Raw genomic sequence first — 142431 nt, 5'->3', positions numbered from 1 at the left:
CACTGTCTTTGTTTCTGATATCCCAGGTTCATTCCAGAGTCAGCCAGGTGGTTGTTGCACAGAGGAAAGACAGAAGAAGCTAAACAGCTGATTACCAAAGTTGCAGCAATCAACAAATACACTGTTCCAGACTCCCTACTGAAGAAGGTACCTTATGATTTGCATCTTTTATGCCATTGTAAGACAACTCAAATGGAGTAGGACATATATATAGTATTTATAATAGCGAAAATGTATATTTTTATGGTAAAAATATATAAGTTAAGTGTCTCAGAGGCATCTTGATTAATGTCCTTTACACCTTTTGGCAAATGTTAGATTGGCTTGAAAAACCATGTTTTTATTTAACAATTTGGGATAAAATAACAGAATCAGGAATGAGTACATCAGAGGGACAGCTCATGTTAGATGTTTCCGAGATAAAGTCAGAGGGGCCAGATTGAGGTGGTTTGGACATGTTCAGAGAAGAAATTGTGAATATATCGGTAGAAGGATGCTGAGGTTGGAGCTGCCAGGCAGGAGGTCTAGAGGAAGACCAAAGAGGAGATTTATGGATGTAGTGAGAGAGGTAATGAAGTTACTGGGTGTGAGAGAAGAGGATGCAGAGGACAGGGTTAGATGGAGGCACATGATTCGCTGTGGCGACCCCTGAAAGGGAACAGCCAAAAGGAAAAGAAGAAGGGATAAAATAACAGAATAAATTATGTCATGTATCATTAACAATATAACAGAGTTCATCACCTTAGATTAGCTTAATTTGTTTTCAGAGCCATAAGCAGATGTTAGCATGGTGTCCACTGTGCATTACAGATTGCTGTGAAGCAAACTGTGAAAAAGGGAGGTATAATAACTCTTATCCGCTCACCTGTGCTTAGGAAATATTTCATTACCATAACATTGGCATGGTAAGTTATTGGCATGATTTGATGATTCCATTTGAACTGTATCGATCTCACACACCAATCCAAGTCCTCATTCCTGTACTGAATATGTATCATGTACTGAATATTATGCATTAGCCTTATACATTGCACTGTCAACAGTTTATTCTGTATTATTCTTGTCCATCACACTAATAGTACAATTTGCACAAATCAAATTGTAAATAAGTGTTTATGGCAATAATGTCGAATCTAATATAATATAATATAATATAATATAATATAATATAATATAATATAATATAATATAATATAATATAATATAATATAATATAACCTAATCTAATCTTAATTTTTAATAAAAAAAATAGTTTATAAATTATTTATTGTTATACTGAGTTAATATTACATTCTACAAAGTTTATTTAATTAATTTCTTTAGTCCTTTTTTTCTCTTAGGTTCTCACTGAATGTTGCCTACTACTGCCTTTCATTCAATGTGGGAAATTTTGGCTTGGACATCTTCCTGACGCAGGCCATGTTTGGGCTGACTGAACTACCAGCTCACGTACTTTGCATCTGGCTGTTAGAAGCACTGGGGAGAAAAGTATCACTGATGTCAACGCTGCTGATTGGAGGATTGCTGTGCATTTTAATCCTTGCTGTTTCTCAAAGTAAACCACTTCAGATGCACTCTTCTAGATTGTGTTCCTTTGATTTTGTCAGTTTTTAGATTGTCTAGCCATGGGGTTGTAGAGATGGCCATCTCTGATCATAGAGCCCAAAAATTGTTATAAAATGACATGAGATGTGGTATCAATATTCAAGCTGTCCCAGAACTACGGTTTTCCCTTCACTTCCTACTGTATCTAATATTGTCATCATGTTGATGTTTTCATTTACACAATTGAAATATCTAAACATCTATTGTCTAGACTGGCTCACAATTTGGCACAGCCATTAGATTCCCACACAATGGCCCAAGTGAAAGAACTTCTGGTATGAACAGATTGGCTCCTAACTGCCACATTACACCATTTGGCAGCATTTATGGAATTCACCAATTTTTTTGCACATTAATGTTTCTCTTCAGTGTGAATAAAATTGACGAATTGATTTGGAGTTAAAACCTAATACAGAAATTGATTGATTGAACATATAGAGCATACTTATAGCATTTAAAATTATTTTTTTAGAGGCAGAACATATTGTCTTATTTGTCCGTTTTTGGATTTCATGGAGGCACAGCTCCTCTTAAACGAGTGTCAGTAATCAGCCTGAAACAAATTTATGACAATTTGGTGCAGTTAGGAGAGTTTTGTGAATCTGTAGAATAATTGTACAAACAAGATTCATAAGAATACTGAAATGTTCTTGCATGAGACTCATTATATTTTCCAGTCCTGACACTCTGTTCTGTTGCTGTTCTGTTCAAGGTAATGCTGTTGCTGTTACCGTGCTTGCGGTATCGGGACGTTTTTTCACCAACTGGGCAGGATCCATATGTAATGTGTATATCCAGGAGCTGTTTCCAACATCTTTTCGGTAAGATGAGGCTCTCTCACATTCACCATCATAGTGTTTTGATACTATACCAGCCATCATATTGTTTAAGTTGTTTCAATTACAAGTCAAAAATATTAATACAGTACTTGTTTGTTTCAACATACCTACCAGACATCAACGTCTTTGATTTTCTTTTAAATTTTTAAGAATTATCTATGCAGTGAAATGTTAAATTTTCAACTTGATATCAGTTTAAGTCAAATAATTTAATACATGGGATCACGTTGTTGTCCCCAACAAAATTAAACATATGTTCACTGAGAGGCCTTCACACATTTACACACACTCACACCTGGAATTTGACCAGTACAACCAAAGTTTGACCTGTGGTTATTGAGCAGCTCCACTGGAGCAGTCAGGGTTAAGGACCTTAACCACAGGGGTGTTGAGGAGGGAGGAAAACTTTAACTTTAACATTAAACTTTAACATAACAAGCTGTGCATCAATGATCTCTGTATGGTCTATTTTACAGACAGACAGCCTCGGGTTTGGGCTCCATTGCAAGCAGAGCTGGTGGATTGCTGTCTCCATTGCTCAACATGTTGTCAATTTACCACTGGTCCATACCCATCATAGTCTTCAGCAGCTTAATGTTAGTCAGTGGAGCTCTTAGCTTCCTGCTTCCTGAGACAAGGAGAAAAGAGCTTCCGGATTCAACCGATCAAGCTGAGAGCAACAAGTGAGCAAGCTGCATATTGATAACATCCATTACAGAGAAGGTGACAAACACTATGGCCCACAGTTTAACACTGGTTGTATTAACATATTGTTGTCTGTATTCATTTCTCCCACAGAAATAAGGCTACCAAGACCCAAAGTGCATCAAGCATGCCTCCACAAAGCATATCAACCAAACTGTAGTCTGTGCCATTGTTCTTCTACAAGGATAGTTTGTCCACTTTGTTTAATAGTAAAACAGCTACTGGTACTTTATATAATTACTTTTAATATTCATTGTCCTCAGATAATAAATCCCAAGCACTGATGAGATAGGAGGACCCCTCTAGAGCCATTGTATGTGAACCAGAACACAAATTATAATTGGGACATGAAAATTCCATGCTCAGTTTGGACATCTTAAACACAACTAATAATAAACCTCTAATTGGCATGTTTGATATGATACAGACAATATACCAATAACTGGCAATCTAGGTTCTAAGTTTCCTGTTTATTTTTGTTAAAATGATACCACCTGACGTAGTGTGAAACATTTTCTTAGGACACAGAGAGAGGTTGGCGCTGCAGTTAATTAAACAATTGATTATTAAAATAGTAACCACAGCACAAATTTTACAGAATGTTCAATTGCACCATGTTTTTAGCATTTATTGTAGCCACAGTTCATTTCATTAAATTATCTATCAGTGACAACAAATAATAATTAACATCAGAATTTAAATAAGTCGGGTTAAGTCAGCAATTTGGCCTGGGACTTTTAATAATCATCAATAATAATCATTTTTGATTCTACAAGGAAACTAGAGTATAGAGGAGGGAATACATTTTTTAAGGTAAGACAGCTAATATAATTACTTACCTCTTTTTAAAAAATCAAAACTGTAAAAGAAAAGTGTTTTTGTGCATGTATTTAAATGTACTGTACATAGATTAATTCATTGCTCTCCATACGGGTACTGTAGTTATAGGTAACAACCGGCAATTTTAAGTAAGTTAACTATCCTAGTTTCATGGAGGCATTTACAATCTGGATATGTCAGTGATCCATGTCACCCAATGCTGACCCAAGTCCTGACCAACAGGAGTCATGACCAAGAAATAAATCAGCTATCAGGTGATCAGATGATACAAACCATGATCATGTGAAATGTATTTGTTATTGTATTTGTATTTGGTTTGGTAATCCAGCTGTGATCCAAGTTATCATGGGGTATGAAAAGCAAACCCAGATTGCTCCCTGTAAATCAACTATTCCAAGCATTCAACATACTGATGTCAGAGATTAATTTACATTAGATGTGTCCCAGATGTGTTACGGCTTAACTTAGCATATTTTACTTGTAGAGATTTAGACATAAAAATAAATGTACACATTGTGAAAACCAGATGAACAGGCATTTGGAGAAGACATCTAATGTACATCTATTGTATGTGTAGGCATGAAGTAACATGGAGTTCAGCTGTGTTGAGAATAAAAACATACATGATAAGCAACAAAAGGTGGAACAGCAAGAAAGTCCTGGGCTTGAACCTGCTGACTGGCTGCATCTTTTGTGTAAAGATTTTTGCACATTTTACCTGTTTCTACTCTGTAGATACTCTGTTTTCCTCACAAAAAACATAGAGTCAGGTTGATTAGTGATAGAAATTGTCCATAGGTGTGAAAGTGAGTGTCAGAAAAATAGCAGATCCTGAAGAGAATAATATGTTTTACTGCACTTTAGGTAGTGCACGGGTTAAAAGGAATCATTCAGCTTAAATCTAATGTATACAAGTTAAACATTGATTGAGTTTGTACTCCAGTCTTTTTAAATCTTCACAAAGGGCAGCACTGACATAAGCATGGCTGACTTTGGAGAGATCCTTAGGACCATTGGAGAATTTGGATTCTTCCAGCAAGTCACTCTGTTTGCACTTTGTTTTCCAAACATTGTTCAGGCTTTTGTTTTTGCAAGCTTCATTTTTATCCAGACAGATCCAGAGCGACACTGTAACACAGACTGGATCCTGAGAACTGATCCTAACCTGACCATAGATGAGCAGCTGAACCTGACTCTGCCCCGGGAGGTGGATGGGAGCTTCAGCAGGTGTCGGATGTTTGTTCCTGTGGACTGGGACATCAGTGCCATCAGAGAATATGGACTCAATGAGACCACAGTATGCCAGAGCGGATGGATATACTACAACATGCTGTATGAAGCCACCATAGTAACTGATGTAAGTGTGTGATGAGTCTAAGCATTTACTAATCACGTCCATGAAACATTTAATTTAAATTTATGGAATTGTTTCAACAGTTTGATCTAGTCTGTGACCGGGCTAACTTGGTGGAAGTGATACAAGCGTTGTTCATGAGTGGCATTCTTATTGGCTCTTTTGTGTTTGGACCTTTTGCTGAGTCGTAAGTCTTTTCAGTGCACTATAGGTAGTCTATGATGCTAGAAACATTTACATACTTTACAGCGTAACTCTACACAGCTAATACACACTATATACCATGCATAATTACACACTATGAAATGGAGTGCACAGTAATAGTATTTCTGTCTTTGCCTTCATTAGCATTCACATAACCAGTAGCTTTTTAATTTTAGTGTGTTTAACCTAACAGAAGCTACTCTTGATTTATTGTGTGTTTCTGTTGCAGGTTTGGCCGGAAACGAGCGAATCAAATTCCACTGGTTATAATGTTCATATTTGTTGTGACAACAGCACTGTGCCCCAATGTCTACTTTTATTTAATATCTCAGTTCTTAGTAGGAGTTGGAACTGGAGGATATCGAATGAACTGTATTATACTGGGTATGTGTATGTGTATTTTTTTGGACACATTTAGAACACAGTTGCACCTAATATAGTTTTTATAATAGAATATTGTTTTCATGATATCTGAAAATTAGTTTCTTAGTAGTCAATTTACATATATATTTATTTGGTTTAGTATGTGAAAATATCCATTGTATGTGACAGAGATGTGGTTGTAAAGTGAGTTGTAAACAACAATTTAAAAGCAATACAGTTCACTATCAGTAAAATATTTTCTTTCAGAGATTGCCAGTTTTACATTTACGTACAAAATTAATTAGTAAGCCAAATTCATGCTCTTTGTTTTGGTTTCTGACTTTGTAGGAACCAATCCTTCCTTAGAAGCCCAACAAGCTATGTGACATTTGTTTGTAGTGTTAAGGAACATGTTTTAAAAAGCCCTGTTCAGCCTTCCTTCTGTGAAAGCAAAAATAGAGATAACTAGTGTGATTGTGTTAGAATAAAACAAAAGTCTAGTCTTGCATTTTTTACTACCATACTCAGAAAAACTTGCATTGCCTTAGCCTCTGTCCTTTACCATGCTATTATGGATATAATCAGTTCTAGTTTTTAGTGAAACGGGTAAAAAATGTATTCCAGAATTTAAGCTAAACTGATCAAGCTGACTGAGGTCTGACCAGAAATGAGACACCTTGTTTTTCTCTGTCTGAATTCAAGCACTTATTTAAAACTAAGTTTTTAAACTCAAATACACACATCAATTTGTGAGAAGACAAACATAATAAACAGCGGTAGCCTCGATAAAGGGGCCACGTTTAACACACAGTTTATCAAATTGTAGACCCGACTGTGTATAAAAAGGCAGCAAAAGTTATTAAAGACAAGACAAAATGACAAATAAATTGCAATATTATGAATTATGATTCCAGTAGAAATCATTACTAGTAGTTACATCATTACAGTAGGTATCAGTACTATTTAATGTGTTGCTTTTTTGCCATTATTGCTTTCTAAATGTTGTTGTTACTGCAGCCATTGAATGGATCGGGCCATCCAAAAGGTCATGGGGAGTATGTGTGTTTCAGCTATTTGGTGCAGTTGGACAGTGCATCCTTGCTGGTATGATCTATGCTATCCGACACTGGAGACTGGCACAACTAATCACAGCAATTCCAGTCGCACTGGTTGCTGTCTACATATGGTGAGCACCAAACCTTTTGTATTTCCTTTTAATGCTTTATTTCTGTTTCAACTGGCTTTTTCTTTATTTCTATCAGGTTTATTCCTGAGTCAGCAAGGTGGTTGTTAGTAAGAGGAAGGTCAGAAGAGGCTAAACAGCTGATTGTAAAGGCAGCAACCATCAACAAACGCACTGTTCCGGACTCTTTGCTTGACAAGGTTCTAAAATTTAATGTTTTTACACACAATAGTTCAAGAACTGACATCAGCTTTACAGTGTAAAATGTGACGTTGACATCATGTTATGTTAATTGAGATTGTAAGATTATTACAAATACCATTGATGCTCTAGCAGTTTAATTTGTCTGAGTAGGGTCCCATCTCTTCCTTTTCCTGTCTTCCTATTTCCATCAAATTTGAACAATTGAAACAATTATTTAGCCAAACAAAAGAGATATAGGTACATACCCCAATGGTATGTGAGGTGTCACTGACATTAACATGGCAGGACATTCTTCATAGACATTTGTGGCCTAATTAATTAATTGCCCAGATATTTACAAGTTTTGATTTGTATTTATTTGTTTCATTTCCTATTAATAGATTTAATCAATATTTATTTTTTGATTTATGACTATAATTGATAATAACTGTTGTTCAGAAATCAACATTATAGCCACCAAGTACATTTATTTGTTGATGGATGTATAACAAATGACTTATAGAGTGTGAAATAATATTTCTGCCACAGATTGTAGTGAAAGATACTGTGAACAAAGGAGGCATAAAAATTATTTTCAGATCGTCCCTTCTGACCAGATATTTCTTCATCATATTATTGGCATGGTAAGTTACTTTATAAAATGGACCTAGCAACATAGCTTTTATTATACAAATAATTCATAGTCCTTTTTTAGTAGCAGACTGGTTGACTTGGTAAGTTACTTAGTTGGTTATTTGAAGTTGCAGAATCAAAAATCTGAGAAGTAATTGTTAAAAAATTGTTATGCATGTATTATAAAAACAGGATGTCTGTTATGTCCTCTGACTATATGTGTTTCTACTTTTTAAAGGTTTTCATTTAACCTTGCCCTATACTGGCTGTACCTGAATATGGGAACCTTTGGCTTGAGCATCTTCATGACACAACTTTTGTTTGGTGCTATTGAAATACCAGCTAATTTACTCTCCATGTGGCTGCTGGAGGTTTTCGGGAGAAGAGTATTATATATAGTGACACTTGTGCTAAGTGGACTTGCTTCCATACTTATGCTATCTGTTCCTCAAGGTAAACTATTTGGTTAGCCAAATGACAGTTTGCCCTGTTCCTCCGTCAAGTTTAATCTTTTTTTTTTTTTTAGGACATGGCATTGTGGTTACATGTTGTGCGGTTGCAGCGCGCCTTTTCCTGACCTGGGCTTCTTCCATATGTACTGTCTTTATACAGGAATTGTTTCCAACATCTGTTAGGTAGTTTTTCGCATTAAACATTTAGTCTCGTTCTTTTTTTGCCCCACCTATTAGGCAACACTAAAATGTCAAAGCAATTGCAAAAGTATATGTATATACTATACAATTTGTACAATGTGTGTTTAAATTCAAATATTTATTAGTAAATGCACTATTTAAACTTTAACCTTTTCTCTTTCAGACAAACAGCCTCAGCTTTAGGCTCCATATCAGGAAGAATAGGTTCATTACTGTCTCCACTGCTTAACATCTTAGCCATTTACCACTGGGTCACACCCATCTCAGTTGTAGGCAGCCTTACAATATTCAGTGGAGTTATTGGCTTCCTGCTTCCTGAGACCAGGAAAAAAGAGCTTCCTGAGACAGCTGATGAGGCTGAAGGCAATAGGTAACTTACACATTTATATTCCATATTCTCAGGTTATCTGGTGGGAATGTAAGGAAGGTCATTTCATAATTTTGGGCTGAGATCTAAGGTTTGATTGGGCCACTCCAAAAATAAAGATTTTCTCAGTTTAAAGCTTTTAAAGCCAGATCCACTTTGATGTTTGTGCTGGTTTTCCAGCCCTATCACTCAGCTTCTTCATTTCATGGTTGTGTGCGGTAACTTTTTATGCCATACAGGGTGTAGGTGGTACATTCTTCCTAAGCAGTTCAACTTTTGTTTTATCAGTCCATAAAATATTTTCCCAGTATGATTGTGGAGTGTTAAGCTTCTCATTAGCAAGCACGCAGTGGAGCCCTGACACTGCAAGACCATGGTGCATGACGCATGGTATCCTAAAACTACTAAGACATATCATGCCTATTCAACAATTTACATTTGTAGACTCAAAAGATTCCTTTATTCCTGTAGTTGTTACTTTTGACTATTACCTAATTGAGCATTTTGAGTTGTGCCCTTTATGGTAATCTTGGCTGGATATCCACTTATCCACCCACAGAATATGTACTACAGCAATTTGAGTACATTTATAGACAGTTTATCTGACTCTTTGAGGCTTATTTAAATTACTTTATGCAAATCAACAACTTTTAAGTCTTCTGAGCTTTGTGAGGCATGGTATGCTTCTTGTGAAGGAAAGAGTATTTCTAAATCATACCTTTAATCCCATTTCAATGATTTAACTGCAGGTTTGCAACATCTGATTCCTACAAGCTTTTCTGGAGGCCATCAGCTAAAACAATATGAATGTGTACTCAATATGCACACAAGCAATACATCAATTTGGTGGTTATTTAAACAGATGTGTTTGTTAATCTTAGATGAAGATCTGGCCATATTCTAAGATACAATTAAGACACAAACTCAGCTAATTCCAAATGGTTCACTCACATTTTTCTGTCACTGTACAGATGTCATCACATTAGATTATTACTCTTACCTCATTTGTCACAGATATCTTTCACGCAGTTATCCTGTGTCTTTCAGAACTGTTGCCTACTCACAAACAGCAAGTATTCCAAAGCTGAAGTCAACCAAGATGTAGACGTTGGTCCAAGTGGTCAAAATTTCCAAAACACAATGCATTTGCTTCAAACAGAACATTATTCAGCATTTACTGGACACTGCTGAACCTGGGGGTCGGGCCCCCTTACTGAGTCTACATATGTACATATATGTCTACATATATCCCCTATAGGTATCAGAGAATAAAGAGGGGAAAAGGGATTTTGTCATTATTCTTTTGTATGTTTTAACTTCATTTATTTGTTTTAAAAATATATACATTAGACAGTGTGAATAAAAAATGAATGCAGAATGGCAGAAAAAAATATCTTTATTTTTTTGTCAAATAATGTTAAATACCTGGGTGTGTTCAGAAAAAGAAGACAGCAAAATACTGTTTCAAAGTTTGTTCTAGATGACTTTTACTGCATTTGTGGGGGATTCTCTTCAGAAACTAACATCCTGACAAACATGATCACAGAGCTGTACAATAAATCACAAAGCTGTGCAATAAAATGTAACCTCACTGTTAAGATCGTCGAGAAGAGGGCAGTGTAATGATCATCATAAAAAATTTCTCCAGATGTTTATCCTGTCTCACCACTCTGAAATGAGGACATTCTACACAGCTTTAAAAACCTGTTGTTGTCAAAGGTCACATCTCATATAATGGTGTTCAGTACATGTATGAGCGAGTCTTCATCAAGACTCGGTTAGCTAAGGAAAGAAAAATGAAAGTAAGTCAGAAAGTATGTATAAATAGTATGTATAAAGTTTAAGCAATATTTATCAAATGACAATGTGGAGGCACCGATAGCAAATAATATCCACAGAATGATTAACTTAATCTGCAGCTCTCTTCAGTTTTTTCCCCGTGTTATTTTACCATTTTGATTCACCCTTAGTATGAGTTTTAACTGCCTCCTGCAAATGAAAAGATTCAGATGGATCCAGTTTATGTCACCTTCTCAGTTCTGAACAGCAGAAGCACAAAGTGAGTAGTTAGTGAATACAATAAAGCATTTAGCATGAGGTTATCTGGCAGTTGGCTTAAGGAACCAGACTTCTTTCTTGTCAACCTTGTCAATCCAAAAAGAAAGATGTGCCGAGTCAATTCAGTTTTATTCGGAACTACGTACTCACAAACTAATCATTAGCTTTCTATCATCACCGTATCTGTTTATTGTGTTAAGGTTCATAGGATGCTGGAGTTAATCCCAGTTGTCACTGGGTGAACAGCAGCGTTATAGACCCTGGACAGATCCTGTCACAGGTCTGATGCAGAGAGTCATACAGATAAAAATTCATGCACACAGTTACACAATAGCCTGACATGCATGTCAATGGGAGGAAACCAGCATTCTCAAACCCCCCTGTACAGCCTTTTTTTTCTCTCTTTTCTGCTCTACACAGTGAATCTGCTGACACATGATGGTGAGGTAGATAACTTTTCAAGAAAATTGTTATTTTGTATAATAATATCTTTTTCTTCTTGAATTTGGCTTAAAATGTAAGTTAAACTGAATCCTCTTGCTTCTTTTAAGTTGTAAGTGTAAGTTGAATTGGGGAGCATGTGTGACTCAGCTATGTGGTACTATGCCCTTATGTTTCCAGTTACCCACAGACCGAATGTGCCTTCACATTGAATTAATGTACAGTAATTGTAAATGTGTTTTCTTATAGTATGTATTATAGTGTGCATTTCCCCCTTTGCACCGGTGCATGGCTGCACTGTTCATGGCTACAGTTCAAAAACAGTGCGCATATAGATTAAGAATGGTGTATAATGTTGGATGCTTTATGGCTCATCCTTGTTCTGTTTGTGTTTGTGTGTCTTCAAACAGGTTTACAGTGAACCTTTCCAGCTCTTGTTTGGTTCTATTCAAATACCAGTGCTCATACTTTGCATATGGCTATTAGAGGTTTTCTGGGAGAAAAATATTACTCATAGCAACATGTGTGGCTGGAGGACTGTCTACCATACTTATCCTTACTGTTCCTGAAGGTAAATCCCTTAGCAAAATGGACTTTTAGGAAAGTGACACTATCATTTGTTTTGGTCTGATTGTGATCTTTTGTTTTTATTTCTTTCCTGTTTTGTAGACTTTGGCATTGTTGTTACATTCTTAGCTGTTACAGCTCATTTTTTACCTAAATGGGGCTGGATATATATATAATGTGTTTATTCAGGACTTATTTCTAACTTCTGTTAGGTAGGTGTTCACAAGTGTCAACTTCCCAGCCTTTCCTAAACACTATTTAGGATATACTGAAGGCTTGCTTTAACCTGAGTGTCCATTAAATAGCTTGAAACGTGGAATGATAATTACTGTAGGTGCAACTGGGGGGTGCACCTGCAATCAGGATGCTCAGGTCATCCCACTGGTTATCCTTATTACTGAGAATCAGTGGGTGTAGTTTAGATGTGAAGATGATAAGTGGAGCATTATGAGAAATGAGTTGTGACCTCTCCTAATATATTTTCAGAAATAGGACCTCCAGAAACATAACAAGCTGTCCAGATCCAAACTCAACCCAGCTGTAAACATGTTAATAAAATGAAAATAACCAGACCAAGCCATTTCTTAATGACACATAAACTGACAACTGTATGACACTGTATAACTGCAACATGCTTTTCTTATATTTTGGGTTGTGGGCTTTACAGATTAAAGAAAGCACTCTCCACTTGCTATACTGTATAGTTTAATATATTTACTCAGTCTGAGTATCCTGTTGAGTGTATTTTAATCCATTATAGTGCCTTCTACATTCAACGATGGAACAAAAAAGGTTTTTAATTACTTTCTGCCAATAATCCCAAAATACTGTTGTGATGATGCAAAATGAAAATGATTTGGAAGTGGTCAACATCTAACATTCTAACTTTCTTTAGTTCTCTCACCTTAATTGTAGGTGAGCAAAAGAAACTTTCCACTTTTAGTTGATGAATTTGAAAACACCTTTTAGTGTCACACTCATATATACAGCACATCATTCTGCAGGGTAAAGTTTATGTAGCTATGTATCAATAAGCAAAGAGCATATTTACATACATAAAGATTATTCATTAATCAATACATTCAGAAAAAAATGTTTCATATCAGAACATAAAGTTACACAAATTACACTTTTTTATACTCTTGAATAATAATATTTATTACCTATTTGTTTATTTTAAATTACTTTTAAAATGTTCAGTTTTGCTGCAAAAATTACTGAATCTGTTTCTCTTTATGTCATAAAATACTAAGTTTGCAGATGTAATTTACAGTAAAGACATATTTAACACAAGCATTTGAAATTACATTAATATTACTGATTTTGTTTCATTCGGACTTCTAAATTTAATGCATTTGCAAATGAAAACAAAAATAGTTGTATTTTCATTAGATAATTATTGACTTATCATATCCCTGCATTTAATAGTGCATGTAAATATGTTAAAATGATTTATGTAGTTTCAACTTTATTACACAATGTCCAGCTATCACCCAAGCAGATCATCCATCCAGTTACTGTTTGTGACAGGGTATTCTGCTGCTTGCTCAGTGACAGTGGTTTCAGACTCTAAACCACTGCCCAATAGTCCACTGTCACTTGGTTCAGACATTAGGAGCAACTGTGGTTCTGATGCAAAGATGTCATCAACAAAAAGGTCTATCTGAGCTGCAGGTGCAGCAGGAGAAGCTGAATCTGAAGCAAGTAAATCATTCAATGATTTAAAAGATGCTGAACTACTTGGTGGTACAGTAAACATATCTGTAGCATTTGAGACGTCATTTAGTCCAAAGATGTCATTGGAAAAGGTAGCTGGGTGGGTTGTGGAAGCATCAGCTCCTTCTTGATCAGACACATTAACAAAAGAGGGCTGAGTAAACAGATCAACATTTGAGCTGAATATGTCAAAGTCAGTGTTCTCCTCTCTTGTTTGGCCTGATCCACCAAAAGAGCCAGAGGACTGATTTCCATCTTGGTTTAGAGGGCCTGCGTCAGGGACAATCGTGCTGAGCATCGTTTCATTCTCTGTGGATATTGTCTGAGAGTCAAACAGGCTAAAACTTTTAGCAGAAGCATCTGCAGACAAAGTCGTGTCACTCATAGAAGATGGAAATGCATCAGTGGGTCTGGTCATAAAAATCTCCTGAGAGTCGGACAAACCACAGAGGTTAGAGGACTCCTGATGAGGCTCGTTCTTGAAATCAAAAAACGCTTCAGTTGTAGAGTTTCTTCCTTCTTCATCTGATGGATCAAAAAATTCATTAGTCTTTTGAGCATGTTCAGCAGTATCTATCTGCATGGCTACTGGGTCAGGAGGGACTAAACTGTCGTTGTTTCCATATATATTATCATTAAATGGGTCACTCAAAGCTTCGTCACCACCTTTCTCGGCTGTCAACCAGGTGAATGACTGCTCAGATGCCTGGATCCCTGGTTGGATGGCAGAAGGACGATCTTTAGAGTCGGGTATTCCAGTATCAGTGACAGACAGACTTGTAGTCTCACTGCTCTGTAAGTCTGATTTCTGATCATTAGATGGATTTGGAGCTGGGACATCACCTGTTTCAGCTGTTTCACTAGTTATCATCAGGTGTAGATTGGAGGACTCTGTAAATTTGCCAATACCTTTGTTGCTACCCATTATGTTGGAGTAAGCAGATTGTGACTTTTCCTCTGTATGCTCTCCCACATCTTGTTCCAGAGGTGGCACTTGAGCTGTGTTGTCTTCCTTTTGCAGTTCTGTTGTAATGGCTTCCTTTACCTCTTCTGCTGTATTGTCATCAATGTGTATTGTATCATTTGTTTCAACTTGTGCGGCTGATTTCGTGGCGTCCACAGCTTTCTCCGAGGATGACTGAAACAGTCTTCCTAAAAGTCCACTAGATTTGACATCTGATTTCTTGGTGTCTTTTGATTCAGCCTTGCTTGTTCTTTCTGTTCCAAATGATGTGAAGAGTTTTGACAAAGGACTTTTTCCTTTAGACCAAGATCCCACTTCGACTTTTGAATTAGTACTTACAGCTTTTTTCTGACTACCATCATTTTCATGACGAGCGGTGAAGTCAGTCTTTTCTGGCGGGTTTTTATTGCTTTCAGGATTGGCTTCCTCTTTGGTCACATGTCCTTCCGAACTGTGCAGAGGACTTGGATTCTCTGAATTGAATGCATTGTCTGAGCTTCTTGGAATGACTTCTAATTGAGCAGATAATTTCTCATTTGTCACAGTGTCTTGAGTTGTTTCAGTGAGACTTTTGGTATTAAGTGTTTGATCAGTTGTCTCTACAACCCCATTTAGAATCTTACCACAGTCTTTTGAACCTCCTGAACTGTCTTGACTTGTCTTCACTTCAACACCCTGCTCTTGGTTTGATGTATTGTTTTTTTCTTCACAGCATTTATGTTCATCGATTTCGACATTCACCTCATGTTTGCTTTGTTCTTTGTTGAACTCAGAAGGTAAATTATCAGATTTAATTTTTTCCTCTTTCAGATCAATGAATGTATTCATTTGAGTCTGTTCAGGTTGATCTGACGACTCTTCCTCTTTGGTTTCTGAGGTCTGTTGTGGGGACTGGTCATAACGATCCACATCAACACTGGGAGAAAATCGTACATATTTCCTGGCTTTTTTTGGATGAGCATCCAGCTTGTTAACTTTTGGATTGTAGTTTGTGTTAATTGCTTTTGAAGTGGGGGCCGCATTTTTCGGCACTGTTTTTTGGTTTGTGACATTAAAACCTTTATCTGTGGAGGATAAAGAATGGTTGATTGCTGCTGAAGAGTTGCTGTTTTGGACATATGCACTTGTGGTTTGTGGTTTTGGCTCTTTTGAGGGTGATTCAGTTGAGATCAAACCTGTTTTCTTAGATTGTTCCTTGACCAACTTATCCTTCTTGCTTACATCATGATTGATGTTTAATTGTTTCCTGTCACTTTTCTGAAACTCTGAAAAGCTCATACTGGCTGATTTGCCAATGTCAGGTATCTTATTTTTCAGAGGTAGGGCGTATGTCCTCATTGATGGTTTACCCCTGGTATTCTTTGTCTCTGGTGGCCAGCTCATTTTCAGTTTGCCCTTAGCATCAGCACCACTGTTACATCTTGGATCTCTTACAGAAGACTTCTTACCAAACACATCAGCAGAAAAATCTCTAGAGGTGCCAGAAGATTTTAAGTGGGGTTTTGTAGATTTGGGAGTTGGTAGGGCATCTGACTCATCTACGCCTCTATTTTTCTCAAGCCAGAGGTCTTTATGCTGTTTGTGCCCAAACCCCTCATCATAATTTCCCTTTTGTTTAAAAAGCTGCTGGTAGTGAGAGAGGCAGTAGAATTCCCCATAAAGAGACGAATAGTTGTGAATGCTGAAATTAGACAACACAGCCTTTGGTGATGTTCATTTTAAATCAAGTATTTCATAAGTTGACATGTGATTTGTCACACCAGATCAGCAGATTAGTCCACTTTATTAAAAATGCTTTAAATTCATCAAAAGCAATTTGATTGTAGTGTATTTGTGGTTTGCAGGTGTTAATTTGACTCATTGAACCAAACTGAGAAAAAAATCTCACCCGAGCTTCTTCTTACAGTGTTTACAGCAGAAACAAGCGTTGTGCAGAATAAGTTTATTGGCCACCATTTTTTCCATTGGATAGACAGGTGTCAAACAGGCAGAACACATTTCCTTGGCAGGTGACTGGAACTATGATAATGAGAACAAGTTCAGATTGTGGTAACTAGTATTTTCTGTTAAACAGTCAAACATTAAGACATTTCTGTGATGCTTATTTCTTCAGCCGCTTGTCTACATGGCAATAATTTAATAGTAATTATTTTTGTTTTTTTGCATAGATGCTTACAGTAAACATTTTCACAATTAAACATTCTCACCAATACTGATGTTAAAAAGGCTTAAAAAGCCCTTCAAAGACATTATAGCATCTAGAGTTTCACTTACTCCTCTTCCATGGCCATTCCATTGACTTTTAGGATTCTTATTGGCCAGTAAAGGTGCACAAGTATTAAGCTATATCTAAGGTCTGAGGGTACGGTTGCAAAAGTGAGAGTGATGCCATTATAACCATGGACATATACATATTGTTACATCATTATTCAGAATTCCAAATCTGCCTATTTTACATGTATCTGATGTGTTTAATGCAGAAAAATAAAATTTATTTATGTTTAGAATTCACGAAGACTTCAGAACTGTGGTTCAACAGTTTGGGAAAGAGGTAAGGTGGAATAAATGCTGGCAGCTCCTCCAAGCCAACAAGTAAACAGCAAATTGTGGTTTACATGTGTTAATTACTGAACTTGAAGGTGTAAAATGTATGATAAGAAACCAGCATAAAAACATCATTACAATCCCATCTTTTAAACTATAATTTATTTGATGATTTACACAACATACCATACAATATTAGCTAAATGTTTAACTTTAATAACATAACTTGGTTACAGTATAAAATCTAAGAATTACAAGTAGACATTTTTTCATTTCATATCTGTTTTATGAGTAACACAATTCTTTTCCATTAAAACACAATGTGATAAATACACAAATGGAATAAATGAATATCTAAAGGTAAAGGCAAACACAGTAGTCTGATAGGTGGCTTCGTTAGGGCTTTTCCTTTGGTTGACTAAATGTTACAAACACAGTTCCTTCCTCATTGACATTGTTCAACACTTTATCTTCAATGGGGCGCTCAGATTTTCGCATTAATGGTGATGTCATGACTTCGTATCTTGCTGGACTCCCAACAACTTCAAAAAGAGCAGATGATTCATTTTCAGATTGTTTGGTGACAAATGTTGACGTTACGGAAGAAAGAAATCTGTTGCCAAAACCATCGGTCTCTTCGTAAGTTTCGCTAACAGTCTTTGTGCCAATTATTCCTGCAGGTTGTTCTGGAACTGTTTTCACCTCGAGCACGCTGACTTTGCGCCGAGCAGGTCTTTGGTCAGTTTTTGGAGACTCAGCAGCAGGCTCGTGTCCAATATCACTAGTTTCATCATGGCAACTTTGAGGGCCGCTTTCTGGTTTTGGTTTAAACGTAGACATAGGCGACATTGTTTGTTTTGCTGGCTTTCTGGCAGCCGAATGAATGGAGATGAATGATGGCGATGACTGGGAGGATGACTGCCTGATCAGTGGCTTATTGTGTACCTGCTTTGGTTCTTCTGGTTTAGAAGGACTTGAACCTGAAACTGTTTGTAGCTTCAAATCACTTGACTCTTTGGTTTGACTTGATTTGGCCTTGCTTGACACTATACTTATTTTCCTGATGTTGTTGGCAGGTTGAGGAATTTGCTCAGATTTCAAAGATTCATCAAATAGTCCTGACAAGCTTGCAATGTCAGCCTCTGATTTCAGGTTGGAGACAGAGTACAGAGCCTTCTTAATTGCCTCTTCAATGTCAAGAAGTTTAGCTAGAGTCTGTTCCTTCAGATTCATTATTTCTTTACTTGCTTTCTCCAGATCTTCAAATGCTGTCTCCACTGAGGAAATGCTTTCTAGATCTTCAGCATTTGCCTCTGCCTCAACCTTCCTTTCCTCTGTTATACTTTGATCAGCACTTGTACTTGGTGTAACCATCCAAGCAGGGACATTCTCATAAAATGTCTTCAGGGAGCCAACATCTACACTGCTGCTTTCTCCCTCTATCTCTTGCACTTGTGAAAGGATTCCTTTAAGTTCCTCTCTTATTCTCATGTTTTCAAAAATTTCCATAGCTGCCTTTACATTTCCTTTCATGATCTCTTCCTTGTGGACAGAAAGCCTCTGTCTTCGCTCATCCTCCGTCTCCTTTGCTTTTTTCTCTCTGAGAACTACCTTATCGATTTTAAGTGTTTGGTGCTTTTCACCAAGCTTCACTGAGCATTTATCAACGTGGCTTTTGGATTTTGAAGTATGTTCTTCGGGCTTGCTCTGTTCAAATGATTCATAAGATGATTTGTGTTGCTGAGCGATGGTTTTATCTTTTTCTTTGAGTTCATTGATTGAGTCATTTGTTACTTTAACCTTCTTGGACAACAAAGGAACTTTTTTCTCACTTTCTTTTGTTTTAAAGTTCTGTAGAGCAGCCTTCATACTCATGTTCATTTCCTGTTTGCCATCCGCCGAGTACTTTTTCATAGACATTTGTATCTCTTCAGCTGCATTGATTTTCTGTATTACATTTCTCTCCATTTGTATTACTTGGCACCCTGTAAGCGATACCTCTTCCATACTCTTATTCATTTCCCGAGACTTTAAATCCATTGGTAGAAATTCATTTGTTTGATTTGAGTTTTGTGCTGCTTCATCAACAAGGTTTTGGTTGAATGTTTCGTATGTAGTGTCTTTATTGGTTTTGCTATGTGGGGTTATAGTTTCTTGTAGCTTATTTGTTGAGGGCAAGTTAAATGTTTTGCATTGTTTTGGAGGAATTATTGGACGTTTTTCATTGTCTCTGATGTGGCAAGCGACTTCAGATAAAGAAGGAAGATCTTCTACAACTACTGTTTTTGTCCAGTGTGGCTTTGGGGGTAAAGCTGGCTTCTGCTCCATTGGTTTCCCATACTTTTGAGGAAGAGGAGGTGGAGTTTCGGAGCTGGTTGATTGAGAGATTCCATTTGCTAGAAGGTTGGGTGTTGGAGTCTGTGTTGTAATAGATGGATGTCCTTCACAGGTTACTGAAATTGAAGGAGACAATTTTGTGTCAGATGGAGGCTTAGACACCACAACACACTGTTTGTGAACTGTCTTGCTCCTCCCTGAACAAGCCATCCCTGAGTTTTTGTATATCATTGCAGCTTTATAGTCTCCTTTAGATACATTTACACTAGACTTCTCTAAAGATTGGAGGGCCGATTGGACATTTCCCCTTACAATAGCTTCTTTATCTAAGAGCCTCTGTTCTGTTGCTGCATTCTGCAGAGACCTAATGGCTGCCTTTACATCTCCCTTGATAATAACTTCTGTCTCATCTTCACCTGTCTGACCACTACTCTCATAACTTACAAAAGGTGGCAGTGATTCTGGTGCAGAGTTACTGACTATAATTGCACTCGGTTGACAAGCCTCAAATAAATCATGGCTTTCCTGATTTTTCACTGCATCACTGACCTTTGGATTTGTCCCAATTTGCTGGCTTCTGGACAAAGATGAGCATGTGGCTTGCGTTGTTGCTGAGGAGCTTTCTTCCTGTGTTGTGACATTCAGGTTGTATATCTTTCCAGGAACAATGACCTCACGCTCCACATGCAGGCTCTGCTGCTTAGCCATCTCAAGTGACTTTTTAGCTGCTTTTACATCTCCAGATATAATAATCTCCTTTTGTGTTGAGCTTCCTTCTGTTTCAGGGCCTTGGGCGGACAAGTCCATGTCATAGATTGTTCCGGGTTTAATGTTCTCCCGCTCCACACATGTGCTTTGTTGCTTTGCAAGTTCTAAAGACTGCATTGTTGCCTTGATGTCCCCTGCCACAATTTCTTCTTTTTCTACGATGATAGGTTGCTTTACTGCAAGTTGTTGCTTGGCTGATAAGACATCCCCAGGGATTATTTCTTCTTTTGGAATACAGTTATCAACACTGAAGGAGCCCTCTGATGAAAAAACTTTTTTGGTGTTCTTTACATCTCCTGGTAAAACATCAGAAATAGTTCGCTCTGCCTGCTCTTTGTGCTGGCAGAGACTTCTCTTTGCTTGCTTCACATCCCCCTGAACTATTTCAATCTGCTCCTTACAGAGTAAACTGTGATCAGCTTCATCTTCTGACACCTCAGAATGAAGACTTTTCAGGTAGTCCAGATCTCCTTTCTCAATGCAATGTTTATACAAGTTTACATTTCCCCTTTCATTTTCATCCACTCTACATGATGCTGCAGTCCTCTGACTACTGGCAGTAGCTAACAGATTTCCAATTGTTGACTTTACATCTCCCCTCTCTATAACGTGACTCTGAGTTTTAGTTTCAAAATTGCAGATGAGTGAATAAACTGACATCTCTGCTTGTCCATCTGCAGTCTCTTGCATTAAGATTCCTTTTTTCATATCCTTATCTTGAACAAGGAATTCATCAATCATCTGGAGAATGTTCTGCATTCTTTGATCCCTTTCAAGGTTGATAGTTGTGGCTGACTGGTAGACTGGAAGCTCTACTACTGTGGTGTTTACTTTACCCTTCTCCACCTCTCTAAGAAGAGTAACTTGTGGCCTTAGGGTTGATTTAACTAAAAGTTGTAACATGATGTTCCTGATATTACCCCCACCAAGATCCTCTTTCTGGATGTGCACAGCTTCATTTGCTTCTAGCAGATATTTAGCCATGTTAACACTTCTGCTCTCATTTGCTTCTATTATGATGCCACTTGAATGAACAAAAGACATTTGGTGTAAATATGACAGGCTATCAGCAACAGTGTAAGCGGTAATTTTGTCCAATGGAGTTGTCTCAAAGAGCCAGGTAGTGCACTTGACGTCAGCTTTTGGTATCTCATCCTCAAATCCTTGCTTTGAGGTATCCTCAGGCTCCTTGATCTTGTCTAGTGGCTGAGATTCAAACAGCCAAGTGCAACGTTTCACATCTCCTTTCTGGCTGTCTTCCCTGCACACAGTTTTTAACAAGTCTTGCTCCTCAGATTCACCTTTCAAACTGTCAATAGATTGATTCTCAAAGAGCCAGGTGGATGTCCTGACATCACCACGCTGGACATCAGTGACGCTAACCATTCGGACGAACTTTTTGCATGACTGCTCAGATTCAAATATCTGTTTATTGAGCTGCACATTACTGCTTACAGAGTCTTCAGTAACCCTGACGGAGGGCTCATCTCGGCTGGTGAGAGAGTCCAAAGGTTGCGTCTCAAACTTCCACCTGGCTGATTTGACATCTCCTTTCTTGACATCTTCTTGGGTCACAGCTCGAATCACATAAATTTCATTCTCTGCCTTGATGGCATCAAGGGGCTTTGTCTCAAACATCCACCTGGCACCTCTTACGTCACCACTCATTACTTCCTCTTTTTTCACAGTTGTCACTTCATGAAACTGCCCTTCTTTGTCTCTGATGGCATACAGTGGCAGCGATTCAAACATCATAGTGCTTGACTTCACATCTACATTGCTTACCACTTCCTCCTCGGACACTGACTTCTGCTCTAGAGGTTCTTTGTGAATTTTGTCCAGTGAAGAGGTTTCAAATATAAACTTTTTGTTCTGGACATCACCACCCTCAGCACAGCTGATGCTTTGTATATTTGCCTGATTGTTGTCCTCATTGAACAAGTTCATTGGACAGTTCTCAAACATCCAAGTGAATTTATGCACCGAACCCTTTTCAATCAACTCATCCTGCCTCTGTTTACTAGTATTCACTATTTCAGATCCTATGTCATCAAGGGACTGGGATTCAAAAAGTTCCTTGACTTGTGAGACATCTCCTGACTGAAAGTTGACCTTGCTGACACATCTCACCCCTTGTTCTGGTACTGCATCCTTTCTTCTTTTATAAAAAGTTTCTGTTTCAAAAAGATGCTTGACTGTTTGAACACTAACATCAGATTTAGTAGAATCATGTATTGTGCTGCATAGCTTCAAACTGTACTCCTCACCATCCTTGATGTTGTCTAAAGGCTGTGATTCAAAAAGCCAAGTAATCGATTTGACGTTAGTATCGTCGATGGCTTCTTTATCTTTCACTTTTTCTGATTTGTCAGGCAAAATGTCCATCGATTGTATCTCAAATAACCATTTACAACCTTTGACGCAACCTTTATGAGGCCCCTCTGCTACACACGTATTTTGCTCTGTCTTGCTCAACTTAAAATGCATCCCATCTATGGTCTGGGTTTCAAATAGCCACTTTGCCATCTTGACATCGCCAATTATATCTTCCTGCCTTGTAATGCCTTTGATCACCTCAACATTTCCCTTTTTCTCTGTAAGCTGGTCTAAAGGCTTAGTCTCAAACATCCACTTATAGTTTTGGACCTCCCCTTTGATGATTTCTTCTCGCCTGACTGTTGTGACTTCATGGAGGTTTCCAGAGCTATCCTTTATTGCATATAATGGGGTTGTCTCAAACATTACTTTGTTATCTTCAGAGTTTCCTACTGCAATACTGTTTTCTTTCTCAATAATGCCCTCATGAGATTGAGCAATTTTGCTCAAAGGAACTGTTTCAAAAAGATGTTTGAATCCCTTAACATCACCCTTTACAATCTCTTGTTCTTTGAATGAGGTGTTGTCTTGATTGCTCCCACTCTCAAACAATTGTTTATTGCTTTTTTCTTCTTGTTGTTCATCAGCTGAAAGGGTAATTTTCTTCAGACTCCCAGCTTCATAGCTTCCACTAAGAGTCTCCATTGGTTGAGTTTCAAACAGCCACAGGGAGGTCTTAACATCTCCCCCTATTATTTCTATCTCTTCCAAAGGCTTTTCTGGTGAGTCCCCTTTAAGTGCTGCCAAAGGTTGCATCTCAAAGAGTTTCTTTTTGTTGCTGACATTAGCCTCTCCTTCATATTCGACCACTGTCCCTTCAAACTTGCCCATGGCTTCTTCTATTGTGTCAAATGACTGAGTTTCAAACATCCACCTCTTTTGATCAACTCCTCCTCCGTGGCCTTCTTCCAATGAAATACCACGAATTATTTTCATTCTATCACTTTCCTTATTGGTCATGTCCAAAGGCTGTGTTTCAAAAAGCCAACGGGCACTGCTGAATTTGCTGCTGTTTATCTCCTCCCTGCAGATTGATTTAATTTCATGGATATTGCCATTGTTGTCTCTGATGGCACAGCCAGGTTCTGTCTGGAAGAGTTTCACAGTCTTCTTGACATCTCCTTTCTTCTCCTGAAGCTCAGATCTAAGTTTCAGGAGGCTACGGTCTTCAATTGAGTTGCAGCGTCCCAAGTCACTCAGTGGTTTAGACTCAAAAAGCAGCCGAGTCCCTTTCACATCCCCTGCCTGAATGGGTTCTTTCAAAACTGCCTCCACCAGTTCACTTTCTTCACTTTTTGATTTATTTGGAGAATCTAATTGCTGGGTCTCAAACAACCAGGCTGATGTTCTCACATCCCCTCTGACAGAAGTCTGTCTTTTGGCACACATTTGTTGGGTGCTTTCAATGTGCTCAAACATAGAAGAGGTACCTCTGACATCTCCACCTTTCAATTCCTCATCATCCAACAGCTTCTTGGTTGCGTGAGGATCCCCAATATTGTCAAGGGTCCAATTCTCAAAGATCCATCTCATAGACTGCACTTCACCCTGATAAGCAGCCTCTTCTGCCTGAGGGTTTTCTGACTGTATTGCCCTCATAATTTCATCATCTACGCCATCATCCAGACTTGCTCGTAGGTCTGGATGAATGTGCTTAAAAAGCCTCTTAACCTCACTCTTCTGCCGTTGCTGGTAGAATGTAGAAAAGGTTTCTTTAGGTGGAGGTGCAGGGAGGCTTTTTGATGCTGAAGATCCTTCATAGTCAAGGGGTCTAGGTGGAATGGGAGGAGGTGGGGGAAGAGGCAGGTCATCTTCATCATGAGAGGATTTTGACACTGTGATCTTCCTGGCTGCATCAGCCATCTTGAAATGAAAAAAAGATGGGAGTAAAATTGTCAGGATTCAGTAATGGAACAACAGTATTAGTGAACATGCGTGTAAATATAATTAGAACATGCATTAAGTAAGTGAACTCATACTTTACCTTGCTCAATTGATGTTTTTCACTGCAAACAATCCTCCCTCCAGGGTTAACAAAACACTTCATAGCTGTTAGTAGACAAACATCACACAGAAAATTGCCCTACACTGGGAGTGTCACGAGTTACCGTCAGTGTTTGAACAACAAAGGGTTAAGGGATGTTGAGTCTCCTAATTAAAATCATAGATCCTCCAAAATTCAATGAAGCCAAAATTTGGATTGATGCTAAATTAAACAAATTTTAAGCTATGTCATAAAGTTTATTTTTTATGTTAAAATATTGAAAGTTGAGAACAGACAGCTGTAGCATGAATGTATGTGCGCAGGTCTGCTCTGGTCAATGTGCCTGACACTATCTGTTCTCCCAGTAAAATGTTTGACTGGGGCTTGTGTGGGGTAGTCTTGGGCACTGTCATGAGTTATTTTGTGCTCATGTAATCATCGTGCATGGAATTGGTGTCAGATCAGCAAATTTCAACGACTGGCTAAAGCACAACTTTGGACAGCGCATTCGGTTCAGCAGCCTCTCTCTAATCTGTACCCAGGGCAAGTTGTCCTGATAATGACATAACAAAATCCCTAGAGAAAGTCCACAGAGAAATGCAAACCCATATTACTTTTATACCATAATTCTACCATTTATATGTGTTTATACAATATGACCTGTACAGCACATATATAGTAGTTATGTTTTCAGCAGATAAATATTTTCTTGAAGATACTTTAAATACGCTGTAAATAGGACACTGATGTTACATTTTAATGTGTTACCAAACAGTACCTTTTTTATGGACCCAGCAGATAAAGCACAATTGTAGCATTAATAAAGTCTGGTGACCTGATGTAAGTAATATAACTTCTTTATTCACTGTACTCTAATTTCTCTTTCAATAAAATCCTGGGGGAAAATTATGTTCAATGATCTGCTTTGTTCAGAAGCTTGTTGCTCCTTGAGTCATGGTTCAAACTGTAACTACACATGTTGCCATCTAAAGTAGAATATTAAACTATCACAGCACAGCAACACCACTGTTTTTTGTGGAAATAATTTTTAAAGGACAGTACCTTACTGTTTTTAGCTCTCGTTCCTGATGTACCAGTGAATTGCTGTTGAACAACAGAAATATAAATTGAGTAAACTGCAGTATTTAACTGAAAGCATAGAGTTCCTTCTATTGTGACAGAGCATTCCCTATTGAAGCCCTTGACCTCAGCATATGGTGAGGAATGAGAGGCATTTCAGGAACTCACTGGTAGCGTTAAGCCTCCTGTGGAGTCGACAGCCTCTGCTTTTGACAGATACACAGCCAATCTGTCTCTCACTGAGAAGGAAGTAGATATCCTGTCTGTAGCTTGCCTTGGTGGGTTGCCCCCCTTGGTCAGTGATGGACTAATTTTATCACCTGTAATAGAAAAGGCAAAGTACATACAATAACATATATAAACTGCAAATAATGTGCTCAGTTGGTATAATAACACTTTTACTCATATAGATTCATTAACACACATTTGTAAATGTAGGACACAGATGTTGTATCCAAAAATAAAGAACACTGTCTAGTGCCAGTAACAACGTTAATGAGTGTGTATTTATAGTGATGGTCATAGTGTGTGTATTTATAGTGACGTTGGAATTTGTCTTATCATCGTTGTAGCTCCCTGTTAACTTGTGGAAACTGTTTCATTCACTTCAAGGTCTACAACATTTGGCTTCCTCACAACTTGTGCAGCTTGGTCGACTTGTCATTTAAAGTAAAAGATATGATATGATTTATTGCGCCAAATAGAAACATTCTAACAACAGGGCTGTTTACGACAGCTTTGATCCCTGTAGCTGACGAGACAAATAGGCTCACACAGCTGTCTGGGACCATGATGCCCAAGAAAAAAAGAAAAAAAAAACAGCAACTGCCAGCTCAGCTGGGGTGACACAGATCATTTGTACTTTGTTTGTGTTAGTTCACAACCATTAAATCATCAGCTCCCGACTAAAGGAATGTGAGTGTGGATGTCTGACAGCATAAGATAAACAATATATGTTAAACTCAATAAATTAAACTACAACAAACAACATACAGTTATTAGAAGTCAAAAGCTCAGTGTGCTGCACAGGTCATCCAGCTGTAACTAATTGCCATATTTGAGCACACCTCCCCTTTTCACACTCTAAGCCTTCACAAAAGGATGGACCAGCAAGCTGGCGCCTCTCACGAGTCCGGACTTAAAGCATTTTCATAGATGGGTGAGCAGACAGAATGAGCAACTGAGTGCCATATGTGTCCCGTTGAAGTCCTCACCCTGTAAACTACAGGCTCAACTCCATCACTTATCACTTAGCACCATATAGTCACACATTCGTTTCAATATCTAGAAATATTGTTCTGTTCAGTCCAGTTTTAATAAATCAAAAGTGACTCAAAGACTTTAAGCTTCACTGAATTTTGCTGAACCTAAACATTCCTCACAGATGCCCACACCTTCAAGAGAATGTTCAGAAGCTAATCTCCAGGAATGAAGAGGAGCTATTAGTGGCACAGTAATGTGAGGGTGTTTTGGACCACTGGCAGCTGAACAAATGATGCAGAAATGCAGTTGGTATTTATTCTTCACCACAACCACCACCTTTCACCACTATCAGCTGTTGCTGATTGTAGCCACATTCACAGACATTAATGAAAACCAGCAAAGCCAAAAGGAAGCTCACACTGTAGTAGTTCAGAGGCCCCAAACAACATACACTGCCATAAGACAATAAAAGCCACAACTAATAAAAGAAATTGTTTTCACTGGCTACAAGCTACTTCCTGCGGTTTACTTTATTATACCTTTTCATATGTTAGAAGGAAAGACAGAAAATGGCTGATTAATCCTGTCCTCTGACCTCCCATTCTAGACATTTCTAAGGACAGGAAAATGAAAATTAATAGCCACTTAAGACTAAACAAAGGTGGAAGAAATTAATTTTTATTTATAAGTGAAAATTGGAAAACTCTATTTTAAGTTTTATCGTTCAAGTTAATAATTTAATTTAGGGTTATTTTAAAACTAAAAGATTACTTCAAATATTAAACTATTGATAGCTGATTGAATAATTTCAGTGAAAAATTGTCCTTTTTTGTTTTGTTTTTTTAATTACTTTGTTGTCGATTACATCTTTGTTGACAAAATGATTATATAATCACCAACATATTAATACATTTTGGTATTTAATTATGTTGATGAAATAACTAAATGAGGGAAATAAAAATGATGAGAGTTCACTCTGCTTATCTAACACATACAAATAACACCTGACAAAATGCACTACTAAAAACTGAATACATTTATTCATAATTTATAAGCATGATATTGTTATACTGGTATCTATTATAATAAAGTACATAATCACATAGCTTTCCTTCATTTCATTAAAGTTAATACTCATAATACTCACTAAAGTACCATCCAGTGTAGGTTTCTCTCACGTTCCACAGTATCTCTGGTGGTAGTTGACAGTTAAGGCCTGTGTAATACAGCCTGTCCCCTCTGTCCGTGCTTGCTTTGACTGAACTCTTTCTAGTCCTGTGGCCTTGGTGACAGCTGATTTTTATCAGAGCCCACTAACCCACTGGAAGACTTTGGCTATTTTGGGATGGTGGGCTGGCGGCTGCTGATCTGGGCTGAGTCAATTACCTCTGTTAGTCACTGAGAGACTGGGGCACCCCTCCACCTCTCATTCCCATAGCTACATTGTCACCCACTATAACAGGCACTGGGTGGGAGCTACAGTATGTGTGTCATTGGGTGTCTGAGAACAGGGTAATAAAACACACACAGGAACACTAAATGGATTTTTGTAATGTGCTACACTAAAAACACTCAGTAAGCGAATAAAATTTAAATCTGCAGGAAGACGATTAACTACTGTAAGCTTTGTAGTGGTTAATATATAATTCATAGGTGGACTTTTTGCGTATCTTCAACCATTGCTTGGGTTTAAAACTCTACAGAAGACACTGTAGAATCAATCATATGCCTCTCTGTGTCTTACTCACACAAGAGACGTCAAAGGGTCAAAGCAGCATCGTGCTGGAGCGATATCAGTTCCAATGCACACAGACGCATGGTTTAGAAGGCCAAGGTCTGTGTTACGGTCAGACATGTTCATGACAGCCTCACTCCTATCTTAAGCATGTGTGCCATACACATAGTTATGCATTTGCACTGTTGCATCCTTATCTTTATTTAGATGTTTTCCTGAACTCACAGGACCAAAGAACACAGTGCTTACCCAACCCTGTCTGGATTTACATGGTGACACTTACAATACTAAAGGCCCTGACATTTAACTTCTGTGACTTAAAATAGATGCATTTGATATAGTGGATGTGTGGGGATGATGAAGTTTTTGACAAACTGAGGAACGTGCCTACACTGATACCTCAAAATGTATGTATAATATTCAGTCATAACTGAGACACAATCATTAAAACGACAGTAACAGGCCTCACAAAGACAACTGAGATCACAACACAGCTGTGATCTCGTTTCTTTGTCGGAATGCTGGCAATGATCTATTCGAGACCTTGTGACTATAAACATGAAATTCAGCACTGCTGCTCACCATTTGGGTATCTGGATGCTTTCTCATAAGACTCAGGGGGTACATTCATGGCCTTTCTTCTTTCCACCTGGCAGATTCTCTGGGGATCAACAACATATATATGTCATAAAGTTAGATTACAGTGTTTTTAGTGTTTCTGGAGTTTCTATTACATAGCCAGGTTAGCTGTTTCCCATGTCTCCAGGCTTTATGTTCAGCTGACATAAGCAGATGGTAGTTCTAGTTACGATGTTAGTAGAAATGACACAACCCTCCCCAATTTGTACTGGTCCTGGACCGGCATTGCACAGCTGGGTAGGCGAATGGGCTGTTAGGGGATCAGTGTCTCGCCCAGAGACATTTAACATGTAGCCATGACCGGGGATCGAAGCACTGACCCTGTGGACGACTGCCTTTACCAACTGATCTCCAGCCACCCCCCATGAGCACTGTCATGTTATGTAATGTTTTTAAATTATGTGTAACTAATTTATTACAACTATGACATGAATCACCAAGGACCACCTAGTATAATTTTGTCAAGTCTCACATGAGATTCACTCACCTGAATAGTGGTATCCTTTAATGGGGTGGCATGACTTATCCAATCCTGCAGAGGGCGGTCTCTGCCTTTTTTACTCTCAGAAGTAGACATCAAGTTTAGCCGAGGGCTGCTGTGAAAGTTCTGCTGCAGGATGGCCTTGGATTCGAACAGGGCACACAGAGCTCTAGTGCCCGATGACTCCTTCTGGGGGAGGAAGTCCATGGAGTGACTCCTGGACAGAAGCGAGGTTCTGCCTAATTCCCAAAGGGACACATTCTCCCTGCTCTCTGAATTTCTCCATCGACCGCTTTCTGACACCTGGAAGGCAGCTATAGATTTTTATGTGTTTTTCAGTGTTGTTATTATAATGGGCAAATAGAGATCTTCTACCTGCACTTTATGCTCCACCTTTTCAATACTCCTTAGGTCAGCACAGCTTTGGTAACTGTTTGAAAAAAGGAATTCACAAATGTATTACCAATGACCTTTGTGGATTGAATCCAGAGATCAGCTGGGAATTTGTATGCAGTAAAAGTGAATACAACTGTGCATCTTTGGGTAAAGATGGCACTAGTTCTTAATTTTCATTTCTCATTAGCTGCAAAAAACAATGTAATGTGGTGCTCCCACTGTGCGTAATTAATACATGTGAAACCCAATGGGGCAGGAAAAACTCCAGCTCGCTCAGTCAGTTTTGCTTGTGAAGAACAATAAAGCTGTATTTAAATGTGCATGTAGCCACAATGTGCAGGACTTACTGTTGCACTAGCTGGGACACAGACTTCCTTTCCAAGCAGCTGGGAGCTGGCATGGCCCATGATTTCTCCTGAACCCCAGTAAGACTCCTCAGAGACTGGGTCCTCCTCAGGCCAAATATCTCCATGGTAGTTCCACAACTAGCTGAATTAAGGAAATGTTGTCTCAAATGGCCCTATTAATAAACATCTTTTTGTGTGTTAATGTTAAGATATGTTTCGTAACAGAAAGTATATGATTCAGGGATCACAGCACTTACATAGCATATTGTTGTATTTAAAGCAGCAAGAATGAAATTCATTAATTCTTTATTCATTAATCTTCCTACTGGAACTCGAGCCTAAAGTTGAGGTTTAACTTTGAGTGATATTATAATGGAACAGATTGCCACACAGGCTCATATGACTCTGTTAATGTTTATAACCTTTAGAAAGCAAACCAAAGTTACATTTTCACATTACTTTGTGCTGTTTTCATAATAATAAATGTTTATATTGTTTCTAAAAGACATATCCTAGTGTCAGAAGTAAAAAAAAAGAATTCACAAGACCTAAAATTTTAACAACAATTTATATTCTCATTTCTTTTCCATAAAGTTGAGCAGCTAAACAACTACTTCAGCTACAGCAAGTAATACAGTTAAAGTACTATCACAGATACAGGCTAATGCTGATCTGTTTGCAAAGTCAAAATGATATTTAACTCCATACCTGAAGAGACGAAGACGAGGAAGTCACCTATGCATCACTGTCTTTCTAGCTGACTTGTGGTTTTGGAACATCTCTCACAAGACAGAGCAATTTCAAGTGGCCAAAGTCCTTTAACACCTTGTGATTCAAGGTTTCAGATGCAATATGGCACCTGCTAAAACATCTCCAAATACATTACTTTATAAAACACAAGAAAACACACATTATTTAGTATGAAACGCAAATCACAACATATTTGCCCATCTATATTATAAATACATTGAAAATGGTGTTTTCTGTTTTTTATAGTTATCACAGTAAGGAAAGTGTGAGGCATTAAAACATAGAGAAACTAGAAAGCAGACCTCTGTGCACAGCTGCTCCACTCAGATGTGAGTTTAGAAATGCCTGGCATAGCCACTCTGCTGCAGTTTCCTATGCCAAAACTCATATGCTTATCATAGTCACTTTATTACTGCCGCAGGAATTACAATACCATTACTGCTGAATGTGCTAAAAGAAATCACAATACGTTAAGTTTCTATTGCTGTTGTACCGATACCAGGCTACAGGAAAAGCTGACTTTGCATGGAAATCTGCAGTATGTAGTGCGTGTTCCTGTTGATGATTACAATCTGCTGCTGCTCTGTCAGTGGGGTTACAATTCTGCCAAACTATTGCCACATAAAGTTTATACAACGATAAACCAAATGATTTTTTTTATTTTACTTTTATTGGACACAGGAACCATGAGATAATTATTAACTGCCCTGAAGCTTCACCACTCTGCAAGATTTACAGTGCATATATTACACACTAAAACTCTGACATTTAAATGTCATTTAATCCATCATAAATTAAGACGTAAAAGATGGTTTAAGATCAAATGTTGTTTATATATGTCTTCTGTATAATTTCTATTAAGTTACTTTCTTTTGGTTTAAGAAGATATAGTTATAAACAAATAGTTAAGGCCTTAGGTTGACACATGGTAGGATGTTTGTATGTTCTTTATTTTTAGAAACGTTTACCATTCTAGCTTTGCTGCTTATGATCTGTTGTTGATATGGAATAAAATTAAAGCTGCAATTCTTAATATTTTTATGCTAACAGTGGTTCAAGTGACAACTCACTGAGAAACCTAAAAAGGTTTTCATCTTACAATGAGTTTTTCTCCAGTATTTTATTATCTTTCTGCACAAACACTTTGAAATTCATAGTAAAATAAACATTGCCACCATATTTCTTTGTTCTGACCACAATACTTCCAGTTACCATGTTGTCCTTCAGTGCATAAAATGGGTCATTAATTCCTGCAATTAGAAAAATCAGAATTGATTAACTCATCAATATACTTTAACATCCAGGAGAGGGCACCAGAGCCACATGCCTCCTCCCATCTACAAAAATGTGGTTAAAGCGCACAGTAGCTGCAAGCACAGTAACAAAACATTTGTACACTTGGTACAGTAGATCAGTAAATATTTTAAATTTTATAGGACTGTTGGATTGCATTCATTACCACATGTCTGATGTATGTTAAAGACATTATAAATTAAAAACATCTTTCGTCCAACAGTTGTGATGACAACCATTAATACATGATTAAAACAATACCTGTTTTGCCAGCTGCAATGAAAGAAGAAAGTGGCAACCACTTGAGGGAGTGAATGTGCAGTGGAGGGAGGTGGGAGTTAGATGGGCTCACCCACACTTCTTCACAGAACAGTCAGTACTGGCTTGAACAGCTGAGAAAAGAGCAGCTCTCCTTCCTCATGCTGCTGTGTGCTCCTGCAAAAGCCTCACATGGAACCACATGTGACAGTCAACAACCAACAACCCAATACACTGTGCTGGAACTGAGAGAACACAGGAGCTCCCACTGCAGGGCTGACAGCCAGATGTAACCAGTGGCACAGTGAGAACAGAAACACACAGTTCATACACATACACTCACACAGCTTTGTTTGTTGGTCTGTAATTGCGAAAATACTGCACATCTCTACACAGTGACATATTTCACCCCATTCCTTCAGGGAAAAAGTCATTTGGGTCTACACTACACTATACAGGCCAGTTTGTAAGTTTGTAAGAAAGGTCACCTCAGCTCTCTGGCTAATGTTGACAAAAGGCTTATTGTTGAAGAGGGAATGTCAAACCCAATCACACAGCTGGTTTGCTTTTGCAGCTTGCACTGCTCACATGCAGTGACAGATAAGATCACTTCTGTTAAAAACTGTAGTTGTGTAACCTACTTTGCACCCTGGGCTGCAGCTTGACTTGCTTTTGAAAAGTACTGTAAACGTGACCACACGTGAAAGCTGTTTTACAAGGATAAATTATAAATTGGGCAACAATTTCCCTGCACTGACGAAAAAAAGAAACATTAATTAAAACCCCATTGATAAAACAGTCTACTGTACATTGCCTTGAAACATTTCAGGAATGCAGCAGGCTGTTTCCAACAATAAGGATCCTCTGTAAGTAAAAGTATTTAAATTATACATTGCTGTGCTTCTCAGTGCATGCAGGGTGTATAGTGTTTACTTGTCATCACAGCATAAATCTCTTTCATATCAATATTTCAACCGGCATTTTGCACAGAATTATGCAGCGGTACACGTGTCACAAGACCAGGACTTGGCATTAGGAAAATGTCACAGAAAGTTCTCCGGTGTTACCCCCTGAACTGATACCACTCTACTGACAAAAGGATGGCATGAAGGACTCATATGAACTAATTTCCCTATCTTGATTGAAGAGCATATTTTTTTAAATTTGAGAGCATACTTTAATGATTTTTATGTATAGATTTTTAACCCTCGCACTTAAAATGTCCCTTTTCGCACTTGAATTTACTCAGCAAGAACTCCAAACTGTCTGTGTGCTCTCAGATTTCCTGTGCTCCTGTGCTCAAATTTCCTGTGCTCCATCTCAAACCCTCCTCCTCGCACTTTAGCATTAGCATTATCCTGTGTATCTATAATAAGTGAACCTACAGGAGAAGCTTAAGGCTGCTGTTTTACATTCTCAGAGTTGTACAACCTGGTATGAAGGAAACACGATTATTTATTTAGTTTGCAGGACCTTGTCTCCAAGTCCTTATCTCAGGTTATTTTGTATTCTTTTTGTTTTTATTAGCACGGCCAACCAAAACCTAAGACAACACAGATGGGAGAGTAAAAATTACAACAACCTAAACCTACGTCTAAATTATACTGTTATACCTACAAGTGATCAAGCAGTTAAAACTGCTGAACAGTATGGAAGAAAAAAATCTGAACATATGTATTTGCTGTAGGACTGATTAGACTATATTAACTACATGTATCTACCAACTACTTTAACAAACTACAAGCTGAGTGTAGTTTTTAAATATATGAATCAACACATATCTCACAATCGATGGGACTTGATGGAGGACATCTTCAGCATTTTGGAAGTAGCAGCTCCTCCAGGGACGCTTTCACTATCTGCAACCAGACTACAGAAAAGCTTTCTATATCTAGAGTCCTAGTAATATGTAGTTTCACTCTTATACCATAGCAAACATGCCAGGTCAACCATCTTTTACAATAAAACACAAAAACTTTTCATTCTCATTGTTGGCATTAGTTTTCTTTTTTTTTGCCCCTAGATTAAATATTAGGTAAACAACAACACAGACTGATGATGTGGCACAAAAAATCTGAACTTAAAAATCATTAAAGTATGCTCTTAAATTGAAAAATATGCTCTTGAATCAAGATAGGGGAATCATTCCATAGACTTAGGGTATCTTAAGAAAGTGAGAGATGTTTTTTAAAAAAGACTGTCGAGTTTAAAGGTCCTGAAAAATTATTTTTGCTGTGTATGAGTTTTGACCATGAAATACCAGAAACACATTATTTGTCAATGTTAGAGCAGTATGTGTTTAGTTCACAATATGTCTTGTCTGTGCTGCCCTGCTCTTTCTAGCTTGCCATATTTCACAATCACACACCTGTTTCATGTCATCCACATCAAATATACCTGACTTACAAGAAAAGATTAAATGCTGCCTGCACTGGTTTTTGCAGTTTCAAAATGCACACTTGTGTCAAAAAGTAGACTAACAGGAACACAAATATAATTTTACCTATAACCTAGTCATATTAAAAGGCAACATGCTCTTAGAGTGAGGTTACCAACTCAACACATGGCAGTTTACAGCATGTTTGCAAGTTATGCTATTTCCTAAGGAAAACACAATTTGACAACCACTGTACAATTTCTGTTGTTAATAAACATGTTAAAAATCTTACTAACATGATATAATGGTATGGACTAAGGAAAACGACGGCCAGTCATGAACATTTCCCTTCAAAATTCATTGGATTTAAGGACTAAATACAAATCATGTCCATCACTGCCGATCTTTCCTATTGTTTGTGTGGCAGTAGAGGCAAATTTTTAGGGGAATTTTCATTCAGGTCAGCACAGTGGTGGAGTGGTCAGCACTCCTTCATTACACCTAGAAGGTCAAGGTTTCAAACCTGTCTGCAGGCTGTAGAATTAGCATGTTCCCACATGTCCCTTTGTGGGTTTCCTCAGGGTACTCTGGTTTCCTCCCACAGTCTGAAGACATGCAGTTTGGTTAACTGGTGACTATAAAATGAGTCTCAGCCCTGTGGTAGATTAACCTGTCTAGGATGTTCCCTGCCTTTTGCACACTGACAGCTGGGAATGTCATCATCCCTCCTGTGACCCTTAACAGAATAAGCACTGTGAATAATGGATGGATCTCGGATTCAACATTTCAGTATTTATTAACAACAAAAAAAAAACTGTAATAAATCATCTTTCAATAACATTTCCTACTGTTACAGATTCATCTGGATTGTTTTTGTTTCAGATTCCATCTAGATAGTCAACAAATCCTCTAAGAGTGAAACATGCAGGCCCCTTATTGTGGGTTTCTGCTCATGTTAACTGCACTGTCAAACTGGTCAAACCACATACCCAAAGTTCTGATAAGTACCAGAACGTAAAAAGAAAGTTAAAAATGGTGTGTTGGAAATCCAGTACCACCATTGACAAAATTATGACTGTAAAGATGCTGATAATGTTAATGATGGCAATCATGCTCGTGCTGCTCTTGTTGAAGGCAAATCTAATGATTCACTACTTCTTTCCATCCTCTAAAATAGAAATGAGTGGACTATATTTGCCCTTGCGACCATGGTGACGACTGTCAAAATATGACATAAAAGGCTATGTAAAAAGCAGCCAACTCATGTGAACATGTGACATTTCAATGAGAGAATCTGTAGAGTAAGAGAGAAGGAGAGAAAGGAAGGCAGAGATAACGTAGGAGGTCTGCCCATTTCTTAATATGATGATAGTCTGAATCATATTCATGTGAAACTTATTACACTGAGTCCCTATCTATCTATCTATCTATCTATCTATCTATCTATCTATCTATCTATCTATCTATCTATCTATCTATCTATCTATCTATCTATCTATCTATCTATCTATCTATCTATCTATCTATCTATCTATCTATCTATCTATCTTTAACAATTACATAATCGTGTAATTGCTTAAGTTAAGATAAATAAGACTCCAATCCAATAGTATTAAGTTAGTATTAAATACAAATTCCAATAAAAGAATAAAAGTGTTCCACTGTGGTATTTTGACTTTGACATCATCAGAGTACTCTGCTGTCTATTTATCATATCTGATTGTGTTGTCATGGAAGCATGTACTATAAAACTGTAAAACAGTCAAACCGCAGCATGTGGCTCTTGTTGGCACCTCTCATTACTACCCGACTGGAAAGCAATAAACTACACTGCAACAGTATCTGATACTTCCTTTTACACCTAGGAATACTGACAGTGGTATTTGAAAAGGGGGTAAATCCCTGAGCTCGAATGCACAGGAACGAAAGAATTACTGGGGCACATGCCTGAAGCTTTGTCAAGCTCCTTCACTATATTGCTGTATGTGGGCTATCATTGGCACAGCTTGACTGAGAAAAGAGCATCACAAGAGCCAGTGGCAGAAACCTGACAGACCATCAGAATGTAGGTTAACTAGAAGTTATGTAACATGACTGTATGAGCAGATATCTGTCAGACACAGAATATGAGTGGATAACATCTTAGAAGAAAGTAGCTCTTAATAATGAACCTGCTGTAGAAACATGTTACTTCTTATATGTGACTAGATTTATGTCTGAAAAATGCAAAGAAATCAGGTTATGAATATGGGTCGGTCAAGCACTGATGTCTTCACTGATAAACTAAATAAATAAAATTGCGAAAGACAATTTGTCATCGCTGTACATCCTGAACTAAAATTGGTAATTGCCGTGCTGTTTGAGTCAAATGTTACTTTTCTTCCATGACACATGGTGTAAAAGGAACAGGAAACTCCAACTGTAATGCAAAAATATATTTCTGTCCACACAGTGTGATTGTACTATATATAGCCATGAAGCCTGCACGTAACACTTTGATAATGTGTTATGAGTAAGTCACACAAAGAAAACAAAGACTGGATGTGCCTTAAAGCTGTACATTCTACCTGACATTAAGTACTGTGTAAAATCTTTACACTGATTCACAGCTGACTAATTTCAAACCTTAACTAAAAAATCATTTTTGTTAATTATGTTCCTTTTTTTCTGCTGCACACTCTCCTACTCTAGCAGGTCAATGCACTAGAAACACATATTTGTACTTTAGTGATCCCAGAATAAGTGGGTCACACTCTCATACACACACTTCCACTGAGAACTGAAATCAGGACGTGTGTCTGGACCAACAGGTATTCAAGGTGTTGGTGCTGTTTTTGTTTGACTCTTCAAACTGTAACACTGATGTGTGTCAAAGTGGAGGTAGAGGCTAAAGCTTATTTTGATCTGTTCATCTGTCTGTCAATCTGTTAATCTGCTGCTCTGTTTGGCTTTCGGAGCGCTGACCTCCATTTTCCTCCCATTGTGAAACACAGAGTATCCTATATGATTTTTCAATTCAATTACCGGAATGTAATCCAGTCACTTCAGCCTTTCCAATCCTGTAGTTTGAAATGGAGGTGTGCATACTATGTGCACATAATCTTGGACATTTGCCAACATCTGTTTATAAGAAGTAGACAGAACATAAAAGCGGGGTGGAGATTTTAAAGGGGGAGAGGTTTCTCACTAAAATCCATAGTCCTGCCCATTTCCAGCTATCAGGGAGGTTCCTGGAGTTTAGGAGTGTCAGAATAAAAGTGTAATTTCCAACCAAGGAGCGACAGTGACTCATATTACAGTAATGGTAATGTGAATGCCAAGCATATGTGTCTCATCTTTAAGGAGAATGCTGTGTTTTAATAGGTTGTGGAAAGCTATTTTCATAGACACAAAAGACCTTGGAGTCTATGAAAACAAGAACATGCCATAAAGATTTTAATATTAGACAACTGCTTAGATCTACTGTAAAATGTAACCATTACTTATTTAAATACCAATTATTATTTTCATGCATGTAGAGTTTTTTTCCACCTTCTAGATATTATTGAATTGCTTTTGTTTGTTTGGACATAAATAACAAACAAGTTCTGCTGCTGGGAAACGTGAACATTGTGGCATCCAACATGGTGCCCGATGTTTCTCTGATAGAAATAATCAGCTGAAGGTTTAAAGGTTGTTTATGTGCCACCACATCGCCGCTTGAAACAATGCACTGTGAATACAACAGGGACCATCGTGTGGGCAGCAGCGTCAGTCATGAGCGTCTCCCTGCTCTGTGTGTGTCACCATCTGCGTCAAGACAGTCGGGGCCGCAGAGACAACTTATGTAGAGCGAGAGGAATCCTACCTAGGTACTTCCGGTTTCGGTGCCACTGTTTTTAAACGGCTACCTAGACTAACTACAAATGTCAAAGAAAATATTAGCTGTAGCTGCTTGAATAACCTTAAAAAAAAAACTTTTTTTTCTAAGTTAGAGTATTCCAAGTTTGGTTGTTTGGGTCTTTGCAACTTTGAACGGATTCAGACCGAACAACATCGTTACGGCATCGAGCTAGGTATTACGTTGCGTTGTGTTTTAGTGGGCAGACATAACACACGGAATAACGTTAGCAAGTGGATTCGAAGTACTCCAGTGCAAGGCGCCGGGGGGTAGAACTCTCTTGTCACTGAATGCGGTGTCTTTGGGAGCTCCTCGCACAGTCCTTTCATGTTCACACTGGTACTACTGTGCAGCTTCACTTAAACACTGAGGACACACAATGCTCAGCTGGCTGGAGCGCAGATAAGACCCGTAACTTCGTGTCACTTTCAGCCGTCTTTGTCTATTATGCTGTCTCTTCATTTGTGGTAAGTAACCAGCGAAAAGTCGTTCTCCAACAGTCTTTACGATTATGTGTCTGTCAGTTAATTAGTTTATATAAAATCACTATCGTGTTACAGGTTTATCATTTAGTATTATGTTTATTTAGAACTTCGATTACTGAGAAATTTAGGTGGATCACCGTTATTTCTACTTAACCAAACTACTACTTACTATTGATTGACGTTCCTATTAAGTCTAAATAGTGGGCTCTTTCTGTTAGGACAACCTTCTATCAAACGTACTCGGCTTAGTGCCTGCTCTTAAATAGCAGAGGAAGTTAGTTATGGTTTAAATGTGCCTGTCAGTGAAAAGAAAGCGGGCGCACAGGGAGAACAGTGATACCATTGTAGCTGACATGATCACCGTGTGTCTCCGCGAGGGTTGAAGAGGTCAGCTGCCTAATCACTGTTATTATGCCAAACCGGAAACGACTCCTGCACTCCTCCGGTGAAACTTCCCTGTGACTCCCGTGTAACATTCCTGTGGGGATTAAAAGAGTGTTTGAACGCAGTGAGGAAATTATTGTGAACACATTGTGCGTCATGGTAGTTTTTCCTCCAACTCTGTCACTATAAGACGCTCTGTCAGTATTAAGTGTAAATTGTAACTTCTGCTGCAGGGTAGTGGACGTGAACGCTCACGTGTACCCTCCTGCTGTTGCTGTGATGCTTTAAATTATTGATTCGGTCTTAGTGGACACCCACACGTAAATTCTTTTCTACTCTGTCAAATTTTTAAATGCGATGCATGTGGTAGGCTACAAAGGAGACTGGAGACGGGCACAATAATAAAGCAATGGAACTTTGATTAGAAATATTGTGATTTGGTTTATAGGAAAAACCATGTAGATGTGTTTTCAGTGTGTTGTAGCAGAGGCAAACAGTGAAATGGCACCACGAGCTGTCTCTTGTTTCATCTCATATTTGCTGGGGGATCCAGGAAGTTGCTTACTGAGTGCACACACAAGTTTGTTGTCATCACTTGTAGATAGTTGACACTGACTTTATTTTCATTACCTGGAGACTTACCCCAACTATTACACTTTAACCTACTCGTAACCTTACACATTTCTCATTCTAAATTTTAATAAACTACACATGAGGAAGGTGTTGTTCCAACAATTTGAGTCCCTAAACAGGTTCTGTAGTGTATTAGGTATAAAGTACTGTATTATTATTGACTATTCACTGCTGCTAGCAAAATAAATCAGCTTAGAATGGAAATGATTAGACGTTTATTAGTCAGTAAGCAGAAAATTAATTAGTAGCATTTTTAGTAATTCCCAAAATTAGTTTTTGCTAGTTTCCCTTGTCTGTGTTTTGAAATGTTGATCAGAAAATAATGCATTTTTACTTTTCTGACATTCAAAGAAGCAAGCTAATTAATCAAGAAAAATATTCAAATGATTAGTCATAGTAATTAATTTCAGGTTTAATTCCAGTGATTGCAATTATTAGTTTCTACCCATATTGCCAAGTTTACTTGTGTAACAGAGACTGTGTATGACTAGATGAATAACATACAACATACAAACACCACTCTTTTCAACAACATACTCTGTTTAGATTTTCAGTTTTCTTCTAGCTTTGAAACACCCTGCTAAAACTTGTAACCCTAAAATTACTCATGTTTGGATGTAGCTTCTATGTTCACATCCAAAAATAGCAGCCACTTGAACCACTGCAACCCCCAGCTCATAACTCACAGCCATTGGATGCTCCATTTCCACATATTCTTCACAAAAAACTTGAGGAATCATTGGAATGTTAATTACTCTGCAGAGAAAAGAAAAGGAGCTGTTGATTCTTTGTTTTTACTTTCTCAAGTGCTTAGATAGTTATAGGCAAAAGTAGGCTTTCAGTCCACATTTGCTCACTTGTGAAACATCAGTTTGTAGGATAATTGCTATCAAGACAGAATTAGCCTAAACAAACTTGTGGTCTGAAACCGGCTCTACCAGCAATGCTGCAGCCTTCAGTGTGAAAGAGCTCTCATTCCTCTAGTTGTCCTTTTCAAAAGATGTTTTATTTGACTGTGTGCATTTACTTGCTCAAACAGAAGAGGACACATTTGTTGCTGTGTAAGTGAATTGTTATTCTGTTATTAGTTTACTGAGTTACATAATGGTCCTGGGTAAGGACTGCTGAAATGAGTGCTGCTCTTTGGATAAAGCCACAGAATGTATAGCTTGTTCTTTGCTCTTAGAGTATTGATCTGTGCATTTGTTACCATAGTATGATAAATATTTAAAGCAATGTCTATTTTTTTCCTTTTTGCTGATACAGAAAGTATATAAACCCCTACAGCCAAACAATGAGAGCCATCTTTAAGAGAAAGTTTGCAGAGGTGAATGATGACCCCTGTTACTTATCCTCCTCTCCTCCATCCTCCCTATCTTCGCCTGCCTCCTCAGAGTGGGAGTCAGATGGGGAGAACAGCTCCTCTGACCAAACTTTCATGCGTCAAAGCCCTTCTTCGCCCACCAGTTCACCCAGTAAGTCTTCAAACTAACAACCACTGTTTTCTTTTTACTCTCTTTAAAATAATGCAAACCCCTTCCTTATCTGCAGTGTTTTATAGGCGTGTCTCTTATCAACCTGCTGCAGCCTTGTCATGATATGACAGGGCTGAAAACGCTAACCTTAGGGCCGTTCTAGATAACCCACAAGGAACAACTCGCCTCCGGACTGTCTGTTGGGTTGTGTAGACAATCATTTGCCTGAGCAATAGCATGTTGTGGAATCAATTTGAATAGCAAGGTCCCTTTAAATAAGTCATATCCACTGTCTTTACTCAGATATCACCAAGATGCACACATGGCCTGCAATGACCAAATAATCTGCAGGTATTTTTGTGAATTCCTAAAGCTTATGTATTACACTTCCAGTCTTGTAGTATGAGGTTTGTTACCAAGCCTCACAACTAGATGCAAACAGTGCCCCAGGGTGGAGTTTTTTGTAGGCAGACACAGCAGCTGGGACAAGCTTGGTCAGCTGCTCTCTGTTTACTGACTTGTAGAGCTCAGTTATGTGTCATCCTCAGTTATGTGTGAGGGTCAAGCAGTTTGTTGAAGACAAAAATATAAACTACACAAGTGTAAACTGGTATATAGAGTCTAATTGCATTTTGGTAAACCTCCAAATTAAAGTAGTTAAACATTAATTCCCATATTTTCTTTTTATGCTGTTGATCGATTTGTTGAAGTTTCCTCTAGACCTGTACATATGTTCCACTATTGACCCAGAACAGTATAGTGAAACACCTGTAGTGTGCCACCTAGCTGCCACTCAGAGACCTACAGAATGCTCAACTTGAGTTACCATTCAGGTCGCAGGTTGGGATATCATAAATATCTCAAACTATTTAGGAAGCACTTCTAGGCATTGCTCTTAAAGTTAATTTAGGTTAACATGGACAGTACCTCTGACATTTATTTGTAAGGAAGGGATGGCTGTAGATAAGTTATTTAGGACCACAGGGTCAGTGGTTTGATTCTCAGTCCCTCCTGGCTATGTTCCCATTGTTAAAGCAAATGACAATCAATTCAAAACTAGATCTGACTAATTTTTTTGTGTTTTATGTGTGTTCTTCTCTAACCCAACCAGTTCGGTCAATCCTGAAGAGGCCCAAGCTTAAAGGTTCAAAGCGCAATGTGAGATTTGACCAGGTGACAGTGTTCAGTTTTTCACGGTGCCAGGGCTTCACCAGTGTACCCAGCCGTGGAGGCGCAACCCTCGGCATGGTGCAGAGACACAGTGCCTTCCAAAGGTACACAGTGGCAGAACATGCACTGGAACAGCAGCACAGGCAGAGAGTGAGGCTCCAAGAACGACTAAGAGCAGAGAGGTTCAAGGCCCTGAAAAACAAAATAAGTGCCACTGATCAGCAAAAAGCTGACAGGCTCACACTGGATGAAAACATTGACATCCACATCAGTGATGCTGAGTTGGAGGATGGAAGTGTCCTTAAGCCATACTCCTCCAAACAGCGGCAGGCACTCCTTCAGGTGGCAGGAGTTAAGTGTATTGACAGAGAAGAGAAGAAGCAGCTTCATGCCCTGCGACTCTCTAGAGAGGCTTGTGGATGCGACTGCCAAGGCTTTTGCGAGCCAGAGACCTGTGCATGCACCCTGGCAGGCATCAAGTGCCAGGTATGACTCTTTTTCATGCAAATAAACACTTTAGTCAAGCTGGAACACACTGCACAACAGTCACTCTGGCATATTATGTAATGTAGGAGTGTTTAGCAATTTTGTTACTTTATCTCTACATCTGGATAAATTTGAATGTGGCATTTGGAATTTGAACTGGTTAAGAATCTCATATGCATATCGGCCACATGTAAAAAAAAAATGTAATGAGCAGCATAAAAGTCCTCAACTTTTTTTTTCTCTTTGACGACACAATTGTTTAATTACCAGTATTGCAGTTTTGTTGTTTGACCAGCAAGGAGTACTTTTACCTCACTGCTGGCAACACACTGCCATATGGTTTACCATATTTCGAAACATCTGTCCAGTCCAGTTAAAAAACATGCGAGCACATGTAAATGACATTGAAAACTGATTCAGACTCTTGCTATAGTTCCAGTCTTTTTAGTCTTGTTTCTATGACTGTGTTTGCTCTTGCTCTTCACTGTATTATTAAAGATAGATGTTTTTGTATTTCAAAATGCACAGTGGTAAAAGAATTCTTTCCATGTGGCTATGTGGTGTAGATTCAGATAAAGTACTGGTAAATGGACAATGAATACAATATAATTATTCACTGTGATAGAATTGGTGATAGGCTATTGTAATTCAAAATCAATCCAAACCAATACATATTTTATAATTAGAGGAGATCCCTTGTTTGCAAGCCAGTCATTATCAACAAATTTTCAGTTCACTTCAGTTCAACTTTATTTATATAGTGCCAAATCACAATATGTGTAATTCAACATTATTTTGTATCATGCACCTTTAATATATGTTTTTCTATTTGTGTTCAAGAAAAAAATATTAATAAAATAATGTTTCTGTTAAAAAATGAAAATTGGTTGATATATATTTATGTCTATATTAACAGTTTGTGCATTACTTTTTGCTAACAATGTCCCATCAGTCAATCTCATCTAATGCTGTCTTTTACCTTTCAAATCAGATGGATCGCTTCGGCTTCCCATGTGGCTGCACTAAGGATGGCTGTGGCAACACTCAGGGACGCATAGAGTTTGACTCCAGACGTGTGCGAACCCATTACATCCACACTATCATGAGACTGGGACTGGAGAGACAACTGCAGGACGAAACATTGAGCCAGGTAGACCAGACAGGACTGCCAGAGGACCTTGTAGAGTTTGATGACCAAAGTGAGACTCATAGAGTGGAGAATGCACAGGACAAGAGCTGCCCCTTTGGGTTCACCTTAGAGGAAGACTGTCCTTCTCTCACCATGCCTGTCTCGCCTTCCTTCCATTTCATCCCAGAGCGTTTGGAAGTGGAGGAGAACACCTGCAGCAGCGACATGACTGAGTCCTCCGACTCCTCCTCTGACTCCGATACAGGAAGATGCTTCAGTGGTAGTCACAAACTCACTGAAGTTGACAGAGGGTTGCCCAACTCCTTTAACATCTGTGAAAATCATAACTACTGTACTTGCAGCAATCTGAGGCAAACAGGAGAACCACTGATGCAGCACTCTGCTACTCACAAACTGACTGCTGACAATATGGGACCACTTACAGCCAACACATTCACAGACAGTATGAGGAGGACCTCACTGACCGATTGTCTTGATGAGAATGCAAACCAAGCCAGAGACTTCTTCGACAATGACTCTGTCGAAGGCTTCCCAACCACCCCCTCTCCCACTGTGGACTACTCCACAGGCGCATATATGGACTTAAGTCTGTCCTCTGACTCTGACCTGGAGTTCTTTGACAGTGACTACCCCTCAGGACCACTGCACAGCTCATTTAAGGGAAACAAACATCCAGAGAGATTTCACCATCTCCAGTTGTTTAGCTCCGTCGGTTTGCCACAGTACGAATCAAGCACCTACCTCCTGGAATCTCTGATCGGTCTGACTGAACCAAACCCAGAACAGGTTTATTCAGTCACTGACAATCAGTTTTTGTAGGTGATTCAAGTAACTCTTGTGACATTAGAAGGTGCTCTGTGAGAAAAAATATATTTAAGGAGCATTTTCTTGTGTATTTGTAAGAATATTTCAATGTACAAAGAAGACTTAAAAAAATATTTTCTCTAGCTGGATATTTTTTCTATTCCCTAAACTAATTTGATTTTTGTTTTGGATAAACCACGCTTTAATAATCTAACATTTGTTATGTTTTTTTATGAATCAAAGTAATGATTTCTGACATGTTATTTAATTTCTTCACATACATGGTGATACTGGGTTTAGATATATGAAGGGTGTGCAGTTTTTAAAGTAATGTTACCTAAAGTTAACAGGGGTAGGGCTATAGAATGTTACCATTTGAAAGCATGGAGCAAACAAAACATCAATAAAAAAATGTAGATCTATATCTATACTTTTCTGGTTGTTGGTCAAGATATGTAGTCCACACGTGTCTCAATCTTCAATGTTGTTAATAATTTTTTAACATCTGCCTGGCTCATTGAGAATTATTCTTTCAATGCTTAAAATGTACTTTAAAACATATTTGTATTTGAGAATCAAATAAAACTATTTATTTATTGATTTTACATCATCAGGTTTTTGGAAGCGTGTAGAAACCGAAACTGAGCAGACATGAAGTAGTTGGAGGAATATCAGTGTTGAAGAAGGTAATGATCTTGATGGCGTTTATACTTTTTACTGATCTGTATATGACATTAGCATACAAGCAGGTGTCAAGTTTGTTAGACACAGTAACCAATCACAATTGGTACAATTTGTTCTCATTTTGGAGGATGTGATTTGTAAGGCGGTGCATTGCATTCCCCAAAGAAAAACATTTGAGACCTTATCTCGTAATTACAAGATATAAGAATATTATAAATATGAGAACATTTCAGAACCTGCCTTAGATTAATCAGGTTTTTAGGATGTCTTCAGCATGACAGTAGTTCTGTGATAGTTTTTACATCCAAAACTCTATAGTAAAACACAACTTAACAGAAGCTTATCAAAATATCAACAAATAGGCTATAAAGCGAGTTCAATTTGCAGCATTTAGTATAACGCTGTATGTTTAGTATAACGCTCTATGTATCTTCTGAGGCAGGAATTTAAAGGCTATACTCCATAACTCGTTTTCATAGGAAATCAATGAATTATTGTTACTGTACACCCAATGCTAGAAAGCGAAAATTAACCGTTAATAGCCAATTTAGCATATTAAATGTTGCTTAAAGTAAACATATAGGCTTAAAATGAGGCCAAGTTGAAGCCCACAGTGCAACTTTTTGGATCAATGGCCACATAAGACTTCCTTTTTCTCTTTTCACGAGTGAACACTTTTAACATTCAGTGTTTAATCATTTCTCAAGTTCCAGAGATCAAGATGTGTAGAAAGGTTAGAGTGGTTATTAATTTGTCGCTATTTGAGTCGATAATGGCATCATGGTTTAGCAGAACCTAATTTAATTCTTAATTCTCAATTTTATTTAGGCGATTTAAAGTCTTACTAAATATGATCTTAAATATCATTTGCCGAGTTTCGTTTTCTACATAGAATTTTAGAGAACGTAACAGTAAACATTAAAGACGTAACTCCTGTGACCAACTTCTGCAGAAAACAGGAAGTATGTTGTTGCCACGGATACGAAGAGTCACATTGTCGGCTGCAAATTGAATGTTGTTTTATAGTTTAAAGCCAGGCTCAGTTGACTGCCTATGTGTTGACATTTTGAAAAGATAAAAAAGCCGAATTCTCTATCAAAAGTTCGGTTTTATTATAGAGTTATAAAAGTATTGAAAACTATCACAGAACTAATGTAAATACTGCAGACATCCAAAAAACCTGATTAATTTAGGGCAAGTTCTGAAACGTTCTCATTTTTACGAGATCCCGAAGTCCCGGATCTCGTAATTACGAGAAACGTATCTATTAACTACGAGATAAGGTCTCAAAATTGTTCAGAAGCTGCCTTTACTTTCAATCTAAAAAAAGGTCAGTGGTTTTGGCGTAAGATGGGAAATCGTTTGAAAGAAAGAGAACAAGAAGAAAAGGAATGATGTGTTTTTATACTTGTCCGAGTAAAGCTGTGTAGTTAATATTTTAATGTTTTATTTTAAGTGCAGGAGACATTATTGTTTAAAAGTACTTACTCAAAATTTGTAAATCCATATCTGTTGTGTTCAAAAATTGGTTTAAACATTTATGTGATTTTAAATTTAACGCTTTGCGCGCCTGCCGCCGGTGTTCGGTAGTAGCGACGTTCGATTGTTTTGGACTACAGACAAGATGGCCACGGACTGTCAACTGTGATAATCATTCTTGCACTGTTTTTATTTTCTGAAATTTTATTTATATTTGGCAGAAAGAAATGGGACTGTCGCAAAGTTCAGAAGTATCCGAAGGAGGAACTCACGGATACCATGTTCACGGCGTAAGGCTTTCAAAATGACTCAGCTTCCTTTGAATTTGGAGCAGTGTGAAGAGCTTGTCATGAAATGTTGCTGTATGCTAACAGCTAGCCTAGTGTCGGCGAAATAGTAACTGCAGACTTACTACTAAAACCCGATGAGGTGGCACTGTGGTCATAGTTATGCAATAGAAACTTTTATGCTATTTATTTTAAATAAAAATGAATTTAATTGTTTAAAAGAAATTCTTCTAATAACCCGGTATACATTGAGAGGATAGCGTCATATATTTTCATCATTTAATCGTCAAAGACGTTCATACATGATGAACGCCTGTTGCTAATGCTATAGCTAGAATACCATAATAAAATATAACAATATAATATAGCGAAGAATCCAAATTTTTTTGGATTCCAGTACTGCTAAAATAAATTACGATTGTAACATTAACTAATGATACATTGCATTAGTGGCCAAATAATTAAGGCTAGCTGAAAAATCGATCGAGCAAAACTGCGATTAGCTAAAATGCTAAACATAAAGTGCTTCTTGCTTCTTAAAATGGAATATTTACTGTTTCTCTGTTTTTAATGTAATTTGAAATGAAATGCTTTTGAACTTTGGACTGTAGATTTCTCAATCAACCCAAGATCGTTGGAAACAGACAATCAAACAAATAAGCAAGAAATATTAAACATACTTTTTAATATTTTAAAATCGTAAAACCCAATTTACATTATTATAGTAAATGTTAAAAAGATGTGTCAATGTTTTAACAGGTGCAGCCAAATTCCCCTGCAGAGAAAGCAGGACTGCAGCCGTTCTTTGACTTCATTCTGTCTTTGGACAACAAAAGACTTGTAAGTTTATTATCAGTTGATACAGAGCACAAGATGGTCCTAATTAAAGTACAAAAACATAGGGTGCAGCAATATTAAAAGTAGAAGCTTATTCTCTACCATGTATCTACAGCATCTTAACCAGTTTAAATTTTAAACCCTTTCTTGACGGTACACCAGAATGAGGAGAATGATCTGCTGAAGGAGCTCCTTAAGGCAAACATGGAGACAGCAGTGAAGATGGAGGTGTACAGCACTAAAACCACAAAACTTCGTGAGCTGGAGGTGGTGCCCAGTAGCCTGTGGGGGGGCCAGGGTCTGCTTGGTGCCAGTGTTCGATTCTGCAGTTATCAAGGAGCCAATGAGAATGTCTGGCACGTGTTGGTGAGCTGCTTCATCAAGAACTAGGAAAACCTGTCTCTTCAGTAATGAACCCATCATACCTTCATAATTTGTTTGCTCTATAACTGATTCTCCTTGCCTCTAGGATGTAGAGGCCAATTCACCTGCTGCCTCGGCAGGGCTTCAGCCCCACTGTGACTATATTGTTGGAGCAGATCAGGTTTTGCAAGATGTAAGATTCTTTTAATATATAAAAATATATCTTAATCATCATTCATTTGGTCACCCAGTTTCACATATTGTGCTACAGTGCATGCGTGCTTTGAAGTGGGATTTAACTAGAATTTAACATAACTTGCTTTTATAAGGATGTCTTTGAAAAAAAATGTTTTGTGGTTATGTATATGTTTCTAATCTCTAGTCAGAAGACTTCTTCTCACTGATTGAGGCCCATGAGGGCAAGCCTCTGAAGTTGCTGGTGTATAATGCACAGACAGATGCGTGCAGAGAGGTTGTGGTCACACCAAATGGTGCATGGGGAGGAGAAGGCAGGTAGGTGACAATACACAGATACTCCTATTGTATTCCTATTGTGCATTTGAATGAGTCAAGGCAAAGCAACTTCAGTTGCCCAATTAATGTGATCATACTGGGAATGTTTAGGGTTATTTGTACAGCATTAATTTATATTGTAAAATGTATGAAATTAATTATATTATAATGCAAAATAATATAAAATAGAAAGCTAAAAAATATGAAACTGTTCCTCTTAGTTTGGGCTGTGGCATTGGTTATGGCTACCTTCACCGAATCCCTGCATCTCCTAAGGTTTTGGCACCAAAACCTCCCACCCCTGTTCCAGAGGAGAAACTGTCTCCAATGCTGCCAAGAGATGGATTCACAGAGGTACACTTCCAATAGTGCTATCACAAAGGTGCTGTTCAGACGCAAATGCTTGACGTTATGAGCTTCAACAGCTGAGATGGGAGAGATTTATCTAGCTAACATGCTGCCTGCGTTCTTTAGTGGTAAAAAGAAAAAAAGGTCTAATAAAATATCAGCCAAAAGGATGGGAGAGATTTATCTAGCTAACATGCTGCCTGCGTTCTTTAGTGGTAAAAAGAAAAAAAGGTCTAATAAAATATCAGCCAAAAGGCATTAGGTAATCTCTGAACTTGAAGAAGTCTCTTAAGGACTGGTGAAATCAAAATTCAGCTTTATGCCCATCAGAATAGAGATTACGACTGTGAAAAACAACGGTTGTTGTTTTATGTACACACTCTCTACATCTCAACTGCTGAAGATAATAACGCTATCAGAAACATAAGTGTCTTTGAGTCCAACCACTAGTCTCCTAGCACAGTGAGCACAGCCTGCTCTACATAGATTTATGCATGATCATATTGCTGTCATTTCTTGTGTTGATCTCCCTGACTTCTGCTTTTAATTTTGTTTTAGAATTTTCATGGTGTTGGTTGGCATATTCCTTTGTTTTCATGGTTTAGATTTGGTGAGGACGCTATTACACTAGAAACTGGTCCTCATACATTAAAGTGTATTTCTATTACAGTCCTTTGAAACACAATCACTAAATTCAGGTGATCTCCAATTAACCAATTGCATGACTCTGGCAACCATCTTAAATAAAGAAAACTGAGATTGTGGACTTTAGGCCTGTTGACTCCCTTGGTTCCCTCAACAATGATCTCTCCTCCTTATCACCGTACTGTAAACCATCTGTTAGAAACCTGGGTGTTATTTTTTTAAAGTGATTTTATATTTGATAATCAAATGAACTCAGTTGTTAAGCCGAGTTTGTTTCAACTGAAAATCCTGGCTAAGGTTAAACCCTTTCCCAGCTTGACTATTGCAATGCACCATATGCACTAACCAGACTGCCTTCCCTATCTCGAATCTGATCCACCTACAGTACACCACCTACAGTGAATTTGTACTGCCCTCAAAATGTTACAATGCAACATGAAGCTGAAATACTGCAATGCACATCTGTTTCTACCTGACAGCGTGGAATTTTCTTACTAAACTTAACTAACTTACAATGTTCATTATATGTAATTGTTAAACCTGTTTAGTCGCAGGGGGAATGGAGCCTATCCCAGCTGTCACTGGGCGAGAGGCAGGGTAAACTCTGTACTATCTCTGGCCCAACACTTAAAGACCTACGGAGACAGACAACCACTCACACCTACAGCCAATATAATCCTCAGTTTTTTCTTTAAAATCTCTTTTTACCTTGGTCCCTTATTGCTCAGATAGTACATTAATTGTTCTTCCTCTCTGCAGACACAATAGCAGATGTCTTTATTTGTATTGCTTTAGTTTTCCTGAACAATGACTGTTTTCCAATCATGTTAGATGAGTACAAAGCTGGGACACTAGTAATAAATCTTACCTCATTTGTTTCCAGGCACCATTGATGGCCCCTTCCAGCCATAATGAAGATGTGTTAGACCTGGAGCAGGTCACTCTCCAGGAACCCCCTCTACCTCCACCCATCCAGAGAGTCATGGACCCCGGTCAGTATAGAGATGACATTGACCTCATCTGACTTGAGGCGACTGTGTGTTCATTAAAAAATGTATTAATATGTATCTGTGTTAATTTTACAGGTTTCTCAGAGTCTGAAGTGGCAGCAATGAATCTATATGGTGCAGATTTCTTAGACAGGTTGGATCTGTCCACCTCATCCATTGACATGAACAGCACATCTCTGGCTATGCATGAGGAGGAGGAAAGTGACGTCTCTGGTGTTGGTGAGTTAACACAGCAGTATTTCATGTCAGAGTCCAGGAGTGTGTATAGACTTAGCTGTTAATTTAGACTGTATTTCATTTTGTGCTGTACAGAGGAGCTGGAGGACAGTGTGCTGTCATCAGCAGGCAACCAGACTGAGCCACAAAAGCTGAGCTCCTGGGCAGGCATGGACCTCACCTCTGCTCTTGCTTCTGCTGACATTTTGTCTATTGCAGATGTCCCCACAGCTGAACACTCTCACTTGGTCCCAGAGTCCACACATCCACAAAGTTCTCCCATCAAGTCTAGTGATAGCTCACATCCACCTATGGGTCCTTGGTCTGTAGAGTCTCTCCACTCTTTAGCTAATCTTTCTGTCTCAGCTGAAGACCATCCCTACCCATCTCCTAGCGATTTCTTCCCATCCTCTGCTAATGAGTCAGCAGCAGATGATTCTTCTGCTCAGGCTGTCAAGGATGCAACAGGATCAGTGGAGGAGTCTGCAGAGCATCATGATGTGTCTCATGCTCACTGCCATGAGAATGACGTAGAGGAACCAGAAGGGTTACATCTCAAGTAAGCTTGCATCAGAGCACAAAAAAGCTAAATGAAGTTGACAATCACTTACAGTAGGCTTTTTAAAGAAATATTATATAGGAAGTGCAGGACAGAAGGAGGGAAATATCTCATTTGATGCGAAAAGTTTTACATATCAGTGTGTGGATCCCTCATCAGGGTAGTTGCACTACAAGAACCTGCTAGAGCATTAACGCAAAAGTAGAAATATATTTTAAGGCACTGTAGGAATATCCTAGGTTTTATAGAATTTAATATTATGGCTAATTTATATACTACAAAATATGTATTGTGTCCAACATTGTTCCTTTTATGGTACAAAAGTAAATGTAAATGGGCAACATATAATAGTACACTACTTGAATGCTTCCAAAGATAAACACATACAGTACATTTTCTACAGCAAAACACAGCTGCACCATCATAACACTATCAGCAATTTTTAAGCTACCATTCTGTTGGCAGGTCACATGAGCTAGTGAGCATGTTGGGCAGTGCTATGTCTGATGGCAATGTGTTTTTAAGAAGCCTTTTCCAAATAATTATTTTTAAAAACAAACTGTTTTACAGATAATGTTATAATACTGGAATTTTGTCCCTGTGTCTCATGTTACATTTGCATCAAATTGTGCTCTATGCAGCAGTAGGCTCAAGTACTGCCTGTGAGTTGCAAGGTATTGCATTTATAATATAGGTTTAATAGATGATATGTCTTGTAATATACAGTGCCCACTGAAAGTATTTTAATAGCATTGTAATTAATATTTTCTGTACATTGAGAACATTTGGGTTTAAGTTCAGAGTTTTATTTTTCATTTAATGATAAATACAACTTGATGTGGTAAACAACTGATGAACACAGCATCTTTACAGCAAATGACACAAATATGATAGATAAATAAATAAAACTTGGTTGCAAATCAAGTAGAGCAGAGGCCACATGGTCAGTGGTTTGATTCCCAGTCCCTCATATTGAAGTGTCCTTGGGCAAGTCAATGAAACCCAAGTAGATTTTGGTGAGTCAATTGTGCAACATTGTAAATTGCTTTAGATAAAGTGCTATAAAAATAGACAATTTGCCTTGTTTGCAGTAACTATCACACCTGTGACTCACTGGCATCAACAAATTGTTGTTTCTTCTTTTGATATGCTTTTCCAGGCTACTGCAGCCTCCATAAGTTTGGCTGAGGTTCATTTAATCTTCTCTTTGGCAGGTGAAATGCATGTTCAAATGGGTAAAGGGCTGGGGCCTGATTGAGCCAATCAAAAACCTTCTATTTATTCTTTCTGATCTCTTATTGAGTTTATAGCGTGTTGTAGATCTTTATCTTGCTGCATGATTAATAATAATAGGCTTTATTTCTACAGCACCTTTCATGTACAAGAGTCTCAAAGTGCTGTCAAAAACCAAAACAAAATAGTTATCAGCAACAAATGTATTAAGCTTCCAAATCTTTTTGATTCATTTTTTTGTAAATTGTCACACAAACTTTTTCTGTAAACCTCTAAATTTGTTTTGCAGCTACCGTTGTGAGCTATATCATACAAAAAGGTAATTGAATCTGTTTCAGTATCAGCCATGCAAGCCCAAACCATGACACTACCCCCAGCATGCTTTGCAGAAACACTTGTATGGTTTGGATCAAGAGCAGATGTTTTTTCCTCCAGACTTTCCATCACTCTGGTAGAGAACGTTTTTGGCTCGTGTCTGTAAAAATTAAACCTAGCTTTCTAATTCTTACTGATGAGATCTATATTTCCACTCATGAAGTCTACGAATAGTGCATTTTGGAATCTTCAGCTCTGTTCTGTGGAGGTTGTCACCACCGACTGTTGTTTGTTATTTTATTCACAGCTATCAAAATACGTCTGTCATCAACTGTTGTTGCTTTCCTTTGCCGTCGGTTCTCTATATTACTCAGTACACCAGTGGCTTCTTTTGTTTTTCTTTGGACATTCCTAATTGTTGTGTTGGCTATGCCTCTTTTCTCAGATTCAAAATGACTTGCTATTCTGAATACGAGAGTAGTCAATGATATAGCAACATCTCTCCACCATAAACTGTTTTTGTATTAATGTTTATTATTTTCTAACTACAAATACGCTATTTACAGGTAGGCTAGAATCAAGAGTAATCATTTAGTTATTTGTTTTAAAAATCAATCTCACAGGACAAACCTGGGTAACGAGACACTGGTCAGTCATGTTTCAATCATTTAGAAGAGATAAACATTGGGGCGTTTTCTACAAACGGTGCTATGTTTTATTTTGTTTAGTGTTTTGAGGCGTTAACTCTAAAATAAAAGCCAAAGTTCTGAACTTTTCATCTTAAACTAAAATGTCTTCAGTGTACAGCAAAAACAGATGAATAATCTTTGCTTATAAGGAGACGTTGTGTAAAAAGTGGAGTAACATAGTAACACTGCTGTTGAGTAATTCTTTTGTGTACTTATCAGGGGGCTTCTTAATGTTTTTCACTGTCAAAGTAGGTGCTAGTGTGTAAAATAAGGAAAAGTATTTTTGCAGATATTTTGTCAATGAATTGTATGTTTTATTAGGAATGAGTGCAGTCTTTGTCAAATGGGTGAATCTTTTATGGTTAAACAAACCTTTCACTTAATTTAAAAAGAAATAGTGCCTTGTGTTTATTTCACACATCAGCTGAACACAGTACTCAATTCAAGAAACATCCACTTTAATTCCCATTATTCTGTCATTGTTAAACCATTCCAATTTATTTCTTTCAATGCCTAAAATATACATATTTCACAAATTATTACAATAAGGGATATTGCAGTGTTATGGCCTAATTGTGGTACCCATTCTCTTTTTGGCCAATTAGAGCTCACTCGATGCATTCCTACTATGGCGTTACACACACTCCTAATGGCAAAATTAACTCCATAAAAATTACAATAAAAAGATCTGTTGTTCTGCTTGGTGACACACCAAGACAGAAATGGGTATAAGCATTTATTTCCTGTTAGTAAATTCCCCACAGTGGTTGAATTTTATATATTCTCCCCTTGGAATTGATTCCCTTTCAAGTTATATTCATGTTTCGTTTAAGTATTTATTCTAAATGAAATATGAGAATGATAACATTAGGAACAGTCCTCTTTATCAAAGTCACTGCTCATGAGCCAAGCACAGAGCGAGTAAGCATGAATTATTAATGATATTATACCTTATATATAATTTCCCAATTGCTAAGACAACTTGGACTACTAACATTCTTAACAGTTAACTGCAATTTCTGGGTTGTAGTGAAATACAACAAATGCAATTTTTAACATCCAAGCCAAATTACCTTCATGGCCATGAATGTGCTCAAACTGTTGGATTTTTAAGTAAACTGTACAACAACAAAATAAAATTGCTGCAAAACCAAAAGAAAAAAAGTCACTTAAATCAAAAGTCTTGTACATATATTTACAAAACAGATTTAGTCCATTGAGAACAGCACAGCTAAAAAGATGAGACAAAGACAAGTGCTTCTGTCAGTGAGGTTCAAGCTCTGCAATAATTAATGTCTAAGTCAAGGGTAAGTTCAAGTTAAAATAGACAATGCTAACAACAGAACAGAGGAGAATTCCTTTAAGGGACTGTGACATTACCCTCAGACAAATGTACTCCAAAACTGGTGATACTGCTGAGACAGGTGGAGTGTTTGTAGAGCAAAGACCATTTCTGGAATGTACTAGAACAGTCTACTACATCCATCATGTGAGTGCCCATGCACGCGTGCAAGCACACACAGCACTTTTTGTCACTTAAAAATAAAAGAAAGAACCATATTAAGCACTCAAAATGTATTTAAAAAAGAAGGAATCGGTGAGTGCTGCAATAACAGTCCATTCTTTTAACTGGGAAAAGAAAAGAAAAATGAATAAATAAAAAAGACAGACCACTTATCACCAGGTGTCTCTTGGCTCTTGGGGCCTGTTCTGTTCGGTTCCCTATGATACACCATGAGCCACGTTCAATTTTTATTGGATTCTCATTGATACTGTGACTCTTGACCACACAGTGGGGTTTAGGGTACTACATGTCAGAGGTGGGTGGTGATTGGCAAATGACAAAGAGTTCTTGTCTTAAAAATTACGATTTTCACGTGGACTTCTGCCTATAGTGAAGCGTCAAGTCCCCTCCGCTCTTCCAGATAAAATGTTTAACTGTTCGCAGGTCCATGTTGGGATCTAGAATCTGAGATAAAACAAACAAATAAAAATAAGCCTTATACCATGAAATAAAATTGAGGATGTATAGATGTTCTTCAACAACTGCGTGCCCACCTGGTCTTGACACATTAGTTCAATCTTCTCCTCAGCTAGCATGGCCATGTCCTCCTCCTTCTCCTGCTCCCCTGGCTTATCATTGGCTGAGGAACTCGTGGTTTGGGACTCATTATCAAGGTTGATGATCTTCTCATAAACGTGCTCCATCACCTTCCTGACCTGAAGCATGTCACTGGCTGAGAGACGGTCCCTGTAGAAAACAAAACAAGTAAGTCAACTTGATTTCTCCTCATTTTAATAGAACAGAAATTAAAATGAACTTACTTCTTTAAGGTTTTTGCACCAGAGGAAGAATGAGGCTGGAGGTAGAATGGGATTTTGTTGAACTTGGGCATATTTTTCTGGAACAGATAACCATACACATAAAAAATCTACTTCTCAGAGTGAAGGAGGATATACAGACACACAAGCAAAAACAATATGCAACAGACATAGTCTTCACATACACTTGCTTCATAAACAATTTAGACACATTTTCTTTTGTTGTTAATGTGATTTAAGTTGATAAAACTCAATTAATAACCCATAATGACAGTTTAAAAAAATACATTTGATGTAGATAAAAGTGCAAGTCACAATACAGATGGGAGAAAAACAACAATCTGAGAAAGATTTTAAGAGAGGATGAAATACAGAGATGTTTAAAGCAACAGAGAAATAGACCTGCTCTGTCTTTGACACAGATTTTGAAGATGATGTACTTTATATAAATAAAAAGAACGTGACAAAGAGTCATAATACTCACATCTACAGTTATATCAATAACCCACTGTGGGACTGTCTCATTCAGTAGCATGGATTCAGTCTCCCCACCTGAATCTCTACATAGCAACCTAAAGAACGTAACAAGATTTTAGGAGCTATGATTAAAGAGTGAAGGATTAACATCTCTTTACAACATGGCAGCCGCTGCAAATAACCTTTAACCTGCAGATACAATTCTGTTGGTGAAACATTACCTGAATAGAGTTCTGCCTCCTGCTTCCCCGAAGATGACTGGTGTGTGTGGTGGCACCTGGAAATATCCGTTTCCTTTCTGGACTCTGTTCTCCTGCTCTCCGTTCACTGTAGGCAGGAGAACACAAGACAAACTGATGCCACAGACACCCCTCACTAACAAGAGCAGGAAATGCATTTGGAGCCAACTCCTATGACTCACTGAAAAAAAATGTTATTGATTTTTTTTAAATATTTCCTTTATGAATAGGCCATTAAACATCTTACCATGGTTAACTTCATTCTCTTCTTCATCCATGGGGTTGATCCGAGTTCTGGGCCAGAACTCCAGTAGAGCCTGCAGCAACAGTCCACCCAGATTCACTGAAAAGACAAGTACAAAGTTAGAGCATAAGCTCCCCCACAAAAAAAGTCACATAGTAATATTTAGTTGGACTGCCTTCTGCTTTGATTACAGCACACATTTGATATATTCAGATAGTCAGCCACTTATTGCAACAGTCAGGAACGAACAACGTTTTGCCAGCATAGACATATTAAGCGCTGCGATAATTATCCAGTAGAAGGCTCTTATCTGTTTGATTAGTTAAATCTGTGTATTCACATGCTTTTTGTATATAAAATGTGATTAGTTAAGATCTCTTACACTTTGGGTCAGATCCGTCAGAGCTTGAAAACCCAGCATCCTTTGCAGAGACCCATGCAGCAAAGCAGTCGCTCTCATCCAAAGTGATAGTGAGCATCTAACAAGCACAACACAACTATAAAACTACAAACCGTGATCAATTGGGAACCTCTGAATTGCCAAAGCTAACAACATGTTTTTTTTCAATATTAATCGGGTTTGCGACTCACCCCAGTTTTCAAATCAACAGAGAACCAATTTGGCACATAGACCATTTTAAATCGCTTTTTAATCTCTTCATCGAACTCTACTTTCCCCAAGTCTTCACCCTTGCAAGCCTGAAAGTTATAAATATGTCAAGTCAATACGAAGATGCACAATATTTTTTCTTTTTACATAATTTGAACCACGATAATTTGGATGAGGAACAGCAGATACAACTGCATTCAATCACAATCAAGAATACCTCAACTACAATGTGGAGTTTACCTTTAGGACATCCCAGAAAGCCACATTGTTGTTGGTATCTTTGGTGAGTATGTGTCTCTTGTCATTCAGAATGTGGCACTGAATAATACTGGCACCTCCTGCAATCACAAACAATTTTGCTTAACAAAACAAAACAAACAAACTAAAAGGAAAATAAAAATCCAGAATAGTGCAAACAAAGTTGGAAGAGATACGAAGACTAAAAACAAAGTTTACCCTTAATGACTTGTTCTGGCTGAGTGCACAGTGGTGTCAGTGGTGTGCTGCAGTCGTTGTCATATTCCCCGGATGATCTGAAGTTGTGCATTCCCTTTAGAGACTGTATTAAAAAACAAAACAAAACAAACAATAAAAAAAACACTGATCATTGGAGATTGTTTGGGATTTTTTTAAATCACATCCTCACACTTTGTTGCAGTAATAGCCATGATCAATGTAATCCAATTATCTTTAGTGTATCGCCCACAACATCCCAAAGCTGCTTTAATTTTTTTCCAAAAACTACAGGATTATCTACACTGTAGTACAGTGCTGTAACATTGATGACTGATCAAAGTGACGTGACACGCATGCTTACCCATTTATTTACGGATGATTTGGTGGTGGAGACCCAGATTGCAGGAGGTGGGTCAGCAGACCTGTCCAATTCCATCTAAGCAGAAAAAGAAAGCAATGATGTTGAATGATTCCAAGTGGCAGGTTGTGAACACAGAAACAACTGAAGAGAATACTAACAGGACAAACATTCTCAAGTTTTTAAAGCCTTTTAAATTAAATAAATACTATACAAAAAATAAAATAAAATAAAACAAAACAAAAAAATCATAGAAAAAAATACACAGAAGTTACGTCTATACAGTCATATTTCTGAAAGACAATAGAGAAAACTACAAAAAATATAAAACACAAGTACAATTAAAGAACAGAAATACAAATGAGCAGAGCTTCTGCACAGTAAACACACAATTTGAAGGCAATCCCAGAAAAAATATTTCATTTCCAACTATTAAAACAATAATACATAGAGATACACCACTACTGCACGTCAGAAAGATGTTTTTAATTATAATAGCTTCCTACTTTCAGCACCGGGGCCTTCTCCTCACAGATGAGCACACGGATGTCTGGGTTACGCAGGTCAGTGCAATAGATCTTTTTGTCTCTGCCTCCAGAATAGACGTGCGTGAAGGCCTCATTGACCTGCAGGGCCCACACCCCTTCGTCATGCACGCGGTAGGTGGCAATACACCTCTGCTGGCCGAGTGACCACAGGCGGATAGTCCCATCTGAACTGCCCGACAAGCACTGTGGGTTAATGAAACCATAAAAAACAGGTTTAGATTTTAAGTCTTGTTTAAAGGCTCCCAACAACTCTTTATTTCACACACTGACCTGAGTGCCATCTCGATTCAACAGCAATGACTTGACATTGTCTGTGTGACCTTTTAGCTTCATCAGTTTTGCACACGTTCGAGGATCCCACACTCTCAGGACCTGAGAAACAGAAGGCAGGACCTTTTCTATAACTGCATTTTTTTTTTAAATGAGTTTTGTGAATATTCTAACAGAAATGAAATACAACAGGAAACATCTCAACATATTGAAGAAAACTGTTGCTTGTTGGTGAATTCAAAGAACAAACACTCAAAGACTTTTTTCCACAAGGGGTTAAAGCAAATGATGATATATTATTATGAGCAACTGTCACTACAGAAACTGGTTCAAATCTGGTCAAACTACCAGCAGTTTAATTTATGTCCCACACTTTTGTCCTTATCTTTAAATTATTACTAATATTTTATCTGCAATTGTTTGCCAGATAAGACTAGACTCGTTTATTCATCATTTAATTTAGTAGTATTTAAAATGCTTTGTTTCCTTTGTGGCATTCTTGTACTTTTCCACTGTAAATACATTTTAAACCATGTGCTTTTGTACTTAAAAGTAAATAATTTGAAATCAGTACTTTTACTCATAGTGGAGTATTTTTAGGCAAATACTTGCTCTTTTACTTGAACACAGATTTCGTGTACCTCTACCACCTCAAAAACTAAGATACAAACTTTCGACAGTAAATGTACAGTAATTTATTTCAGATGTGAGACTGTAATGTTAATCTGAATAAAATATCCTAGTTAAATGTTAATGTGTAAAGTTGAATGATTTAAGCATTACCTTTGAATGTTTTACAGTCTATGTGTGAGTGTCAATGACCGTTGGCCAGAGATGTGTAAAAAATACTTAATATTAGGTTCAAATTATTTGCCCTAACTATTAAACTAGCACAGTGGTGTATTTTACCAGTATGTGAGGTAGGAAACTACCTGGGACCATCAAATCAATAGAGTCTCAATGGAAAACCGACCTTTTCTGTGGATCCGGATACAATGACTGTACCCATCTGATTCATAGCCAGACTATAGATAGAATCCTTGTTTCCACTCAGTGATGAAGCTGTTGAATAGCAGACAAAACAGAGTCCATAGGTACAGAATTTCTCCCACAGAAAAATGTAAGCGATTGTAGAAAAACACTTCAAAAAACAAAAAACTAAAGAAAAAACACACACACTCTGTAAAACAGATATTGGCACAACTGTCACATAGAAGTAAACACTACATACTGGTGACAGTGTTGTTGGAAGCAGTGAGTGCTGTTAGTGTGTTCACATCCCAAAGAAAGATCTGCCGGTCCAGGCCTGCTGATGCCACCAGCTCCTTGTCCTTAGCATAGGCAAGTGCTTTCACATAGTCCTTGTGTGTCCGTAACGTTGACATACAAAACCCCTTGTGTGCATTCCATACTTTGACTGTTGTATCTGATGAGGCAGATATCACTGAAAATAAAGAAACATCTGTGAGAAAAGCGAGAACAGCAAAATTCTAAATACAGTGCTGTAATCTAAACTGCTAAACAACTATAATATAAATATACAAGCTATTTGTAATCAAACTCACATGTTTTTCCATTACAACAGAGAACTATGTCATTAACCCAATCTGTGTGATGCTCCATGGAGGCAATGTATGGGTCCTGCTACAATGACAGAGAGATAAATTGAGAAAAAGGATGCATGTGACAGCACAGTTGCTTAAATCATAACTTATCTTCTATTTTATTGTATTGGTAAACGTTTTACTTTGTGTTGGTATACACTCCATATCCGGATGATAGAGTCCCTCCCAGCAGTGAAGAGCCGGTTCAGCGCGGGGTCTAGCTGGAGTGCATTCACCCCATTTCGATTGTACTTCTCCACCTCATCTCTAATGACATAGGACACCTAGAACACAATGAAGATAGTGAGCAAACTGCCACTTTCTTGTGTGTATTTCGAGGCATTAAGATTGATGCACACAGCTGCACAGCATTTGCATTACAAGGACATGCAGCGTTACCGCTACCTAAAGAAAGGTGTAGCCTCGATAAACAAAATACTGTGAATAAATTCCCGTATGTGTATATACATATATGACTTTTAAATACGGAGAATTTCCAACGTGCTCTGATTTTCTAACGCTGTGACCACATACGGTAGTGTGCACGAAAGAACCACGGAAGCATGTACGCGTTTCCAGTAATTAGACCAAGCCCGAACACAGTAGCTAGGTTATTGGCAGCACTGTAGCGTTGAAATGCTTTTAGGACAGCACATTAACCATCGGTGCTGATGAGCGTCAAAGTCATGACACCATGTATTTTGCATTTATATTTCAGAGAATGGTTTAGAAAGGCGTGCAGCTTAGGATTCAAACGCCAGCATTAGCCGGAGACGTTAACAAGTAACGTATACTAAGCTAGTTAGCTTAGCCGGCTTGAGCCATGACTCATAACAGCATCACTGCCTTTTGCGGGCGGCTTTTGATGTCCGTCAAGTATCCGCGGAGCACTTTTTTTGAGCCGAAGATCCTAGTGTTGCTACTGCTGGACACTTAGCAACAATACAACTATTTTAATTTACCTGAACTTTTCTCCGCCCAGCGGCATTTTGCCTGTGATGCGTGGCCATCTTGCATGTTGACAGTCAATTCATGTGATGCTACATCCGGAATCTAAGAAAACATATTCCCCTAAGCTTTATGGGTAATGTGGTTTTCGTGGAAGTACCACGCCGACATTTCTCCCCAAGTGAAACACCTAAGTATTTTATTTTGAATGTACTTCAACCTTACTTAGAGCCCAAGTAGTTGACTTGTCTTTCTATGGACCACTGCTGTTTTATGTTGTTTGTTAAATAGGTATAAATCATTGTGCTATTTTAAAGTTTACAGATTATTCTACTACACCCACTGCCTATATCATCAATATCAGATATCGTTATATTCCCTACTGCGTTTTTGTTTCCACTATGAGTGGCCTATTTTGTAAGGCAGATATTTTTTTATGTTACATTCAAACACCCTTAAACAAAACAACTACCAAATAGTTGGTCAGTTAGATTTTCATTAGGCAACAGATGTGCTCCTGTCTCAAAACTAATATGCAGCGCTCCAAGTGGAAAGCTTTGGGCATTACCTAGTTAAAGGTAATAGACATAAATGATGGGTTGATCTTATTTTGGCTACACAATCTTTGCTTTTTAAGATCTATTTTTACACTACCTATGTTTTAACATCACATAGTGACAGCATTTGAACTGTTTAAGACCCACTGATAAAAGGTCAAGAGAGCTGGAAGGTAAGAAGGTAAGGGCGCACAGAAATAAAGAGCCACAAAAGAACGAATAGGATAAATCATAAGCAAAAATGTCTGCGGTTTTCTTGTAGCATTATTTAATTATTTGCTTATTTATTCTACATTAACACACGAAACCCAACCAACCAACGTCAGCAGGCACCACTCTGCATTAGAAGAGAAGTAGTTAAATGATCATCGTTTGCAGCGCTGCTCGTTATATTGTTTGACCAACTTTGACATGGATGAAGGGACAAACGTTACGTCTGCATATAGTTTAGTGAGGCGATTACTGTCTCGCTGTGATTTGTATTCATAAAATGTTATGAAATGTGTAAAGTAATGGTATTATTACGCATCTTCGACTATAAATATACTCGGGTAAAACGTTTATTAGACGTAAAGTAAAAGTCAAAGTATCCATAATTAAATGTACCTAAAGCACAGTAACGTCACATTTGTATTTAATTACAGAAACGAAGTACTTTCCACCACTTGCTAGAGATATGTCTAAAATACTAATACTACTAGTACTGATACTACATATAAGGCTTAAATGATTAACCTCAACTTTCAAAATGGCAGATTTCACCAGTATCTCAACTGTAGGCGGAATTATACTTCCCTAAGTGTGGTTTCTTAACTTTCAGAGAGAAGGTACATAATTATTTCCTTGCTCTAATATGAAAATATAAATGCTTTTTACATGCATTTAACCAAGTGCACGCAAAACGCATGTTTTATCGCTATCTGTGCCAAATCCGTGCCTAAATTGCTGTATCATCTAAAGTGTCTCTCTCTCTCTCTCTCTCTCTCTCACACACACACACACACACACACACACACACACACACACACACACACACAAGTAGGCAAAGGACAGCGCTTTTAATCCTTTAATGGAATGGCTTTACATACTCTTTTTATATCATAATAAATAAAAGCCTAAAAGGTACAAGATACACTTATTCAATATTCTGTAATTATTCTGCTTTAATTCTCACTATATTGTGACTATATTGTGATTCTCATTATTCTAAACGTTCTGCCTTTATTCTCATTATATTCTGGCTTTATTCTTACAATATTCTGAACATATTCTCTCATTTTTCTAACTGAATCCTGCCGTAAACAGTAAAAGTATCATCTCTCAGGATTATCTAATTTCATAGAAACTCTATTATTTGCCACTAGAGGGTACAATAAGACATCAACAGTGTAGTCAGGGGCTACACAGGTAATCCATATCTCCCGGGCCCACTGAAAACATACAATAAAAATGGGATCAGTTTGTTAAACCAAGCAACTTTGAGAACCTTTCAGTTGTAGGGCACAGACTAGCACATCTCACCGCCATATAATATTAAACACTTCATTATGTGACCAAAACAGTGTTTATTCATATCAAGAACAACATTCATGTCTTTTGTACTCTCAGAAAGTACGAAATTATCATAATTTAACATAAAGACGAAACTACCACATAACGATTTGGCAAATTGGGGGGGGGGAAATCAGCGCAAAGAAAGCCATAAAGACGCTCAAACTGTGCAGCGATCGCCACAACACGGACAGGTGTCCAAGTGTACAGTGGTCAGCATTCGAAAAATGTAATGCTGCCCATGATCGACAGGTGTCAGAGCACAAAGTGAACCAAGTTTGCTGCAGACCAGTCAGAGAGCCCTTGATGGCCCTTGTCCTCTACAACTTTAAACCCCCAGTTGATATTGGTGTTGTAGCTGATCAGTGCATGTTTGATGATGTAGGGAAACTGACCGTCTCTCTGTGATATATGAGTGTAACCTAACTAACGACTGTGGATATGGGAGCGGTAATCCCTTGATGTCCAGCACCATCCTCCCTCCCTCATGCTCTTTGCTCAAGGGCAAATCGAGGTGCGTCTCTCCTGCCGCTCTGCAGCATCCTCTCCTCTCTCTGAGGCTCAGGACCTTTCTTCTGTGGGATGAATATCGAAGAGTTACTTGGGCGGAAGGAAAAGAGGACAACCGATAGGTCGCACCTGTGGCAGGTTTATAAAAATGTCCAACATTAAGTGATTAGACCACTGGAGTTAGTGTAGAAGTCTATCAGACCGCTTAACTTTGGATTCTGACACTTCTCTGCTCTGATTGGAGTTTTTGCCCATTACAAAACGGAATAAGCCTTGAAGTGAAGACATGGATTTTGCACGGAGATTTCGGTTGTTCCTTTTTCTGAAATCCCAAGAACTTTACTCTGGAAATTATGCTATGAATCTCAGAGTTTCATATGTAAGTATACCTAAGGATTATTAAATGTAGTCTTAGATATTGAGCATGAATCATAAAGACAAAATGTTTGGCAATGTATTGTAACTATTTGGACTTTTGCATTTGTTTTCACTTTCAGCAAATGAGATGATACAGAGCTTCTTCATAGGAAAGGGGCTTCTTCTTCATTTAAAAAAAATTTATAATATAAATTATATTATATCATATTATATATATATATATATATATATATATATATATATATATATATATATATATATATATATATATATATATATATAATATTATTATATTTCAAATTCAGGAAGAGTCAGGAAAAAATAAATACCAAAATGCCATTAGATATATATTTAATATTGTATTAATGGTTTTCTTTAGTGGTTCACTTTTATTACGTGTGTGGATTAGTGTGGTAGAAAATGTGTTTCAAACCCCATACAAGGATGACATACATTTTTAGTCTAAATTTTACTGGCAGTTTCCCTACTCGTCTTATACCTTCTGTAACCTGTGTATTTAAGCTATAACTTGCGATTATACTAAAAGGTTTATGTAAAAGAAATAGATCATTAGTTTAGTATGTGCACCTACAGTAGGACCACAGTATGAAGCTCTGAGAAGGTCAAAGACACATAATATTGAGCAAAAACAAGAGGGTTGGAGTGTTTTTGTTAGTTGTCATTGTGACCAAAGTCCAGCTTGTTTTATGTGATTATTCAATGCACCATAACTTGTATTTTCTTAAAATTATGCGGTTCAATTATACAGTACACTGTAAATCATGTTTAGAAGAAGAATTAGCTCATATATCATCAGTTTGATCAAGTCATGGTTCATAATGTTAGAAGAAACAGAGAAACATGAATGTAGTTTATTAAGATGTAAAAAAATGAAAACAGCAACATATTGATTCTTGATTCTTGAACAAAGTTGTCCTAGAATAAACTAGTAATTTGTAATAATTTGTAATAAGTGAACAAAGACAACACAAAAACCTAACAAAATGATCCAAATACGCAACAACTTTTTAAATATGAAGACAAGAGAATTTGACAAAAAGACAGAAGACAAATATCTGATAAAAAAATAAACACAAACCACATAAAAATACCATAGAATCTGCATTGACATCAAAGACCTACTCTGTGTAAACAACATAGGTATAGGACAATATTCAGGTATCCTTATTTGTTTTCTTACAGAGTACTAAACACTGAAATATGATAACATACTCATTGCAGACATGGAAAGTATTTAATAAATGATGGAGTAGACTGTACTCTTGTAGACAGTAAGTCATCTTGGTGACTCTTAAAATGGGAATTTCATCTATTTTACAAATCAGACTCTATTTGCAGGTGAATTCTGTATGTGTTAAAGTTAAGGTATAATGAGGTGTAAGATATAGAAGTATAAGGCCTTGGGTGGCTGCGAGGGAGCTGTGTATAGTCTTATAAACTAACTCAGTGGTTTCACTATATGGACAATGCTTCAAAATGAAATAGAGTAAAATATGATGTGTATGCTTAGGAAGTGAGCCTAACAAACCTCTGGAGTCTTCTTTACATGTTTGCTTGAGAAAACTGCTTTGAGGCCAGATCAGGCAGCACCAACAACACAAACTAATCTCACAGTCTACCTGTTTATGGTGTCATTGTGTGTCTGGCTGTGGCCAATCAGTCCTGCACTGCTAAATTGGTGGAGATCTCAAACACTCACAGTAAGATGATATGAATTATTAAGTTGCACTTCAGAATAACATTCAAACAGAGCAAAGTGTCTAATCAGCAGCATCCACCATATTGGCACTGTGTGTTGAAAAGCTATAATGGAAAAAAAAATTTGATACATTTGTAAATTTTTTTTTTCTGTCAGTGAGGTCTTGATAGCAAATCATTCTGTCCACAAGCACACTGGCCGATAACAATGAAGCTACGTACAGAAGCCTTGACAGGCAAACATAACATTACTTTCTACTTACAACACATAACAGCTGAGTGATGTTCCTAAGGTTTAAGAGTTGTTACCTGTTAAAATATGGTTTCAATCATCAGGCCTTGTGAGTTCACCCCCCATCAAACTAGATTTATTGAATGATTTGACATACAGTACATATACTCACACACACACACACACACACACATGTGTGTGTGTGTATATATACACAGTTCAGGGTCATCATTGTCTGCATGGTGATTTGGCACAGTTTTTACGACGGATGCTATTACTGATGCAACCCTCCCCAATTTCTACCGGGCTTGGACCGGTACTGCATAGCTGGGGACGGGAATGGGCTGTTAGGGGTTCAATGTCTTGCCCAGAGACACTTCCACTGACCCTGTGATCCGTGGATGACTGCCTTTACCAACTGAGCGACAGCCACCTAGCTTATAATTATGTTTAAAGCAACTTCCAGTTGTGGAGGCAGAGTTGTTCCAAGTTCTGTTATTGTCTGTTTACATCAAATCAGTCAGTGAGGCTGTATTAGCTGAAACAAAGTATTTTTGATTCATGTTTTTAATAATATTAGTAGCAAATTTCAGCAAGAAAATCAGGGAAGGAGTATGAAATATGGGCTGCGTGTGGAAGCTTCAACTGAAAAGTCTTCAGGAAATTTTATAATACTACTCTGTGTTAGTGTAAACGTTGTCTGCAGGTCAATACATTTATTTAGTTTATTTGGATTGACAATTTTCTATCTCTCCCTAAATCTGCTTTAATGTCATCTATTTCCATTAATCTAGAAGGAAGTCAAACATGCCATTTGAATAATTTTTATAGTTTTTATAACAATATGTAGAGGAGTAGTTTAACAATGATATTCTTATATATCGTTTTTAAACTTTAATTAGCTGCGCATCTGCTGTCAAAACATGAAGCACAGCATTTGGTGGATCAATGACTAACTCTTATTACAATATACCTTGAATTATTTTTCAGCTTCCTGTGTTGGAATTCAAAACACCACTAAGGCCAAACACGTGTGCATGTCAAAACTGACAGTCCGTGGTGTCGCTCTACTTTCAGTCTAATCATCATAATTATTTAAGTGATGATGATCATATCACATCTGGCTGTTATGGAAATTAAATTTCATTCAACTAAAATATTCCTCCCTCTGTTCAGGCTAATTCTCTACCACCATGTCCTCCCCGAAGTAACCTGATATAAGTCGAAACAGTGCATATTAAATGTAGTTTCCTAACATTACCAACAATTATATGCTACATCCTTGTAATAGTTCTTTACTGTTACCTTTCATAGAAATGCTTTTACTGCTTGTGAATGATTCATCACATCCTGTCCCATGACATTATAGAAATATCTATGTTTTTAACCTGTTTATCTGCTTTGTGACATTGCAAATGGTCCTTAACCTATTTATCTTTGATGGCAAAAGGGAAAGCACTGGATTCAGTGTATGAGACGAGCTGATCTGAGATCAACTTCGGCCAAATAAGCAGATCAAGTGAAAGCAGATAACTAGCGTCTGGCTGGACGTGTGAAGGGATCAATGCATTTCAGGACAGGAGGAGATGGAAAACTTGCAGAGCTTAGTCTAAATGAAAAAGATACAATGGAATTTTCTCTGTCCAAAAAGGTAAAAACAGAACTGTAATCCTCTTTTTGGAAATTTTTTTCAGCCATTATAATCTCAGATTTCGTCAATGGCTATAGGATTGAATATTTGGTACAGTGGAAAGGTGATATTTAGATAGTGGTTTTGGTCTTTGATCAGATCAACCTGAAAACCATCTTTGTGCGTTGTTGTAGTCCAGAGGGACAGGGTCAATAACAACAAGTATGTGTACTCATTTAAGGTTCATTATAAACACCCACAGCTAGAATTACAAGCTAATCAAACAATAATTTGTAACTTCTGATAGAAATACAGTTAAGTCAAAGTTTTTCGGTCTAATGCAGATTAGCAAACACTTTCTTCTTAATGTAGTAAAATTACCCAAAATGTATCAGCAATGAAATCTTTGTGCAACAGTTTTATTAAAACCCTAATCCTACAATGTTGATTGTACACTCATCTCATTATCAGACAACTAATCAGTTTTCCATTTAACTGACACCAGGTAACCTTTAAACAGCCTTGTGTAACATATTAACCTAATCAGCATTAGATACTGTATGTTTCCAGCATTTTCCACACCAAATGAATTTATAAGGAAGAGAAAAATGTGCAGATGATATTTCCATTGAGTAAAGGTCTTATGGTCAGACTGTACTGCATTATGCAGTGACGCAAGTAATCATGGTTCTCTCAGTGGAGTAGAATATATTGTTTACAGATGGGGGGAAGTTCATGTTCTAGTCAGTAAAGAAAGGTAAAAAACATTACTGTGCTTTTTTAGAGAGTGCTGTCACATGTGAGGTCCCAGAGATGCCTTTGTGCGGTTGAAACATTGTCTAGCTGTGCCATTGATGGTTAGTGTTTGCTTTTTTCTGTAGTTCATAATAACCTATTATGTCATGTATCCGGTTACAGAGGAAGATGCTGAATGATGTATGAAGTTAGCCAATCGATCGTTTAGAAGCTAAAGGAATGGTAACTGGGGTTGACTTCTGCCACCTTCAAAAACTCTGCAGTGGTGTACTCTGTGGATTGATGGAGAAACTTATAGTGTTTCCCTCAGAAGTTAATAGAAATCAAATCTATAGGAGAAAGTAAAAATTGGACTGTAATTTGTAATATGCTAAAGTCATTATGTGACTACTGAATGTGTACATACCAACTGTTTGCTGCTAGGATAAATTTTAGAAGGGCTGCATTTTGTGTGATGTTAAAGTACACGTTTAATGTTGCTGTCAGGTCAGTGTGCAGGCCCTGCACTTTCCTTCAGTTCAGTGAAGGCAAACAACAAGTGACCGCCAAGCTAAATCATCACTGGCGAAAACCCTTGGTCAGCGCTACAGGCTGCAGGCTTAATCCCCTCAGAACTATGGCTGGCCTAGTTTGACAGAGACAGCTGGATAACAGAAAGCTGGTGGTCAGTGGGAAGGGTAAAGAATTTACATCATGTGCTTATATTGTGAATTTATGTCATGTCTCATATCATATTATTGACCTTCCTCAGTACTATCTTATCAAAGGCAATCCAGCTTTTGACTTTAAATTATGCTTTTTGTTCTGGTTTGGAAACAAAAAAACACGACATAAATATTGGTAATATCAGGCAATTTCATATATTGTCTTATGGGACCAGTCAAATGGCCAGAATATTTTTCCTGTTCACAGATCCCATTCAGGCAAGCTTTTATAGGAAGACTGTCATATTGTAAGCACTTTACAAAGCACTTTTGTAAGAGACTTTTTGTGACAAATTGAGACAATCTAAATTAGACTGATGTGATTTGTTATATTCTGCCCATTAGTATCTCTCGGTATTTGTTTCAATATATCAAATTCTGCAAAGCAAAGCTTTACTGCTACCATTATTGATTTATTGGCCACTTCCCACAATTAACAGTAATCAAAATGGGAAAAAACAAAATAATGAGCCGAAGGAGGTTAAAATGCTCTGTAAAGCTCAGGGAAATTCAGCTTTCCCTATAACATATTCCTATTATAAAAAATATTCCTTTTATAGCAATTTGATCTAAAACCTACTGTTGTTTATCACAAGCCTGTATGACTGAATTAGTTCAAATTATTTTCGCTCACCTTCTCACCTTCTTCATTTTTGTTTTCCCTGTATATTCACCCACCCCCCTCCAGCTGTAAGTAATTTCTAGTACAGGAGAATCAGGATGAAAAGATGGCAGCCATGCTGTTACCAACGGGTCCTGATGGCTTGCGGCGGTTCACTCGCGAATCCTTGGCTGCCTTGGAGCAGCGGATTGCGGAGGAGCGGGCCAAGAATGCCAAGAGTGGCCAGGAGACTCATAGGAACACAGAGCCACCTAAACCCAGTGCTGACCTGGAGGCAGGCAAACAGCTACCACGCATCTACGGTGAAATCCCTCCAGAACTTATTGGGGTGCCACTGGAAGATATTGATCCCTTTTACTACAAGAACAAGAGGGTGAGAGTCAGGTGATGGGTAAAAATGTCCTATCACTGCATGCAAATGTTTGTCTGGAGGACAAATGAACATTATTTTCTACATATGTTCACAGATCAGGCATTTTAAACAATATTGATACTGAACTGAGGCAAAACATGTGTAGCAATTAATACAAAATATGGTTCAAACATCACTGTTGGTAAAGGTGAAGCTGTTTGTAATACTTTATCTGTTGACTAACTCATTATGATACATCAACATTTATTAGTTCATAATACTTTTATTTTATTTATATTATAACAGCACTTGGATCTATTAACATTATAATATTAATAGATTAAAACCACGATAAATATATATTTTGTATCAATGTATTAGATGTATTAAAATGGCCTGTTTTCAAAAGCTATGATGATGGAAAGCAACTGTTATGAGCATACTTTATTTTAATTATGAGTCTTACATGGGCTTAACTTGTATTATATTTGAAACTACAGTAGAAATTGATGAAAATTGGTGGTATATGATTAACATCAATTGTGCACCTGCTGTATTATACTAATACACTGACAAATTTGAGTCTCTTTTAAATAATCAGTAATACCCTTGTCTGCACTTGTGAACATGATATGGCAGTGATCCTCCTGCTGCAGCTGATGTTTACACTAAGTTCACCAAGTGGTGTTTTGGAGCAGCTAGTTGACGTAAAGCCAGTGTGACTGCATCTCTTTAGATCTCTTGTGAATGTGGAAATAGGATTAGCCAGACTTGATTTGCAGGGTTGGTTAGATCAGGCTGCTGCCCATTAGTGGGACGCTTTTGGAGAGATGAAAAAGGACGTGGCAGCCATTCTCAGGGTCTCTTTGTTTTGGCATAGGAAGCACTGCTAGATGGGAGGATTATCCAAAGACGAAAAAATATTTAAATAAATGGCACATCTGTTAGGAAAACGTTTGGAGTTGCCTCCATTATATCAACTGGCCTCACTTGCTGTGCATATGGGCACTCTCTGCTTTCTTGGAGGAAAAAGTGCTTATGGCAAATGTTAATACTGACAGAGTGGGAGACTCAACATAGCAGCTACTCTATTATCCTTGCTGAGTAAATAAAATAGCAGAACTGATTCTCACAGCTATTGCTATTGAAATTTGGTTTTAAAGATGTATTTGCGTTTTATTACTTTGACTTCTTTTAAATACATTTTCCATAGATTGTGAGTAACAAGTATTTAAGTGTGATTTTTCTCATGAATTATTTGTTTTCTCTTATCTTTACAGACTTTTATAGTACTTAACAAAGGAAAAGTCATCTTCAGATTCAGTGCCACGTCTGCAATTTACATATTTAGTCCATTTCACTTCATCAGATCGATTGCCATCAAAGTTTTGGTCCATGCATATCCTTTCTGATTGCCAAGAGCATGCATCTATCCTGGCCATGAACATAAATAAAACATTAATGGCTTTTTCTTTTTTGGTGGATGACATTACCTGTCACTTTAGATGGTTTGTTCATTGATGATAGTAACACATTTAGTAATATGCTACCTGTGGGTCAGCATCCTTTTTAGCAAAATAAACAAATCTGAAAGTAGGCCTATTTAAGCAGAATTAACAGTTATTTTCAGGCAGCATGTTCTGAAAAAAACAATATTAATTTGGTGTTGGAAAAAGTCTAAAAGCCACTCTCATACAGGGCAGATAAGCCAATTTCTAATATTTACTGATTTCCTGTGTAGGTTTCTATTGGATTTTTCCATAGTCCCATTTTTGAAACAGCTTTGTAATGGTCCCCTCTGGCATCACAAACCAAATCCCCTCATATCCCTCTTTTAATCTCTGAAATGAAATAAGAGCAAGGAGATTTCACATCATGTGACGGCTCTATTAGTTCTCAGACAGCTGGTTTGCACTTTACATGCAGGAGAGAATCTTTTCTCTGGATGCTCTCGCTGTTAATAATTCTAAAACATATATTGAGCAAATTGTCTATCAACTGTTACGGATCTCCAACTACTAAATAAATACTAAAATAAATGAAATGTTGATTTTCTACATTTTATATTTACTGTAACATGAGCATACAAGGTGATGATTTATCCTAATGGATATAAAGTGAAGTATTTGGACCGATTTGAAATCCATTCAAGTCAATATCTGCTTACAGAGAACATACTTTATCAGGTTATTTGTAATTGTTCAGTGCACTTTCCTTAACCACTTTTCCACATTATTTAGCCTGTTTATAATGTTCACAATACTGACCAACTGTTTCTTCATGGCCATGTCTGATCCGGCACCATGGACCAAATACCTGGAGTAAGTATTGTGCATGCAGTATTTAAAAAGGTGTCTATTTCTAAATAGTACCACTGTTGTTCTAATGTGGAGTTCTGCTGGGGTTTGTTGCTTTATCAGTGATGATTGAAGGATCTATTCAGATGTAAGTAATATGATGCATGTATTAGTTAAGGCATTAATTTATGCATATTGTTGTCATCAGTGGGTTATGTGCATTTTTAGCATGCAGCATGCTTTCATTATGGCAAGACGTTAAATATTATTTCATATCTTGCCATTGAATTCATACCCCTATATTTATGCTCCAATTTATTTGTTGCATTTATTGAATTTTGGGAGTATTTGCAAATTATTCATCTTTATTGTTTGTTTTAGATCAGATTTTGGTCCTCAGTCCTGTTTTTAATGCTTAAATCTGTTCTTGTGCAGCATTGTTTCCAGGGTTCAACAATCTTAACACAGCATTTTTCTTCTTTTCTCCATACATTTTTCCAGGTATACTTTCACTGGTATTTACACTTTTGAGTCAGTGATAAAGATATTAGCAAGAGGATTCTGTATAATGCCGTTTACCTTCTTGAGAGACCCATGGAACTGGCTGGACTTCACTGTGATTGTCATGGCGTGAGTAACAATATCATCATGCAAATTAACAGTCTCTCCTGACATTTCTTACCATTAGCTGTGGATACATTGTGTGTGTGTATGTGGAAAATACCTTAGAATCATCAAATTAAAAAAATAATTTAGAGTTTTGTAGGACCGTTTTTTGCAGATTGTATTTATGTTCACATAAATTGAAACATACTGTCTGTTTTGCTATTTTTCTGAAAAGTCAAAGTAATCATAGTCAGTCAGTAAAGCTAAGAGGTGGTTTTTAAACACCATGAATGATAAGCCTATTGTGGGGTCAGAGATCCCTGTGCCATGACTCAATATAATGCAGGTGACAGATTATACCGGTGACCTCTTAGTACTGCTGCATTGTCTGGGACCAATCATCCTTATATGACATTTTCTTTCTTTGGAAACTGCTAGACAACATCACTTTTACTGTGTAGACAGACTGTAAACATTACCTTCACCAATTAGTCTGGTTTTGATTAATTATGGCTCAGTCAGCTAACTCATCTGTCATTTCTTAATGCCAAACACTCACTATTTTGTTGTTTTAACTCTATAATCAATGTTTTTACCTTACAATGGAACATGGCAACTTGAATGTGAAAATAGTTGCTTGTAGTAACAAACCTACAGAGGATTATCACCTGACCCCACCATGCCTTTTAGGTTAAAGGTAACTTAGAATGTAGAGAGGTGCTGTTGAATTCTTCTGTGACCCAGACTCATTGAACAGCACTGGCAAAAATTTTGAATGAGGCTATCCTCTATTTCTCCAATTTTAAAAATAGAAATATTTCTGCTCAGTTATTATGTTTTTTAACATTTTATAATGTCAAATACTTTAAGTGCTGCACAGAGTGTATCAGGGAGCAGGGAGAGGGAGGACTGAGGGAAGTGGATTATTTTCATTATCATGCTAGTAGTGCATCTTGTCTTTGTTTGTCAGGCCACAGCCTACTGCTTTGAAAGCAGTAGGAGGAAAACAAAACGGTAAGGCTGTGCCCTGACAAACAAAAAAAGGTAATACTGTTATTGAGGTCAAAGTGCGTAGTGGAGTCCTGCTGGAGTGCATTATAAGAAGAGGTGGTTCTAATGTTTTGGCAACCGTATTTAAAATGAATGAGTCTCAAAATCAGTCCACTGTGCTCCACCAAGCCTTTCCTCCCACTTTGCTCTACTCTGCTGTATACTGTTATGTTTGGTTATGCTCTGCCCAGTGCTTTAGGTAGTCTTTGCTATGAAGATATAATAAATAGGAATGGCTTAAACCTTACTAATTAAGCACAAATAATTACATGTTTTAAAAATAACAAAAAAAGTAAAAAACAAAAATACCAAAAACACTGGAATGTGATTGGATTAGATGGATAGATGGATTTATAAATGTATAAGATTGGGTGCTATTGAAGAACACACCCAAATGTTCAGTCTGGGAAGTAAGGGGAAGCAGAGAACCAACCAATGGGAAGCAAGAAAGTATGAAGCTTTAAAAAGGTGTATCTGGAGCCTGTGAGAAAATTGTCAGTGTTATTACTATTAGACAAGCATATTTCTTTAGAAGGTAATATTTTTCTGCTGCCAGTGCTGTTCAATGAGTGAATAAAGCACCTTTCCACATTATGAAATGTTGTGGACCAAATTTCAACTAGGGCAGTGGCTCAGTTGGTAGAGTGGCTGCCCATAGGGACCATAGGGTTGGGGGTTCTTGCCCCATATGAATTTAAAAACAAAGAACCCTTATTACTGTATGTTATTAGACTGAAATGTTTTAATAAGGACATTACATACTGTCAATAATGGATGAAAAACATTAATCCTGTTCACCGTAGAGAAAGCCTACTTTAGTAAATCTTCTTGTTTCTTTACATCAAATTTCAGATATGTGACAGAGTTTGTAGATCTTGGAAATGTATCTGCATTAAGAACCTTCAGAGTACTACGTGCACTGAAAACCATCTCAGTTATTCCAGGTAAAACAACTAAAAGGTCCAAAGACAGTCTATACTATATACAGAATCTTTTTCAATCATGCTTGCAAAATCAGGTTTTTGAATTACTATCTTGTTTTCTCCATTAAGGTCTTAAAACTATCGTTGGTGCTTTGATCCAGTCTGTGAGAAAGCTGGCAGATGTGATGATCCTCACCGTTTTCTGTCTCAGTGTGTTTGCCCTCATTGGCTTGCAACTTTTTATGGGGCTCCTGAGACAGAAGTGTGTCCGCAGCCTTGCACATTGCATCAACTCCTCTTATAGTGCGAACGAATCCTTTTTCTGCAATAACAGAACCTGGAGCTCCAGGGCAGACTTCCTGAGTAGCGAAGGTCAACTAAAGCATTTCACAAGTGCACAGTTCACTGAATATTGTACAGTACCAGTATCATCCAATAAAGATGAAAATATATTGTTTTTTAACATCTTGTTTCTCTTTCCTTAGATAATTTTTACAAAATTGAAGGAGCAAAGGATGCCCTAATATGTGGATACGGAAGTGATGCAGGGTGAGTGTCCTGGTTACTGGTTGTTAATCATCTGCAGGCTATTACATAACATCAAAATGTTTATCTTCTAATGGGTTTTGATCCCTTGCATGTAATGTGTATAATTGGATATAGTAGCTTGAGCACCAGACTTGACACTAACAGTTTTTACAGAACAATAAATAACAAATACAACAATAGATATTGTAATTCAAACTTCATATTTACAGACTGTGACTTAATGCATGAGGTGTGTAGTGTGATAGAGGCTGTACATAAGATGACATGTGGTGTGGATAATAAACCCAGCTCCACTGGAACCCTTTACTGAGAAAAACTGAGTTGCCAGCTGGAGAGAGGGGGGTGTTTGGAGAGTTCATCAACTCAAAAGCTCTATGATATGATTAGGTTAACTTCAATGGACCCGATCACTTTGGATTGATACTGTTGTTGAGAAATTGTACTTACAAATTTAAGATTACAGCTGTAATGCCTCTGTTTGTGGCTTTGTGATGTACAAGAAACACCTTTGACTGACTTTCTAACAGCTTTTAATGGTAAATGTCAGAACGTGTTGTACAAAGTGGAATTGATAAAAATACATTTAAAGAAAGCAAAATAACTGGACCTAATGTTTAGAAGCATCTCAATGTAATGTCAGGAAATGTATACGTCCATAGATTATATTTTATCTGTGGAGGGACAGTCTTTGTTCCCAATCAAATGCATAGTGTGAAACCATCCAAATATTGCTACTCAGCCTACGCGCTGAATAATCCTATAAATCCAAATGCTTTTGAAACAAGCACAACAGGATGACTCTGCCCATGCCAGGCCCAGTTCAGGGGTTATAGTGAACTAAATACCCATCTGTGTGAATCTGAAATCCTGCAGCTTCAACAAATGGCTTCCATTAGGTGCTCTTGTTAATGATATAAGATAATTGTTGATAGCAAATACCATAAAATGGTGATATATTAGGCTTTTACAAAGTAGGTGCAGATTTTTGTTCTTTTTAATGCAATTAATATTGAACCTTTGATTACGGGTTCTACATCTTATGACATCCCAAAATAACAGTAGTTTCTTATAAACTTTTAATTTTGTTATTGGAGTAATACTTTTTCATTTTTTGCGAGGCAAAGCCTGAGTAGTTTATAACCTGTCTTCAGCAAATGTGAGTCAGCAGATTGAAATATGTCATTGCCATGGTAACAGCTGAATCAGGTCATGTGAGTAGCCTCAGAGTTGTGTTCAAACACTTTACCTGACAGTTTTTCTCCAACATGATACACAGTGGAGACACACACACACACACACACACACACACACACACACACACACACACACACACATACACACACACACACACATACACACACACAAAAAAACACACTTTCAAAATAAAAGCCTTTTTGAAACCTTTTTCAATTTTTTTTTGGTTTTTAAATGGTCAAATGAGTTTGTGGTTTTAGTATATCTGCTGTAATAGATCCGTCTTCACTGATTGGACAATTGTTAAAATCTTTTCAACTTACATCACATTGCGATGTAAATGGTTCTGCATACTTTGACCTACTAAGATTTCAACTTCAACATTATGTTTTGAAATGGTCATAGTAGTTTATAAAGGGTTCTACTTTTCCTCAGGTGTTTGACCTAAACTATGCACTCAGCTATTACAATTCTACAGTTTCACGGATTTTTATGCTATTATTTCATGTTACTGAGTAAATGTAACTCATTACCACCCACCCCTGCTTGTGACTTAAAAATGTGAAGAGTCATTCATTCTGTGAGACTGAGAGTTTTGCTTAAAAAAGTTAAGTTCAACAAACAGGATCATATTTGCAGAGAAACTGAAAAAGTATTTCTTGAGATGCCTTTTATTATCACATACACAAAGTATAAACCAACTGCCAGTGAATATGTTTTCCAAATTTCTACAGTTTTTCCCACAAAAAACGTGACAAAATCATGACATAAATTGTAAAACCATTAAATTAACTGGATATACTTTTAACTAAATTTAAGAGTTATATTGAAAGTTACAATATGTAACTTTTTCAAACATTCTTTAAATTGTAATGCTTCATAAGTTTTAGTGTGGGGACATTTGTGCAATTAAGACACTCTATAGTCCTTGACATAGCGAAAGTATTGGACACAGCCACATTTTGATTCCCAAACGTTGCCCATTGAAACTCTAAGATTAAGCTAATATTGATATCAATACACTATTCAAATATGTTGATAGAAAATAGACACAGAGGAGGTGGTCACACAATTTTATTGGCATCTGAGCGTAGTCAACCCTTTAATCTCACTCTGTAACCTCTTCTCCAAAAACACAGGAACTTAATCTCCCAAGAAGTACAATCTGATTCAGTAATATGTGTTCAAGTCAGAGCATAAAGAGGATGCATTTGAGGGCACTCAGGAGGAAATTACATTATTAAACTCCCCTACATAATAAGTCACTAAGATCAGACTAGTGCAGATATGACCTATCCAGCTGTCCCAGACTTTACTTACAAGTTTCTGCAATGGGACTTTTTTACATGTGTTGCCTGTTGTTTGTGTATCTGCTATTTGTGAAACTGACAGTAGAGTTTTATTGTGGTGAGTACAATTGTGGGTTAATGGATCCTTGGGCATTAAGAGAATAAGTGATATTTGTCTTTTGTCTTTCTTTGATTTCAATATTGCCTGTCCTGTCCAAGACATTGTATTGGATGTTTTAATTTGTAGCGGGAGTGATGTTAAATCAAAGACAAAGTGCCACAGCTTTTTGATGTGCTTGCCAGATTATATTGTAGGTCAGTGTAGCCATAGGGTAAGTTGCATTTCTGTTGGAAAAAGGAAGTCTTTTACCTTCTGTGACATTTTAGATCTTACTGAGGCTAGCTGTGGAGATGGGCAAGATATTAAGCAGGTCAGGATGGAGGACGCAAAACATAGAGGATGCTTAATCTTTTGAGTGTATTCCAACAAGTAATCCCTGAGTAGATTTCCAAATTAAAGCTTTGGATACGTTATGATGACACACAAACACATGCACACAAACACACACAGACACGAGTGGATACACATGCACATATTCAAATGATATTTTCAGCCATGACGGTTTACAAGTTTGGGATAAATGATTCGCTCAAAGGTCCTGGCTGTTTCTCATTGCTACTGTAAGCTTTGGGAAAATGTTTATTTGCTTACAACCTGAAGCCACTGTTAATCAAACATTCAAAATTATTGTGCAGTATAGACAGTTTCAGCTTTTGCCATTGGACAGATCCACTACCTCAGCCACACCCAGGATTAAAGGAAAACTGATTTACACGTTTCTCTGTTGGGAAAATGGAATTGATAGTACACTGTCAAAGATACTGAAATCAGGGCGATGATAAGAGTTGTGAATGTATAAAGTTTATAAAGTGTTGCACGGTTCAACAGTACATCTATCAGGATAATAACATATTCTTCTGTCACTGGTTGCAGGCTGATAACATTAACTACAAAAAACTACAATAAAACAATCACCAATTGACCGATGTGTGTGCATTAGTGAGAGGTGGGATAACACAACAGACAAATTAACAAATGTCAGATTTTAAATCAAACACCCAGGTTGGCATTGTATTTGTATTTGTTCTGACTAAAAAGAGGTTAGGAGGTCAGCTAAAAGGTTAAACCAAACAATCTAAATATTTAAATAATTATTGAGTTAACATGAGTAAACATGCAAACACCTAAACGTTGCTCACATGGATGATTCAAGACAGTGATTACATCTGTAGAAGGCAGATTGTAAATGTGTAAATTAAATAAGTTTTTTTTAATGTTTCCCTACGATTTAGGAAATAATGTAAACATAAATAATGTAGAATATTTTTAATAAGTTATGCAGTCAAAACACTGTATTTTAGCAGTGTGGAGTGTAGCAGAGGAACAGTCTGACAGGAAGATGTCGCTGGCCTCACACAGCCTCCTATGTCCTCACTGTTGGATTTTAGTGAGCATTCCTGCTTAGCTGGCTGGTTGGTGAGATCTACAGCTGTTCTGACAGCAGCACCCTCCCGCCCAGCTGTTTCCTAGCCATTACGAAATTATTCTGCCGCTCAAATTGACATGGCAGTCCAGCTTGTTCTCAGCTGCTGTACTTAAATATTTGCTGTAATGCCACTATGCTGACAATGAAGATCAGAGATGGAGGCATCAAATTGAAAAATTTTGAACTGCAATTTGATATCCATCTGGCTCAGCGTAATCCCTTTTGCTCCAGTGCTTTTTAGTGCTCCTGCCTGGAACAAATTTCAAGTGCCCTCTTCAACTGAAATAATGGTAATGATAGTAGTGTATCCTACTTACTGACTCATCCTTTACTCTGGCCTGTGGAGTCAAAGGCCACATGGCTACATGAAGATACTGGAGATGTTTATGGCTCTGGTAAAGCAGCCTGCACGCTAACACAACTGTATCTGTCCCAGCTGCTTTTTGCTTTAATTGTGCGCTGTCTTTCATTATCAGTGCTGTTCCACACTCTATCTATATTTTTACTGTGTGTGCATTACAGGAAGTGTCCAGATGGATTTGACTGCCTAAAAGTTGGAAGAAATCCAAACTATGGCTACACCAGTTTTGATACCTTTGGCTGGGCATTTCTGGCCCTTTTCCGTCTCATGACACAAGACTACTGGGAAAAACTGTTCCACCAGGTGCAATTTTTATATGTTGTTTTTATTCCACAAATATTAAATGAAGGTCACCTAAATAGTCAACAAGTCCTCTAACTTTAGTGGTTTAATCAGTTTTGTATTGTACACACATATAAAGAGTATAATAGTTTCACTCAATCAAACTTCTCATAAAAGCCAGCAAAATTAGGAGTAATTCTTTATTTAATGCATAACAGCCAAATTACTTTTTTGTGTTTACCACTTTATTAAAGTTGCACTGGTAGTTTTAGCCTCTCTCAGCCTAGTGTTTTGATTTTAAGGCCCATGACATGAAGGATTTGGTTTACTTTTACTTTTCCAATCAGTCTCATTTCCAAAAGTATTAATCAAAAAGACCAAAATTTGTTACTTTGTTTTGCTTCCTCAGACTCTGCGATCGGCAGGGAAGACCTACATGATATTCTTTGTGCTGGTGATCTTCCTGGGCTCCTTCTACCTGGTAAACTTGATTCTGGCTGTAGTGGCCATGGCCTATGAGGAGCAGAATCAAGCAACCATCGCTGAGGCCTGGCAGAAGGAGAGGGAATTTCAGCTGGCTATGGAGCGCCTTCGAAAAGAGCAAAGAGTGAGAGCAGCCCAAGTACTCAGCGAAGATTTTTATTTTTTCTGTTGTGCTTTCAGCTTAGGATGAACTGAGTGAATATCCTGTAAAATTATTTGTTTATATGTGTTTAGTTGGCAGTGAAGAGACAAGTACAGGAGACAGACTCTGTGTTGTCCCCAGAGTTGTCTCCGTTTTGTCAGAAGACAGGGAGCATACGGCGCAGCAGCGGCAGCAGAAGAAGAAGATCTTATAGAACGTTGTCAGAGGAAACAGCACAAGAAGCTGCTGAAGAGAAGCTTGATCCACCAGATGAGCAAATGGTATAGTATATTATTCAGCAATTACACTAAAAACTTCTCCCAGTCTTTAACATGCCAATTTGTCCTCTGTGTCTCTGTAGCCTCCTGTATCTCCCCTGCCAGTCCACCCCCTGCTGGCCACACTCTCCTCTCATCCCCTCAGCACCAGAAGAGGAAGCCAGAACAGCATCTTCAGCTCTTTCCGTACACGCATCAACTCAGAGGCTGATGCAGACGATGAGTACAGCCTTCATGGGGATGCCTTCAGGAGCCGCACCAGCTCAACAGCAACACCGTGGAAGAGGAGGGCGGGCAGTGTCAGGAGCCACTGCTCACAAGTCTTCACCCCCAGCCTCAATGTCAACGGTCGACTCAACATTTCCCTGGACCAGAATGGAGTCACCTCTTTGGGCCTACACACACCTACATCCATGCCTGCTTACAGCATGGAGAGGGTCAGGGAAGACACAGTGAGTAATATTTATAACATAGATGTATTTATTCTGATGTGCAGGAATAACTTTACTTTGCAATGTATTTATAGGTCACAAAACAAATGACTAAAGTCAGCCTTGTATTTAATTTTGATTTATTATTTTGTCTATCAGAAACCCACTAGTGTGGAGGACATGGCTCCTAGACCTCTCCTCCAGCCTTCCCCAACTGTGACAGAGCCTACTCCAGTGTGCAGGAAAAGGGGGCTGAGCTCTGTCAGCTTTTTCAGTGATGCTATGGATGGTGAGTCCTGTCAAAATAAACAAATACTTATTATTGCATTTAGTTGCTTTCTTCAGAAAAGCAGCAATAGCAAAGAAATAGGATTGAATGTGTTTCAAGCTTCAAACCTAGGTCCTGCTGCTTCTAGTCTTTACGCTAAGCTAAGCTAACTGGATGACGGTAACTTCTCATTTAGTGCCACTGATGTTCTGATGTCTAAAAGAAATCATCGGAAAAACAACCGTTAGTTAACTTTAATATCATTTTAAGGAGGAAAAAAACAAGTGAACAGTGAACTTTGGTATCTCTTTTCAGAGTTGCAGGAGTCGAGGCAGAAGTGTCACCCTTGCTGGTACACATTTGCTAAGAAGTACCTGATATGGGACTGCTGCTCCTGGTGGCTGAAGATGAAGGAGTGGGTGAAGTATATGGTGATGGATCCTTTCCTGGATCTTGGTATCACTATCTGTATTGTGCTGAACACCCTCTTCATGGCCTTGGAGCACTACCCCATGACTGATGAGTTCAACACCATGCTCTCAGTGGGCAATCTGGTAAGAGGAAGATTAATAACAGTAGTGGGCAGCAGCCTAGCATTTAAAACTCTTCTTCCTAAGTGTTGCTAGGTGTAAGATAAGCAGAACAGAGAATGGATTGGAAAATAAAGAGGGAAGACAAAAGGTATTCATTCAGATAATGTACTATATTTCTCTATCAGACAGCTGTGTTTTTGTAACAAGTGATGCTGAGCGGGACTTAAGGTCAAATGGGGCCTTGTTGATCCATTGTCAAAAGCCCACAAATTTATTATCCATGGTAAGATAGATTATTTTTAGCAAGCAGTAGAGCTGATACCCTGATCACTATTTTGCCATCTCCCCCTACTGGACAATGGATCAGCATGGCCCTATTTGACTCTGTCAGTGTCCTCTAGTTTTGAGACACTCATAAGAAGACATGTGGAAGTAATAATTTTCTATTGCTCACCAGCATCAAACAACTTCTGCTTGTCACTGTGTCACCTGCCAAATATCCTACAACTTGACCAAGGTTTCATAAATGTAGTAAATTGGTTCAATAGTACTAAAGAAATGTTAGTACTTTGTTGGCACCTTTTCTACTTCCTACTACCCTTCACTTTGTTCTTTCCCAGGTGTTTACCACGATATTTACAGCTGAGATGGTACTAAAGCTGATTGCTCTGGACCCCTATTATTACTTCCAGCAGGGCTGGAATATCTTTGATGGCATCATCGTTTGCCTCAGTCTGATGGAGTTGGGTCTCTCCAATGTAGAGGGACTGTCTGTCCTGCGCTCATTCAGACTGGTAACATGAGTCTTTACCCCTAGCTCATCTAATTTGAATATGTGTGCTTGTTTGAATTTGTTTCTTGCCATTGAATGAGTTAGTTGTGATATTATGTATAAAGATTGCTGACATGCACGGAAAGACTTATACAATATGACATAATTAGTTTATGAGATATAATTCATAAACCAACATCAAATTAAGATATAGATTCTTAATGCAAAACCTCTTTCTTTCCCTTCATCAGTTACGAGTATTCAAACTGGCAAAATCCTGGCCCACACTCAACACTCTTATCAAAATCATTGGTAACTCAGTGGGTGCACTGGGAAACCTGACGCTGGTGTTGGCCATTATCGTTTTCATCTTTGCTGTGGTGGGCATGCAGCTATTTGGAAAGAACTACCAGGACTGTGTGTGTAAGATCTCTATGGACTGTCAGCTCCCTCGTTGGCACATGAAGGACTTCTTCCACTCATTTCTGATTGTGTTTCGGGTGCTGTGTGGCGAGTGGATTGAGACCATGTGGGATTGTATGGAAGTGGCTGGGCAGCCCCTCTGCATCCTGGTCTTCATGTTGGTCATGGTCATAGGAAACCTGGTGGTGAGTAATAAATCGGCCATTTTTATATGATTTAATATGTAACATTTTATTTTTTAACAAATCCTGAGAAAAGACTAAAACAAACAATGGGTTGATCTGACTTATTGTCCAAAAACTATTAAAAACACTATTGCACTGATCAACATGTCCCTTTATTATAATTGTTCCCATATTATTATCCTGCTTTAGTAAACCTGAAAATAGTTCTCAACAGGTGTGCCAGAGGTGCTGTTCAGTGGCAATATGAATTGCTTAAAGCTTAAAGACGTTTTACCTCTCATCTAAAAGGCTTCTACCAACTTGACTGGATTAGGCATATAAACGCTGTCGAGTCTTTAAGGTCATTGACACTTTGATGGTCACTTCTGGGTTATTATTATATGTGTGTCATTAGGATCGTATGAATCAAATTTTGAACGACTGTGAAACCGCCCCGGGAGTAATAAAAAAACGTCATTGTGAGTGGGTAATGGTGTCTTAGGCCCCTGGGTTGCCCCCCTCAGCAAGTACAAGGAAAGAGAAAAAAAAGGGAAAAAGTTGTTAAAAATTAAAACGTATGCCAGAGAAAAGCACCTTTGAGATAAGCATAACCTGGAGAAACTTCATAGACATTTCCTATCAAGTGCAATCTGCCTAGAAATTGTTGGGAAGTTAATGATATTAGGGCAGAAAAACTACCAATTGAGATGACAAAGGTTTTGAGAGATTAAAACATCTTGCTTGCAAAAGCCAGTGGTAACCAGACGTCTGCCTAGAGAGAAATTCAATTACATGTTACTGCAACTACATGTATCTGCTGTCAAATCCAAACGGTGATGTCACAAGTAATCAGGGATTACGTTGCACCAGCGAGGACTGGTTTTCCCATAGTATGAGGAAGGGACCTACTTGAAAAGTGATTGGTGCACTATTGTAACAAATTTTGCTAACTCATTGATGTTTACATTGATATTTCATCAGTGACAAAGAAAGTGGTAATGTCACTGCATCATGCTTGCTGTCTTGCCGATTAGCATTAGCAGACTTCAAAACAGATCATGTCTGGATGGCAAACAAACCATCTGTTGTCTCTCTTAGGTCATATATGCATTATCTGCACAAGCTGTCATGCAAACTGTAGCCACAACAGACACACACCGCAGTGGAACAGCTTTACCACAGGCTCATGTCCAACAGGGCTGAATGTTTTTATCCACTGCTAATGAGCTCAGCCTTACGGGTGAAATTGTGACCTAAGTACTGTACAAAGGATCAGCAAAAGCCACACAGTGTTTTTACTGGTGTTCTAGCCTTTGGGATTGATATTTAACACCAAATAAAACACAGCTTGCACGTCATTGCATGCTGTTGGATTTATTTATCAAATATTGTAATTTGTTCAATATTTCTGTTTGTAGGGAACACAGTGGTTGTCCCATAGCAAGGATACATATATTGGCTTTGTGTATGGCAACCTTAAGTCCAGTTCTGTAAGATAACATTATTGGGAATAGATCAATAAATCTTGGAGATGTCAGCTATCTGAGCATTTATTTAGAGGGCAGTTTTATATCACCTTTTATTGTTGTTTCTCTAATCCATTCTCAGGATTTCTTTGTTTAGATGTTGAGATTTGTGCTTTGACTCCCTAACAAGAATTAGCAAATGTAGGTAGGTATTATGAAAGTCTAAACAATCGAGCGTCTGCCCCACAGTCACTTCAGTTACACAGTTCATGGTTTTGCTTTAAAATCCTGTGATACTAAAAAAAATGGAGTAAGGCTTTATATGTAGTTCCTCTTGGATATTGTTCAAACACCTGTTCCCAGCCTGCCCTCTGTTCCGTCTGCCATTAAACACTAGTTTATTCCTCATCTAATCCCATGCTCTGAATAGTATTTGTCATTCAAAAACGTTTTAAAACCTTTTTAGTTTATGGATAGTAGTAGTTTAGTTCCATGAATGATGACATTATGTTTTATGTACAATTGTGGACAGTGTTATTTTAAATAAAATATTTATAATGGCATTAGACCATCTTCTCATAAGTTATGTGAAAATGTATTCAAATACACAGAAACAGTCAAATAAAATATTCCTTAAACTAAATGTTAAAACCACTTTTATGAAACAAGATAAAGAGAACTTGGAATGAACAGTACAGTTTGTATCTGCCAGACAATTAGCTACAAACATAAGCATGCTTTACACATAACATTGGGAAAATAAAAAGAGTTACAAAAGCTATTTTAGACCATTTCTCCCAAGAATGGACTAGCAATGTTTCTCCTTTATTTCTATATGTTTTGCAAAATTCAGCTAGCAAGGATGCTGACTTTTTGTCTGGGACAGGCAGCTTTTACTTCAGCCCTTTAGGACAATATCATAGCCGTCATGTCCACATTAAAGATTTTTAAGGGGTTTAGTTTTAAAATAAATCACTTGTAAACATTAAAATTTCAGCAACAACACAGTTTTCCTATCCCACAATTACAGCTTAATCTAGCTCAATGAACAAATCAACCACACATTATTGTTTTTTTGCAGCCAAGAAATTGTGTGCACCATCCAGAAATAATTAGTCTGTTTTTTTTTTACTTCTGAGTAAACTCAAAGACCTCTAGTTTAACTTATGACTATGCTGTTTTCTACTCAAAGTGATTTTAGCATTGTTAGCTCCAATATCTGACATGGAAGACATTTTCCCAGGAGCAGTGGTAGGGCTCAGAAAATGGTCAACTGGAAAATCACTTTTAGTGAGTCAAATGTACTTCTAGCATGATTGTAACATTGCTGTCCTGTTAGTTTACCATAAGTTCACAATTTCTAAAATACTCTTTACAGGGAACACTTTAAAAAGATTTAACCCATTGCCTTTTAGGCAGTGATAACAAAGGAATGATGACATGGTAAAATACTCGAAAGGGTACACAACAGGTTTTTCTCAGTAAGTCTATTGCCTTGTTAGGTGTAATAAAAATTTTTCCTCTTGGAAGAATTGTAGACAGAAATCAGCGTGATGAACCATCTCAGCAAAGCCCAGATCACAACAGTGCTCCTCATATAGTTTAATGGCAAGAAACCCCCACCGTACATGAATCTTAAAAAAAGCAGTTTATCCAAAGGATTATCCAGGATGCTTAGGGGTGAGAAGGTTGTAGGGCATTCATCACCAATCATCTGCTCATGCTCCCCATCTTTGACTGACTTAGTGGCTAAAGATGATTCTTAGCAACTGTGCACGTCACGTATGCACACTGGCAGTACACATACTGGGCAACTGTGGTGCAGAAGGTAGAGCCAATCCACCAATGGCCCAGTTGCTGGTTCGATCCCCGGCTCCTCCTGTCAAGAGATTAAACCCCAACTTAGTTGCTCCCATTGAGCATTGGCCAGCTGCACAGCAGCTCCCCCATCGGTGTGTGAGTGTGTGTGTGATTGTGAGTACCAATGGGTGAATGAGAAGCTACGCTCTGAGTAGGAAAAGGTAGAAAAGCGATGTATTCAGTAAGTGTAGGCCATTTACCATATAAATACACAGACCCCACAAACATACTGTGATAGATGCTTCTACTTTCTAAGCTAGTAGACAGACTGCTTTGAAACCTGGATTGTGTACCAGAAAGCCTCCAAAGGCACGTGTTTATATGTGTTTGTCTCGTATGTTTTAGTACGATAACCCGTCTGTATAACCTGGTTTTCATGTCATCCATTTGGGTCTCTTATCCTAAAGCACACAGTCCAATGTAATCATAGTAAATGCTGACATAGGCATTGTACATGCAAACAACATTTGGTGACATAAGATGCCCACCATAATGACAGCATCTAAATGAAATGTAATGTTTGTCTGCCAACAGGTGCTGAATCTCTTTTTGGCGCTGCTGCTCAGCTCCTTCAGTTCTGACAACCTCTCTGCCCCAGATGAAGACGGTGATTTGAACAACATCCAGGTTGCTATTGCTCGCATCCATGCTGGCCTCTCCTGGCTTGTCACACTCATTGTCAACATCTTCAACCGTAGTTTGAAGCGTCGAAATCAGAAAGGCAAAGAAGGCAGTCATGCCATCAAGCTTGTTGGTAATCATGTGGAGAGCAATGGAGGGATTTTTGGATGCTATGGAGAGAAGTACATCACACCAGAGGAGGACAGTTACATGACCAACCCCAACCTGACTGTGATTGTTCCCATTGCACCTGGAGAGTCAGATGTGGAGTTTCTTGAAGAGGAGGATATATCAGAGTCATCAGAGGATGAAGACAGTAAGACGGTGAGTTTTTCATTTCCAGATATGTGAATTATATTTATTGGGATTCATCCCCCTGGTTTCTTGCCTACATATAGAATGGGCAGCAAGGTGATGGAGTCGTTAGTGCTGCTTCCCTAATAGCTAAAAGATGCAGCCTTTCTGTGTGGAGTTGGCATGCTCTCCCCGTGTTTGCATGGGTTTCCTCCAGGCACTCATGTTTCCTACCACACTCCATAGACATGCATGTTAGACTTACTGGTGACTCTAAATCGTAATTGTGAATTTGAGTGTGAATGGTTGTCTGTCTGTGTATGTCTCTTTGTTAGACAAAAGAGACATACACAGACGTGTCCCTGAGATAAACTGGAGACCTGTCCAGAGTGTATCCCACCACTAACCCGATGACAGCTGGGATAGGCTGCAGTCCCCTGCAACTTTGTACAGCGGTTAAGATAATGGATGGATGGATAGAAACAATTTTTAAAAATACTTTAAGGATAAATTTGGTAATTTTTCAAATTAATCCGATTGTCTTAAATCATCATACAGATCAAGGGTCAGGGTGTGTTCCAGATGTTGATGAAAAATGCTCCATTTCTGAAAAAAGTAATAATTGATTCAGCATGACTTCAGCTTTGTCTTGGTTCTGGTTGATAGTTTGAAGTGAAATAACATTCATCAACATGTACAATAATAAGAATGGTGCAGCTTATGTCATTCAAAAATTGAAACACGGTCATAGATCTGGTGGGAAAGGGACACCGGCTGTAGTAGAGGTGGGGGTGGGCTGTGAAGGAGTTGTAGATGTTGAGGTTTTCTGAATGTAAGGTATTAATCTGTCCAACAAACAAGGTTGACTATGATAGGGACTAGTGCCCTGGTGAAACAAATGTAAATATTTTGTTCCTGTTAGAACAACTGACACATTATGAGCTAAGTAGTTTTTTGTTTATTAATCACAGCAAGACTTATGTCTTGCTTTATTATTATACTAAACTTATTCCTTAGTCTTTCTTTATCCATTTGTTTTTCCTCTTGCCTTCTTGTTGCACCTTAATTCCTCCATCACTATATGACTTGTGGGCTTGGGGTAGTTTGAGGTGCCAGGCACATCACTCCAGAGCCAGGCCTTACAGATTATACAGACATAACCCAGCAGAATCACGAAGGGCCAAGCTGCTCAGGAGTAAATGAGGATGCATCTTATATATATATTTATATGCATTATATGTATTATAAAGAAGTTACTGTAGTTACAAAGAGTATTTCACTGACTAAAGCAAACAGACAGCCTTTGTGCACATGTATCACAGCTGCATAAATGTAGCTCTAATTATTACAAATGTTGCTATTACCAACAAAATTTGCTCATCAATATACAATCAGTGCCTTTTCTTTCTTCTATGTTTCTAAGCATTACGTTGGTAACACTGATAAACTTGTGAAGGTCCATTGATGCTCTTTAATGCTTGATTAGATTTCATAGCACTTTACAGAATTTGAGCTGCACCTCTGTCCTTTAAATCATGTTAAATAAGAAAATCTCATCAAAACTGTACTAATGCATAGAAGAGATTGCAAGGCAAGACATCAAGGACAACTGGATTTGATGGGATGAATACGCACTGAAAAATGCTGCTGCTCTTTGGGTTGATACATTAAAGCTAATTTCACAAACAACCACACCCAAGTCAGTGATGTCACTAAAGTTTTAAAACAGATGTTTTTATAATCAAGTCTTTATCCTCGGCTATAATTAGTGTAATTAGTTCATCAGTCAATACATTTTATCAATGTGAAAGAAACAGGTCGATTTAGCAGTTTAGTACTTAATGAATCAACCTTTAATAATAATATAGTGAAATATTGGTAAGATTGATACTGTGCTTGCCACTTCCCAGGAAAAGATCAGCCTGTCAGAGGGCAGCACAGTGGATCTGAGGAAGCCTGGAGAGGAAGTAGACAACTTGTCAGGGCTGGCTGACGACAGTATGGACCCAGAGGAATGCTTCCCAGAAAGTAAGCATTATATGTCATTAGATCGGAGAATTACAGCCTTGCTCCCTGAAACCTGTTTTAATGTTGAATGTCATAGGTTTTTCCTTTATCTTATATGTGTCCTGGTTTTACATTGTCATTAGTGTGCATTAGGCACTGTCAGTGCTGTGACATTGACACCAGCCACAGTCTGGGCCAGGTCTGGTGGAGGCTGAGGAAGACCTGCTACCAGATTGTAGAACACAGCTGGTTTGAGACCTTCATCATCTTCATGATCCTGCTCAGCAGTGGGGCTCTGGTAAGGCTGCTATGGCATCACACAAATTATGTAGTCAGGAAACACTCCTCAGCACGTACTCTAGCAACTGGATTATAGTGCAGCCAACGTGTTCACATTTTCTCTTATAATAATACAATTTATTTCTAAAGTGCTTTTAAAGTCACTCAAAGATAATAAGAAGAAATAAATTATCAATATAGTAAGGAATTATGCTAATCATTATGCTGTAAGAAATTACACTTGATTTCCTGCTGCACATGACATAAGCAGTTGCTCACAACACTATTTTGAAAGGCTTTTATTGTCAATCAGCTACAGTAGGAAATGTTTCGGTTTGCATGTGCCCGAATTTGAACCAATAATTAAAGGGGAGTAAGCACTAGTATAAAGAAAAAAAAACAGTATCGCAGAATTGATTGGATGCATTATTTTCTGCAAATTCCCTGTGCATAGGCAGACAATCTCTATCAGTCATGGGAAATGCAGCTCAGCCACCTGTAATAAAAAAAAAAAAAACTACACTAAGAGCTAATTGCTGAATGTGAGACACCAATTGGCTATTGCAGAAAATTGCAGCCAAAAAAATTGCATTAAAATGGGATTTGTCTTTATGAAATTATTTAGGTTTTAGATGTTAATTAAAAGATAAAAGTTTAATTAATAATGCAGTGAATGTTTTTAAACCCAGCCTTTACAAGAAAGCTGAAAGCAATAAAAATCTGTTGGAGTGGAATTTCAGATTTCTTCTGCTCTATTTCGGATTCCAGTTCAGTTTACAGTCTAAGATTAACCCCATTTTATTGAGGTTTAATGTCTGAATTTCATAATATTTGATACCAGTCTGCATGATAGACAATCTAATAGCCCAAAAGCAAAACACTGAACTTTCCAGAGAGATGTTTTATTTGTTCTGCTTGGTTTGGCTGTCTTTGCTCACACTGCTGTCTCTATGCTTCTGCAGGCATTTGAAGATATCTATATAGAGAAGAGAAAGGTCATAAAGGTTGTGTTGGAGTATGCCGACAAATTCTTTTCCTACATCTTTGTCCTCGAGATGTTCCTCAAATGGATTGCATACGGCTTCAAGAAATATTTTACTAACTACTGGTGCTGGCTTGACTTTCTTATTGTGGATGTAAGTGAAAATTTTGCTCTATCTTATAGTTATTGTTGCCCTTTGTGAAAGGATGCGATGACTGCTTTTTGAGAATGTGATTGAACAGTGCCCTCATCTCATTGTAGCTCAATGTAGCTTATATGTTTTGGAGATATACAGCTTGGTAAGTGTCATATTATTCACAGGAAAGCACTTAACAGTTCATTTATAGTCTGCAACAACTGGACACTTTCTTGGTTGAAATTGTACCAAAACCACCATCTGTTGCCATTGTACAATTTTATATTTGCTTTTATGCCAGGATTTGTCCAGACAAAATAAAAGAGTGCTCCAGTGATTAGAGACATGTTACGCTTTCTGAGCATATCTGGATAAAATGGATGTGGCTCTGTAGTGTGTAGTCATCCAAAGAGCCTGAGGCATGCAGCCCAAGGCATGATCTGACTTCCTCTGATTTCACCTGCTGTTACACAGATTGCCACAGACCGTTCTATTGTTAGGGTAAGTTGTAGTTAGTAGGTCCCAGGTGAGTATGGGCTCTGCAAATGGAAACTCGCATCTGCATCACAAATGTTTGTGTTTCTTCACTTGTAAGTGCTTTCTGTTGTGATATCAAAAGCCACTGTCATGTTTCTAAAACATATCTTAAAAAGCCTTTAAATTAGTTATGGCATGACTTTGGCTTTTATATCAAAAACAAATGCAATGCCATGCACTCTGGGGTTTATCTACAGAAGATCTGATGTACTCTGTTCAGCATATAAACCTGTACAAACATTGCTATAGTCATCTTATTATTTGAGATTATTTGAGTTGAATTTCTATCTTAAATGTGTTTAAATAATGTACTGAATGTCATTTTGTCAGATGTGTGTTTTTAAAACCTTACAAATCCTCTTGATGCTGCTACAGTACCTACCTTTCTCACTTTAAAAAGTGCCACTTTATTCTCTTTTATTGTGTTTCTGTATTTTTCTGTACTTTGCACTCTTGTGGAGCCAAAGATTTATTTCATCCGAAAAATAAATTTTGAGTATCTTCTTTAGATATATTGAAAAAACACATCCGTAAATAGACTTTTATAAAGAAACACTGATCATTAGGACCTTATTAGTCCTAAATTGTTTTAATTAACCGATTGGATCAATTGGATGCAAACTGGGAAACAAATTTGGCAAAGAGAAATATAAATTCTTTATAAAACTCACTCTATTTGATATATATACATATTTTATATGCATATATAGCTAAGTATGCATGCATGGACATTATGTATCCATATGTGCATACTTGTCCGTGTTTTGTCATCTTCAATCATAACATATATTTGTTGTTTCTTTCATTTATGTCATGCCATTTCATTCATAGCTGTCATCCAAGGGTCATTCAACAGCGGAATACCATTTTGTTTTGTCTGTTTTGGATGTAGAATAGAGTGGAAGTCTAAATTTGCTGAAAGATAAAACAGCAAGCAAAACAAATATCAACTTCAGAATTAAATTATTGTGTTCCTAACTGTGGAATGTCCCAAAATACTTCCAAAAAACTCCAAAATATGGCTCTTTTTTTCTGTCTTATGTTTGGGTTTAATATTACATAATTGCATAGAAAAAGTGCTTATTTTGTTATTCTTTAAGTTAATGTAACTTTCTGTACTCTTAACAGGTATCCTTGATAAGCCTGGTAGCAAATTCACTTGGATATTCTGACTTTGCTGCCATCAAGTCCCTGAGGACCCTCCGGGCTTTGAGACCTCTCAGAGCTTTGTCCAGATTTGAGGGAATGAGGGTAAGAAATATACTTCCTACATGTAAGAAGCCCCTCCAAGGTTGTTGTCTAGGTAACATCCTGAATAAGTGATGGAGGAGTTGGCAGAGAATGACTGATCATCTAAATACATTATATACCTGTAAATTCTGGTGTGTATTTACTTCACTCTTCTCTTTGTAAGTTGGATATTTACTGAGTGATAAGTTATTTCTCACTGAGTCAGTAGGGAATTAGTGTCAATCATTTGTCTTCTTGGCTTTGAGTTTTGGTACCCAAACTTTCATTCAGTAAAATATCCTGAAAATTAAACTGAATTGTCATGAACCAATAAAAAAAAAAAAACAGAATTATTATTTAAAGTGATTAACAGATAAGGAACAACTATAATAATAATGTAAGCCATTGCTGTGAGACTGAACAGCTTCCTGTTTGCTGCTCATCAGGTGGTTGTAAACGCTCTCATTGGAGCCATCCCCTCCATCATGAATGTGCTGCTCGTGTGTCTTATCTTCTGGCTCATCTTCAGCATCATGGGAGTCAACCTGTTCGCTGGCAAGTTTGGGAAGTGTGTGAACAGAACAGGCTTCACCCACAGTGTGTCTGTAGTCAACAACAAGTCTGAGTGCCTTGCTATGAACGACACCCAGTTCTACTGGACAAAAGTGAAAGTCAACTTTGACAATGTGGGACTCGGCTACCTGTCGCTTCTGCAAGTGGTGAGTTTCTGATGCTCCACTTTCACACATAAATCAATAGATAACAATACAAGGCTGTGCACAGACAGTAACATACATGTTACATTATAGGCAACATTTAAAGGATGGATGGAGATAATGCATGCAGCAGTTGATTCAAGAGGAGTAAGTTTTTTCTTTCTACTTTTACAGATTATTATATATTATAAAGGTATTAAAGCAAGGGCCTGATTTACTGGCTTTTTTTCAGGTGGAGGAACAACCTGTGAGAGAAATCAACCTCTACATGTATCTTTACTTTGTTGTCTTCATCATTTTTGGCTCCTTCTTCACCCTTAATCTCTTCATTGGTGTCATTATTGACAATTTCAACCAGCAAAAAAGAAAGATGAGTATTCATCAGCATTGTTGACTTATTTGCAAGTCATTCATGACCTTTTTCAAGCCAAACAATTTGCTATTTTGCATTTTGCACATTTTGCTCTCAGTGGAAATAAATAGAATGTATTGGCACTGTAACTGACTCAGATATGGATTAAACAACTTGTCATTGCTCACTGACATAACTTATTTAATATAATTATTTATTTTAACATTTTTCTGAAAGAATAATGTTATATATTTTGAATTATACTTAGGTGGACAGGATATCTTTATGACTGAAGAACAGAAGAAATATTACAATGCAATGAAGAAGTTAGGAACTAAGAAGCCACAGAAGCCAATACCAAGGCCTGCGGTAATATAATATAATCTTAAAAGTAACACATTCTTTTTTTAAATATTTGTATACATGTTAATTATTGGAAGTTTTTAATAATAACCCTTATCCTGGCTATCTACTTTCTAACTTTGTTTATAATGTACCTCTCAATCCTAGAATATTCTCCAAGCCTTCTTCTTCGATCTTGTGTCCCAGCAAGCCTTTGACATTATGATTATGATGCTTATCATTGTAAACATGGTGACCATGATGGTAGAAACTGATGAGCAGTCAGCACGAATGGAGTCCATCCTCAACAAGATCAACCTGATCTTCATCGTGATCTTCACCACCGAATGCCTGATTAAGATTTTTGCTCTTCGCTGTTACTTCTTCACAGTTGCATGGAACATCTTTGATTTTGTGGTGATAATTCTCTCCATTGTGGGTAGGTACAGACACAGTTTCAGTGATGCAGTAGAAATTGTGTTTCACTGTGTCTTAATTATATAAACATTTACATTTACATTTACATTTAGTCATTTAGCAGACGCTTTTATCCAAAGCGACTTACAAGTAAGGTACAAGGCAAGCAAAAATCAAAAGGTTCAAGGCAAGCAAAAAAAAGTCAAGGAGAAAACATCAAAGCAAATTCCTATCAGAAAAGTGTTCACAGTTCACGAGACACAAGTGCAAGAGAGCAGAAAGGTTTTTTTTTTTTTTTTTTTAGAGATTTAAGTGCATAGGAAGATGCGGAAGAGTTCAGTTTTCAGCAGTTTTTTGAATATTGGGAGAGAGTCAGCTTTTGGTAGCTCGTTCCACCATCGTGGGCAGTAATCAAGACGAGATGTGACCAGCGCCTGTACAATGGGTTGGGTTGTATATTCCGTGATGTAGGGTCTGATCTTCCTGATTTTGTAAAGAGCAAATCTGCAGGCCCTAGAGACTGAGGAGATGTGGTCCTTAAAGCTCAGTTGGTCGTCGATGATGAACCCCAGATTTTTGGCCGAATTAGTGGGGACAATCACTATAGATCCAATGTTGATGCTGATGTTGTGTTGCATCAAAGGTCTGGCTGGGAAGACAAGGACTTCGGTCTTGGAGACGTTGAGTTGAAGGTGTCTCTCACTCATCCAGGCTGAGATGTCTGAGAGACAGGCAGAAATGCGCGATGAGACAGTGGAGTCGTCCGGTGGAAAGGACAGGAAGAGCTGTGTTTCATCAGCATAGCAGTGATAGGAAAGACCATGTGAGTGAATGATGTCACCTAGGGATGAAGTATAGATAGAAAAGAGGAGAGGACCAAGAACTGAGCCCTGCGGCACACCAGTAGAGAAGCTATGAGGGTTAGAAAGATGCCCCCGCCAGGATACCTTGAAGCTTCGTCCTGATAGGTAAGAACAAAGCCAGTCTAGAGCTGAACCAGAGATGCCCAAGTCAGTGTGGACAAGAGTATCTGAAGGTTCACAGTGTCAAAGGCTGATTATAGATCAAGTAGAATTAAGACAGATGAACACATTGCAAAAGAGATATATAACACTTTGCCAAGACAGTTAATTTCAGATCTATTTGTTTGTATGTCATAAGCAGTTTTGAAATTTCAATTTTAATTTGGGAGACATGGGATTGAGGTGGGACAAGTGAAAAAGCCCTCAAGGCCTGTGTTCTGTGTGTGCACTCAATTAAGACTCTATAAAATGGTTCACCCCCTCAGAAACTTTGAAAGTTGGCTTTAACAGAAATGATGCCAAACACATAATACAAATAGTCTAGTGCAGCACTAATGTACTAAAAGTCTCAACCATATTAAGGTATGCATGATGCAAGCCGGCATTTTGCAGAAACGTAGCCAAACATCTGCATAATTGCTCTAATAACCTGGTTTAAAATTGTTTAAAGCAGAGTCGTGACAGTGCAGCTGTTTTCTAAATATCTAGCTTAAGCTCTTTAGGCTCCACAAATAAAAACTGTGTAAATCTCTCCCATACACCACTTTCTCGTGGGTGTAAAACACAAAACATAATGTGTGTTACACTGTGTAGCTTTTGCCATTAGCTATTGCACACGTATAAAACATGCACGTGTGGGGATCCAAACATTGAAATAAACTCACTCTAGCAAACTTAGTATTTAGAGAAAAACACATCTTTAATTCATTTTAATATTACAGTCACTTCTTTGTGGCTGCTGATTGGTAAACTGAAGTGCTGCTACCTGCACTTTGCCCCATACAATGAACACCGTCAGTCAATGAACCAAATTTTGAAAGAAATGTTACCAAATCTCCTCCCAGGAAAGGCATTAAAGTCTGCCCCAAATATTTAGGATGCCAGGAAAACTGTTAAGTTGACAAAACTGCTCGCCTAAACCCTCAAATCTGCCCTTTGACTTGTTACGCATTGTCATTGTCATTGTCAATTGTTAGCACAATAAATGTTATTTGTGAAATTTATTGATCTTAGTCTTGACTTTCTCATTTCAGGAATTGTTCTTGCAGACATCATTGAGAAGTACTTTGTATCACCCACCCTATTTCGAGTCATCAGGCTGGCAAGGATAGGACGTGTACTTCGACTTATACGTGCGGCCAAAGGAATAAGGACTTTACTGTTTGCCTTAATGATGTCCATGCCAGCTCTGTTTAACATTGGTCTCCTGCTTTTCCTCGTCATGTTCATCTATGCTATTTTCGGTATGGCGAACTTTGCCTATGTGAAAAAACAAGATGGGATTGACGACATGTTTAACTTTGAGACCTTTGGAAATAGTATGATCTGCCTTTTTCAGATCAGCACATCAGCAGGATGGGACAACCTCCTGAGCCCCATAATGTCCAGTTCCCCTGAGGAATGTGATGTTAACTTTATCAATACTGGCACTAACACTCGGGGGAACTGTGGCAGCCCCTCAGTGGGCATAGCATTCTTTGTCAGTTACATAATCATTTCTTTTCTCATTGTGGTAAATATGTATATAGCTATCATTCTGGAGAACTTTAGCGTTGCCACAGAGGAGAGTACTGAACCACTGAGTGAGGATGACTTTGAGATGTTTTATGAGGTGTGGGAGAAGTTTGACATTGAAGCCACACAGTTCATTGAGTTTTCAATGCTGTCAAGCTTCGCTGACAATTTGTCAGAGCCACTGCGCATAGCCAAGCCCAACATGGCTAAGCTGATATCCATGGACCTTCCCATGGTGAGCGGAGATAGGATTCACTGCTTGGACATCCTGTTTGCCTTTACAAAGCGAGTCCTAGGAGAGTCGGGTGAGATGGATGCCCTCAAGCAGCAAATGGAGGAGAAGTTCATGATGACAAACCCCTCCACGATTTCCCATGAGCCCATCACTTCCACACTGCGTCATAAAATGGAGGAAGTGTCTGCAATCATCATCCAGAGGTGTTATAGGAGGCATCTGGTGCGCCGGCAGATGAAGCAGGCGTCCTACCTCTACAGACAAATAAACTACGAAACTCTGGTGGATGTGGAGAATGCTCCAGAAACAGAGGGGCTGATAGCCTCCATGATACAGCACTATGGGCCTGTGGAGGTGGAGGTTGTACAGACAAAAGAGGACATGCGAATGTCCTCGCCACCATCTTATGACAGTGTGACCAGGGCAACCAGTGACCTCCCTAAAGTCGTTAGATCAATATCCAGAGACTCTGATCTTGAAGAGCCTGGTGAAAACTATGAGGAAACTTTTCTTTGAGACTGGATTGTGCGGCAAGTGACAGTGTGTCTTTGTTTTGTTTACAGCAGAAAATATAGCTCAAATAACTGAAAATCAATTTTTTAAAATACATATATTAGCAGATGGTGAGGAAATATGAAATATTTTTATGCAGCCTCTGTTTAAAGCAAACAATCCAAAAGTCAATTTTGTTACAAAGACTAGAAGAGGAGAGCTCTGGAAATCAACTTGTGTACACACATCTAAAATCTTTATTTGGTAGTTTATAACATGAGTACTACCAGGGAAAAAGTAACTGCCGCACACAAAAACATATACAGTTGGGTGCAAATTATAAATCGCCTTTTTTGGAAATGGCAAAGGATAAAAATAAATAATTTTTTCATCAACACAGTATTGTGCACATTCGCATAGTAGTAAGTGTTCCTTCATTAGAATTTAATTAAAGTTCATTTTTTTTAAATAAAGGGAAATGTTTGGGTTACAATAGCTATTACACATAATAATACAGAATACAAAATCAACAGATCCATAAAGCCATGAAGAAAATGAATACACTGTACATTGTGCAGTTTAGTGAAGTGAACAGTCCTAAAAAGCCAGAGATATGTTCCTGTATTGTCCTAGGAAATCTCTTAGTGCATGCTGTATACTGTTTGCACATGCAAAACAGTGGCTGTATGTTACAGTTATTGTTGTTATGTTGTGATGAAATGCTGAATGTCTGTCTCCTGACATCACAGTGAGTCAACTAATGGCTGGGGATGCAAGTTTTTGCACTAATTCAATTTTCATTATTTTACAATAAACTTTTTTATACATTCCTTGACCATTTTGATACTTCTGGTGGTGAAAAACATTACTACTAGCTGAGTTTGCATTATTATGTTAGGTTTAAGGTTACGTTTGCATCTTGTTACACTGAAATGTCATGTCAGGGGATTCTCACTTAACGCTAAACTAAACTTAATAATAATTATGCACATTGGGCATATAATAGGAAATAACAAAAATTATGTATGAAACGTTATAGTAAAATAATGAAAATACCAGCAAAGGTTTGCATCCCCCTTGATAAACTAATTAAAATGTAACTACATTTCTGATAAAGCAGCATTTGTAATAGTTGGATGTGCAGCAAATATTATGTTGATGACAACATTATTTATTTTAATTTTTTTGCTATTTCAGGATGAGGGGATTAAAATATTTGCAATCAGATAGGCTTATGCATGTTACCGTCATGTGCACATCTGCACAGCAGGGAAACCTTTGTGAATGTAATATTTTTATTTATAATTTTCATTAGATGAAAGTTACATGGCAATATTTTTTTCACTGTTATTCATCGAATTTAACAAACATCCATTTTTTGTCCACTTGTACCTGTGGTATTTATTCACTTTGCTGCTTCAGTATGTTGATTGTTGTTGTGCTAAAAGCTGAGCTAGCAGACCAGTTAACCACTGAGAGCAATAAATCTTACCTCAAGACTAAGGACATGAGTGACATTAAACTGAATCGTAATGTAAATCAACTGAAAAAAAGAAAAATAAACACGGATTTTAGTTACTACTAAGTAGCTAATAAAAATCTTAACTAATAAAAACCAAATACATCTGCTAAACAACGCAGTATGTGTTTTTGTGTTGAACAGGTTTAGGCAGCTGTTCGGCAGAAAGAAATACAAAATTTATTTTTTGTGGGGAAATGCAGATTTATCCCATTGTATACAAAATCTTGTGTAAGCATGTTTCTGCTTGATGCAGTTTTTGGGTGTAATAACATAATATCTATGGAGCTCATAGATAACCTAAATGCAGACTGACAATATTGGATTGCACAAATTTCTTAATATAATAATAAATAATTCACAGTAATCTATTAAAATCATAGACAGGATGTTGCTAGCTAATGTGGCAAATATTTGCATCTATAAGCTATTAATTCAGGTGTTCTGATTCCAACTAAAGCCAAACACTTGATCCTAAAATTTTAAACATTTAAGGAAATGGATAACTAATTGCAAGATAAACTCATGAATTGATGGTAGTTTCTTGTTTATTTGATATAATGATTAATTATTACCCACGTTATCAATTAAATTTGGAAGGGGGCCTGGTGGCTCAGTGGTAGAGCAGAAGGCAGCAGACTCAAATCCCACCCCACCAGGTGTGGCCCCACCCAGCCACCAAGGGCAACCCTGGTGCCGGCTCTGAGCCCAGATAAAATTTGGAGGGTTGCGGCAGGAAGGGCATCCAACATAAAAACACATGCCACATCCCGATGCAGAACATGTTCTGCTGGGGTGAACCCTGAAGGGACAAGCCAAAAGCCATTGCTATCAATGAAATGATTCCATTTATATTCTTATCAAATGCAGGTCTTTTAATACAGTAAATACTTACAGATGGCATAGGCATAACATTAAAATAAACACAAGTTCTTGTGTTTATGTACTGTTCAATCAATATGTACCACTACTAATATACTGTAATGTTTCTCTTGTGAAAAAAAGCAAATCCCATTTTTTGGGGGGTGAAATATAGCACAAATTTAAACTGCAAATGACAAAAAGGTTTGCATAATAATCCCTGAATTATGTGCCTGATTTTGATCATTGTTCGCACACATCTCTGAATCTCTTTAGAACATTTAATCTAATCTGATGGATGTGGATTGGAAATGCATGAATGCATTTGTAATTAACTTTGTAAAGAGCTTTCAGGCTGTGTAATGTATGTAAAGCTAATTTTTACTTATTTTTGTAATGTATTTATATTAAAATACCTTTTCATGGACTCTCATGACAGTCATAACAAGATATAATCAAATTATAGAAATATATTGTGTTCATTTTTATATAAAAGACTTTCCTTTAAAGCCTGATTTTCTGTGTTGCATTTAGGTTAATAATTTCATGGATCATTTTATGAAATGGTAATAAAACTTGTTTGCAAATTTGTTGGTTTTTCAGCTATTAATAGGGTGGCTCCTGCTTTGAATTAATTTTAAAGTTGAGTAAGAATTATTATATTAACCCCTTTCCAATGATATCTTCTTATGCTTCAAATGTACCCAGATTTTTTAGATATACCTTACAGTGCCAAAAAAACCCAACTTTAATCCTGCAGTGTCTCCATGTTCTCATGAGGAACCAGTTAGCTGATTTGACCTCTTTACAAGACAGTGCTGTTAAATCTCTCTCTCTCTTTTGAGGACATGTCTATAAAAAACAGGACAGATTTGTACAAACCTCTGCGTCTCCATTCCAGTCTTTCCTTGTGTGAGTGTATTGCCCTTTAGAGCTTGAAGTTGTTTATATGCTCTACAAACATAGCACAATAACATAAAAATCTCCACGGCACAACCTAAACGATCTGTGCTGAAGTATGTCACAGAGTCAGGGATCACTTACGCACACTCACCCACAAAAATAGGATGCAATGATGCTGCCACATAATTAATCACCAAAACTTCGACTGTAGTGTTTGTGTGTGGTGTAGTTGTATTCCAAACATGTTTGCTATGTTTATACTTGATTGCTGTATTCAAGTTAATAATTGCACACTCCCACATTTTTAGTTTGGAAAAAATCATCAAGAGTGCCAATTTGGATTTAGCCCCAAAGAGATTTCCTCTCTCTGGTTGTCGCTGTGGTCAAATCCAACTCTGAGCAGCTGGGATAGAGGGATAATCTGTGTGTAAAAAAAAAAATCACTTGTTTTAATTACACACTCACAGACACACACATGTATGCGTGCTCTGTCTCTCTCTCTCTGTCTCACAGTAAAACTACATAGAGTACACATGAGGACATACCTGTATTAATACACACTTTACTTTGACATTCATCCTCATAATTAACAGCTGCTTACTTTGAGCTTAATTTTGGTTTGTGTGTGAAGTGCCAGAAAAATGTGCCTTGACTGAGTGGGACTTGGTAATTGATCTGATTTTGAAGCGTTTGGACATGTGGTGGAGATTAAAGCTTCATCAGAGAGAAAAAACATTTTTAAAAAGATTAAAAAGGCACTATGTCTAATTACAAAATGCGCCAGCCGAAGCAAAACACGGCAATGTCAATGTAATAAATCACAAATTGTCTGCATCGAATGTGGGCATGCTTAATGCTATTAAAAAACCATGCACGTTCTATAGTATGTGTGAAATGTTTTTTAAACAAAGGTGTCACATTAATTCTCACCATCATCAGTATAGAGGTAAGAGGAGATTTATGGATGTAGTGAGGGAGGACATGAAGTTAGTTGGTGTGAGTGAAGAGGATGCAGAGGATAGAGTTAGATGGAGGCACATGATTCGTTGTGGCGACCCCTGAAAGGGAACAGCCGAAAGGAAAAGAAGATCAGTATAGAGGTAATTTTTTCCATGAGAGTCTTGGTGTAGTTAAATACATCCATTGCTGGAGTAAAATTAAACATGTTAAATATGAACTTTTTATATAAACCTTTAATAAAAATACTAAAAAAACATGTAGCCTCCTGTGACACTGATGGACAGGACTACATCATCAGCTTTGTGGACTTATGCTATATAAAGGATTTTAAGTGAGTCTTGCCCAACCAATCTGAGAAGGTAAATTATTTATGCATGACTGCTTTTCATAAGGTTAATGTCTGAAAGGCTGGACAGAGTGTACCAGAGCAAAGTGGGGCAATGTACAGTCTCATTCTTTTTTACCGAAAGGCTGGAATATGAAATTGCTTAAATAGAATTTAAAATTGGATTAGCCCCACAAATATTGGTGATGTCACAGCTTCTGCAATCTGAACATTTTAAGTTGAAATCAGTGAAACTTGCTTCACTAATACAATTTTTGGAGCAGGAAAAACACTGTGAAATAAAATGTAAGCAAAGCATATTTTGGAAAAATATTATGCATGTGTTTTGTGACATTGGTATTCTCATTCACAGTAGGGCCCTGCTACATTTACTCTAATTGTGTTGCGAATCATATAGCAGAATCAACTTGATATGCAACTTCTGATGGAATTAAAATCATTCACAAACTAACACACTACTAGCACACTAAACATTTACTTTTTTTAGATGTGAGCTCTGGTTACTGGTAAAAGGCCATGGGCTGCTATTTAGTTGTTCATTATGAAAAATAAAAATTATGTTACTGAAAGAGCTGAATATTGAAAAACATTTAAGACCAGAGGACATTGCCTTTTTGGTACAACAAGGCCCTTGTCAGTCACTTCTGCAGGGATTTACTTAGTCATGGTCACTAACGTTGCCCAGATGGCTTGATGAGGCAATATCTAATTACTTCTTCCATGCTTCCTCTATTTCTGATATATACTAACTGGGGCATCACTGTTGGAAATCCCTTACTGCCACCATCAGGGGATGCATGAATCTACACATTAACTTAATGAATGACCTGATTTTATTTACTCTTTTTTAAATTTTTTTTATTGAAGGATATGTAAATCTGGAGACAAAAAAATTGTAATGTAACAATAACGTAACAGATAGGTCAACTAAATGCAATATTTTTGTGTACTGGAACTCGTGATTTCAGAGGCAACTTTGTAACACATATTCTTTATTGATTACTACACATTTTGTCACAATTTCTATCTTTGCAAATTTGTTATGAACTGCATCAAATTCAATACTGTTCCAATACTGCATTATTTAATTGTAATTTTTACCTAAGTACATGTAAAGCATTAGAAATTGTACTTCTACTTGTAGTTAAGTATTTTTCAAGCAAATAATTGCATATTTACTTGAGTGCTGGGTTTGCTTAGGCTACTCCTATAATCCCTAGATCCAGAGATATAGGTTTACAAATTTTAATAACTAAATTATTTTAGACATTTACATTTTAAATATACAACTTCCAGTATGCTATTGTTTCTGTCATTATATTTTTTTCAGCTGCTTGTTTACTAGTAGAATATTTGGTATTACAACAACAGCAAAAGTTTGTATCTGATTTTTAAAAGAAATTGGGAAATTATATGAAAAATGCAAATCTTGTAATATAACAGCTTTCTGGTTGCTGAAGTTGAGCTGTTTGTAGCAGACGATGGGTGGCAGTAAAGCAACAAGTTGTCAACCAAATAAATAACACGAAGAAGAAGAAGTCAGGAAGCGATTTTTCTCTACTTTGGACAGCGATAAATAGAGGAGGAGAGGTGGAATCTAAAGCTTTTTAGCAGCTAATTCTACAGGAAAAAGATATTTTAAATTAAGCAACATTCCTTGCTGACACCTCAACCATCCTATGTCTTCGGGGGGAAAATGGGTAACGTTTTAATATTTTGTAGCGGCCATGTCGAATTGTTTTGATGTTGTTACCCTCTTACCTTCCATTAATTTCTTCTCCCTTATTTATCAAACTAAGAACACGCCTTATAATCTGTGTATGTAGATTATCTAGATAACGCGAGGAGCTTGGCACTTCATACTTTGTTTATATAATATAAGACAAGTAAATAAAAGAAGAATAAAGAAGAACTGTTTAATGTAACAGGTAACATTAAACCGTTTCTGATGTCCATCTGTAGCCCCATTAAACGTAATAACTATAATTATACTTAAGTAACACAGCCAATTCCTTGTGCCTCACAAAATGCTTAAACATTGACAAAGTTAAAAAGGTCATTAAACCAACAGACATTTTGAGCTTTATTAAGTTATGAGTAAAAGTATTATGGTAATGCTTAGCATATTTTGGGTAACGGGACCAGTACAGTATTCTTCAACACAAGTAACACTACAGTCACCTCCTCCACCTTGCAGAGGGTGTCCTGTCCCTGTCCTCACTGAGGCTCCTGGTTCCACCTCTGCGGGTGATGTCTGCTGTGATGTGGAAGGTGGTTCATCAGAGGAGCATTACTCATTATGGGAAAGTGGAGGAGTTCGTATCCTTGGTAGATGAAGTCATCCCTGGCATTTTTACCAGCAGACAGATACGACTCCTCACTCTTGGCTTAAGAACAAAAGTAAGAGATACAGGTGCATCATATGTTAACACTGATTTGACACTGCCAGATATTGACTTTGAATACAAATACTAATAATTTAGTATGTATTAATATTATCCTTATATTTAAATTAATCTATGTTTAAGCTTGTAAGCTGTATTACAACTACTGTTATAGTTAAACCATTCACCTGTAGCATTTTCCTTAAGCTGTCCCACTTTTCACCTGCACTTTATTATACAGTGTATAATATAGGCCAGACAATATCAGATGCTGTTTTTCTCCTAAAAACTGCCTTTTCACAGCTTGTATAATTGTATTAATCCTTATATTACCACTATTTAACTCATCTTTAACGTTGTACATGTAAAACTCAAATATGTATGTTTTGTAGATAATAAATTATATGGATTTTGATGACCAGTGGCCTATAGTTTTGCATATCCAGCATGTCAATTTGTAACATGGCAGTTAGATTTTAATGTTTGCAGTGTGTCACTGTAGTGGTTTTGTCTGTAAAATATTTGTAAGGTTTTTTTAATTCTCACTGTCTCCATGTTTTTAGATGACTTTACAGATGTTATGTTCTAAAGAAGAAGAATATCTCAGTGATGTTAGAACCTACTTGGAAAATCTCTTGCCGTCCAGTTCAAATCAGGTGTGGAGACTTTATTTTATTTTCTGAAAAAAGTTTTATTGCATATTTTACATTTGTTTATATTTTACCTAACAGCTCCAGCCAGAAAATGAAGTACTTGAAGCCAACTTTGTCAGGTGTGTTGAAAGTCTTCTGGAGGACCCAGAAGAGAGAGAGCACTTTCTCAAGGTATGACTCTGCTTTTGCCTTGTTAGTTTTGTCATTAATCCGTTTGTTTGTGAAATGATGTATTAGCTTAGAATTTACATTCACAAAATGGACTTTTATTTTCTTCGTAACAGGAAGTGTTTCCCGTGGAGTTTGGTCCTGACTTTGATACAGCACTGGAGACTCTGGTTTGTGAGTTCTTCACTCGAGTGGAAGAGCTGATGCTTATACCAAACTTTAAACAGGTACAAAGAGAATTGATTGCATGTTTTATTTTTGTGCAGTTCATCAAAATAATTGTTGTTTTGTTTGATTAAGACCGCATTGTGGATCAGTGATACGCCCTGTATACTGGAAGAGTACATGCAGTGTATAACCAAATCAGATGACCTCAAAACACTGCTCAGGAGCAAAGCACACTATGATAAAATGGCCAAGATGGATACCAGTGGTAAGTCTGTCTGGGTTTTGGACAGGTAATCAAATAAAACAACTGTTTTGAAATTTGTGATTGTTTGTTTACATGCACATGTCTTTCTCTGTTTTGGTGAGACCTTATTGCTTCTATGATAATTAAGTCACAGATCTGTGGAGGCCAGTTCTTGGGTGTCAGTATTTTTTCTTCCAAAGATAATCTCACTGCATTAACAGTCTGCTTGGGATCATTGCCAAACTGAAAATATAACTGTTACCATTCAAATTCTTTCCTAGAAGGAATGGCATGATGAATTAATTGAAAAAAAGTGGTTTCTTGGCTGTTTTCCGTCCACATTCCTGATTAGGCTTTGTTGGACAGTACAGGAATGTTTAATTGCAGTCCTAATGCAGATTTATTACAAACACTTTCAAACTATAAGACAAAATATAAATAAATTATTTTTCTCTCTTTTCAATTTCTCTTTGGAAACAGTATCTTCTTCCTCAGAGCAGCGGCTCATTTCTTCATTATCTCACCTTTCCTCCCTGAAGGAGATCAAAGTGAAGAATGTGCAATCTTATACACAAATATTTGAAAACCAAAGAGAATCAGAAGCAATATCTCTTCAAGAGGTTGAAGATTCTGAGAGACATAATTCAAGATGTCCAACTGACGAGGAGACCAATTTTCTGAACAACAGCGATGCAGAACAGACAAATGGAGGGAAATGCAATGACAGTGTTCCTGATGTTTCCAACGTGGAGGAGAATGATGAACAACCTTCAGCCACCTCCCGAGCATCTACTGAGAATCCTTTACTGTCCAGCTCTATCATTGCCCCCACTCGGCAGAGAGTTGCACACAAATGTACTCAATGTGGAAAGTGCTTTATATACCGGTATGAACTCCTGGAGCATCAGAGGCTGCATACTGGAGAAAACCCTTACAAATGCTCCCAGTGTGGAAAAGCTTTCAGGAGGACATCTGACATGTCCACTCACAGACGAACACAGTGCACAAAAGCAGCTTACATTTGCATCAAATGTGGGAATAGCTTTCAGTCCATACAGGAAAAGTTCAGACACCAGTGTGTTCAAAACGTCCAAAAGTTTAATTGTTCCCAGTGTGGAAAAAGCTTTAAGAAAATGTCTTTACTGGGCAAGCATGAGCTGACTCACACCCAGAATCGCATCTTCACTTGCAGACAGTGTGGGGAAATATACCCCAGTATGAGTGATCTGAGAACTCATCAGAAAGTCCACCCTCCAGAGCTGTCCAATCAGTGCATGCAGTGTGGCAAATTTTTCAGCTCTGCTGCATGTCTCACAGCCCATGAGCTGCGACACAGACAACAGAAAACACAGATTTGTGTGCGTTGTGGCAAAGCTTTTAAGAACAAACATGACCTGAATCTTCATATGCGTAGCCACACAGGTGAGAGGCCTTTTCAATGCACATACTGTGGGAAACGTTTTTCTGTGTCAGGAAATCTGAACATACATATAAGAATTCACACTGGAGAAAAACCATATCTCTGCTCTGACTGCGGCAAGGCTTTTGTTTCAGCCGGTGAGCTGCAGATACACAGACGCACCCACACAGGGGAAAAGCCATACAAATGCACAGTGTGTGGGAGAGGATTTACTATGGCGAGTAAAGTAACACTTCACATGCGTGTCCATACTGGCGAACGCCCTTACATCTGCTCTGAATGTGGAAAAGGCTTTTCACGTGGCAGTGAACTGAAAAAACATACAATGAATCATACAGGAGTTCGACCTTACGCTTGTCACTTGTGTGTAAAGACTTACACATGCCTCAATCACCTCAAGAGACATCTAAAAACACACAGTGTAGTCCAAACCTAATCTGTCTGATAACACTCATTTTTTAAAAGATGTTTATTTCTTTTATGGCACCAGCCTGAATTGACTATGATGTGGATTTTTGCATTGTGCATTAAGTTTCACCCTCGCTGACCATGTGTTGTAAGCACTATGTTGCATAAATGGTTATTTTCCTATCTGATTCCTTATCATTGTTTCAGATTGCAAACTCTTTAATTACACCTTTTAGGCCTTAGTAAAATTGTACTATGTTTGTTCTCAGAAGTCCCAAAACTTATTTCCAAAGCTCTAAGCTAAACTTCTGTTTCTGTGTTATTTAGTTCCTATTTCTTGTTTAGACATTTCTGATTGAAGTTTACATGTTACAGTGTTGTTCAGTATCGCAGACAGTAAATAAATTCGGACAAGGCTGTGGAAATTCTCATTTTCTTTTTGACAACAAAACACAATTTCAATGTGAATCTAAGATGAAATATTACATCTAAGATGAATATTGATGCAAGCAGCCTTGCATCAGTATTCAATCTTTCTGCATTCTAATGATTAGAAAGCAAAAATATGAGAAACGAAAATGTTAACACTAGACTGTATTTTTGTAAGTGTTTTACTTGTGCTTATATTTAAATACATTTCTTACAATTATTTAAAAACCTTTATCTTTTAATTACCAGGCTTCAAGCTATTCTTACAATAAAACCTAAAACATATGGTTTATCAAGTTTCATATTTTTTGGTAGTTTTTATTGTTCGGAGAGACGGTGCTTCTCATTGACTACAGTAGAGGAAACGCGTTATCCTGGTTGCACCGTACAACAAAACGAACGCCTCCCCCCCCCCCCCCCACAGCCCTACACTAACTCGACCAACGCTCCTCATAGTGAACAGCGTGTTTCAGGAAGAAGTTGGTACCTGGCGGCTAGCTTGAACGCTAATAGAAACTATGAAAAGTATCTCGTTGTAATTATTTTTCTTTCAATCGTTATTAAGGAATTCCAAAATGAACGACATGGGTACGTATTAGCTTGTGAAGCCTGGCTAAACTGTGTTCTTTTTCGCTTAGTGTATGTCTAGCAGAATAGCTAAAGCGAAGCATTAGCCGAGGCTCAACAGGCCTCGACTAATCCCTGGAACAAGAATTGTTTTGTATGGCAGCTAACATGCCGGTTTACTAGGCAACACCAGTGGCGTTGTGGCTACTATCGTAACGGAAGCCAACGTTAGCGCATTGCTTCGGGCAAGAGAAGTGTTCATTTTGAAATTGGTTTTCTGCCGCCCAAGATTTCTGTGAAATGTATCAAAGGCAAAACGGTCTATCAAACCTGCAAGCACCTTCTAATTTAATTTGAAAGAAAGTGACTAGCGTTATGCTAACAGGAACGTTAGCGGTGTGCAAACAGTACATTGACCCGCTACAGCCCCATGGTGACACAATACATTGCTTTATTAATGTGTAGTATCGCAAATAGTGGTGGTAGAAAAACTAATTAGCGCTCCGAGCTAGCAGAGTGTACAGAAGCCCAATGTTTTAGATAACGGAACACATCTGTGCGGTGTATCGCACTGTAACGTTAGTTAGTGCATCATTGAGATATTAAAGAATGATATTAGATATCATAAGAGAATCATCAGACGCTGCTGACTTTAAAGAGAGATGCAATATTAATACATTTTAATAAGTATTCAAATAGCATTGGAGTCAAATATCACCCCCCTTAAAAAGTATGATAGATTTCCTAAAACCCTGTCGTGAATAACTATCTCGATGAAAGATTTAATCCAGTCTCGTCAATAACTTGAAAGATCTTTAACATCTACAGACAACAAATATAACTTAAGTCAATAATCTCTGGAAATATGTGATTCTAGTTACAGTGTACAAGGTTCCCACATTATTTTTAAGTTTGTTTGACCCAGTCTAAATTCTCCCCCAAGAGTTCAGTGTGCCTCTGTCCTCGCTGGCACTCCTTGTACCCCCTCTACGACTAATGTCAGCGGTGATGTGGGAGGTGGTACGGCAGCGAAACATAAAACACTATGGGAAACTGGAGGAGTTTGTGTCCATGGTAACAGATGCAGTTCCTGAACTGATGAGTAAAAGAGAGGGGAGGCTGCTCTCACTGGGCCTGAGAGCAAGGGTAAGTGATAGGAAATGTTTCTGAGAAAGACGTTAGTGTTTTGACACCGGGAAACACTGATGTTAAACATACAAATACATTTCTTCTAGACAACTCTTGAACTGTTGCGCTCAGAGCACCCCGAAGATCTTAAAGCTGTTGAGACCCACCTTAACCGAATCCGATCCTCTTGCATTGAGGAGGTGAGTACTTTTTTCTTGGTGTAGAACTGAAGATATTAGGTGATGGTTTGATTTATAAAAATAATAAGCCACTATCAAAATAAATACCTATAATCTTTTAAAGCAAGTAACTGCTAACGCTTTAATACGTATTACATTTTAGGGCTCACTATGCTTTTCTGCAAAGGTCTAGTAAATTAAACTTAAATGTGTTTTTGATTGTTAGTCAGATTAAACAAACTATTCAAATTTAGAATAATAGGCTCCTAGTGAAGTTGTGATGGGTATTTTTGACACTGCACTCTTTTTGACATTGTGCAGACAAAACCCTGCATTAAGTAATCAGCAGATTTATCAATAGTGAAAGTAATGATGCAGCAACAATTTGGCGTTTTAATTTTTTTTCACTAAAGTTATCTGACATGTTCTTTTTCAGACAAATGATCCTGTAATTGAAGCACCAGAGGCAAATTTCATGAAACTGGTGCAAGGCCTTATTGAGGACACTGATGGCAGAGAACATTTTCTTAAGGTGATAATAACATTAACCATATTTTGTTGCAGTAACAACAATATATAATTCGGTATTAAATTGTATCGTTCTGTAGATTGTCTCTCTATCTTGTTCTGAGAATGTAAAGCTGTCTTTTCTTTGATTTAACAGAACGTTTTTCCTGTCGAGTACGGCCCTGACTTTGACACAGCACTGGAGACTTTAGTTTGTGAATTCTTTACAAGACTAGAAGAGCTGCTGCCAATACCAGATTTCAAACAGGTACAGTAAGCCCTGACAAAAGGTAATAAAGTAAATGAATAGGAGCACTTTCAACATGAAAATTAAAAAATCTTTTATTTTGTGGTGCTCTTGCATAGACTGCTTCCTGGATCAGTGCTGCCCCATCTGTGCTGGAAGAGTACATGCAGTGTGTCTCAAATGGAGATGACCTTAAATTTCTTCTCCAAAGCAAACAGTGTCATGGAAAACTGGCAAAGAATACCATTGGTATGTGTACAAATTGCATTTATAAATCCATAACAACTATTTATTCAACTGAACAACTATTTTAAGACGTAGGAAACTTTTCTTTTTTTTTTGCAGCTCCCTTCCACTCAGATGATCTTCTCATTCCTTCTCTGTCTCTCCCGCCATCGGTGGAAGTAGCCATTGCCTCCCACCCAAGTGCTTGTGATGATGATAATAATGAGGTTCCCCAGATAGTCATGTTTGATGAAGAACTTTCCACAAACCCCTCCACATCAACTGATTTTCCAGAATCCCCAAAAAGGAGTGATATCCCCTTGTCTCCTCGCCGGAGGCAGCAGCCAGGAAGTCATAAGTGCCCCGAGTGTGACAAATGCTTTAAGCATTACTCAGTCCTCATTGAACACCAGAGAGTGCACAGCGGGTTGCAGCCTTACAACTGCTCTGAGTGTGGACGGGCTTTCAGAACAGCTACGCTGCTGGCTGGTCACAGGCTGCGGAAATGCAAAAATGCAGCATATCTATGTATTAAATGTGGAAACAGTTTTCCAACCTCACTGGACAAATTCAGGCACCACTGCCCTAAACGTGGCCGGAACTATGACTGTCCAAACTGTGGGAAAAGTTTTCAAAAGTCTAGCAGTTTAAAAGAACACCTGCTTACTCATGTTCAAAGCCGACTTTTCAAGTGCAGTCACTGTGGGGCTGGTTTTTCAGGCATTGGTGACCTGAAGTATCATCAGCAGATGGACCATGATAAGCCTTATCAGTGTAAGAAATGTGGAAAGAGCTTTATCTCCTCCAAGTGTCTGTCCAAACATCAACAACGACATGAAGAGGTTGGTGAAATTGAAGCTTCCAAATTAATGATTGGAGGTAAACACAGGAAAAGTGGTTCTCATCGGACTTCCTCAACAGCGCTGTCCTCCAGGAAGACATCTGTCAAAGCAGTCTACCCAAGAGGGCGGGTCACCCATAATTGTCCACTTTGTGGAAGGAGCTTTAAGTATCGTTTTGAGTTTCTCGAACACCAGAGGTTCCACACTGCTGTGAAGCCATACAAATGCTCCCAGTGTGGCAAAGCCTTCCGTACAGAGGCTCACCTGTCCGGGCACAGGAAGAGAAAGTGTAAAAATGCTGCCCACATCTGCACAAAGTGTGGGTGTCAGTTCAGGTCTTTACATGAGCGAGTCAGGCATCAATGTGTGCAGCTGCTGACAAAGTATGAGTGTTCTCATTGTGGAAAGACATTTAAGATGGCCCATCTGCTGAGGAACCATCAGATGAGTGAACATCAGCTTCCATACAGCCCCAATCATCGCTTCAGGTGCAGATACTGTGATGAGACCTTCCCCGGGATCAGCGAGCTAAAGTACCATCAGAGAGTTGACCATGAGAAACCCTACCAGTGTCAGGAATGTGGCAAGTGTTTCCTTTCTGAAAAATGCCTGGCCAATCACGAGCTCCGCCACAATGATGACAGACCAGAAAGCTGTCTTGTGTGTGGCCGTGGCTTCAGAAACCGCTACGATTTGAAGCAACACATGCGCACTCACACAGGAGAGCGACCTTACCAGTGCATCCACTGTTCACAGTGTTTCTCCACCGCAGGAGGACTGAGGAGTCACACCCGGGTTCACACTGGTGAGAAGCCACACGTTTGTCCAGATTGTGGGAAGGCTTTCTCCCAGATGGGTGCAATGCGCACCCACAGGCTCACCCACACAGGAGAGAGGCCATTCAAGTGCACCGTGTGTGGCAAAGGTTTTACAATGGCACACAAGGTAACAGTTCACATGCGCGTGCATACTGGAGAGCGACCATACGTTTGTTCTCAGTGTGGAAAAGCCTTCTCAGATGGAAGTGTGCTGAAGCAGCACATGTTGAACCACTCAGGAGTGAGACCGTATCACTGCCAGATCTGTCCCAAGACCTATACCTGTCTCAACCACCTAAGGAGGCATCTGAAAAGCCACTCCAACATGAACTGAGTCAGACATGCTGGCAAACTGAAGTGAAGCGGAGGAAACACTGAAACACTGCATTGGACAAGGAGCGGCTATTAACCAAGTAATCTAAGCAATACATGAAGGGATATGAAATCATGCTGTATGGTTACTGTTGAAATTAAGTTTAGTTTCTTCTTCATTGTAAAGTTCATAGGCATGAATATATTTGGATTTTAAATTGGGTATTTGAGGAGCTGAAAGCTCAGAACAGAACCTGTAAACGGTCTCAAATGTATCTGTAGGTAACATTTTTGCTCCCTGTAAATATGCTTGAGAGTGAGAATTAAAAAGCTGACACCATTTATTTCAACATTACATAACTTTGTTCTTCAAGCCCTTTTTTATTTGGTTTGCAAAGTCGGTGAGTTGCAAATTAAATTACTTTGGTTACAAATTGTGCTTGTTGATTGAGTTTATATTATTTCATAAAACAGCAATTGTTTACCCTTCTGGGGAAATCTGCAAAGCCAAGTCAATCCTATATTGGAATAAAGGGTTTCACTAGATGGCAGTAGGTAACCCCTTAAGCACTTAATCATACATTTTCAAACATGGCCATTTGTGATAACTTACTGTAGAAGTAATAGATAAATGAATAATACAACAAAAGTTAATATTGGACATTTCCCTTCAATATCTATTAGTTGTGGTTAATGATTAGGTGGCAATATCTCCATGTTTGACTGGGATTTAATAGTGCCTTAAAATATTTATACCCTTACAAAGATGATTTCCCAGTTCATTCTGTTTGAACACTGCCACTTTAGCAGAGTTTCATTTTTGCATTTAAGTTTGATTTGGTCCCACACTTTTCCCAGTAATTGTTATGCTACCTTGGAACTTGGGCAAATGACTTCTTGGGTCTCCTTGCAACATACACATAGTGATTAATCTCTTCCATCTGTGCTGTGCTGACATTAATATTTTAGCTGGAAAAGAGAGCCCCAGTTATTCCCTTGTTCCATGCTTGTGTTTCATCTCATCTGTGGTCACTTATGCATAGTAGCTGATTTCGAAATCAATCTTAAATTTATAATTTCCAAAGATACTTGTTAAATGTTGCAAGAACTTGGAAACCAAGATGTAATAATCTTCAAACTGGAGACACTGCCTATTCTCAGTAATATTTTTTATTTGTCTCTGACTCAGAAATGCTACCAATCTTCACTGAACATCTGGATCCCCTGGAAACTTGTGCTCCATCCTGTCTGCCAACAGGCTTTGCCCAAGACATTATGCAGAACCTCACTGCTTTAGAAAGTATGTGTGTTTCTGCAGTTCTCAACTTCCAGTGTGGTTTTATCTTAACATGTTGAGGACATACCATGATTTGTCTGTAATCGTACTTCCCAGCTTCACAACTGTAAAAAGGCAAATTAAAGAACACATTCCTTCTTTAGAACAAAATTGTCCAAGTAACTGTGAAAATCAAAACACAAAAGTGTTTTTATAATGGATTCCTCAAGAATCTTACAGAGTAATACAAGTTGGGTATAGAGACATCTCAAAATGCATGCATCACAATTTATACACATCTGAACAGCTGCCAGAAATCCAACAGATTTGGTATGAGAGCTTGCAAATAGATCATTACCAATACAGATCATTACCAGATGTCCCCCCTTCTCTCCTCATCCCTTCCTCTGTCCCTTATTTCCTTTCCTTCCCTCCCTTCCGGCTTCTTCTTGAAACAGTGATCTCAGTGGAAATTCTGAGTCCAGGCCAGAACTTCCCCTGCAATCGCCCACACACACACTCATATCCACAGCAAACCTCCAAACAGCCACCCCCATCAACACCTTGCCAAATGAACACTCCATGCCACACCCTCCCAACCTTCCATGAAAGTACCTCGCTGAACCCCCCCAACTCTTTCCTAAGTCCCCTCAAAAGTCAGCCCCTGAGAAGCACTAGATGGCACTGTGTCTCTTCCCGTCTCCAAGGCAGAAGGAGTAAAGAACTGCTCCTCCATCCCCCCTTCCTCTAATCTCTTTTATGTTCGAGTCTGGTCTGGATGCTGAAGTGAACCAGATGTATTGAAACTCCCCTACCCCCATCTTCCAAAGAACTTTTGTGGAAAGCAAATAAAAAATGCTTCCAAGATTCTCCTCAGCTGCTTTTAATTAAGCTTGAAAGAAATACACCACTATCTTCTCATGGTTTAACGTCTTGGTTTTCTATATGGCATTTATGGGGATAGGTTCTAGAACTAAAATATAAAAAAGCTTTCTGAGATTTCTGATTATACTATACTCTGATTTTATTATGTGGGAATAATTTAAATATGGAATTGCTACATGCACTATCCTGTAAAGAAAGTAAGAAATCAGTGCCCAGGGGATCCTCCTTAACAAGTCATCAGCTTTGTTGTTTATTTCAGGGCATTCGTATCCTTGCGGGCCCCATTTATGGAAGCATATCTTTTGTGTAAGCGTTTGGTTCGTGTATGTCTTTTCTGGCCCAACGCACCATCCCTAGAAAAGCGCGTGAACTTCTTCCTCCCCTTCCTCCACCCCTCCATCTCCTCCCTCATCCTGCGCTCTGGTCCTCCTCTGCGCGCTCCGGATCTTGCCTCGGACAGCGCTGGATCACGTAAAGTTCGCTGAATCGGTTTAAAGGATTGGGGGTCGAAGAGGTTCGTTGTTAGTTTTTTGGGGAGTGGGGTGTTTTATTTTCTAGTTTTTCATTTGCTTGCAGTTTGATCATGGAGACTCTCAGAGCTCTCCTTGCACTGCTGTGCGTTTTCCTGGCTGGAGCCCAAACGCCTGGACAAAACAAGTTTGGGGGTAAGTTTGACGAATAAATTTACAAGAAAATGTTTTAGTATGTGACTTTTTTTGCCCTATGTTTCATGTAAAGTGTTCTTTCTGTGGCTGAATGCACTGAGGTGACGTTTGGAGCTAGTTCAGTTTTTAGCTGTTCCACCCGAAGTATAGCCTGCAAATCAGCATCAGAGACGCAATGACAACTGCGGATAAGATCAGAGGATTACGGACTAACCTCAACAGTTCTTTGTGTTACCCCACTTTGACTGTTTTACTGGGCACGAACAGGCTTTGGGTATAATGCAGACTGAGATCCACTATTGCCGTGGATGTCAAAGTGATAAATATGGACAAGGTAATGAAACTTGTTTCCTGCTTCCCTGCAACTTTCAGAGCAGGTTAAATGTAGAGATGTTGGCAGACAGCCGCTGTATGAGCAGACAGAGGCCTGCACCTCATAAATCTACCTGTATAAATATGGATCAGACTTCCAGTTTTAAAGATGGATGGATGGGTTCCTAGACTTTTTGGCGGTATGTCATTGTGATTGTGTGTGTGTGTGTGTGTCTGTGTGTCTGTGTGTGCGTGTTTCCAATGCATTATATTTGCTAACAGCCATCTTTGTTTGTTTAATTCTTAGAGTGTCCTGTTGACCTTTACTTCGTACTGGATACATCTGAGAGTGTTGCCCTCAGAAGGAGCCCTCCTAACTTTTACATCGACCAGATCAAACAATTCACCAAGCGCTTCATAGATGAACTTAAGGACATGTAAGATACCCAGAAACGCAAGAGTTTCTTGAGTTATGAAAGTAGGGTAGAAACATCCGCTATTAGTAAATGTCCTGCTGTTTACCATCTTATCATGTGATGCACAATAAGATCACATGTGACATCACTGTACAGTGTAGTTACAGGTTCTGTTGTTTATGCTTTGGCAGTTTAATCTATAATAATGTAATATTTGATTTTAATGGTGTACTATTAGATGACAATGACTCCACTAAACACCTCTGTGTAACCAGGCGACATCGATGTGACCGCATTCTGACGTGGAACTCTGGAGCGCTGCACTACAGTGATGAAATCAAAATTGTACGACACTTGAGTGACTTGAGGACTGATCGCCAGGCCCTGAAGGACGACATTGATCGAATCTCATACATCGGCAAAGGCACATACACAGACTGTGCCATCAGGGAGGGTATTGGTGAACTGCTTTCTGGGTAATAATATGTCACAAATAAACACTTTACAGATTAATACTTGCAAGCTGTGATGTTATTCCTAAGTGGTTGGTTGTGTACAGGGGTTCCCGCTACCATGAGAACAAATACATTGTGGTAGTGACTGATGGCCATCCTGTCACTGGTTACAAAGAGCCTTGTGGAGGCATTCAGGAAGCTGCTAATGAAGCCAGGCAACATGGAGTCAAAGTGTTTGCTGTTGCCATCTTACCTGACCAGGAGGTACCAAACACACTCAGGCACGCGTACACACACACAGATTCAAACCTATATATTGGTGAGAACCAGCTTTGGCATAATTGATTCCAAATTAGCTCCTAACCCAAACCCCAAAAACCTTAACCTCCAACGCCTACTCTGTAAGTTTTTAAGGGTAAATGAAATGCATTGAAAATAAAGTTTCTCACTCACAAATAGAAACCTCATACTGACAATACTGCTTATATTCCACATTAACTTCACCTGAACTTTAAAACACATTTTCTCTGTGCGATGCTGGTTTCACTGTGCCAAAAGCATTGTTACCACTGACTCTAGTTAATGTGAATTTAAACAAAGATAATGTAAAGTAAAGCACAGTACAGTGAAGTGATAAAGCAAAGTAAAGCAAATTAATATGAGGAAAAACAAAAGTAAAAAGTCATACACAGTGATATAAATTATCTATCTATCTCTAAATCTATATACATTATATAAAAAAATTCCCCACTCGCCGCTTCATTTGGGGTGGTCTTATTCCTTCCTTCAAGCTGGGACCTGGGATCTTGAGGGTCCTGCGCAGCATCTTAGCTGTTCCTAGGACTGCACACTTCTGGACAGAGATCTCAGCAGTCGTTCCTGAAATTTCTTGGAGCCACTCTCCCAGTTTGCTAACAGGGTCACAGCCCCCAGTGTTCCTATTACCACGGGTACCACTTTTGCCTTCACTTCACTCATTTTTTCTGACTCCTCTTTCATCCCTTGGTATTTCTCGAGCTTCTCATGTTCCTTCTTCCTGATGTTGCTATTGCTTGGAATTGCTACATCTACCACTACAGCCTTGTTCTTCTGTTTGTCCTCAACTACTATGACGGCTTGGTTGGCCATTACCAGTTTTTTCAGTCTGTATCTGGAAATCCCATAGGATCTTATCTCTGTCATTCTCCACCACCTTTGGAGGTGTGTCCCATTTTGATTTTGGAACTTTCAGCCCGTACTGCCAGCCGCTTGGTTATGGCATTTCAAGTAGGCCCTCGCTGCTAACATCTTATATGTGCTGGATTGTCTCAGGGGCATCTATGCATAACCTGCACCTTGAACTCTGCCTTGTATGGTAGACCCCGCCATCTATTGATCTTGTACTTGTGCTGCTAGAATTAGTGCCTCTGTGCTGTCTTTTCATCCAGCTTTGTCCAGCCACTGGTAGGATTTTTTTATATCAGCCACTTCTTCTATCTGATGGTGGTACATACGATGCAGGGACCTGTCCTTCCATGAGTATTCCTGTTCTTCTTTCGCTTGCTTCTTTGGTTACTGCTCCCCGAGGTATTTACTAAGCACATCATCACATGGGGCCATCTTCCTGATGTAATCATGGATCTTGGTTGTTTCCCACCTGGATAGTGGCTCTGATGCTCACTAATCCTTAGCCTCCTTCCTTCCGCTTAATGTACATTCTCAGGATGCTGGATTTGGGGTGAAACCCTTCATGCATTGTAAGGATGATGTCATTTGGTGTCATTGATGTCAGTGGCCTCTATCTCCTCTTTTGGCAATCTTATAATGTCAGCGGGGTACCATGACCATGAGGGAGTAGGTGTTAATCACCTGGACTTTGTTTTCTGTACATGCATCTTCCGTACATACATACATACATACTACACAGGTGCTGGTCAAATAATTAGAATATCTTCACAAAGTTGATGTATTTCACTAATTCCATTCAAGAAGTGAAACTGTATACATTCATTCCGCACAGACTGATATATTTCAAGTGTTTATTTCTTTTAATTTTGATTATTATAACTGAAAACTATTGAAAACCCCAAATTCAGTATCTCAGAAAATTTGAATATTACTTAAGACCAGTACAAAGAAAGGATTTTTCCACACTCTAATCAGCTATTTAACTCAAAACACCTGCAAAGGCCTTTAAATGGTCTCTCAGTCTAGTTCTGTAGGCTACACAATCATGGTGAAGACTGCTGATTTGACAGTTGTCCAAAAGATGACCATTGACACCTTGCACAAGGAAGGCAAGACACAAAAGGTCATTGCAAAAGAGGCTGGCTGTTCACAGAGCTCTGTGTCCAAGCACATTAATAGAGAGGCAAAGGGAAGGAAAATATGTGGTAGAAAAAAGTGTACAAGCAATAGGTTTAACCCCACCCTGGAGAGAATTGTGAAATGAAACCCATTCAAAAATGTGGGGGAGATTCACAAACAGTGGGCTGCAGCTGGAGTCAGTGTTTCAAGAACCACTACGCACAGACGTATGCAAGACATGGGTTTCAGCTGTCGCATTCCTTGTGTTAAGCCACTCTTGAACAACAGACAGCGTCAGAAGCATCTCGCCTGGGCTAAAGACAAAAAGGACTGGACTGCTACAGAATCAACGTTGCTTGGGGTCCAGTGTAAAGTTTCCACAGTCAGTGATGGTTTGGTGCCATGTCATCTGCTGGTGTTGCTCCACTGTGTTTTCTGAGGTCCACGGTCAACGCAGCTGTATACCAGGATGTTTCAGAGTAGTTCATACTTCCTGCTGCTGACCAACTTTATGGAGATGCAGATTTCATTTTCCAACAGAACTGGGCACCTGCACACAGTGCCAAATCTACCAGTACCTGGTTTAAGGACCATGGTATCCCTGTTCTTGATCGGCCAGCCAACTCGCTGACCTTAGCCCATAGAAAATTGTGAAGAGGAAGATGCAATATGCCAGACCCAACAATGCAGAAGAGCTGAAGGCCACTATCAGAGCAACCTGGGCTTTCATAACACTTGAGCAGTGCCACAGAATGATCGACCATGCCATGCCACATTGCTGCAGTAATTCAGGCAAAAGGAGCCCCAACTAAGTATTGAGTGCTGTACATGCTCATACTTTTCACGTTCATACTTTTCAGTTGGCCAAGATTTCTAAAAATCCTTTCTTTGTATTGGTCTTAAGTAATATTGAATGAAATTAGTGAAATAAATCAACTTTGTGAAGATATTCTAATTATTTGACCAGCACCTGTATAGTGGTAAATAGAAGTAACAAAGATGTAAAGAATGAAAAGGAAGGTCATGTAAAGTTAAGCAAATAGAATAAGGTAATGCAAATTAAACTGAAATAAATTACTATATTAAATTGCAGGAAAGTAAACTACAGTAAAGACAAATGAGATGAAGTGCAGCACAGTGAAATAAATAAAATAAAAATGCCTCCAAGTAAAATAAAATGAAGAGAAATTGAATAAATGGATTTAGATTAAATAAAAAGAAATGAAGTGAAAGTTTATTGAAGTACAACGATAACACTAAAGGAATTGAACTGATGCCCAGTTAAAATAACTGACATGTCTTTACTTTTTAAAACTGTCACACAGTCCTCAAAAAGACAATGTACAAGACATGTACAGACACAGATGCACAGCCCATATACAGCACCATATTTATTCTTAATCTGATTACACAATTCTGTGTTTTATATTGAAGGAACACACATGGTTAAGGGACAGCAACCATCCAGTAGTTTAAGATATTCATTCATTTATGTGTGTTGCTGCCAAAATGTAAGAATCAATTTTTCGCACTCGATAACCTCTGTGGGCTGAAGCCTGAAGTCAGACAAGAAAGAAACGCGACCGAAATGTCAGTGTGATGCTAAACAATGAACAGAAATCACATCAGTGCATAACTGATTAAACAAGTCCTATGTGGGAAATTACTGTGTTCTCGATGTTCTACATGGAAATCTAACCATGGATAATATCTTTTATGTCTAATACCAGGAGGACCAGCAACAGCATTGGCTGGAACCCTCCAAACAAAACTGCTATTTTTTAGGCCTGTAGTTGATGTTGTTTGTGTTTTTGTCTTACCAGGACACCAGGCTGTCAATTATTGCCACAGACCACACCTATAGACAGAACTTCACCGCTGCAGACGATTCCAGATCCACCAAGATTAAAACTATTCGAACAATCATTGACATGATTGTATGTATTCTCTTCTTTTCTCTTCTCTTCTCTATAAACAGAATAAAACTTTTGGATTTAAAACTAATACTTTTTCTTTCCATATTTTCAGACAAACGAGACAAAGGATATGGTATGTTTTTTAAATATATTGTTTTAAGGTTTGCTTACTACAGTTAAATTTACAGATAGCACATAGTAATTGTATATTTGCATAGTATGTTGCATAGTATTGTCTATAGTACTATATTACAGGAAACAGTTTGTTTTGCTCATATTTTGGACTCTTTAACATGTTTAATAAACACCATAAATATTAGGGCTTTTTACAGTTTGTATTTTAATCAAACATTACTGCAGCAGACTTGTTTATGCTTTTTTTGCTTATGCAACTTGAGTTGAGACAAATTGTTGTCCTGTATATTGGTTCAATGGCTTAAAATTGTTAACAAATCAGATTTATGTACTTTGCAAAGTTTGTTACTTTGTGGCTACTAGAGCTGCTTGTATCATGCAGTTAAATTTTAAAGTGAAATTGGGTTAAAATGTTTATTCTGTGTGTGTGCGTGTGTGTGTGTGTGTGTGTGTGTGTGTGTGTGTGTGTGTGTGTGTGTGTCTTAGATTGTTCCTTCCTACTCTTTTGTTCCTGAGTTATTGGTTCAGTCTTAGGACCAGCCTCTGCACACAAAATAAGTAGGGGTCAGTCAGGACAGGCACAGGAAGATAAAATGGGCACATATAACGGAAATTAAGATTGCTGGGAGAGTCCTGATTATAGCTGACTTTGCATCCACAACAAAGCCATTGCAACCATTAAACATTTGACAATTTGTCCAATCTGTTATCTGGCAGTTTTCTGGAACATTCTGAGGTTAAATTTAGCTGATTTTACTTGAGATCAGACTAGAAAACACAGAGTCACAATATCTACTGTAGTCTTTGAAATCAAACATACAGAGAAACCTTCTTTAAAGTGTTAATATTCTTTTTTATCTTTTTCAGTGTTGCTCTTATGATTGCAGCGTAAGTATGGCTTTTATTACAGTATTACTGATATTTGAAATGTTTTGGAATTAACTTTTTTTTAGCAAATTATTCACTGGTTGTGTTTTCTTTTTAATCTTTAGGCTCCTGTGGGGCCCAAAGGAGAAGACGGAGAAGGTGGCTCTAAGGTGTGATTATTTTATATGTGTTTGATTCTAGAAAACTTGTCACCAAGTGTAATCAGTTGCACTAGGAAAATTTGGATTCAAACATTTAAACTAATCAAGCTTGTGGTTTTTTTTTTTGTTGTTGTTGTTCTTTTGCCTCTCTACAGGGAGAAATAGGACGACCAGGAATGCCAGGAGAGAAAGGAGATATTGGAGCCATTGTAGGTGAACTCCACCATTGTCATCATCAAAACATGGATAGAAAAGTTACCACATCCCCTTGAATGTATCACTGAGCACACTGATAATAAAAATGATTTCCTTTAACTGTTTTAAAGGGTAATGTTGGAGATCCTGGTCCTGTTGGTTACAGTGGAATGAAGGTAGAGTGCACGACCAACCAAACACAAGACGTGTTTTTTACATTGGAGACTTGCTGGTTATGAATCATTCGATGCTTTAAGAATTTTAACAGTAGCATCAGTGACGCACACAATAGCTGTGAATAATGACTGATACCTAACCTAGTTTTTCTTTCAACAACTTTTTTCTTTTTCATTGATGTTTGTAAGCTAAATTAATGGGTTGACCGGGGCAACACAACATTTGTACTATCACTATACTTATCATTGCTGCATATTGTGCAAGTAATAATGATATTTGTACTTCTGTTTCCAGGGAGACCGTGGTGATAGAGGAGAAAAGGTAATATCAGACTGCACAAGTATAACATTTGCTTTTAACAAGATTCAAAATACTGTAGTTTCTGTGGGGTATAATCCATGGCTGACCAATGTTATCTGTTTTCTGCAGGGTGAAAGAGGACACAAAGGCTACAAGGTGAGCTGGTCTCATCTGTGCCATCATCAGGGTTTTTTTTTAGCTGTCAAATGAAAAACGATGGTTAATGTCTGCTTTTATTCTCTTTTATTCATCTTTCTATCTACTGTATTTGATTTTATGTCTTAGGGAGACAAAGGACAAGGTGGTAATGATGGGATTGATGGACGTAAGGTGAGTTACAAAGCCAACATCCAATCCGTATAGCAGCTATGGCTGTTTGATTTGTTTACTTTTTTAAGAGATAACGTCATTGAAACGATTATTTTATGTCTGTTTTCTTCATTAGGGGGAACCTGGTTTCCCTGGTCTTCCCGGCTGTAAAGGATCCCCTGGACCAGACGTGAGTTGTATATCTCTGTCTCAGAATAATCCTACTTTTAAGATCTTGACTGGAGCAACACCCACACTAATGTCACACATTGCACACAGGTTGAATCATGACCAGATGGAAACCAAACCTTAGATGTTAACACACTGACATCTGCATTAAAGCGAGCAAATACACTGTCTTTCAGAGATATGGGTGGCTGGACAAACACAGACTGTGTGTTTATATCTTCATTTCCCTCTTGAAAATCTTATCACTCTTGGATAAGCCCTAAGGCTTAGCCAGATTGTTTACAGTTTAGCCATTAGCCTTGTTTAGCATGTTTAGGAATGTGCAGCCCTTGTCACACCCTGCACCTAGAGTCCCCAGGGCAGAAAGACTGAGACCCTCAGCTTCTTAATCACTGCCTCGTTTACATTCTCTCCTGTCAGATTGTTTAAATGAAGCTCCAGAGTCCCTGTGCAAACAAAAACACATGAGCATGTATGCAGAGCAGCCTCCAAAATTTTGTGTCATGGCTTTAATTGTTTCGTATCGAGTAGTGAAATTGTTTCTGTGTCTTCTGTTTCCAGGGCGAGCAGGGAGAGCCTGGACCAAAAGGAGACCCTGGTCCTTATGGACAGAAAGGAGCAAAAGTTAAGATTTGGACAATACTCTTAGATTGCAGGAAGTTTAGAAATCCTTTTGGTGATCTGTCATGAGATATTTTGGGCTTTTTTTAGGGAGATGGTGGAAGAAATGGTGAACCTGGCAGGCCTGGAAACTACGGCCGACTGGGACCTCAGGTAATTCTATACAGCGCAAAACACAGAACAGTGTTCTGAGCATGAATTCAGATACATGCACTGATATCTGGCTCTTGACAGGGTGCTCCTGGCCCTCGTGGACCTGATGGGGACAAAGGAGAACGTGGTGATGATGTAAGTGATAAAGCTACTGGACAACACCAAAAATGTTATCTTTGGAAAGTTTAGCAGCCCAACATAATATACTTCTATGTTTCAGGGCCCTCCTGGACAGGATGGAGATCCCGGCGAGGGAGTAAGTAGGATTAATATTGACTTTAACAATGTGTGTTTGTGAGATGCCAAAACATGTGTTAATAGCTCTTAAACCCTTTTTAGGGACAAGTTGGAGAGAAGGGGGAGCAAGGTGCCCGTGGAAACAGAGGTCCAAGGGGAGAACCAGTAAGTGATGAAAAGGGTAATGGTGAAGACCTCCTCCTTTTCTTTAGAAAATCATGGGAAGCAGACTAATGTTATTGCCTATGTGCTCCTACTGACTTTAACTTTATTTCAGATAAAATGCCTCCATGTGCATTTCTTTTCTATTGTATTTTAGTTTCTTGTTTTTGTTTGTTTTTTGCTTTTTTGTTGCTTCATCAAGTTGTTCTTTTCCTTACCAGGGGGAGCCAGGACCCCGTGGCGAGCAAGGGAGGGAGGGCTCAGCTGGTGCCAACGGAGCCCCTGTAAGACAGACACAATCAAACAAAAGCACACACACAGATTCAAATCGGCACAAACAGAAGCTACATGCACTGCTCAGTAGCAGGTAGTGTCGCTTTTCTGGAGTAGCCTCCAAAAATGAAACACCCACTTTCTGTGTTTGGCAGAATCTATTTTTCCAGTTGAGTAGGAACTTGTGCCTTAGAGTGCGCATGTTTCCTAGCACTCGTGCACATGTGCCCATAGATTTTTCTTGTTAAGGGAGTGTACAGTAAGCTTAATCAGAGGTGAACTTGGCCGCTGCCCCAGAGTACTGCCCACTCTTGCATGCCCCATGTCCCCTCGCTCATTTTCAGTTTTTACTCCTCCTGGGAACATTAACACTCACTCTTTCCCCTCTGACTCAGTTATTCTCTCCATTTGCTCAAGCCAAAGCCTCAGTATGGTTTTCTTAATAAGGAACTAGGCAGTATAATAATAATACATTACGAGCGTTAGTTGTGGTAACCTCCGTGATGTCAGAACATTCAATGGCTCTTTTGTGCTTTTGGCCGTTCCCTCTTTTCCTCATCAGAGCAGAAAAAAGTCAAAAGTGAGGGACAGTTTTGAACAGAAAACATGGAATAACTGAGCAGTTGGATAAGGTGAGCAATGAGAGGAGAGAAGAGCTCTATGTGTCCAGTACATAGATAAATACAGCACTGATTTACCTTAGTGTAGCAGAGACTGAAAACACTCCAAAAGCTCAGCAAAACAAAAATGCCTTCCACAAAAATCCACAGTTTTTGTTTTTTTATACATATACAATCAGAATGCTTTTACGGTTTAGATGTTTTTTCTCAGTTTTATCAAACTTCATCATTCAGCTATTTATTCCCGCCTCCTATGTCCTTGTGCCAAAGTATGCTACATAACTACCATAAACAGACCCCGATGACATAAATTGGGTCTTTTTACCTGGCTTAAGCTAAGACTACAAATAAATTACTCTTCTATTGTTAGGGGTGTTGAATTTATATAGGAAAAACTGAGTGAGTTTTTAAACGTTAGTAATGGGAATCTATTTGCTAATTAAAGTGCTTTGTTTTTTAAGTTAATTAACAACTATATTTTGATGTAGTATAGTGCTATGGTGGTGGCTATTTTTAACCCACTCAGCATGTGACACTCATGCTTAAAGATTATTACACACAGAAATAATTACATTAAGGCAGATTAGAGTTATAGTTATTTTAGTACAATGCCATTCCAACATATAATAATTAAGGCAAAAATGTTAAAATAGCAGTAGACAATAAGCTCAATAAACAAAGTCACATCTTTGTTGTAAAAATAAATGTATTCATGTTTGACTTACAAGTGCGGTAGTGGATACCCAACAGTGTTTCATTAACAGTGTCATTGTTTTCCAGGGCGAGCCTGGCAGAAGTGGGCCTCCTGGCTACAGAGGAGACGAAGGACCAGCTGGACCAGAGGTGAGTTCAGCCAAACACATGCACTAATTATTATAAGCACGGGTATGCAGGTATGCTTACAACACTTAGACATATTTGTGTTTTTGTCCAACATTTTCTCATTTCAAATTAGTGAGCCTGAAACTGAAAAATTTTCATATACTTCGACACACCAGCCAGGGTTTAATATTGTTTCAATCAGAATCCGATGTGGCTTGTCTGTCACTATAAATCAAATCTGATCAACTACACCCATATAAACTGATAAAGCAGATATTTGAGTTATAAATTCTTAAATACAAATATATTTTAAATGTTTCTTCTGTTTTAGTTTAGAATATTTGAAGAAAAAACATTTTGAAACTGATGTATTTGAACTTTTGTCTGATGGTTGCTAAGTGACTGAACGTGACTGAATCTATAATCTAAGTAACTAACCTACATTATTTTAGAAGTCACACAGTTTGTTAAATTAAGATCACCTGAGTGTAGAGGGATGTAGTATAAAGACACCTGTATATGGAAGGTCCAGTTACTGGTAAATAATAATCCAGTTTGAAAAGTAAAAGTCAGTTGATACATGAATATTTCCAACTCACTGAATATCATTTGGAGTACAGTTAAATCTGACTTTAATCAATTCAAGGTCTGTAGCCATGGTGTATATTTGCCTAGAGCAGGCCATCCTCAAATACTGAATGACTGTCCAAGAAACAGACTATTGGAAGAGGCCACCAAGACACTTATGACACCTCAGAAGGAGCTACAAGCTTCAGCAGCTGAGATGGGAGAGACAGGACAGATGAAAAATGTCTCCCAGGTTCTTCAGCAGTCAAAGTTTTATGGGAGAGTGGCAGAGAAAAGGCCACTGGTAATGAAACATCCAATGAAATTCCAGCTAAGGTTTGCCTGGAAAAAGATTCTTTGGTGTCATGAGGCAAAGATTGAGTTTTCTGCTATTAGGTTGCAGCAGGAACGAAAAAGTGCACATTATCACAAACACACCATCACCCCTGTGAAGCATGGTGGGGGAGGCATCCTGCTGTGGGGCTACTGTGCATTGCAGCAGGCCCTGCAAGGCTTGTGATGGGAGAGGATAAAATTATTATACCAAAATAAATAAAAATCGTGGATAGGGTCTGTAAGAGAACTGCAAACAAACATACAGCCAAAGCTCCACAGAAATGTTAATATTCTGGAGTTGCCAAATCAGAGCCTCAGTCTGTGGCTTGAGAACACGGCTGTTCAACCAAATTACATTTATTTCCTGGAGACTTACCCTACCCAAAACCATTGTGTCCATTTTAACCCTAACCTAACCCCATACTATTAAAGCGAGTCACAATAAAATTGAATTATTTCCTCACAGGGACCAGCATGTTGTCCCCACAAGTCATGTGTAACCTGATTAAAGTCCCCATAATAATAGCTTGTTCTCACACACACTCACACACACACACACACACACACACACACACACACACACACACACACACACATACACACACACACACACACATTACTTTCACAGCAAACACAAGCAACATTTCATATGTTTCTAATCTTATAATTCCGTTCATCTCACAGGGACCCAAAGGACAGAGAGGAATCAAAGGAGCTCCAGGAGACAGAGGCCCTATTGGGGAGAGAGTAAGTGTGGGAGATATAGAGGGGGCAGGGACAGATGTGTGCCATCCATCATAAGTCCTGCCATAAGGACTTGTGTGTATGGGATTGTAAATATATCTCTGTCTTAATTTCAGGGAGAAGATGGTATGCCAGGAAATGGCACTGAAGGTTGTAATGGCTTCCAGGTATCTACTTGTAGTAGTTGATATATGTCATGTATGACACACTTTGCTGCATTTAAATTTGTACATTCTACCCATTTTCAGGGCTATCCTGGGCCCCGTGGAGATCCTGGTGAGCCGGTAGGTTATGTGTGAAATTTCCTTTTTATCAGGCCATTGCTGAACTTTTATCAAAAAATTTTACGTAATATCAATGTTAGGAAATCGGTTTGATGTTCACCAACATTAGTGTTCCCCTAACCCCTAACGTGTGGTGTATGACTTTCAGGGTGGCAAGGGAACCCCTGGACCTAAAGGAGATGATGGAGATCCTGGAGATCCAGGCCCTGACGTAAGTCTGCCTCTGACTTGTCTCCATTTTGGAGTTCTTCTCACTCTTGATCTAGTTTTGTCATTCAATCCGTTCTTGGTGGGAAGCACTTACAGGATGTGAGTCAAATGTCACCATTTATTGGCTTATTTACATATAAAAAAATATATTTATTCTTGTCTTTCAAAACCTTTGACAATGTTTATTAGTACATTTATTTTTTTATATTTAGTTTTTCTTCATTAGCACCTGAATCACATTATTGGCCGTATTTGTCTCTGTTCATCCATCTCCCTCATACACTCTCCTTCTGTTCTCCAGCTGGAATTCTTAAGTAGATCTGAACACATTCTATGTGTCTGTCATTGGGGAAGAGGGCTTTGAGCTGATGCAGCTGTGTATATGTTGTTGTCAAGGTTACCAGGAAATGAGAGACGACGAAGGGACTGCGTTACTTTGCTGTGTGCATGAGTGTGTGAGAGTGTGTGTGTGTGTGTGTGTGTGTGTGTTTGCAACAACTTTATGTGTGTGATTCTTAGTGTGCATTACGTGAGCCAGTATTGAGTCCAAGATGAACTCTCACTTCATCTTGGTCATGTTTACATAGAAATTGTTGCATTTCCAATGTCAGTTTTTCATCACATAAACATTTCTAAAGATTTGCACGTTTCTCTCATCTAAGCACTTGTGCACTCTGAGCTCTTTTATTCAAGAAGAATTGCATCCTGTAGGCTTTGGACTTGTCAGATCAGTTTACCACTTATCAATATGTTGTCAAGCTGTAGGTCAGGGCAGGATTAGATATACGTTATAATTCACAGAATCACTTTTAAATTGCTTGTTCTCGAGTAGTGAGAGAACCATACTGGAATCATTTCGTAACCCCTGTAATCGATTCTGCAGCTGTGTTCATAAATTGCTTGGTCATAAAGTGTCAGTCAGCAACGCAAACATGTCAAGTGAGTTTAGAAGAGGCTGTTTTGGAATCTTCACAATTTTTTTTTTATTTTTATCTTTTTATCTTTTTTTAAAGGTTTATTTACTGTAAACCTTTTTAATTGAAGCACTAAGTACATACTCTGATATGTACTTCAACTACACAAGTACTTGCTGTTGATAACGTAGATGTGCAAGTTCAGTACAATTATTTGTATTTATTTATTATATAATAATTTAAAAAAAGTCAAATATCTATGTTCCATTAGAGACTTGGTGGGGAATAAAAGAAGGGCAGTTGGTAAAAGGTGGAGCGGATTTTAACAACTTGTGTACTGAGAGCTGATTAATTCAGAATAGCACACAGTAATGTATTAGGTGATTATGTTATAATGAGATTTTACATCTGCAAAATGTAACTAGCAACTAAAACTGTAAAATAAAATTGGAGTAAAAGTACAATTGAAATCAAAGCAACATACTCCAGTACAATTACCTCAACATTGCACTTGGGTAAAATGCTTGTAAAATGCTGAGTTAGTGTTCACCTCAGATTATTCCCACTCTCTTGTTGGTCTGGTAAATGGCTACCATCTGCAGCTGGTCATCTTAATTGAGTACAAAGATTACTGGAAAACAGCCAGTCTGACTTTGTTCAAAATCTGCCTACTAACACCTTTAAAGCTCACTAATTAACCCGTTTAATCTAATTTATTTCATAGAAAACATTTACAGATAATAAGTTGCATTATGTGGGTTATGTTTATAGTTTTTTAACTATTTTTATTTTTTAATTATTAGTTTTATGCTAAAAAGTCAGAGTGCTAGTGGATTTTGTACTAAGCTAGTTACATGTATTTATCTTAAGATTTTTTTGACAGGTATGACAATGGATTAAGTCTTCTCATTTCATTCAAGGCAAGTATGCGAATTAGCATATTTTCCTAAATTAAATTGCTAAGCTTCACTGTGCTGCTGTTCCATTGGTCAGTTCATGAACAAGTCCTTTGTAAACTACATAATAAGATGCCATATTTTGTGTATCTCAGTGGAAAAGAATCCATGACATTCCACTTTTACATTACATTTCTACCCAGAAACACACATCTGTCTCTTAACTTTGTGGTTATATTTTTGTCTCTGAACAGCCACTTGTTTCTCTTAGGAAGTTTTCCTCAAAAATGTCAGATTTGACTTTGACTTGAAATGAAACTGGTTGACAAGGTTTAAAATATTTGTAATGGGATTTTAATGCCACTGACCTTTATGTCTGAACAACTGTTCATAAATTCTTTACATACTTAAACACTGTGCAGACATGTTCTTAGTTGCATGTACTTTCTCATGCCAGAGGGAAAAAGAGGGGATAGACTGGGGGTATACAAGACTAGAAAGGTGGAGACGGACCTTTAGACTATGTCACTAACATGCTTTGGATTGATAATAAATGTATTCAACAACAAACACTCACATCTGGCTATCAAGTATGATGCCATCAAATTAAGGTAATTTGTGTGTGTATCTGTGGATGGTATGGTCCATGTTCTTTACATCAGAGTGTTTGAATTTGAGTAATTGGAGTAATTGGAAATGCCTGTGTCTGTGTGTGTGTGTGTGTTCTTTTGGAAAGCTTACAGCAGCTATGCTTGTGTGTATGTTCAAAGCCAGGTGGTTGGCATTACCCTCTCTCTTTGCCTCTACTTCAAATCTGTCCACTGTTGTTGGACAGAAGTGCAGATCTGCTGGTGTGTGTCACCTCAGATCAAAGAGCAGCAAAGATGTATTGTAATGATTTGTGAGTTCACAGTGACCCTTTGCTCTTTTGCCGTCCCTTCATCTTTCTTCTGCCTGGCGGGTTGACTTGCAAATAAGTACTTATGTGACTACCAATCAGTGTTTTTGGACCAGAGTTAACTTGGTCCATTAGGATTTAAGTACAGGGAGAAATCCTTCTTTTATACATTTGGTTTTTTGATAAAGAGAAAATGCAGCTCTTTCCAAAACTAATCCAATTTAAAAGTCCATTAAAAAGTCCCTTTCCTAAAATCTGCATGTGTTTGCAACATGTTTAGATGGCCACACTTTGAACATAAACTGAAATTCTGTGCAGCTGCCCAGCAATCTTCCTCAGAAATAGATGTTGTTACACAAAGGATAGGATATGATAATTTTCCAGGATATTTTTTTCTAAACTGATTTATAGTGTTAAGCTTTGGGTCAGAATGCAGCAGCTGTTGGAGCTTTAGTTGCTCTCTCAACCTGCAGCTGCACTGGGACACCAGTGCAACCAGAGAAGGGGTGGGTTTAAGATTTGACATGGATTTACAGGCTTTACTCAATGTTGGAAGTACTTTTATAAGAAAAAGGATATACTGTATAACTTTGTGGAATATGATGAAATATAGTAAAATACTGACTAAAAATGTGGTTGTGTGTTTAACAGGCAGTACTTTACATTACATATTGGAGATTTCTTGGCCATTGGATCAGTTGAAAAAAACAACAGTAGTCTCGCCACCATTAAGCTAAATTGAACTCTTTTACTCCTTATACTTCTGTTTGTGTAGTGGTTTTGATTCTGTTGAGATGCACCATCATTTAACACACACATGCACACAAACACACTCATAAACATTTTCTTTTCAGTTGGGGTAATATCAAGGTAAATGTTGTAAATTGCCCTGTTTAGTAAAGTAAATTCAGTAAAATCCATGGAAAGTTAAATTTTTATGCTGATGATTTCTATTTTACATTGCTATTTCATTTAGGAGGCCCAGATTGTTGTGTGGAGTGTTCTCCATCCACACAGATGAAAATAAGTCTTTATTTATTCACTAAATTTTTCAAATGTAACCCTTTGCCCTATCGACATAGATGTCCTGGTGGCTTAGTGGTAGAGCATTGGGTTGGGATGCAGAAGGCTCGAATCGCCACCCCACTAGGTGTGGCCCCACCCAGCCACCAAAGTGGGCCACCTTGGTGTTGGTCCCGAGCCCAGACAAAAAAAAAAAGGATGGGTTGGGTTGGGAGGGTGTGGCAGGAAGGGCATCTGGCGTAAACTCATACCATATCAACTTGCGGAACATGTTCCGTTGTGTCAAAGCGGAAAGCCGTTGGTCTTTTCACATTTAATTTCTTTCTAACTGCAAAGAAACCTGGGTAAACACACTATTGATTTATTTTAATGTATGGTTACTATATTAAAACCTGGATCTATGTGACTCTTTCGTGTTTTTTATTATTTACCTACCTAATTAATTTTTTAATACAAGTTAGATCCAGTGACAAAACTTTAGTTAGTCCTTGGATGTGACATATCCACATCTAACACTATAACATAGATAAAATTTTTACAGGTGTGGGTCTCCTAATTTTTATGTTATTTTTTTCTTTTTACAGAACAATGTACCAGGACCGCCAGGACCTGACGGACCCAAAGGGCACAGAGGACGTGAGGGCAAGCCGGTAAGAGTTCCATGGAGCTGGCGCATTAGAAAACAGCATGTGCACATTGTATGTGCACATTGTCTGCTAGTGTATGCAGTTTTGAGACACTGGAGGGATTGATGTCCACAAATGCAAAGTAATCCCTCCTTCCTAACGGACTCTCACATTCATACATTACGCAAGTTCATACATTTCAAGTTAATTTACTATTTTTATAAATATCTAACAGCCTGGGTTTAAACTAAACATTGCAAGTGTAATATTAGAGTAGCCTAGACACTGCATAATTGAAATTACATTTATGTTTAATGTTTAAATCAGTGGCATAACATCAAATTTGATTGTAGTCATTGTTACAGCTGCAGTAAGTTCCTAAAAATCACATGATTGTTTAGACTTTTCTTTCATTTAAAAGAATTGTGGTGTTGCACAGTTTTGTTATTGACAACAAATCCTCTGGAAACACCAAAACCAGCAATGTTTTTGCAGACTATTCATTACTTCTGTCGATCTTAAGAAAATGCTCACGAATGTATAATTTTTAAAGGGTCAGTATTTTGCTGAAACATATCAAACGTATAAATTGTGTATTTGTTAAAATCTTTTTTCAGTTGTATATTAGTTCACATTTGGTGCTCTATTGAGTATTTAAAGTACCAGGACATAAAAATGGCATCACTTATACTGGCTCACTGGGATAGAAGGAAAAAATTGCATAACCCCTTATCCTTTTTACCAACTGGCAAGTAATGCATGTGGTATTGGATTGTGTGAAAACTTGAGCAAAGAGTGTGTTTGAAGGCATGACTATTCCTCAGACTTTACCCTTTCCCTGCTTTCAGTAACATTAATCTTCCTCCTCTCCTCCCTACTGTCTTCTTGCTGCTTCTCCTCTGGCTTGTGTCTTTTCTGCATATTTCTGTATGAGTATTTCACGTCATGTTTTCTCTGGACAGTTGCTCTTGTCTACAATTAACAGCTGTCTCTCACCCTATCTCTCTGTTTTTCTTTAGTGTCTGTGTGCAAGCTACGCTGGCGTCTTTGTGAAAGAAAAGAATGCTCTTAAACTGAGGTTAATGTCTGTTAAAACAGAACACATAGTTTTCCTGCTGCTGAAAGAAATAAAATGCAAAATACTGTGGCAATATATTTGTGGAGGATGTGGAAGTTGTTGCAGAAAGATAGCAGTTCACATAACATGTGTGGGTGTGGATGTGGGTTCCGTGACTGTGGGATTCATGTTTGCGGTCAAAGTAGTAATGGTTTTCCAAAGAGTCAATTCCAGTTTAAAAAAATAGATGCTTCGAGGAGTCTTTGTCATCTTGAAGTCAGACCAGATAAGCTGTTGCCTGGGCAGTTCTTTGGAACAGATAAACACACACATCTATCAGGGGGATGAATCACTCAGTCTGCATATCTTCTTTTCTCACATTCATTCTCTGTCTTTCATCAGGGACCCCCTGGGCCTCCTGGTCCACCAGGAACTGATGTGAGTATAAAATCAGACCATTTAATGTGAACCCTCATTCCCCTTTCTCAGCCCTCATTCTATCTGAATACTAGACCTAATTCCTCCTTAATTCTGAGCGGGTTTTGGACCTGAAACTGATACTCAGGGTTTAGTCCAATTCACATGTCTAATTTCCTGAACACAAAAACCTATAGCTGACCAATCTTCTCAGTAAAATATTGCTAATGTTTTATTTTTTTTGCTTGGACACAGTCGAGCACCTGGTCATGTGTTGTGTTTAAATGTTATTTAATGTAATGATGTTGATGCTGTTATATGTACTCTACCTTATTCTTCAGGAATGTGAAATTCTGGACATCATCATGAAGCTTTGTTGTAAGTTACTCGCTCACACTTAAACAGAGAAGTGAAGCCACACGTAGTCTACATTAAACACCTTGTCCTTTTCGGCTCTGGGCCTGATTAGTCAAGCATGCAATAGAAACCTGAGGAATGTGAACGTTACACACGTTGTGTTGTGTTTTTTTTCCTGAGCTGCCAATTAACTTTGTTTTGTTTTTCATCCTCTTCTAACCACTTGGCAGCTTGTTGTGGTAAGTTTGTACACAATTTAAAAGAAAGTCATCCTTGTAACTGTTTCTTATCCTCCAGTGCCAGCGTGGTACTTTGTAAATGTGTTTCTGTATGTGTGTGTTTGTGTTTACGTGTCTTCAGAGTGTAAATGTGCATCTCTGGATCTGGCGTTCATTGTGGACAGCTCAGAGAGTATTGGGGCCACAAACTTTGCTCTCGCCAAAGACTTCATCATCACTCTCATAGACAGACTGATTAAAGACCAACATGTTAAGGTACTCTCATTCTCTGAATTAATCCTGGGTTTTGCATTTAATAGCACTGTATTTCATATTTATCAGTCTTTGTCTAACCTCTGCAGAATTACTGATATTTGACATTTGTTGACTGTGTTGTTTGTTCAGAACAACAATGTTGTTAAAAGTGTTTTTTTTGGGGATTGTTAGGAAATGCATGAGACCAAACCTCAAAATAGAAAGTGTGAATGAAAGATATGGACTATGGTTTTGGAACTTGCTTTTATGTCTCTCCAATGACTCTCCTCTTCCAGTTTGGATATAATTAGTCAGGATGGGTGGGACGCAGGAAAAAAAACAACATAGACATAGCACACACAGACCAAAACACACTTTCAATGTTTGTCTTTCCAGTTTGCCGCTAATGAGTCCAGGGTGAGTGTAGTCCAGTACAGTGGCTCGCAAGCCCAAGAAGTTGTCCAACTGGGCATCAACAACATTAAAAGCCTCACGGAATTTAAACAGTGAGTTTACATGCATCTGTCATCCCTCTGCCTTTTCCAGTGGCTTGCTCTTTGAATGTGAAGTGTAATGATGATTCATAATGATTCAGCATTACCATTGCTGCTGAGGCTGGATTTCAGTGATGCACATTGTGAAGCAGGTTTCATCCTCTCTAAACTGCACATATTCATGTATAAAAATGGATCCAAGTATTTTGAACGGAAGTCCACTGTGTTTTAGTATTGCAGTACTATGGATCATAATCCTACCAAATTGCTTTCCTACATTCTTTACAGTCTACGGAGGCTTTTTTGATACACGTTTCATCTTACTAATTTTAAAACAATTTTACAAATTATGGTTTAAAAGAATAATGAATAAAATGGTAAAATGCATATTTCCAAAATTAATAGATTAAAGATCTGTGTCTGTATCCATTGTATCATTTAGAATTTCTTTCACACTAAAATATGTTTCACAATACTAACAACACGTTATATGTACTGTAAGCATCCTTTTATCATCATTTTAAAGTTTGTCTGCAAACATAATGCAAACCGAAAGTATGTTAAGTAATGGATGATGAAAAAGATATTGGTTCCCTCTTGACAAGGAAGGATTCAAGGCTGTTTGCAAATCTTCCAGTGTATTTATAAATGTCTTATATTACTTTAATAAGCCTCAGATTTTATTGTATAATGAAATTTGTGTTTGTGTATGTACAGGGCAGTGAGAGACTTGCACTGGCTGGCTGAGGCCACATACACAGGCGAAGCCCTTGAATTCGCTCTGAGCAACACAATCAATCTGATGAGACAAGAAAACCGAGTCGTTCTTGTTCTCACTGACGGACGGTCAGATATTTCCAGAGACAATGTTCCCCTCAACGTCCTCTGTGGTAAAGACATCCGGGTAAGTAAAATGTGCCTGCATAGTCTTGTCACATCCTGATAACTGTCTCTGCATGACCTAAACACCTCCATTCCTCATCTCCAGGTGGGGGGTTTAGGTGTGAAGGACTACTCGGGCCGTGAGCCAAACCCAGAGCAGATCGAAAATGTGGTGTGCAAAGATGACCCCCAAAAACCAGGCTTTTCCTTTATCCTGGATAACTTTGCAGAACTGCTGGATGACACCTTCCTGCAGAACCTCACTGCTAATATTTGTCAGGGTAAACATGCATAACTGGCACACAAAAACATACTGTTGGTCATTATCATCAGTTAAAGATTTTGAGCCATCTCTAAATAAACTGACTGAAACACTGTTTTGTTTTGTTTTTCAGCTAAGAAATGTCCAGACTACAAATGTCCCAGTAAGTTTTTCTTTTTTACAGTATATGCTTTTAGTTTCTCATTTGATTAGACTGTAGTTTGCTCTCAACTCGGTTGATCTAGTTTCTCATTTACTACAACATTACCCCCTCACATTTCTCACACACAAATTGGACTAAAGGTAAAACATAAAACAACAAAAGTAAAACCATAAAATGTAGAAGTGAATAAAATGTGCATAGATGCTATTTTGGTTGTTTTGCCCTTTGCCAAACATCTAGCCTGTCATTTACAGGGCCACTGAAAATAATTCCTGATTAGATGTATTGTGTCTTGTGTTGCAGTCTCTTTCAGCGAAAGTGCCAATATTTTGATTATGATGGATAGTTCAGCCAGCGTAGGTCAGAAGAACTTTGAAACAAGCAAGACCTTCGTTCGTCAATTGGCCAGTCGTTTCCTGACTGCAAAGAGAAACATGAACACACCTGTCAGAGTTGGAGTGGGACAGTACAGCCGAGAAGCCCGCTTGGAACAGGCCCTGACTACCAATTTGACCCTGCTGTCTCAACGCATTGAAGAAGCTACCTTCCAAAACGATGGTACCAATTTGATAGAGGCCATGCAGTTTGCCATCCGCACTTTTCCCAGCCGTGGGGATGCATCAGGAGGCAAGAAAAAGCTGGTGTTGTTCTCTGATGGCAGATCTCAGTCTGTGACTGAGTCCGAGCTGGAGAATAGTGTTCGTGATGTGTCAAGTGCTAACATTGAGCTTTTTGTCATCGCTGTTGGCAGCCAAGTCAGTGAGGTCAACCTGCGCACACTGGTGAGCAGGGGCCGACCGGAAGACAACATCTACATCCAGCGCCACCTGTTACGCGTCCCAGACTACCCTTCTCTGCTTCGAGGGGTCTTCTACCAGACCGTCTCCCGCAGGGTGGCCATGGGCTAAATGCAGGCTCCAGAACAACAGGAACAACACACTTTAGATTTTTAGTCCCATTATGAATATTCAGTCTCACTCATTTACCATACACTGTTTGAATACTTTTATAAAGAAATGTCACAATACGACAAATGATTGTGTGGCAAACATGAAAATGTCTTCATGACTTTTTACCCTGAATTGAGCTTCTAAAGTTGACCATCTTAGGCTGTTTACAAATTCCATCTCATAGGTATGGTGCATTAACTCAGTGGTGCCTAACACTGGTTCTCAGGGACCCCTTGCCCTGCTTGTTTTTCATCTGTCAAATCCAAGTAGTATAGTGCCTTGTCTTCCCACACCCCACCCTAGTCCAAGATGGTAACTTCCAAATTTAGCTTGACTGAACACATCAAATTCAGGCAGTGGATAGTGCAAGGATAATTGGAAAACAAGCAGGGCAGGGGTCCCTATGGACTAGGGTTGGGAATCCCTGCATTAACCCATAAACCAAGTCATGGTGCTGAACTATATAGAGAGATTTTGGGTGAAGTGTAACAGGATTCAATTGGAAGGAATTGCTGCCTGGGAGGCATAATTCGGGGTGAAGATTCATTTCAGAAGAGGTCACTCCTGGAATGCCATCACAATGGCCACATCTAAACTTAGAAACTACTAAAGTTTAAAATATTGTAGTTTCAATAGGCTGATTTCTACTCAGGTGTTCTGCATCCCTGTATTACTATTAGCTTTGACCTACTTCAGCTAACCAGTGTGAGTTTGAAATGACTCATCAAGGCTACACTCTCGTCTCATCAGGACCGGATATTCTACAATGCTTGTGTTTATGGTCTAATGTGGACTTTCTGTAGCTCTTACTGTTCTTTCAAGTGATGTTGATTGTGCAGTGTCCCAATTTCACCAAATAACCAACCAAACCAACATTGAAAATATACAAATTCTTTGAATTCTGTAACTAAATGACTGTTGAGCTGGAAGCCTGGCTCTCACATACTCAGTAAATTTATTTTAAGTTTAGTCCCAATAAAGCATTTTTGAAAAATCAGCTGGGAAAGTCAAAACATATTCCTCACACTCGACATCACTTGAAAGCTCTGTTTGATCAGCAGCCCGATGGAAGAAACAGGATGTGACATCAGGCAGACTCTCAAACAAAACCCATCTGCATATCACCTCGTTCTAATTAGGTCTCAACAGCTGGACTCAGCATGTGTGTGTAGCCTACATATTTTACATATATATATATATATATATATATATATATATATATATATATATATATATATATAGAGAGAGAGAGAGAGAGAGAGAGAGATATAGATATGTAGGGTGGGGAGGGGAATTTTCATGTGTAGCCTTGGGTGACTGTTCCATAATCATTTGTGCTGGGGTCTCTGGTGTTAATGGCAGAATTCATCCTTTATTGCCTGTACAGCAGACGCCTGGTCAAACACACACATGCAAACACACACATATGCACATACACACCTTTATATTTTATTACTATAGTGTGAAAACATCTGTTATGGTTTAAGGGTGAAAAAGAAATAGGACTCAAGCTGTGAGTCCCTCACACACACGCACACACACACGCATACACACATACATACGTCAACAGACACAAATTTTGATACCCCTCAAATGTAAATTCCACACTTTGGGTTTCGTTGTCATCTGTGGCCAAGAGTCTGTACTGTTGTTACTATCTGTGGTGCTATTGATCTCAGTGTACCAGACTCTACCCATGTTGTTAAAGAAGATATTTTTACCTGAGGAAACATAACCTCAGTACTGTTATAACAGCTCCTTCAATAAAGGTTGCTACACCAAAGCTTCTCAGCTCACTGTTGTCTACTCTCAGACACATATTAATGCACACACTTAAAGAGAGAAACAGGCATGCAATTTTAGTAGTGCAGGTTTCAAAATACCGTCCTTTGATATGGTAGATCATTGTGTTTAGTGCTAAATAGCAAATCTTTGACTATTTTAATATGGTAAACAAAATCATTGTACATTTTGCACATCTACAGTGTATTTTTGGCGTTATTGTTATGAGTATGTTACCCTGTAGTGAGATTGCTAGTGTTGGGTCAAAAAGAGATGCAAACCTTAAAACCATTTTGCTTTTCTGTT

The 142431-nt window shown here is 38.1% G+C and overlaps 9 protein-coding genes and 1 pseudogene across 14 annotated transcripts; 8 read left to right on the top strand and 2 right to left on the bottom strand.

The window, feature by feature from the left end:
- LOC137098797 (solute carrier family 22 member 13-like) overlaps positions 1-3383 on the top strand; it is a 10324-nt pseudogene extending 6941 nt beyond the window's left edge.
- A 1586-nt stretch (positions 3384-4969) lies between these two features.
- LOC137098794 (solute carrier family 22 member 13-like) lies at positions 4970-12883 on the top strand. Its single transcript, XM_067475412.1, has 10 exons — positions 4970-5346; positions 5427-5530; positions 5777-5931; positions 6928-7096; positions 7173-7293; positions 7826-7920; positions 8148-8362; positions 8436-8544; positions 8726-8932; positions 9977-12883. Exons 1-10 carry the CDS (start codon positions 4972-4974, stop codon positions 10032-10034), a joined length of 1608 nt encoding a protein of 535 aa, XP_067331513.1. The 5' UTR covers positions 4970-4971; the 3' UTR covers positions 10035-12883.
- A 3842-nt stretch (positions 12884-16725) lies between these two features.
- Positions 16726-32054, bottom strand: xirp1 (xin actin binding repeat containing 1). The gene is made up of 8 exons (XM_067475414.1): positions 31274-32054; positions 30566-30707; positions 30198-30252; positions 29829-30125; positions 29285-29363; positions 25933-26084; positions 25747-25788; positions 16726-24563 (listed from the first exon to the last, which is right to left on the bottom strand). Exons 2-8 carry the CDS (start codon positions 30688-30690, stop codon positions 17616-17618), a joined length of 7698 nt encoding a protein of 2565 aa, XP_067331515.1. The 5' UTR covers positions 30691-30707; positions 31274-32054; the 3' UTR covers positions 16726-17615.
- Positions 32055-39353: 7299 nt separating this feature from the next.
- LOC137098792 (cysteine/serine-rich nuclear protein 1-like) lies at positions 39354-46315 on the top strand. The gene is made up of 4 exons (XM_067475409.1): positions 39354-39590; positions 41892-42100; positions 43212-43756; positions 44748-46315. Exons 2-4 carry the CDS (start codon positions 41920-41922, stop codon positions 45723-45725), a joined length of 1704 nt encoding a protein of 567 aa, XP_067331510.1. The 5' UTR covers positions 39354-39590; positions 41892-41919; the 3' UTR covers positions 45726-46315.
- Positions 46316-47997: 1682 nt separating this feature from the next.
- Positions 47998-54392, top strand: gorasp1a (golgi reassembly stacking protein 1a). 2 transcript variants are annotated; one of them, XM_067474394.1, is made up of 9 exons: positions 47998-48163; positions 48920-49000; positions 49160-49363; positions 49467-49553; positions 49743-49873; positions 50150-50255; positions 51750-51858; positions 51952-52095; positions 52189-54392. In XM_067474394.1, the coding sequence occupies exons 1-9, from the start codon at positions 48101-48103 to the stop codon at positions 52653-52655; spliced, it is 1392 nt and encodes a 463-aa protein (XP_067330495.1). In that variant the 5' UTR covers positions 47998-48100; the 3' UTR covers positions 52656-54392. The 2 variants fall into 2 exon arrangements, with proteins under 2 accessions (XP_067330495.1, XP_067330494.1); XM_067474393.1 differs by having other exon boundaries at positions 47999-48163; positions 50095-50227.
- Positions 54393-55267: 875 nt separating this feature from the next.
- LOC137098290 (WD repeat-containing protein 48) lies at positions 55268-63077 on the bottom strand. 2 transcript variants are annotated; one of them, XM_067474391.1, is made up of 18 exons: positions 62979-63077; positions 62160-62300; positions 61978-62056; positions 61644-61856; positions 61386-61474; positions 60413-60514; positions 60101-60325; positions 59598-59672; positions 59237-59339; positions 59021-59118; positions 58762-58869; positions 58553-58649; positions 58174-58269; positions 57909-58014; positions 57695-57782; positions 57214-57290; positions 56947-57139; positions 55268-56857 (listed from the first exon to the last, which is right to left on the bottom strand). In XM_067474391.1, the coding sequence occupies exons 1-18, from the start codon at positions 63024-63026 to the stop codon at positions 56762-56764; spliced, it is 2034 nt and encodes a 677-aa protein (XP_067330492.1). In that variant the 5' UTR covers positions 63027-63077; the 3' UTR covers positions 55268-56761. The 2 variants fall into 2 exon arrangements, with proteins under 2 accessions (XP_067330492.1, XP_067330493.1); XM_067474392.1 differs by having other exon boundaries at positions 61978-62053.
- Positions 63078-71729: 8652 nt separating this feature from the next.
- Positions 71730-101640, top strand: LOC137140575 (sodium channel protein type 2 subunit alpha-like). Of its 2 annotated transcripts, none has more exons than XM_067528878.1 (26): positions 71730-71996; positions 73256-73374; positions 74207-74296; positions 74774-74902; positions 76781-76872; positions 76981-77223; positions 77337-77400; positions 81953-82094; positions 82483-82680; positions 82791-82979; positions 83060-83428; positions 83567-83696; positions 83991-84229; positions 84829-85002; positions 85232-85588; positions 89428-89838; positions 91719-91836; positions 91959-92113; positions 93057-93230; positions 94878-95000; positions 95426-95698; positions 95789-95842; positions 95928-96069; positions 96316-96416; positions 96558-96828; positions 98863-101640. In XM_067528878.1, exons 1-26 carry the CDS (start codon positions 71730-71732, stop codon positions 100092-100094), a joined length of 5856 nt encoding a protein of 1951 aa, XP_067384979.1. In that variant the 3' UTR covers positions 100095-101640. The 2 variants fall into 2 exon arrangements, with proteins under 2 accessions (XP_067384979.1, XP_067384978.1); XM_067528877.1 differs by having other exon boundaries at positions 83060-83432; positions 83529-83696.
- Positions 101641-106190: 4550 nt separating this feature from the next.
- Positions 106191-110801, top strand: LOC137140578 (zinc finger protein ZFMSA12A-like). 3 transcript variants are annotated; one of them, XM_067528880.1, is made up of 7 exons: positions 106191-106359; positions 106857-107059; positions 107607-107699; positions 107775-107867; positions 107981-108091; positions 108165-108297; positions 108757-110801. In XM_067528880.1, the coding sequence occupies exons 1-7, from the start codon at positions 106356-106358 to the stop codon at positions 110130-110132; spliced, it is 2013 nt and encodes a 670-aa protein (XP_067384981.1). In that variant the 5' UTR covers positions 106191-106355; the 3' UTR covers positions 110133-110801. The 3 variants fall into 3 exon arrangements, with proteins under 3 accessions (XP_067384981.1, XP_067384984.1, XP_067384983.1); XM_067528883.1 differs by having other exon boundaries at positions 108165-108322; positions 108757-108885; XM_067528882.1 differs by lacking the exon at positions 106191-106359 and adding an exon at positions 106366-106587.
- A 156-nt stretch (positions 110802-110957) lies between these two features.
- LOC137140577 (zinc finger protein 11-like) lies at positions 110958-115783 on the top strand. The gene is made up of 7 exons (XM_067528879.1): positions 110958-111121; positions 112044-112246; positions 112336-112428; positions 112844-112939; positions 113072-113182; positions 113281-113410; positions 113507-115783. Exons 1-7 carry the CDS (start codon positions 111109-111111, stop codon positions 115378-115380), a joined length of 2520 nt encoding a protein of 839 aa, XP_067384980.1. The 5' UTR covers positions 110958-111108; the 3' UTR covers positions 115381-115783.
- A 2146-nt stretch (positions 115784-117929) lies between these two features.
- Positions 117930-142126, top strand: col6a1 (collagen, type VI, alpha 1). Its single transcript, XM_067528884.1, has 35 exons — positions 117930-118184; positions 118804-118933; positions 119188-119388; positions 119472-119631; positions 123477-123590; positions 123682-123702; positions 124572-124592; positions 124697-124741; positions 124888-124941; positions 125059-125103; positions 125399-125425; positions 125534-125560; positions 125690-125734; positions 125850-125903; positions 126464-126526; positions 126614-126676; positions 126758-126811; positions 126897-126932; positions 127016-127078; positions 127297-127359; positions 128749-128811; positions 130378-130440; positions 130554-130604; positions 130686-130721; positions 130870-130932; positions 135247-135312; positions 136748-136783; positions 137104-137140; positions 137350-137358; positions 137480-137613; positions 137989-138098; positions 138804-138990; positions 139075-139249; positions 139364-139393; positions 139697-142126. Exons 1-35 carry the CDS (start codon positions 118103-118105, stop codon positions 140299-140301), a joined length of 3033 nt encoding a protein of 1010 aa, XP_067384985.1. The 5' UTR covers positions 117930-118102; the 3' UTR covers positions 140302-142126.
- The last annotated feature ends 305 nt before the right edge of the window (positions 142127-142431 follow it).

Source organism: Channa argus, chromosome 14, assembly GCF_033026475.1.
Source record: "Channa argus isolate prfri chromosome 14, Channa argus male v1.0, whole genome shotgun sequence".
In the NCBI taxonomy this organism is placed as follows: Eukaryota; Metazoa; Chordata; class Actinopteri; order Anabantiformes; family Channidae; genus Channa; species Channa argus.
This window is presented reverse-complemented; position numbering and strand designations above follow the sequence as displayed.

What these genes read in the sequence shown, in the direction of transcription:
- LOC137098794 (XM_067475412.1), top strand. Translation starts at nt 4,972, where the DNA reads ATGGCTGACTTTGGAGAGATCCTTAGGACCATTGGAGAATTTGGATTC. An exon ending in AAGCCACCATAGTAACTGAT is followed by an intron (nt 5,347 to 5,426) that starts GTAAGTGTGTGA and finishes TTGTTTCAACAG; the next exon opens with TTTGATCTAGTCTGTGACCG. An exon ending in GATGAGGCTGAAGGCAATAG is followed by an intron (nt 8,933 to 9,976) that starts GTAACTTACACA and finishes TGTGTCTTTCAG; the next exon opens with AACTGTTGCCTACTCACAAA.
- xirp1 (XM_067475414.1), bottom strand. Translation starts at nt 30,690, where the DNA reads ATGGAGATATTTGGCCTGAGGAGGACCCAGTCTCTGAGGAGTCTTACT. An exon ending in AGGTGGAGCATAAAGTGCAG is followed by an intron (nt 30,126 to 30,197) that starts GTAGAAGATCTC and finishes GCTGCCTTCCAG; the next exon opens with GTGTCAGAAAGCGGTCGATG. An exon ending in CAGGAGGCTTAACGCTACCA is followed by an intron (nt 25,789 to 25,932) that starts GTGAGTTCCTGA and finishes GTTGTTCAACAG; the next exon opens with CAATTCACTGGTACATCAGG.
- col6a1 (XM_067528884.1), top strand. Translation starts at nt 118,103, where the DNA reads ATGGAGACTCTCAGAGCTCTCCTTGCACTGCTGTGCGTTTTCCTGGCT. An exon ending in GAGGTCCAAGGGGAGAACCA is followed by an intron (nt 127,079 to 127,296) that starts GTAAGTGATGAA and finishes TTTCCTTACCAG; the next exon opens with GGGGAGCCAGGACCCCGTGG. An exon ending in CTGGTGCCAACGGAGCCCCT is followed by an intron (nt 127,360 to 128,748) that starts GTAAGACAGACA and finishes ATTGTTTTCCAG; the next exon opens with GGCGAGCCTGGCAGAAGTGG.
- LOC137140578 (XM_067528880.1), top strand. An exon ending in AGAGAGAGCACTTTCTCAAG is followed by an intron (nt 107,868 to 107,980) that starts GTATGACTCTGC and finishes TCTTCGTAACAG; the next exon opens with GAAGTGTTTCCCGTGGAGTT. An exon ending in TTATACCAAACTTTAAACAG is followed by an intron (nt 108,092 to 108,164) that starts GTACAAAGAGAA and finishes TGTTTGATTAAG; the next exon opens with ACCGCATTGTGGATCAGTGA.
- LOC137140577 (XM_067528879.1), top strand. An exon ending in GATCCTCTTGCATTGAGGAG is followed by an intron (nt 112,429 to 112,843) that starts GTGAGTACTTTT and finishes GTTCTTTTTCAG; the next exon opens with ACAAATGATCCTGTAATTGA. An exon ending in ACTGGCAAAGAATACCATTG is followed by an intron (nt 113,411 to 113,506) that starts GTATGTGTACAA and finishes TTTTTTTTGCAG; the next exon opens with CTCCCTTCCACTCAGATGAT.
- LOC137098792 (XM_067475409.1), top strand. Translation starts at nt 41,920, where the DNA reads ATGAGAGCCATCTTTAAGAGAAAGTTTGCAGAGGTGAATGATGACCCC. An exon ending in TTCGCCCACCAGTTCACCCA is followed by an intron (nt 42,101 to 43,211) that starts GTAAGTCTTCAA and finishes TAACCCAACCAG; the next exon opens with TTCGGTCAATCCTGAAGAGG. An exon ending in TGGCAGGCATCAAGTGCCAG is followed by an intron (nt 43,757 to 44,747) that starts GTATGACTCTTT and finishes CTTTCAAATCAG; the next exon opens with ATGGATCGCTTCGGCTTCCC.
- LOC137140575 (XM_067528877.1), top strand. Translation starts at nt 71,730, where the DNA reads ATGGCAGCCATGCTGTTACCAACGGGTCCTGATGGCTTGCGGCGGTTC. An exon ending in TCCTGCGCTCATTCAGACTG is followed by an intron (nt 85,003 to 85,231) that starts GTAACATGAGTC and finishes TCCCTTCATCAG; the next exon opens with TTACGAGTATTCAAACTGGC. An exon ending in TGGTCATAGGAAACCTGGTG is followed by an intron (nt 85,589 to 89,427) that starts GTGAGTAATAAA and finishes GTCTGCCAACAG; the next exon opens with GTGCTGAATCTCTTTTTGGC.
- gorasp1a (XM_067474393.1), top strand. Translation starts at nt 48,101, where the DNA reads ATGGGACTGTCGCAAAGTTCAGAAGTATCCGAAGGAGGAACTCACGGA. An exon ending in AGAATGTCTGGCACGTGTTG is followed by an intron (nt 49,364 to 49,466) that starts GTGAGCTGCTTC and finishes CCTTGCCTCTAG; the next exon opens with GATGTAGAGGCCAATTCACC. An exon ending in CAAGAGATGGATTCACAGAG is followed by an intron (nt 50,228 to 51,749) that starts GTACACTTCCAA and finishes ATTTGTTTCCAG; the next exon opens with GCACCATTGATGGCCCCTTC.
- LOC137098290 (XM_067474391.1), bottom strand. Translation starts at nt 63,026, where the DNA reads ATGGCCACGCATCACAGGCAAAATGCCGCTGGGCGGAGAAAAGTTCAG. An exon ending in CTTTCTGGGATGTCCTAAAG is followed by an intron (nt 58,870 to 59,020) that starts GTAAACTCCACA and finishes TATAACTTTCAG; the next exon opens with GCTTGCAAGGGTGAAGACTT. An exon ending in GGAGGCAGAACTCTATTCAG is followed by an intron (nt 57,783 to 57,908) that starts GTAATGTTTCAC and finishes TACGTTCTTTAG; the next exon opens with GTTGCTATGTAGAGATTCAG.